This window comes from Pinus tabuliformis, chromosome 1_1 (assembly GCF_031772625.1).
Source record: "Pinus tabuliformis cultivar Carrire ecotype Pingquan chromosome 1_1, CPIR1, whole genome shotgun sequence".
NCBI lineage: Eukaryota > Viridiplantae > Streptophyta > Pinopsida > Pinales > Pinaceae > Pinus > Pinus tabuliformis.
In genome coordinates this window covers 5,036,060-5,180,238 of record NC_142297.1, presented here as the reverse complement: position 1 = coordinate 5,180,238, position 144,179 = coordinate 5,036,060, and positions in this window count along the sequence as shown.

Sequence of the window (144,179 nt, the reverse complement as noted above, 5' to 3'; positions counted from 1 at the left end):
CCTCTCTCCTTTGACTGATTTTGCCACTCCTTTCTGTACTTAACTCACCTGGACAGTACCTACACACAAGCCGAGATAGAAACCCATCAAAGCATACAATAATGATGATCCATTAACTATTCATATCATTGAATCAAGAATACGATATACATCATATAAACACATGAATGGAAAAAGCTTAGAATTCTTTATTGATAGAAGGAAAGATTACAACCCATGTAGATGCATGCTCGATTCAGTGTCATCCTTCCAGCTTCAAACCCTTCTCTCCTCATGAAGTAACAATTTGACATCATCACAATACTCTTACAAATCTCACTCAAACATCGTTTCTTTAGCTCAAGAAGTTCCAACCTCTCCAAGCCTTTGAATTCTTGGTTAATTTATAGCTGAATGGAGGAGGTTAAGCCATTAATGGCCCTCATGAATGCTTTTCCAACATTGGAAAGTGGTTCCATGGAGGAAGGGATAATGGATTAAGGTTCATTCATCCTATTCCTCATCCAAATGCGAGCTCAATCATCTTGGAAACTTCCAGAAGTATCCATTGGATAAGGAATCCAATGGATTCATTAAAAAATTCGATGAATCTCGCTCATCGCAAGTGAAACAAAGGCTAGATGCGATGCATAGCACCCAGAAAGTGTAGTTCCTACAATGCATTTCATCCTAATAGAAGGCTCCCTACGCTGATCTCCTTAGGGACACTTTTTGGATGAATGGTGTCATGGAAACTCTTGGGAAGCAAGAATGAAGTAGGTTGACCTCATTAGGGAATGAAAACAACTAAATTAGGGATTGATCAACCCTAATAATATGGATCTGGAAGTTGGGGTTGATGTGCCCAAATTGACCTGTAAAAATTGTTCTCTAGTAATACCCCTTACTGAGCATCACCCTGATCATCCGGCACGGTCCCTGTGTTGATGCTAGGCCTACTACCCAACATCCTCTGTACTTCTACATCATGTACTGCTACCCATGGCCATGCCACTACCACTATTTCATATGTATAGCTACCTCTACATCTGTTCTGCTGCCCATGGCCCTGTCACTGCCACTACTGCATCTGCACCACAACCCCTCTCATCACATTACATCGTACTGCCCATAGCACTACCATGGCTAACTGTTTCACTGTAACTTAGTTACTGAGAAGTAAGTAATTGATCTCTCAACTCTAACATCTTCATCTAGCTATAAGCACTCCCGATGTTGAATCTCCCTATGTCACTGACATGTGCCCCCGCTCTAACCTCTACGTTGTTGCAACAACTATGTGAATCTCACATTGCTACCTCACGTTGTCCTAGGACTCCTGCACTGTAGCTCCCTCTATCTCTCCATCCACATCTCTCTCTATGGACATCTGCTAGTCCTGCTACTCCTCGTCGGGGCTCCCGTAGCAAGGTATAATCCAAGAGGTTGGGTACCTCGAGGATCCCGCCCCTCATCACCTGTAGACTGTGTGACTACAACTTAATGTCTCCCCACTTCCTCTCAAGTAGCATATGAGCACTCATGGCACAATCATCATTTGTCTCCACTTCTTTCTCCACCCTTGCTGGTGTAGCCTTGGCCTCAGAAGCCTCTCCCTTGCTCTTCTTCCTCAGACACTGGATCGCATAGTGACCTAGTTACCCATGGTGGAAGCCTTTGACCTTAGAGAGGTCCTTCTTCTTCCATTTCTCCTGCTTTCCCTCAGATGCTAGGGCAGTATCCTCCTCTTCCTCCTTCTTGATTCTGACCCCCTTGTTGCTGCTTCCCACCTTGGTTAGCCTTATGATCTCTTCTTGACGAAGAGCCACCCACAGTTCCTCCCAATCTGGAAGCATCAACCTACCCAGTATGCTCTAGATAAATACCTCCCAATCCTCTGAGACTACATTCAATGCAGTCCTCACCAACATCTCCTCATCCAGCATGGCCCCTATGGAAGTCAGCTGATCCCAGATCTCCTTCAAGCAACCGAGGAAGGTGTCTATCTATTCTCCCTTCTGCATCTGGTATGACCACGACTGATTTTGTATTAGCATCTTCCTTTGCAAGGAAGTATGTTGATATAATTTCGTCAAGGCCTCCCACATCACATTTTCCATGTCCTTTCTAGTAATATGTGGTACTATATGGTCCTTGACACGATCAAGGATGATGCTCTTAGCCCTCACCATTGCCTCCTCGTACTTTTCGTTCTCAGGCGGGTCAACTAGGATCGCTATCGTGTTCAAGACGGAGTGCTTGAGACAATTCTTGTGTAGAATGGACAAGGTCCTAACCTTCAAGACTATGAAGTTTGAGGTTCCATCCAGTCTGTTCGAATCTCTTACCCCATTCACTACCATTTCGCTACTCCTCTTTTGACTCTTCTGAGTCTCTCTACTTCCCTCCTAGAAGTTCTCGGTGTGACTCCCTTTGAGCCTGGATTTCCCTCCCGGAAACCCCTCTACCAATGTCGAGATACCCCCACTCTGATCATCAGTGCAACTGCACCACTGATCCATATTTCTTGGCTAGAAATCCTCGGCAACAACTCCCTCGTCCTTGTTCTTGCCCTGTTAGGTACTGTTCTGATCCAAAAATGGATCTTGGATAAACCTCTAAGTCTAAAAGACTTCATATAAGAGGTAAAAGGTGCCAAATGGCACAAATCCTTTGTAAATTAGAGGAAAATGAAAGTCGCAGGTTGCTCTCAGAAATAGTCTCATAGCAGAGATCCCTTCATTCTGAATCCAACACAACTTGAATGGGCGAAAATAGACTTCAGATGGGAAAGTTATCATAAAATGAAGCTGCCCTTTTTCAAAGGAAAAAGAGGCAAAAATCCCTTGATAATGGGTCCTAAAAACCCTCTAAGTCTTCCAAATCTCCCAAAAGGAGAAGTTATGGAAAATTCAGATTACACTATCGAAACCCAAAAACATGAAGAAAACCATGAAATCGAGCCTATCATTAAGTCAATAGTGAATAGGGGCTATTGGATCTGGCCAATCAACGGTCCAGATCCGATCCGCATATCGCATTAGCAGTGACAGGAGGAGGCATAACATGGTATGGGACCAGGTCGATGCGATACCACGATCACCGATATCGGCGGATCGCAATCGACATTGACATAGACCCGCTATATGGGAAGGCCTCGGGCTTGTGCGATCTGCGATTGCGACTTGTCACATTGCAATATCGCGTTGGCACATTTCAGAAGAGTAGAGATATATGGTATATATGTGATGCGATAGCCGGACCCGACGGCAATACGAACCAGATTATATATATTTTGAAATCTGCCGAAAGGCATTTTTCAATGTAATTTCGTATATTTCATTATTAAACGAAATACAAAGGGGAAGCGCGATGCGATGAAATACGGACCCGAAAGGGTTTATTAACACTATTGAACACTATTTCAAGTCCGATATGGCAGATTTTCAATGTTTTTAATGCAATTCTAAAATACAAAGGGGTAGGCCCTTGCGACATGCAATGGTGACTTATGGGCAGACCCGATAGGAAAATAAAACACAATCATGAATGTTTCAAGTCCGATTGAATAGTGTCTTAAAGGATTTCTAGTGTTTTTGCGGTGTTTCTCTGTGTTAACGAAAAATGGACATTTCAAGGATTTTGAAGGCTCAATGTGCTCATCTGTTACAGCATAGGTGGCATTCATCCCCAAGGGCATTTAACAAAGATGGCTAATGCTCAAGAAGGGATTTGAGCGGACAAAAATAGGAATGCAGAGAGCCCGAGAGGGAAGATGAACCAACAATGCTACTTTGGCTTAAAAATCTGTAGACTGACAGAGGACAAACTGTTGGTTGCTATTGTTGATTGTTGGGGGTTTTTGTTGCTGAAAGTGAAGCCAAGGCAGGAAACCAAGGTAGAAGAGGCAGTGCAGAAGCAAAAGGTATCCAAGGGAGTCACTTGGAGTTCAATTGAAAGCCCAGAGAGAGCTGTAACCTGATAGAAGGCAGAAAGAAGCCAGATCAGAGAGACAAGAGCTGAGAGCCAGAGCCAAAGAGCTAGAGTCAGAGCCAAGAGCCAGAACCAAGAGCCAAGATCCAGAGCCAAGAGCTAGGGGATAACATGGTGTCTGAAACCACTTTTTTTGTATAAAACAACAGGATTTGGGCCAAGAGCTTGAAAAAAAAGACTTATGCCATAATCCTAGAGAGCCAAGTTGAATTAACTAGAGCTCATGAAGATGTAGCCCAAGATTTGTGGGTGAAATCCTAATTAAATTGATGTCTTTGTGTGATCTTTTATTGATGCTTTATTTCCTATTACATGTGTTCATACATCAGTTTCAGAACATCAACTTACAGCACAGATAACAGATTTTAAAGCAAATAATCAGTTGAAACAAATGCAAGCGTACATCCACACTTTCAAGCACATAGTTAATTCCGCAATGGTTAATCATTAAGACTTGGGAAAATATTCAAGCTTTGGGAGTGGGAGACGTTCTTGTAGATTAGACAAGAAATCTAAGAACTCCATTTTTAGATCATGCTCCGACCATAGTACCCCACCAGGTTCACTCTGTAGCTTACCCACAACCTCCTATGCCCTAGAAAACTGAAGGCTAGAGCCTCTAGGCTCTGTGCAATCGTGGCAACAACACAATCCGCACCTCTGGGCCATGGATGTCAATCCTTCCTGATTGAGAAAGGTGACCCGGCACTACGTAGGTCAGGTCTGCTCCTCTACGCCATTGCGCTCATCCTCTTCCTGGCTCAAACTGATGATGTAGGCACTGCGTCACCCCATCCTTGTTGCTTTTCCTCTAGGAACAACTTCTGTCACTTGGGACAGTCGTTTCTATTGTTTCTTCTCTTCTTGGCTGATGCCCTTAGTTATCTTGTGATCTCCAACCACGCTTTGATACCATGTTGGAATTTCTAATTCTAACTGTTAGAAATCCTTCCTGTACTTTTTGATTCATTTCTTCCTATTTGTTCTATTAATTAACAAGTTATTTACCATGTAAATATTGAAAATAAATAGAATTACAATCTCAACACATATAGATCATCAACTCAAGGAAAAACTATCACACAAGTGACACCATTATTTTTGGACTAATGTCCCAAGAAAAACCTAACGTGGGAAAACCAGTGTAGCTATCTGACCATTTTATTATTAAGCTGCTTCAGAATACAATCTGGGTGCCCAAAATGGCTCACCTAATAGAGAATGTCCTCGGCAGTAGTACCTCTCAGTCGAAGATAGATATTAGCCCCAATTTGCCCCACGAAATCTCCTAGCATCAACCTCTAGGGTTTGAGTCAACCTCTTTGGCCTAGCATTAAGCTCTCTGGGCTCTACATCAGCCTTTGCAGACTATGTGTCTCCCACGTTGGCCCTCCTAAGGCTCTTTGTAGCTCCTGGCTACCTCTGCGTGGCCTCTGGCTACTTCTATGTGGCCTCTAGCTAGCTGTGCATCAACCCTCTCCCAGCTTCTGCGTTGATGCTCCCAGTACTATCTCTACCTCTTTGCTATTGCATTCACTTCCTCTCAACTAGAACTATGATCACTCCTTTGATTTCCTCAGTAAGCCCTGCCCTAGAAAATCAAATTCTTGATCAACTAAGTGTGTTCTCCAAGTGGCCCTCAAGCTTCCTCTTATACTTTTCTCGTTGACAATTCAATGGCTAAGATTAAGTCCCTAATCAATGGCTAATATTAGATCTCACTTGGTCCATGACTTTTGCACCATTCTAACTCAGTTTTATATTAATTCACATTAATATTTTATTTTCCCTAAGTTTAGACTTAGGGACTCCATTGAAAATATTAATTATTTTAATATCTCCCAAACTAGTTAGATTCTACCCAAACCATTTCTGGGTCTTGGAGATCTCATGTGCTTTAGCCTCTCCACCAATTTTTGTGGCTAGATCACATCCGATGCTACCCTAAATCAATATTGAGTACATGAGATATAATGCCCCTCAAACTAACATGGGGAGAGGGGATCAAAATAGAAGAAGCCCTTTTGAACAAGGGAGGGCTTTGAAGATATGAAGGGATCATTTGAAGGATACATGCATGTTGTGGGCACTGCAAGCAGCAAAAACAAACCCCATCAAATCTGTGCAACTACGTCTGAGGCTAGATCAAAATCTGTGGTCATCCGGGAATGTGGAAGACTACCTAAAGGGCCACCCCCTCATGAGGTATGAAATATCTCACATGCACCCAGGAAGCACTGGGATAATCATCTGGATCACCGAGCCATCAAGCATATGAATCTCAATCATGCGATAAGGATCTCATGTCGAGTGCGTGAGAAACAACCAAGCCAAGGGTAATAATCAGTCCCTTTGCTTGATCTGAGGTATCAAACAAAGATGGGAGCTGGAAATAAGGTACACTACCCTCTAGACTACTGCTTTGGAATAAATATGTTGAGGTCAACAAAAGAGAGCCCACCAATTTTGACGCAATGAGGAATCCTCAACAAAGGCATGAGGGAACATAACAAAGTGACTGATGGATTGACACTAGGGATGATGATGGAAGGAAAGATGATGGATGTCAGATTAATGACTTCCTTTATCACAACATAGTAAAAATGGTTGAACTGACAGCGACTAGCTCAAATCCAAAGGGCATGGTCAGTGACTTAAATGGGGGTTTGGCAAAGATGGAGTAGAAGGATGGGAGGCCAAATATAAGTTTAACAGAAGAAAATTGACATGACAATGAATGAAACATTGTAGCGGGACATAATGTGGACTCGGAACAGAATCCATAATAACAAGGGTGACACATCTCAAATTCTTTGAACAAGGGTTACTCGATGATGCTCCCAAATGGGTGCTTCCCAGTGGGGATCATACAAACATTAAGTAAACTATGGTTACTCATGACAAAAGTTGACACGAGATTCAACCAGTGCAAAGGTAAAGTGGTACTAGAGAACGAGTGGCTCAAATGAAGAGATTCGATTTTAAAGGGTGGAAAAGTGAAACTTCATGGAAAAAATGGATTTTGGATGAAGTGTCAAATTCTGAAAAACAAAGAGAGTCTCATTATAGAACTTGGTGAGATATTTCCAACAGTGTTGACGGTTCGTCAAACGGAGCTACAGTTTGGTCGCAATGGGAGACGAAAAAAATAGGGTTTTTCCTTTAAAAGGATTTTTTGCCTCCAAATACAATTCATTTGCATAGTGAGTTGTAGAGAATTTGGCAGGACGAGAAGGCCCTAAATATTATGGAGATCATAGAAAATAAACCAATCATTGGAATCAGGATCTTCCACTTTCGAGTAAATGGCCTTACTTGTCTAAAAATGGCCTTGATGCTTCTTGTAAGAATGGTTCCTGGTGAAGAATCAAGGTAAGCAAGGAATACAAGAATGAACTACTAGAGAAGTTCTAGGATCATCCCTTCCCACCAATTCAATCATGGGGACCAGATGCTAAATGTGGTATGACATCGAGTAGAAGTTTTGAAGATATGGTATCAAACATCTACGATATGCGATGTGAATATGGATTGTGGAAGAGGCCGATAGGACAAACCATCCAAAAAATGAAAGGATAATTAACCATATCTAAATCGTTGGGGTCTAGGTCGAGACTTATGTTGATCAAGTGAGAATGTGGCTAGGGGGGGTCATCATGCCCCCAAGCATGGGATACTTCCCCCAAGCATATGTGATGGAGGGGACTAATATGGTATGCAAAGGTGGGAATGATGCCCCTAGAAAGAGGAGTTTGTGGAGTGCCATTCTATTCCAAGTGTTTGAATAAAGGATTCAAGAATCTTAGCCCAGCTCGCATGAGATCCACCAAAGTATGATGAGGAAATGTAGGGGCATATGTTCCCCCCATTCATGTATTGATGAATGAAGTATGCTATGGGCATACCAGATGTATTTAGAGTAGTGGACTCAAAACACATTATGATGATGTGATTCACCATTTGTTATATGGGTGTCAATGTAATGGCCACAAGGTGTATGTGGTTTGAATTCATGGGTTTTAAGTAAGGGGTTATTGAACTAATCGACCTCACCATGAATTAAGTATTTGGATTCCACAACATATTGGTCATGGATCTGTTGTGGGAGGAAGTGCACGTGATAGTGCATATCATCCCAAGGATAATCAGGGGTGTTCATAGCTTCCATAATGTCTTCATCAGAGTGGAAGATGGGCATACTGTAGGAAGAAAGACCACCTGATGAGGAAGAACTACCTGAAGGATATTAATGAGAAATGAGGTTCACATGCACATCATCATGACTGTGATACATATGACTAGTAGAGGGGACATCTACCGATGTTGAGACCAATGTGTCTGCTGAAGGAGGTTCAATAGAATCACAAGAGGAGATATCTAGGGAGTTCTTAGGGAGTGATCTCATGAATAATGATAGGTAGAGGATGGGAGAATAATTATCTATCATCTAGACATCAGGGGGAAGGATCACGATGGGTCATTGGGAGACCTCCTTTTCTCGATTAGGGGTGGGACCAGACTCTGTAGGTAAAGGAGAAGTGTACTCATTATGAGAAGCCTATATTTTGTGAAGTACATGAAGTGTATCATGAAAATATTCAAGATGAGGATAGTGATGGGAATAATGGCCGTATTTATCGCACAAATCACAAGGATGGTTTGTGTGTAATGATCAGATTCTCTTAGTTGATTCGAGAAAGGTTACTTGGACCTCTGGGATGTTAGGATTAGGAAAGGTATCAATGAAAACCTCTTTAATGTGAGGGAGTTGAGGATAGTTATTGGTGGCATGATTTACAACATCACATAAAGCGCAAGGAGGAAGAGGCTTATGGGAAGTTGGAGTTGCTGGGGGAGCCTTGTCTTGGGATACATTATTTCAGCCTTTTCCCCCTCATGAGATACTTTCACAATAGGAGTAGGCTCCTATTGAGGTTGTTGGCTTATTAGGGCCTAACCCAGGTTCAAAGTTAAGTTAGCAAAACAAATCCTGGAACTACTGGCCCTTTCGGCAATAGTCCGTGGAGCGCAGACTGAGGTCTCACCCGAAGTAGTATGGCAGGGTGCTAGAACTAGGTTTTTGCACCTTGGAGATGTCTAAGGAGTTCAACTGGTTCGAGGTTTGACCCTGTGCGTAGGTTACTTCACGCAATTTCCCATACTTCGCAGCCTGATATATTGCCTTCACGCAGCCCTACCCAGGGGTTGAACATCGCACTCTGCATTATTACCCAAGACCTTATTAGTATTCCAACATTAGTTAATTATCTTTACCTACTTGAGTGCTTTAAGTTATACTTAACAATATAAACCATTCATACAGGTGTGCGTAGTAAATAAACATTATATTTTCAAATTATATCAATCATTCATTAACCCAAGAGCAGATACCCAGAATTATAGAAAAACTCTTCTTTATTAATTCCTTCCTTGGTTACAGACTTGAATTCGCCCTGCGCACTTAGCCGCAGGGGTCTGCACACTCAGATGTAGATTATTAGGCCTCTGCATACTCAATTGCATAGCCTTCTCCTACTCTACGCCCAAAGACACACTTCAACTTGTGACTTAATCACTTAGACTTTTTCCTACTTCTTCCTTCTCCCTTTTTACACTTAAAGCCTCACTTTATTTATAAAATCCCATGTTCTGTGGACCATGGGTAGGTCTATCCAGCTAACATTACATTACAAAACTAGGGCAGACAACCCTGTGATTCTATCATACTTTCGCGCCCCACGCCCGCAATTTGCGAAGATTTTCAACAATATTTGGTCAAAACTTGGGCTTTGAGCCCCAAAATATGCCTTGGGGGGATTCCATGCCCAACAGGCCCCCAACACAAACATTGTGACTCATCCTCAAGTCACTCTATCGGCGCAATGATCTTTCCACAGACTCCCTCCAACTGTTCTCGAATTGTGTGGAGGTCAGCAGTGCACTGAGCTACTGCTTGCTAGATCAGCTGCATACATTGTTCCGAGACCTCTGTGTCGGGAGTGCTTCTCTGCATCAATGTGTGCATCCGCTACATGTGTGTGAGCTTTCCTTCAATGTTTGCTATGATGGTGAAGGCCTCATCAATCCAAGGCTAGACGTGTGCTTTTACAACTGCTTCCTTATGTCGTGCCATGTCCACCTACTCCTTCACTTCTTTAGCTCACTGCATCCGTGTAAGCCTTTGGGTGAGGACCACCATCTGCATAGTTCCTCGGACACTGTCATACTGCTGTTGGACTTCTTGTGCCTCTATGTCTAAGCGCTGGATGTTGGGGTCCTCCTGCAGAGTTGTGACGACCCCAAGTGATTCTTCCAACATGCTAGTGCAGTCTCGCATTACACCTCTGATTTCCTCCAATCCCACTGTGATAGCTCTAGTGTGTTGTTCACTGACTTCTAGGGGAGTGGATGGTTGCACCTTTAACTGCAGCTTGGCAATCTAAAGATTTAGGTCCAGCTGAACCGTTGTCATTTCCTCCTTGGCCTTGCAGACCCCTGTTGCTAACCTATGGTTCCACGCCTCCGCTAGTATATCTGCTGGGATGGCTAGCTCTGGGACTCTTTGGCAAGCATCATCTATCACCTGTACTAGCTGTTGATTTTGTGACACCAATTCGTCACGCTGCAAGCTTAGTTGTTCCATATTTATTTTCTGCTCACTGAGGACATGGAGCACACGGCTCTCCCTATCTCGCATCTCTGCAGTTATCCCATCCTACAACACAGATAATGTCTCACGCAGGAGGGCAGTGAGATTAACACTGAGACCTTTCAACGTGCTAACTGAAGGCCTCTCGGCCTCATTTGATGTCACTAGTGCCCCTTTTGGTAGCACTATTGTGTTCATCATCTGTGCACACAACATCTTCTCTATTGCCATGGATCCAACTGCAAGGTTGGTCGAAAGGGTACCAACCTGAGGGGGGCATGCTTTTAATTCCTGCAACTACGCTCTAAGATCCCCTAACACAATCTGGTTCTCCTGCATGAAATCTTGGAGAGCCTCATTGGTGACATCACACACTGTCTCGCCGATTTCATGCAAATCACCCTCGGTTAGGGTGATCGAGTCAATGGACAATTTTGAGGTGTTGACCTTCTTTCGCAACCCTTCCCACTCTGCTAGGTGCTGGCACTTTCTCTGTATTGACGTGGTTCATGGTTCCGCGCCTCCTTCTTCTATTTTTGCTTCCACTACTTCCTCCCCCTGTGAAGGCATTGTTTGGCCCTCACCCACCTTCACGGCTACTTCCTTTGCTATTGCTATTGTTGTGGCCTTTTCCTGCTCAGCTACTTTCTGTGTTGTGTCCTACACTGCCCGCACTTCTGTTGTTGTTGCTTCCTTCCTTCGTTTTTTGGCCAACTATGCAATGTGTAGCTTAGCCTCATCTTTCTTCTTTTGCACTGCCAACTTCTTGATTTCTGCAATGTTTGGTGCATTTCATTCTGGTGGCCATGCCTCCAGGACATTGAAAATGGCATCGTCAGTGACTACAAAGAGTATCTTTGTCCACTATTTAGTCGAGTCTTTGCATGCCCTGATATATATGTTATGCATGTCTGCCTTAAATTCCACAAAGCTCTGCAGACTATTGTAAACTATGGGTGACAACTACAACTTATGGTTGATCCACATTCTGAGGTTCATCTCCATGAACACCCGGAAGGACTTGCTATTGTGTATCCTTTTAGCATCCTTCATGGCCTAGAGCAAAGCGTACTTCACAGCCTCTGGTAAATCTCTATCAATTATGGGGAATTGACTATCCTCCGACAATTCCCCAGCTACGAGCACTATGGACAGCAACGACCATGCATAGTGGAACATTTTTCCCTGTGCCTAGGCTTTGCGGAAATTCTCTAAAAATTTCGTGCAAAGGAATTCGAACGAGTTAAACTAGACCCCCTACGTGCACTGCTCGGTGAGTGCGCCCACCAGCACAGGTACCTCGTCTACGCGGCACTTGCACATAACTTTTCCTACCAGGATTTGGGTTGCCACACATACTACTTTTTCCTTGATGCTAGAGATGACGTAGCCCCTCTTCTTCTTTCCCAGCTTGTACTTTCTCTTCATGGCCTCCACGATGGCCAAATCACCACCCTTCCCTTCCGATATGGCCGTGGGGTCCTCTCTTTTGTATGGAAGCCGGGAGACGCAATGAATCAAGTATGCCATGATGGGGATGGGCTCCTCCAGTCATAAACACCCATCATGCACTAGGCAGAGCAGCTATGTGATGACAAAAATGTTTATTGGGGCGTGGTGGAAATGCGGCACCCAAAGTAGGTTCAACAGCCTAACGTTTTCCACTCTGCACAACCACTTCTGTGGCCCTAATGTTGTAAACCCCCCCCCCCCCTACGGTGTTCTGCTTCATGAGGTTTTCGGTCTCAAGGTGAGGGAACCTCTCATGGTCAATGAGGTCCCAATATTCGACTTTCAGGCTCAGCACGCGGTCCAAGTGCGTGCATTCAAACATAATGCCATCTGGGAGGAGCGGGGTCTACAGCGAGCTCTTGGTCTCATCCAGGTCCTTGGGCACTTTGGCCTTCTCTTTTTGTAGGGGGACATAGGCGGGTAGTTTTTTCACAGAGTGCATAGGCTGAGTATCCACCTCCATGCCTTCATCTTCTTCTTCTGCGATGATAAGATCTTGCATATCTTCTTCTTCTTCATTTGTTTCTATAGTGACGACTTTCCCCTTCTCCTCCATCGACATTTTGCTGCACAGCGGGTTTCCCGGGGACACACATACAGGAGACATTGCTTGTTTTTCCTTCTTGGGTCTTGGCATGCGTGGTGATTTCGGGCTTTCTGCCACAATCTCGGCACCTTCTAGAACATCCCCCACAGTTAGGGCCTGCAAAGCCTCCTCGGCGGTCACTTTTGCTATCTCTATACCATCCTTAGTTGTTTCCATTGTATCTTTCTAGCAATCTATCACTCACGAATTCAGGGGCTTAATCAATGCTCAGCTCACAACAATCAGGGCTCCTGATCTGAAATGTAGACCTAAAGGCTTCTTGTCAGCTTATAAGAACCTCTCCTACTCCAAAGCTTAAACAATTTCCAAGATCTATGCTTATGATTGATAAATGTGGAATTAAAAGAACTTGGAGTCGGTGTATGTATTTGTTTGCCTTTAACTATTAAGTGCTTTAAGTTCATTTTCTTATGTGGAAATAAAACTCATAATAGTAAAACAATGTAGCAAATAAGAAAACCACATAAGGCAAAAATATAATATGGAGTTCACCCTGATATCCTGGGCTATATCTCCTCGAGCTCTAATCAACTCGATTAGGCTCTTTGGGATTATGGCTTGAATTCTTTTACAAGTGCTACACTTAACTCCATTGGTTTAAAAATGAACCAATAGGCTTAGAATGTCATCTTACCCTTGGTTGTCCTTGTTCTGTAGACAGATCTAGGCTTCTCTGGACTAGACTCCTTCAATTAGTGCTCTAAGCTATCTTGAGCTCTAGCTTGCACCAACTCCCTTAGAATTCTATTAACTATCTCTAGAACTCCTTCTTTTGTCTTCAGCACACATCAAACATCAGCAATAGCTTGATCATTTGATCTCTTTGTTGTTTTGCAACTTCACTACAACATCATGGCTCTTAGAAGTCTACTTTGAGCTCTCTGGCTCTATAGATCTGCCTCCAACCTCTGGTGGTTCTCCCTCTGTCAAACACTCTCTCTCTTCGGCTCTGGTGGCTATCCTCTATCCCTTCAGCATCTCTGGGTTCGTCGCATTTTATAACATGTTCTGTTACCACAATCGCTTAAAGCGTGGAAACCGATTGTTCGTCTCTTCACCTCCTTCTGCATTTTAATTCATGTTTTCATGACACGTTCTATTCATCATTTCCTTATGGTGGGGAATAACGATGTTTGAATTAGAAACAATTTCATAATTGAAAAGGAACTGGCAGGCTCGGGCAACCTGATCGTTTGGCCTTTCTTCTGCCTTAATCTACGAATAGACACATAACATAATAAATAGGCAAAACTCACAAAAACACAGCATGAGCCTTTAAGCCAGAACTCAAATAGAATTCAATCACCCCTTTAATCCTAGCGGGTTTGTGCCTTCATCGCGAATCATATGTCGCATGGCCCAATGCTCCCCTTTGCATTGCTGTGATTTGATCTCCAATCTTTGATCACTCTGATCAGTGCTATCGGCCCATCGCTATATCGTTGTTTTGTCATATCGGTGATCGCTGCTTCCATGGTCTACAACCCTTAAGCTTTCCTAATTAGCGATCTTTGATCAGATCCTGACCGTTGATTCCTTTTCCGATCTGACGGCTCGAAGTGCTCATCACAATCAGCCTATTGCAGATCACAATGCCCTTGGCCTTTGTTTAAAACATCGTGACTTAATCTTCTCCGTCAATTTATCATTTAATCCAATGGTTCGCACTAAACCCGAAACAACAAGCAGTTTGGTCAATCTCCACCAGTGATCCGCGATCTCTAATCCAATGGCTGACAGTCTTTTTGGGTGGCCCACTTGTGCAGAGATTACCCGCCCGAAAAAACGGTTTTCTCTGTCCTGCGGTCTGCTATGCGTCAACTAGTGTATGGAATTAGGTTCAAACCTTCCAATACCATTTACCGCCTGCAGCCTGCCAGAAATACTGTTTACCACCTTCCTTCCGAAACTCAAAAGGTTTTAGCTTGTTTTATATAAATTATTCAGATCCGCCTGGCCAAGACTACCCACATGCTTTTCAATGTAAAACACGCTTTATAAGGTTTAGTTCTTAACAAAGGTTTTAGCGCATAAGGCTAATATTAACCCTTAGGCCAAATTGAATAAGAAATGCCTCCTTTTCTAAGGACATTGGGCAAATATTCTTTTTACAATAACTCCTTCGTTCGGAGTCCGTTTTGGCCTGTTCAAATTGCATTGGATATAGAATGAAACAATCTATGAAATGAGACTATTTTCAAAATCATCCAATGACTTTAATTTTTCCTCTATGAGGAAAATTCATAGACTTAAAAGTCTATGTTAGATCCATTTTGGATCATGCCTTCCCACTAAAAATCTTTTTGACTCCAAAAGACTGATATACTGATCTGAACAGTAAATGAGAGTATGTCACCGTCTTCTTTCAGCCTCCATACATTTTCCTTGCATAGTGCCTCTAAACCATAGCCTTTGAACACTCCCTTCCTAGATGTGCTTGTCCTCCTAGGAAGAACTATCTTCCTCCTTGACTTCCTGCAGAACTCCTGCTGAGAAGGTCACAAAAGGTAGTTTGAACTTCTCTACCTTAATCATTGATCCAAGGTGGCTCAAACCAATGTGAAGTTACATCTTCTTCACAAAATTTTCATTTGTACCTATTTGACATATTGTCAACAACAAATGTTAACAACAACATGATTACAAACTACAACTGGATGGCCTAAACTCTTGCTTCATCGAACGAAACAAATTTCACATCTTGTGAACACCTCCATGTCATTACATCCACATACAAATGATTGACTAGATAACAAGCCAAAAAAACATGCCTTTAAGACAACTGACCCTTCCAGTCAAGCATGTAGAAAAAGAATTGTAGGATTCTCTTCCTTTTTTTTTCAAAGATAAAACACTTCATCATTATCTCCATCTTGGAGACCAAATCAAATTTTTCCAAATCAAATTAACATTTCATGCATGTTTAAAAGCAAAGTAATCAACCCTTTAAGTTAATCACACATACATGTTCAAATACAAGGAAATCATCAACATCCCTGTGTTCATGCACATCATTCTCATGCATTCCTTTCATCCTTCAACTTTTGCTTAAGTACATTGTACTTTCGAAGCTGAAATGAACATAATGTTGCAGCAATAAAGTGAGTCTCCTACTCAACTTTTCCATTCACCTTCTTGGTAAAACCCTGCAACTTGCATTCCATTAACAAAAAAATGCATCAAATCAAAAGGCATGAAATCTTTAATTGGATAAGAACTCTAACCATTTCTTACCAATCCATTTCAAAGGCGCTACCTTTGTCTGCACATCAGCATCAACATGTGAATCATCCTGAAACACGTCAATCATGGAATCTTTCTTTCCATTCCTTCCATTCTCCCTTTCCACCTTCTTCAAGTTTCATGGAAGCATTGTTGGATTCAAAGTCCAACACTTTTCAACAATGTGTCTTTGCTTATGGCAGTAAGTGCAATGCATGTGCATCTTCTCAATAGCATGATTTGTCTTGGTAAATGGACCTTTGGCTTCTTTCTTCTTTTCCTTCAAAAGTTTCGTGTATGTGGCTATTCTCTTCCAACACATAGAAACATTATGGTTATCCAAACCAAAAAAGTAACATGCAATGCTTTTCCAATGCTTATATGGAAATTTATCAGGCTTTACATAATCAAAAGGAATATGATTAAAACCATATTTATACCTTTATTTTTCACCTTTATTACCTTAATGAGGAGGTGAAGTGAATGAAGAAGTAGCTCCCTTTAGAACACCATCAACCTCTTCAATGGTTTCATAGCTTCCACGACTCTCTATTTCAAGTGTATGCTTATGAACACCTTCTTGCTGAAAAGGATGTTTCAAGTTATTGCATTCCCCATGAATACAGTTGTCGCACGGAAAGTGTCGATCTTGCGGACAAGATAGACCTTCCTAGAATCTAAAGAAGACCTAACGACAAGCAAACCAACCAGACACTATCTTTCTCTAAATATGCTTTAATAAACAATAGAAAACAAGTGTTTTTAGGGCCTACCTTTGGTCCAACGCAAGCTTGTGAATGCCCTCGCTCCTTTGATCCAAATGAGCTCCTTTTTGCGAATCTGCAAACACAAACAAGGCAAACAAATTAAATAGCACCTGAAAAGCCAATTGCATAAAACATATTTAACATGAAAGTCAAGGAGTCCATGAAACAAATAACATAAGATACTTGTTGAGAAAAATGAGTTTGATTGTATTAATTCAAAAGAAGAAGAACCTTACAACCTTTGCCTTGACGCTGTACAAGCTCCTCCCAGGGTCCAACAAGATGTCTTCTCTACTTTGACAAGTTTCACTCACTCTCCAATGGAACCAAGAGGTATGTCATCTCTCCTCTCAAGCTCAACCAAAGAGTCTCAATTTCACCAGCATTTACCCTCAAAATGTTCAGCTTCTAACCTCCCTAGTCCTCACCCCAATGCCTGTATTTATAGAGCAATGGAGGGAAGTTACTAGGTCCTCCTTCAAAGGGATAAAGCCCTCCTTCAAAGGGATAGCTCCTTTAGTCAAGGGATTAGCTCCTTCTCTTTTGGGATGCATGAACCACCTCAGAGCGAACAATCCACGTCAAAATTCCTTCTAGAAAACTCTAGAATTAACCCAAAGTGAGTTTTTTAAGATAAAACTTGCGCCTTTTGACTTTCACAGGGGTCCGCACCTACACCGTTAGGAACAAAGCGGGTATGTACGCAGCTTTTGTACACAGAAGGTGCGGGACCGCAGGTGACCATGAGAGAAAGTGCGGAACCAGAGTTACATTGATATTTAATGTCTTTCTCCCACTTCTAAAGCTTGATTTGAAGAGTTGAGGTCTTAGACTTGCTTAGGAGGACAGTACAAGTGATGATAGACCCATACTGACTGCAAATAATCATGGTGACGATATTTTTGTGTAACAGATTGCCCCCTAAAGTGCGAAGTCTGTAGTAGATGAGGATTTCATTTATCATATAGGAAGAGTGAAGTACTTTATCATTTCGAGGATCATCTTGTGGAGAGCCCGGTCGGAACCTGTAAAAACATTCAATGCAAGATATATATATGAGATCATATCATCACTGAGGTAGGCATTCCCATACTCAGATCAAAACTAACTAGAAAACTATCTACTGCTCTGATATAGGAATGATCTTGTAACATCATAAGTATAGACTCGTGTGAACACAGTATGGACGCAGCCATCTGTTTATGAATAGTCCACAACATAATGAATACAAAATTCCTCATAGCCTGGATGGTGGAAACTAGATCCAGGGTCTTCATTTCTACTTCCCGAAAAAGTACGATTCTATCCATGCGAATAAATGTGTTGATGTCGAACATGGTAGAAACCACTTGATTACCAGTCAATGATGTAAACTGTTAACAAGTGTGAGAGAAACCACCAATGATGTCAATGGCTCTCAAAGTACCCAGTACAATCCATGAGATGTGAGTAAATGTGTTGATGTCGAACATATCACGGAATCCTTCGATCGAAAGTCAATGATGTAAACTGTCGTCAAATGCGAGAAACCTGCCATTGAGGCATGCAGATCTCAAGGTACTGACGATTTCTAGATCATCTTTCTAGATAATGAGCTGATGTCGATAGAAATTGATCCGTCGTAGGCAAGCCCACAACACAAAATCATAGATCAAGTTGAAGAAATTTAGTTGCAAGGACTGACTCAGGGATGGTCAAGATGGATGACAAATATTTTGCAGATGAATGGCTTATTGGCAGTGACCTCTTGAACACATAACGACACGACAGATGGCTTGGTGACAATTGACCCAAAGTTAATACCCAGAAACTGGCTGAAGACTTTCAATGTGGTTTGATCAACTGTTAGGCAAAAGATTTCCCAACCCAGGTGAATAAAAATGTCGTGTTCAAGAGTGGTTACAAGGTATGACAAACAGACTCATTTTCCTCTCTTTTCCCCCACCATTTCTGGCAAGTACCTCTTTATTTTTCACAAGCTTGAGGAGGATAACATTTGCTTGATTATAAGCTCATCCTTCGGATGAGTCCAACTTAGTTTAGATTCGAACCCTAAGAAGGAGTGGTTCGTTCCTGTTTGTAATTGAACAGGTCCTTTACTGTGAAATTTTAACGAGTCCAATATAGGAGAAACTTGGCGTTTTTCAATTTTAGAGAGTCTAAAAAAACTTAAGAAGAATCTAGGGTTGACCTTTTTCGTAAATTTGTGTCTCCCAAGTCCGAAAAAGTATAAAATAATACTTGAGAGAACCACTTGATCTTTTATGACCAAAGAGTACTTTTCGTTATTAGTGTCACTGATCCGAAAAAGTAAAAAAGCAATCAATGACACGTCGTTTTATAACCAATATCGAATTCGAAACGACAAAAATCCGGCAATCTTTTCATGTTTTTACGATCGGAAAAGAGCTGTAAGTGGACCGTCTTTTAATTCCGTTTTAACGAGTGTAAAAGAAACACTCGGCAATCTTTTCATATTTTAGGAGTCAGAAAAGGGCTTAAAGATGACTCTACTTGTTTTTTCGTTGAAAATGATAGATTTCACTTGAATAATCCTTTATTCTGCACAGAAACACAAACATTACTCATACCTGTTTGAAATGGATAAAAGCATTGCAAAATACCTTTTCAAAGTGAAACATAAACAAATTTGCGATTTATTTACTCAAAAAACTTATAAAAAGGGTCTTTGTCAATTCATTTTTACCGTTCGAGTTTGGGTGAGAAAATAATGCTTTTGCTTAGAAAACTTCCTGTGAAGATTGTGGAAAATCCAACCGTCGGAATCGAGCGTCGTCTTCTCCAGGTAACCCACATCATCCTACTCTTCATTTTCAACTGTTTAGTTTTTTGATTTAGTCATTCATTTCATTTTTTGGGAGAGTTTTTAGGCGCAAAACCGCGCGTGGGGGTCCGCAGGTTTACCATTGCGGACCCGCGGACCCCGACTTTTTCTCCATTGGGAAAAATCTCGGGGTCCGCACCTTCCGTGTAGACAAAGTGCATACCCACGCACTGTGTCTAACTCGGAGGGTACGTACCCCGCCACAAGGGTTTTGAAATGATAGATTGGCGTGAACGAGAGCATGAGGATGTGGATACTGCCGCATTGAATCATCAGCCTTCACTTGATGCTTTGAGGGCATGCGGACTGTACAAATTCTGGACCATTCCTGGCATGAGGGCTCAGGTGGATTTCTTACAGTGACTAGTTGATAGATGGAGCATACAGGACCAGTGTTTCTTCATTGGTGGGCACCGGCTCGAAATCGAGCCGGAGGACATTTATTTCTTGACTGGGTTGCGTAAGAGAGGCAAAGACTTGACTCTATTTGGGACTAGGCCAGGTGGCCAGTCTGTCGATAGCCTCCGGTTAGAGTACTGCAACAGCCAGGCTAAAGACAAAGGGATAGACATAAAGACCATATCCCGTCCTGAGTTCATGGTGATTGCGTTTACCGTCACTAGACTTTGCGGAGCTGCCGCATTACATGTTGCCACCAGATCCCAGATGCGTATGGCAGTTGATTGCTTTTGGGGCACCATCTTCAACTGGTGCAATGCTGTGCTGGCCAATGTGAAAGGCCAACTGACCAGGGCCAAGAGCGGACGACTAAAAACCTTTGGTTATGGGGCTTTGGTCGTGAGCTTTGGCCTAGAGAGGGTTCCTATGCTGATCCCACAGCATCTTACTGTTGGAGCTGGGCTTCCTCGAGAGCCCAAACTGATGCGATGGGTCGCAGTCATGGCCCGTCACCCGGACGAGAGGACAGAAGTTGCTCGGTTCAAACCTGAGTATTTCCAATGGTTGGAAAACCAGGTCTTTTCCATTCAGGATTTCCCTTACACTGGGATAGATTTCCGTGGTGACCCAGACATGGCTCTTCCACCAGGAGAGTAGTGGGACGGGTCAGGTAAAATCCTTTTCAACTTTTCCTATTTTAATTTTTTTTTTTTTTTTTTCATCGTCTCAAAACTGATAGTAAAAATTTCAAATGCAGATGTGGGTCCACAGCGACCAGCCACTCTCCGGCCTTTCGAGAGGAGGCAACCAGTTGCACCCGCGCCAGCCCCACAGGACGAATCAGCAGAGGTTTTGGCCAAGTTGGAGGGTCATCTTGAGTGCTTGACAGGGGATATTCCTGAGACCACTATAGACGACATTCCTCGTCGACTTCAGCGCTATGTGATTGGAGTCCCGGGACCTTTTAGGAGGTTCCTTTGCAAGGTGGCCCAGGCAGTGGTTTCTTATAGAGATCATCACCAGTGATAGGATGATCGCCTTTTGTGGGCACATGTGACATTTTTGTTTTTTGTACTTATCATTTTTTCCGATCATAAGGTGTTTTTCAACCTATGATCGAAGACGATGTATTTTTTGACACACTCCTATATATATATATATATCACTATTACCGGCTTATCTTGTAAATCATATTATGGAATGGTTTTAAATTTACATGTATGATTATTGCAAATGTCTATTTAACATTCGAGAAGCAATTGCATCTGCTAATGTATTTAAAGACCTTGGAATATGCTGATATTCAATGTAATCAAACTCACGTTCCAAGAGACGCACTCTCAAAAATAATCTTAATAACACTGGATTTCTAATGGCATACACTCTATTAAGCTGTAATACAACGAGTTCAGAATCCAACCTCACTATCAAACTTCGAATCCCAAATGAAATAGATTCAGATAATAACTCAATCACTGCACTATACTCTGCAATGTTGTTTGTGGTTTGACCGAGGCTTACCCCATGCATAGAAACTAACTCGTCCGAGGGCGAATAGATAACCCAAACTGCAGAAGAGATGTTCTGTGTATTACAACAAGCACCATCAGCAAATCCAATGTATGTTTGGAGAGGCATCGACATCTGTAATATCAAGAGTAAAACCAAGATAAGCAGGAATAATGACGGAAAAACACTCTCTAAACTAAGCACACTTTGTAAACTAAAACACACCAGCTAGAAAGAAAAACTATCCTAACTAAAAATCTCCATACCCCATTCTTTTAAGCATAGTACCTCTTCAAGTAAAGGCCATTTTTGGGTTTACCCAAAGAGTCCCCATCAAAGTCTACCAATTCATAGGCCCCTTTTGCTAGCTTTCGCTTAACAATATAGGGACCATGCCACATAGGAAGGAATTTCCCAGCGCCTAATTTATCATTAGCTTGATCATACAATAACACTAGGTCTCCTTCCGAAAAATTTCGAGGGGTCACATTCCGATCATACTGAGCTTTCATACGTTTTGCGTGAGTCTCGATCACCAATGCAGCATCACGTCGATTCTCATCTAATTGAGCTAAGTATAACAAACGCTTTTCCTCTTCAGAAGTAGCTGGAAGTAACTCGATGGCCATTTGCAGTGACGGGATTTCGCACTCAATGGGTAACACAGCTTCCAAACCATAGACTAGTTGGAAAGGAGTGAACCCTGTTGATGTTTTTACTGAAGTTCGGTACGCCCAAAGCGCTGAAAATAGAATGTTGTGCCAATTCGACCGATGAATCCCAATGATTCGTCGGATCATGATAACTAAAACTTTGTTGATGGACTCAACCAGACCATTCGCTTGTGGATAATAAGGAGTTGAACTATCGTGACGTAAACCAAGCTGGCCTGTAAGTTCGGTCATCATAACGTTTCGAAAATGACGCCCATGATCAGTGATTATTGCTTGTGGGACACCAAACCTAGCAATTATATGATTGAACATGAAAATTGCAGCTGTCTTGCCGTCTGCCTCGAATGTAGGCATCGCCTCGGCCCACTTAGTAAAATAATCTACCGCAAGGATGATATACTCATGCCCCCCGGCCGAGTGAGGGTTACATGTAATAAAATCGATACCCCATTTGGCAAAAGGACCGACGAAAATTATAGGGTGGAGAGGAGCAGGTGGAACGTGCATCTTACGGTCAAAAATCTGGCAGTTGTGGCATTTTCGGACCGCCGTAATACAATCTTTAAACAAGGACGGCCAGAAATAACCAGCGCGCAATATCTTTTGGGCTGTGGCATACCCAGACATATGACCGCCACATGCTCCAGAGTGACAGTCATTTAGAATCCTTTCAGCTTCTTCGTGAGTTAAGCAACGTCGAAAAATAGAGTCCGCCCCACAACAATAAAGAGTATCTCCAATAATTTTGAATTGTTGGGACTGGAAGCGAATTTTCCGACGTTCCGACCTTGAAATTTCTGGCCGAAAGGATTGGGTCTGGAGATAGACGATGATATCCCCATACCACGGATCTAAAGTGCTGATTAGAAACAAAGATTCGTCCGCAATGGGCTCCTCTGCCACAGTTTTTGTGTCAGCACGTGGGAAGTCACACATTAACTCTGCAAAAACTAAAGATTTCTTAGACTTAGATTTCTCAAACTCCAAGTCGAACTCCTGCAGGATAACGATCCATTTAGAGTACTTGCCCCCTAGCAATTGTTTGGTCAAAATGTAGATCATAGGGTTGCAATCCGAAATTATCGTAGTTTTACGTAGTAAAATGTGGTGATGAAAACGTTGGACAGCTTGAATGGCTGCCAATGCCAATTTCTCCACATGTGAGTATTTTAGCTCAGTTGGATTTAACGTGCGACTAAGGTAATATATCACATGTTCTGTTCCGAATTCATCTTCCTGAACTAAGACCATTCCAATAGTGGAATGGGAGGTGGCGAGATACAAAAAGTAATCCTGGTTGTAGTTGGGAGGATGCAACAACGGTGCATGGGTCAGCGCGTGTTTGAGTGCATCAAAAGATTTCTGAGCTATCTCATCCCAAGAGAATTGAGTGTTCTGTTTCAACAACCGTGTAAAACCCTTTGTAACCTCGGCATAGTTAGGAATGAATCGTCGTAAAAAGTTTGCTTTCCCCTGCAAACTTTGGAGTTGGCGAAGACTCGAAGGAGGAGGCAAATTGATGATAGCTTCGACCTTCGAGGGATCAACGCGAATGCCGGCTTTCGAAACTACAAATCCCAGCAATCAACACGTTTCTATACAGAAGACACATTTGTGTGGGTTCAACCGAATACGATAATGCCTACACCTCATAAAGATTGCTCGTAAATGGACGAGGTGATCAGCTCGATGTAATGAATGAGCAGGCAAGTCATCGAGATAGGGTTGCACAATGTGCTTGATGTCATGAAACGCATAAGACATCGCCCTCTAAAAATTTGCTCCGGCATTCTTAAGCCCAAAAGGTAATTTGCAATAAGCAAACGTCCCCCATGGACAAATGAAAGCCGTTTTTGGTTGATCGGCAGGTAGAATGTTGATTTGATTGTATCCGGAAAAACTGTCCATAAAGGAAAATATTTCGCTGCCGGCACAATCATCAATGATTTGATCGATATAGGGAGTTGGGTAATTGTCCTTTGGATAGGCTCGATTAATGTCCCTATAGTCGATGCATATTCTTATTGTTCCCTATTTTTTGTTAACCGGAACAATATTCGATACCCAATCCGTTAGCAGGATCGACTAAATGAAACCTGCTTTCAACAGTTTTTCAACTTCTGCTTTAATTGCAGCAGCTTTTCGTGGGTGAATTTGACGCAAACGTTGCCAGACGGGTTTAGCGTCTGGGTAAGTCTTGATCTCATGAACAACAATCGCGGGATCAATTCTTGGCATTTCCTCATAGGACCAGGCAAACACGTCGCGGAATTCTTGAAATAGGGCCTTATATAATTGAATTTCGTCAACTGTACACGAGGCACCTATATGAATGTTCTCAACAATTCCGGGTTTAACCGAAATGTCAATGGGAATAGTTCGAGAGATGTTTCCCAAATTTAACTCTGAATCGGGATGTTTCATTAGATTCTGAGGTTCATTGACATATTCAGTCGTAAATATTGATGAGAAATCATTTTCAAAATGATCATCCTAAGGTAAAACCGAAGATCTGTGATGGAGATCTTCCCATGGTAAATCATCTACACATAGGATTTCATGAATTTTCTCATCAGAGTGAACAAGTTCAGAAAACGTAGTTAAATCCGAGGTTGATGTGAAAAGTGATTCCTCACGGACCACATTCATTAAGTCATTTTCGGTTGAACACGGGTCGGCAAAAGACTGTACGGCTTCATAGGCAATTTCATATGGACTCAAAGGCATGGAATTACCAAATGAGTCTATTTCATATTCAGAAGGAATGATCCAAGGATCGTCATAAAAAATAGTGTCTGATGTAATCATATGAATGGTTGCAAATGAAGATGATGCGTTGATTGGAGGAAAAGGAAAAGTTCCCAGTAGACCGGCAACTTTAACTAATCCTACTCCAACATCCTTATATGGGATAGTCATTTTACCGACATGCTGAATACTCTCCAAAGAGGCTGGGTCGGATGAAAAGTAAGCCACCTGGTCTATTGTTACGATCTTTCCATTATGTGGAAACTTTATGACTCTAAAGACCGATGAAACGACCGTTGTCATAGCGTAAGACCAACTTCGACCCAAGAGAAGGTTGTAGTCTAGAGGGGCATCAACCACCTCCACATCTAGACTAATGGTTTTTCCTTCAACCCCTATAGGAAAATCCTGTAGAATGCCAAAAGGATGAAACCCACGGCCATCAAAGGCCTTAAGAATTGTCGGGGATTGATTTAGTGAAGGAGAACCAAGCGATCTCCAACACTGTATCGACATAATACACGTTGAGGCTCCCTCATCAATTACAGTCCGATGAATAGGCCTGTTTTTTACTATCACTGGGATCTGGAAAGCCATTTGATGAGGCAAACGCGGTGTACTATTTTCTAGATCAAATATTATTAGGTTCGGGTCCTGAACGTCAACAGCTCCTATAGCCGACAAAAGTAATTTACGTTGTGCTGGGCATGATTGCAGCACTTCCAAAGCCGACATTGCTGAGGGTGAAACAGCTAAATCCTCAACAATGTTATAATTCTGAGCCACTCTCGCATGTGGATTGAAAGCTGACTTTCGAAGTATACCCTTGGCGGGCGGTTTGATTACTAAGTCTGGATTAGGTTTCTCGATCTGTAGTGGATCGGAACCGGGAGCTGAGGTTGATGGATTAGAATGAGAAGATTCTACTTCTTTGCCATCAACAGGACTTTTACTACCATAATCTTGCGATCGAGTCGCAATCCTTACATGGGACATCATCAATATGGGTTCTTCATTGGCACTCGAGGAAGAACCTATCATCTTACTGTCTTGACATGGAAATGGATCCTTCAAGACAACAGGAGTTTGGGAACCTTTGACGATCTTCGCAACCTCTGCTCGATGAGGGCAGTCTCTTGTAAAATGTTATTCATCACAAATGATACATGGATAACGAGGTTTGCGCTTTTCATCATTGGATTCCGCCTTTTCAGGTTTCTCCTTTGAACTTTTGTCCGTTTTATTCTTCTTCTTTCCTTTCTTCTTCCCACCAGATTTTGATTTAGTCGTAGATGATTCTACAATGTGAATATCGGCGGAAACCTCTGCAGAAGAATCTCCTGTCGGGGAATCAGGCAAGGTTATGATAGGAGAAGAATTCTTGGAAGACTTCTTCTTACTTTTAGTGTTAACCGTACCAATCATACCGTCAGCGGCATCAGATCCCGAAGGAGCTGCAGTGATTTGATTTGACTTGGGAAGATCGGGGATATTTTCGTGTAACGTACCTGACTGAGTATAGACCAAGTCAAGGTACTGTGCTTGAGCAATCACTTGCTCCTCAGTAACAACTCCGGCTTTAGCAACATCTTCAGTGATCCTTGGCAACAAAGATTTTACAAACCACTCAGCCAAGATTTGATCCGGAATAAATACCTTCACTAAACGTCGTCGACGTCTCCACTCATGAATATGATCTGAAATATACGTGGATGTTGATTGTTTTAGCGAAGTTAACAATTCCGTGCCATTGTCATATCGGACTGGCAACTGGAAATGAGTTAAAAATGAGGTAGCTAACTGACTAAAATTATAAAAAGTGCCTCGCGGTAACTCAATGTACCACTTGGCCGCGAGACCAATTAGAGTGCGCTGGAAAAGTCTAAGATGGATCGAATCATCTGTGATGGAGTTAGACGCACACCAGAGGTGGTAAGTCATCACATGGTTCAACGGGTCCTCTCCAGATTTACCTTCGAACTTGGGAATGTCACTGGGCAACTTATTCGGCATTGGCGGCCAAAACGGAAGATAATTAATCGGATCGTTCGTTAGGCGCGACAAGTCTGGTAAGTCCAAAGTTGTGATAAACGGTAACTACCGATTAGGATCCCTAAAACTCTGGGTCATGAGACCAACCCCAGGAGGAGGATATCCAGGATAACTAGGAATAGGAATTGCGTTCGGGATATTGTATCCTCCCGAAAAACCAGGATTAACCGGACCATACTAGGGTTGTTGAGGTTGTTGATAAGTGTACCCAAGATACGGTTGATACTGATAAACTGGCTGCTGGACAGCAATACCGAATTGGTACTGTCCCTGGTACGGTTGATAGGTGAATTGTGGTTGACTTGTGACAACCGTACTTAAAGTGTCAATCTTGCGGACAAGATAGACCTTCCTAGAATCTAAAGAAGACCTAACGACAAGCAAACCAACCAGACACTATCTTTCTCTAAATATGCTTTAATAAATAATAGAAAACAAGTGTTTTTAGGGCCTACCTTTGGTCCAACGCAAGCTTGTGGATGCCCTCGCTCCTTTGATCCAAATGAGCTCCTTTTCGCGAATCTGCAAACACAAACAAGGCAAACAAATTAAATAGCACCTGAAAAGCCAATTGCATAAAACATATTTAACATGAAAGTCAAGGAGTCCATGAAACAAATAACATAAGATACTTGTTGAGAAAAATGAGTTTGATTGTATTAATTCAAAAGAAGAAGAACCTTACAACCTTTGCCTTGACACTATACAAGCTCCTCCCAGGGTCCAACAAGATGTCTTCTCTACTTTGACAAGTTTCACTCACTCTCCAATGGAACCAAGAGGTATGTGATCTCTCCTCTCAAGCTCAACCAAATAGTCTCAATTTCACCAGCATTTACCCTCAAAATGTTCAGCTTCTAACCTCTCTAGTCCTCACCCCAATGCCTGTATTTATAGAGCAATGGAGGGAAGTTACTAGGTCCTCCTTCAAAGGTATAAAGCCCTCCTTCAAAGGGATAGCTCCTTTAGTCAAGGGATTAGCTCCTTCTCTTTTGGGATGCATGAACCACCTCAGAGCGAACAATCCATGTCAAAATTCCTTCTAGAAAACTCTAGAATTAACCCAAAGTGAGTTTTTTAAGATAAAACTTGCGCCTTTTGACTTTCACAGGGGTCCGCACCTACACCGTTAGGAACAGAGCGGGTATGTACGCAGCTTTTGTACACAGAAGGTGCGGGACCGCAGGTGACCATGAGAGAAAGTGCGGAACCAGAGTTACATTGATATTTAATGTCTTTCTCCCACTTCTAAAGCTTGATTTGAAGAGCTGAGGTCTTAGACTTGCTTAGGAGGACAGTACAAGTGATGATAGACCCATACTGACTGCAAATAATCATGGTGATGATATTTTTGTGTAACAACAGTCTTTACACTCTTGAGGTAGAAGATCTGAAATAAAACTCCTTCTAGGAACTTTTTCAACGGCCTTCATGGTAGCTTTGGAAATTTCTCCATGAGCTTGTCCATAGCCAAGACCCAAATACTTAGGCCTTTCCTCAACTATTATTGGCTCAACAATACCCTGTGCATGTTTGCCCAAGCCTTTTCCTTCATAGCCCATCTTGGACATTAACTTGGACCCTATGCCTCCTATATGTTTTTTAAAATAACCAATATAAACATTCTTAGAGGAAATTGAAGACAAACTGGAATTATTTACATCTTCTTCAAGCTGATACTTGAGTAAGGCTTCCTTTGCAACAAAAATTTGTGTCTCCAACTCATGCATCCTTTCCAGGTTCATATTTGCAATATGAAGTTGTTTCTCCATTTCCTGCAATTTGTTAGAAAGCAACTGCTTCTCTTCCTTCATGGAATTCAACTGATCTCGAAGTATGATGCTCTTCCTTCCATCCTGATACATTTCTCTCACCATATCCATCATGATGAACAAGTCTTGCTTCATGTCTTCATCAAAGAATCTTGTGAAGAAAGAAGAATTTGAGGACTCACTTGTAGAAGTTGTCATTATCAAAATGAACAAAAGAACTTCAAACAAGACTAACAAAGATCTTATTCAAGAAACCTTTTGCAACAAACCTCTTGTGCTTCAAGGATTGCTTTGAGGTCCTTTTGGATAAGAAGAATACCTTCAGCCCTTCTTCCTTCTTGTACTCTCCTGGACTTAGCTATCAATAGCTTTCCCTTCACATCTGCAAACTCAAACAACAGTTAGTTTACAACAATCAAACAATCAATCCCTGACTATTTAAACACATTTCAAGTTAAGCAAGCAAATAGATTGCTCTGTCAGTCAAGCATTCTTATCTGATACCACTTGCATCATGATACCACCTACTCTGGTATAACTTACTCTGATATAACCAGCTCTGATATAACCGGCTTTGATACCACCTGCTCTAGTATAACTTGCTCTAATATAATGAGCTCGGATATAACCAGCTCTGATACCACCTGATCTGAAATGGGGACCTAAAGGCTTCTTGTCAACTTAAAAGAACCTCTCCCACTCCAAAGCTTAAACAATTTCCAAGATCTATGCTTATGATTGATAAATGTGGAATTAAAAGAACTTGAATTAGGTGTATGTCTTTGTTTGCCTTTAAATGTTAAGTGCTTTAAGTTCGTTTTCTTATGCAGAAATAAAACTCATAATAGTAAAATAGTGCAGCAAATAAGAAAACCACATAAGGCAACAATATAATATGGAGTTCACCCTGATATCTTGGGCTACATCTCCTTGAGCTCTAATCAACTCGATTAGGCTCTTTGGGATTATGGCTTCAATTCTTTTACAAGTGCTACACTTAACTCCATTGGTTTAAAAATGAACCAATGGGCTTAGAATGCCATCTTACCCTGGCTGACCTTGTTCTGCAGACAGATCTAGGCTTCTTTGGAGTAGACTCCTTCAATTAGTGCTTTGAGCTATATTGAGCTCTAGCCTACATCAACTACCTCAGAATTGTGTTAACTATCTCTGGAACTCCTTCTTCTGTCTTCAGCACACATCGAACATCAGAAATAGCTTGGCCATTTGATCTCTTGGTTGTTCTTCAACTTTACTACAACATCATGGCTCTTAGAAGTCCAATTTGAGCTATATGGCTCTACGACTCTGCCTCCAACCTCTGGTGGCTCTGCCTCTGTCAAGCACTTTGGCTCTGCAGCTCTGGTGGCTATCCTACGTCTCTTCAACATCTTTGGGTTCGTCGCATTTTTCACATGTTATGTTACCACAATCGCTTAAAGCATGGAAACTGACTGTCTGTCTCTTCGCATCCTTCTGCGTTTTAATTTGTGTTTTCATGACACGTTTTGTTCATCATTTCCTCACGGTGGGGAACAATGACTTTTGAATTAGAAATGGTTTCATAATTGAAAAGGAACCGGTGGGCTCGAGCAACCCAATTGTTTGGCCTCCCTTCTGCCTTAATCCCGGAATAGACACATAATGCAATACACGAGAAAAACTCACAAAAACACATCATGAGCCTTTAAGCCGGAACCCAAATAGAATTCAATTACCCCTTTAATCCTATTGGGTCTGTGCCTTCATCGCAAATCGTATGTCACATGGCTCAATGCTCCCCTTTGCATTGCTGCGATCCGATCTCCGATTTCTGATCACTCCGTTCGATGCTATCGGCCCATCGCTATATTGTTGTTTCGGCATATTGGTTGTCACTGTTTCCATGGTCCACAACCCTTAAGCTTTCCCGATTAGCGATCTCCGATCAGATCCTGACCGTTGATTTCTTTTCTAAACCGACAGCTCGAAGTGCTCATCGCAATCGGCCTATTGCATATTGCAATGCCCTCGGCCTTTGGTTAAAACATCATGACTTAATCTTGTCTGTCAATTTACCGTTTAATCCGACAGTTCACACTAAACCCGAAATAGCATGCAGTCCGCTCAATCTCCACCATTGATCCGCGATCTCTAATCCAATGGCTGACAATATTTTCTAGTGGCTCACTTGCGTGGAGATTACCTGCCCGAAAAAGAGGTTTTCTCTCTCCTGTGGCCTGCTACGTGTCAGCCAGTGTATGGAATCAGGTTCAACCCTTCCAATGCCATTTACCACCTGGAGCCTACCCGAAATACCATTTACTGCCTTCCTTCCAGAACTCAAAGGGTTTTAGCTCATTTTATATCAATTCCTCGGATCCGCCTGGCTGAGACTGCCCACGTGCTTCTCAACGTAAAACACACTTTATAAGGTTTAGCTCTTAACAAAGGTTTTTAGCACATAAGGCTAATATTAACCCTTAGGAAAAATTTAATAAGGAATGCCTCCTTTTCTAATGACATTGGGAAAATCTTCTTTTTACAATAACTCCTTCGTCTCGAGTCTATTTTGGCATGTTCAAATTGCGTTGGATTCAGAATGAAACAATCTACAAAATGAGACTATTTTCAAAATCATCCAATGACTTTCATTTTTCCTCTGTGAGGAAAATTCATTGAGTTAGAAGTCTATGTTAGATCCATTTTGGATCAGCTCTGCTAGACTGCTCAATTCACAAATGACCAAGTGTTGTTTGCTGGGAAGCCCTTTGTATTTTATAGTGCTTTTGGAATTTGAATTCGACCATTCCCCCCAAATCCAGTTCATTAATGCTCCCTTGGCTGTAGATTTTCCCAGATTTTCCCATAAATCACATCTTAAATGCTTGCCACCCACTCCGTTTTTCCTCAAGTCGAGCATCCCATCACGAATAGTGACTTCAATGGTCACTTTCTGGCCAACCCATGTGGCAGCATAGCCCCCAGTGCGCGGTCACAAACCTTGTGACTCTTTACTTCTATGTGCATCTCCAATATCACACAACTCCTAGGTAGAATAGTTTATAGTCCCGGGCTCCCTTCCAACTACCTAGAGCGCTAACACTGTCCTTCCCTTGGCTAGTCAAGTGGTCACACCACCCATGAAAAGTTTCATTCGATCATTCATCATGTTGCTTCGAGAATCTCTACCTTTTACTATTATGGTCAGCATCGCATACTTTATTACATGCAACATGCTACCCTGGTCATTATACTTAGCAATATGTGGTCCAAGGTAAGGCATCAGACTGATCAATTCGTGGCAATAGGCCTTAACCCTGGCATCATGATCACACACACTCTGCCATACCATTCTGGTCTTTTTGAAGAGAAAATATTTCTTTATTTCATCCTCCATATTCTTGACTTCCGCGTCCCTCAAAGCACTTATCTTCCTTAACCGTACCCTTTCTTCTTCAATTTTGTGGAGTCTAAGGTTTCCCTGTTGGATTTCTTCCTCAAGTCCCATGTGTTCTGTTTCTTGCGGCTGTGTGATCCCTTCTTTCTGGGCTTTGCGAACCATCGTATCTACTAGTGCTACTATGCATAGACTAGGCTTTGCATGCTCCATAGGGATTATAGCATTTTCTTCATAATTCAGCTTTGGAAGTGCCCACGCGGTCAGGGTTTTCCACATGGTCCTATAAGCCCAGAGAACTATTGGTATGCATAGGTCTCAGTTTGTTTCACATGGTGGACCGTGTTCAGGGCTTCGCGTACTTTGTCAAAAGCTTCTGCGTGAATATGCTTCTGCGTGCTTGGTCTTATCATACTTCTTGGTCCCAACCGAATGGGTCATTCATGCCATTCTCTTGCCCGCTCTAGATTGTCGGTCATGTTTCCTATCGCGAGGATGGTGTGCGTTTGTGCAATTTGTGCACCATACTCCTGTACCCATCTGGAAAGGTGGGCATGTAGGTTGTTTCATCTGTCATACTCAGCTTTCATCCACATCTAATGCTTTCCAAACCTCATACGCATCATCCTTCTGCATTCACCCTAGTCCTCAAAACTTCTTTGATGTGTACCCCACCATCTTGTGGGCGTAGTGTGTAGTACCCATTTCAGAGCGTCAAAACGCTACTGTTCTAGTACTTCTTTTTAAAATTTGTTCAGGAAATCATCCACCTCGCTCAACCCATCATACATAGGTAGATCTCTTACCTCTGTTTGCATGAAACGCAGTGACCTTGTCATCATGTTACAGTTGGGCATGGTTATTGTTGGCTTGTTGGGGCCTGACCCAGGTTCAGAAGTGATTTAGCCAAACAAATCCCGCACTACCAGCACTTTTGGCAACAGTCTGTGGAGCGCAGACTGAAGTCTCACCCCAGGTAGTATGGGAGGGTGTTGGAACCAGGTTTCCGCACCCTAGGGATGTCTCGATGGGGACTGGAAGGGTCGTGAACCGATCTGCGCCCTTGCACCACTTTGCACTGATATCAGTGTTCTGCGTATATCCACCGCAAGGTGCTTCTTAATTCTTATTCTTACTGTGTTTATTCTATATTTTAAGGTCTTTATCAATTATTTAACAGTTATAACCAATGCACACACCCATAAGTCTTACAGATTTTCATAAAATCATAACATAAGCAGAAACATATAGATCCTAGCAGATGCATAAACCAGAGTATAAACAGATCTGCAATATTTCAGAACCAACTTATCTTTATCAATGTCTTCATTTCAATATAATCCACTTCCTGCCCTGAGCACTCATCTACAGGGGTCCACACACACAGCTGCAAACTCTATCAGGCCTCTGCGCACACAGCTGCAGAGCCTCTATCTATCTACCAACTCCCTCAACTTAGACTTACAAACGCAAAGAGAATATTGCCTTCATAAACCCATAACATTCCAGATTCAAAACCCATAAGTACCCATAAGTACCCATCATGCATCAAGAAGAGCAGTTGCCTGATGACCAATATTGTAATGGGGACTCGATGAAAATGTGTTATTGATAGGAGGTGAAGTAGCCTGGCCTCCTCCACCTTTCGCAACCATTTCTATGGCTGTAGTGTCATAACGGCCCCCTTCGTGCTTTGTTCCATCAGCTCACTAGTTTCCAAATAGGGAAACTTCTCAGTATCTGCCAAGTCCAAGTCTTCAAATTTCATAGTGGGGATGCAGCCAGTCATCATTCCTTCGAATGGAACCCCTTTGGGGAGGCACGGGGTTATAAGTGTGTCTTTGACAGCATCCAAGCCTTTAGCTACCTTGATCCTCCCTTTCCGTGGAGGGACATACTTAGGCCATTTTCTTCGAGCCTGTACTAGTGGGATATCTTCTTCCATATCTTCTTCTAGTTCTATTTCTTCAAAAAACGTTGAAGGATCCTCTTTCTCTTCATTGCTCTCAATAGTAACGGTTTTAACTTTTTCCTCCATCAACAATTTGCCGAATCACGGATTACGCGGAGACATCTGAACCGGTCTTGCTACCAGTGGGTTCTTATTGGTACACGATGTCTGGGGTGATTTAGGGATTTCGGTTGTCCCACCCATCTATGACGCAAGGCTCTACGTAACGTCCATGGTTGTGGATATCAACCAAAGTAGGGATTCTTGTATTTCCTTTGGCAATTTTTGAAACCATGGACTTCCTTTTATGACTGCCTCATTCATCCTGCGCCTGTCTACTTGAACACAGAACAACGTAATATGCAAGGGGCCAAAGGGTGTGTGCTAACAAGCCACCTGTACATTATATACCTTTTTGACTTCAAATTCAACCGTGCTCCCCGTTCGTGGCTCATTAATGCGATTTTGGCAGCAAATCCATTCGGCCCTATGTCTTAATTGCCCGCTGCCTGCTCCTTAGTGTCTTAAATGGGACATATTTTTATGAACAGTATCTATAATGGCCACCTTCCATCATTCCCACGCGACAGCATAGTCCCTAGTACACGAACACGTTCCATGCTTCATATTGGTTCTGCGCGCCACGTCCAAACCGCGAAACCTTCCTACAGACTTCTTTATAGTCCTGCACCCTCTTCCGACTACGTGGAGCACTAAGACTGGGCCTCCTACAAATATTCAGGTGGTCGCACCCCTCGTGCAAGTCTTCCTCTTCCCTACTAGCCCGAGCTACGGGCACCTTTTGCGTACTTTTGAATCTAATAGTGCATCGCATTCTGTGCTCCCTCGTTCATTAGGGTGTGGTCGCAACCATGATAGCAGGGTCACGACTTGTTATATTATCGTAGGAGGGCCGGCCAGGTCCGGTTCCCTTATTCTCACATTTGCGCGGCCCATTTGTCCATTCCCTTATTCTCACATTTGCGCGGCCCATTTGTCCGAATCCAAGTTTACTTTTGCCAATTTCCTCGTCCAGCCTCGTGCTCTTCCTCCTTAGCCTTGTCCCTTCTTCCTCAAGTTCACGAAGTCTCAAGCTACTACGTCAAATGACTTCCTGTAACCTGCCAAATCCCTTTTTCCAGGTCCTCTCATTCAGTTCAAACTACAGGGGTGGTGGTTGGGGAAATTCTCTTCACTTTCCTAGTTTCATCACGTCTAACCATGGATAGGGTTATCTTCCCGCACCCTCTTTCGTTTATGGTCTTATTGGCCTAGTGAACTCCTATCACACACAGATTTAGTGGGGGCAATGGTTTTACAGCATACAGCTGTACCCTCCGTCATAGGCAGGTGCCCGAACCTCCTCATTGTGGCTACCCTGGCTGCGTTCACTGCGGAGGTCCTCCAACCCGTACGCGCATCTGCCTTCTATCTTCGCACCCATTCCACCTCATCTTCCTATGTGCACACCAAACTGGTGTGATTGTCGCGTGCAGCGCTCCTTCTGGCGCACCATGCCGCTTCTTCTCTACGATTGAAGTTCCACAATGGTTGACAAAGTCCTTGCCATCATCTGCTAGTCGTTTGCTTACCTCGGTTGTCATGCATCGTAGTGATCTAATCATCATGTTACAGTTGAGAATTGCAACTTCATGCAATTGGTTATGCCATCATTCTATCTCCTCATCTGAATCCAATGTGCATAAACTATCCTACTCCCATGAGATTCTCCCGTTCGCTGTCAGATTCACCTGATCTTAGATTTGCGCGGTTATGTGGTAAATGCAATCTACTTCATCATCACTGTCCTCGTCGCGCACAGGTTCGGTGTAGCATGCTCCTTTGGCTGGGTCCAGTGGAACTATAACACGGAGTGACTTTTTCTCGAATGTCATCTTTCATCTTTTTAAGTTGATGACCCCATTCATGTCCATGGCCCAATCTATTCCTAGCAATGCAAGGTATGGATTACTGTCATCAACAATTTCTATTACCTCAAAGTCTGTCTGCGTACTTACACCTTCAATTTCCACTGTCATCCCTTGCAATCTTCCCATCGGTAAGATCTTTTGTTGGTTGGCCATCTGTAATTGAATAGGAGACCATTGTAGTGCGAGCCTGCCCATGCATTCCCATGTGTGCTTGGGCAATACATTCACATCCGACCCCAAATCCAGGATGACCTGATCCATCTTATGCTCACCAATGTGTGTCGTCATTCACATTTCCTACCCAGTGTGCAAAGCATGTTTTCCAAGTTTCTAGACCACGCATGGCTTGTCTGATCCTGTGCACCTAGTGATCATCTCTTGTAGTCCCTTAACTGCCTTATTGTCACGTAGCAGCTTCATACATGTCTCTAGAAAGGTAGTAAGCATAGAGGGATCCACTCCTAGCTCAAGTGGATCCCTACTACCTAGAGTAGAGGCTTCCATGAATCTCTTCTTAGCTTCCTTAGATTTTCCTTTCCCATGTTCCATCTCACATTCAGGTTCCTTTGTAGGAGCATCACCAACCTTCACATCTTCTCTAGGCTGTTTCCTCGCATCTTCTACTGTAATTGCGCTGCTCCTACATACCATGTTTACGTTGGGGTCCTCTTCGCGTGGCTCAGACCTCATCATTTGGATATTTTGAGTTGGAGTAGGCTGTAATACCCCCTTTTCACACATTTGGGCAATCAGCGTTGGACAATCTACCATTTCATGGTCAAACTTCTCACAGTATGGACAAGATATTCTCGTCAAGTTAGTACAATCGTGAGTGTAGTGCCCCAGCTCTATACAATTATAACAGGTCAGTTGTCCATGCCCTCGTCTAGGTCCCATTCCTCCTCTCCCGCATCTGCGTCCTTGGAATCCACCGCGTCGCCCAACGACTGGATCGAAACCTCACATTTCAGTCTACATTCGATAGGTCGGGTTCCTTTACATCATTAGCTCATAGCCTCAACATGTTCGCTCGTCGTGATCCACTGATCTACAAAACTTGCAATACAGTTACTGAAGAATCTGGGTATACTTCTGCAATAGGTGACAATTGTCCATTGCGTGCTTTCCTCCTACTTGACAAATTGTGCACCAGAGTGCGAGCGTCGCACTTGGCCCTGCTTGTACCTCCAATCTTAATGGCATCAGTCCTCCTCCTGCCAAATAGTTCGTGAATACAGGGCAGTGATCCTTGTCATGACCTTGGCCCTTGCTTGTGATACACCACACTTCTTCACGCGCCTCTGGTCGAGGCGCCCTATCTTACTTCAGGCTTTGAATCTCCAAGCATAGGTTTTGTAGTTATGCACGGATTTGCTGAACTCCCAACCCAGGATCTTGTATTGGAGTTTCATGCAACATCATTTCTATCTCTAATGCTTTAGTTTGGGTTGAGATCTCCTGTTGTGATATCGCTATTCTCAGATGCGGTGTCAAAGATGCCAGAAACCACGCACGGTGTTGTGCATTCGTCAGCGTCCTGTTAGCCTCACAGATCGTACTTTTTAGTATTTGATCCAGATCTCGAGGAGTTTCACCTGGCAGCATCACGATCTTCTTGAACCTGATAATCGACTACGTTTCTGATTTTGGTCGGCTGAATTCTTTGTTCAATCCATCCCGGATCTCTGTTATTCCATCATTTCGATGATCGCTAGAGTGATTTATATACCACGTCAACGCGCGATCCTGCAGTGTGCTTACCAGAGTAGCCTTTTTGATGTTATCATCTGTTACACCTTGGGTTTCCTATACAGCCTTTACCATGAACTAGATTTGATCTAGTTCCTCATTTCCCATGCCTCTAAATATAGGTAACTTGATCGCACTCACCATTCCAACCCTCAGTGGTGGCAGAGGTGGGGTAGGTGACGATGGGTTTGATGTAGGTGAAGTGGGTGATGGCGTGGATGGCAGTGGTATTACTGGAATGCGCTAATTTATCAATCGGACTACACTTCTCGGAGAGAACCTTGTGAGTTCCTCTTCACTTTCACACAAAAGTGAACTTAGGGGACTGTTCTCTAATCCTTCGATCCCTCTGTAGCCTCTTCTGCTCTGCACTACCCCAGACATCAATGGATTCACATAACCCATTTTTCACATAACGGCATTTTAATCCAAGTATTCAATGATTTGATGTACTTACCATGTAGTCCCTTGAGAAACCGTCACTCTGCTTCGCTATAGCTCACAGTTGTGTTTATCGTGAACTTAGTGATAAACCTTCCTATTATCCGATCCAACCAGTGATCTACTGCCTGTGCGATTTTATCTTCAGATGTCTCTAGTCTACATACCAACTCTAGAGTCCACACGATGGGATGTTCCAGTCTGCACCTTCCTTGACTATCAGCTAGCCTCGCGATCCACTCATACAATTTTACCGAGAAGGACGCGAATAAGATCTCGTGGATTTCCATGTATATGTAGTGATCCAACCACCTCTCCTCAGATATCTGTGGGTTTTTGTTTTCCTGTACCACGAACTCGTGAATCTTCTAATCCAACCAATATTCAAGTTCTTTCTTTGTAGGGTTCCAGTGTTCCGACTTCAGACATCTCTTAGGCAGATCCCAGTCCTAACAACAGAACCATTTGCTGGCTTTTTGGGGCTTGACCCAGGTTCAGAAGTGATTTAGCTAAACAAATCCTACACTACTAGCCTTTTTGGAAATAGTCCGTGAAGCGCAGACTGAAGTCTCAGCCAAGGTAGTATGGGACGGTGCTGGAACCAAGTTTTTGCACCCTAAGGATGTCTCGATAGGGACTGGAAGTGTCACAAACCGATCTGCACCCTCGTTCCGCTTTGCACTGCTATTAGTCTTCCGCATAGATCCACCGCAAGGTGCTTCTTGATTCTTATTCTTAATGTGTTTATTCTATATTTTAAGGTCTTTAGCAAGCATATAATAGTTATAACCAGTGCGCACACCCATAAATCTTACATATTTGCATTAACTTATAACATAAGCATAAACATATAGATCCTAACAAATGCATAAACCCGAGTATAAACAGATCTAAAATATTTCAGAACGAACTTATCTTTATTAATGTCTTCGTTTCAATACAATCCACTCCCTGTCCTACGCACTCAGCTACAGGGGTCTGTGCACACAGTTGCGGACTATATCAGGCCTCTACACAGACAGTTGCAGAGCCTCTATCTATCTACTACCTCCCTCAACTTGAACTTATAGACGCAAAGAGAATATTTCATTCATAAACCCATAACATTCCAGATTCAAAACCCAAAAACGTCCTTCTTCCCTTAGAGCCTTGCTCTATTTATACATTCCCGTGGTCCGAAAACCAAGGGCAGGCTGACTCGCTTTCATTATATTTCGTGCACCGCACACTTTGTGGAGCTTTTACCACACTTTTACCCAAAATTGTGGGCTTTAAGCCCCAAACCTGTTACGCAGGGCCTCCACTACCCAATAGTTACCTAGTGTAACTAGTTCTGCGATCGTTCTATTTCCTCGTCTGAATCTGAGGTGCAGGAGCTTTCGCGCTCCCACGAGAGTCTGCCATCTTCTGTTGGATTTACCTAGTCCTGCTCCCACGTAGTTATCTTGTAGATACAGTCTAGATCGTCGTTGCTATCATAGTCACGCATTAGCTCTGTGTAGCACGATCCTTCCACAGGGTCTAAAGGTACCACTATGCGTAGTGAATTTTTCTCAAAAATCATCTTGTGCTTCTATAGATTTATCACTCCATTCATGTTAGTGGCCCAATCTATTCCTAGTAGTGCAGGATAGGGATTGTTTTCATCAACAATCTCTATCACCTCAAAATCTGCTAGTGCACTTACACCTTTGATATCTACCATTATTCCCTGCAATCTTCCCATATGTAGGATCTTTTGTTGGTCCGCCATTCGCAATTGAATTGGAGACCATTGCAGCGTAGGCCTACCCAGGCGCTCCCACATCTGCTTTGGCAGGATGTTCGCATCTGATCCTAGATCCAAAATCACTTGATCCATTTCATATCCTTTGATCTGCTCAGTCAATCTCATCTCTCTTCCTGTTCATGTTGCGTGGTTCCCTAGCTTCCGGACTATGCACGGTTCTCCTCGCGCGGTTCCAGCACATATAGTGATGAGTTCTTGCAGCCCCTTCATAGCTTTGCTTTCGTGCAATAGCTTCATGCATGTCTCCAAAAATGTAGTGAGCATTGATGGGTCCATTTCTGGTTCTAGTTTTTCTTTACTTCCTGAAGTGGATGCATCCACGAAGATCTTCTTAGCTTCCACAAATGTCTCCTTAGTGCACTCTAAATAAAGTTTTGGTTCCTTTGTTGGAGCCTTGCAAACCTAGGCACTCTCTTTGGGCTACTTGCCTTTATCATCTCCTGTCGTGATACCACTTCGGAGCATGATATTTACATTCAGGTCTTGCTCATGCGGCTCAGACCTCATCATTTGTAGGTTCTAAGTCGAGGGAGGTTGGAGTGCTCCTTTATTGCGCAACCTTGCTATCAACGTGGGACAGTCCTCTGTCTCATGATCAAACTGGGTACAATATAAGCATGATGATCTCGTTGGATTTGTAGAATCATGGGCATAATGCCCTGGCCCTCCGCAATTGTAGCATATCAGCTATCCGTAACCTCTTCCTGGTCTCATTCCACCTCTACCTCGTCTGCACTCCTAAAATCCAGTGCGCACCATACCTGCATTTTGATTGAGGGCCCATGTTTCGGTCTGAACTCTGTATGTAGGAGTCTGATCCATCATCAGTTCATAAATTCTATAGGTACGCTCATCGTGGCCTACTAACCTGTAGAAATTACAAAACAACTATTGGGAATTCTGCATACACTTCTGTAATAGATGGAAGTTACCTGTAGCATGCTTCCCTCCTATCTGACAAATCACGCACCATAATGCAGGTGTTGTGCTTGGTCTTGCTTGTGCCTCTGGTCTCAATGGCATTGGTCCTCCTCCTACCAGGTAGTTCGTGAAGACTAGACAATGGTCCTTGTGATGTCCTTGGCCTTTTCACTTTATGCACCATACCTCCTTGAATGCTTCTAGGTGAGCAATCCTATCTTGTTTCAAACTACACATGGATCTGTTGAACTCCCAATTTAGGATCTTGTATCGTGGTCTCGTGCAGTCTCATTGCGATCTCCAAGGCCTCAGCCTGAGTGGTTAGCTTCTACTATGACAACACGTTCCTTAGATGCGGCATTAGTGATGCTACAAACCATGCACAGTGTTTCCCATCCATCAAGGTCATATTGGCTTCACGAATTGTACACTTTAGTCTCTGATCCGGCTCTGAGAGGGTCTCGCCTAGAACCATCACGATTTCCTTAAATCCAATGATTGACTGTGTCTCTGATTTTGGCCTGCTAAATTCCTTGTTTAGTGTAGCTTGGATATCCGTGATCCTTGTGTTCAGATTGTCATTGGAATTCTTAATGTACCAAGTCAGTGCACGATCCTAGATATTTTTGACTAGCGTTGCTTTCTTTATATTGTCATCCATGACTCCCTGCGCTTCCCATATAGCCTTTACCATGAACCAAAACTAGTCCGGATCTTCATTCCCTACTCCTTTTAACATTGAAAACTTTATCGCGCTTGCCATATTGAACTGTGGTGGTGGCAGAGGTGGTGTGGGCAAAGACGGGGGTGAAGATGGTGAAACTGGTGGTGGTGTAGGTGGGAGTGGTATGCATGGAATTCACTACTTTATCAAACTGATCACACTTCTCAGTGAAACCTTCGTGAGCTCTTCCTTGCTTTCTCGTGGAGGTGAAATCAAGGGGCTAGCTTCTAGTTTTGCGCTACCTTTGTTTCTATATATCCTCCCACTTCACCTCGCCCCAAACATCAATTTATTTGCATAAATCGCTTTTCACATAGTAGCATTTTAATCCAAGTGTTCAAAGATTTAATGTACTTACCTCGTGGTCCTTTGAGGAAGCGTTGTTCTGTCTCACTATAGATGATTGAAGTATCTACCGCAAACTCAGTGATAAATACTCCTATAATTCGATCGAGCCAGTGATCCACAACGCATGCCATCTTATCTTTCGATGCTTCCAGTCTACGCACCAACTCTAGAGTCCACACAATAGGTTTGTCGAGCCTACACCTTCCTTGACTACATACTAGCTTTGTGATCCACTCATACAACTCAGAGGGGAAGGATGCAAATAAAATTTCATATATTTTCATATATAAGTAGCAATCTAACCACTCTTCCTTTGATAATCGCGGATTCTTGTTTTCCTACGTCGCAAACTCGTGAATCTTTCTGTCCAACCACTCTTCAATTCCTTTCTTTGTCAGATTCCATCGATACAACATCAAACATCCCTATGAAAATCCTGGTCACGACAATAGAACCATTTGTTGGCTTATTGGGGCCTGACCCAGGTTCATAGTTAAGTTAGCCAAACAAATCCCGGTACTACTAGCCCTTTCAGCAACAATCTATGGAGCGCGGACTGAGGTCTCACCTGAAGTCATGTGGGAGGGTGCTAGAACTAGGTTTTTTCACCCTGGAGATGTCTGAGGAGTTCAACTGGTTCGCGGTTTGACCCTGCACGTGGGTTGCTTCGTGCACTTTCTTATAGTTCGCAGCCTGATATACTGCCTTTGCGTAGCCCTACCCAAGGGCTGAATGTCGTGCTCTACGTTATTACCCAAGACCTTATTGGTATTCCAACGCTAGTTAATTAGCTTTGCCTACTTGAGTGATTTAAGTTGTACTTAACAATATAAACCATTCATACAGGTGTGTGCAATAAATAAATAGTATATTTGCAAATTATATCAATCATTCATTGACCCAAAAACAGATACCCAAAATTATAGCAAAACTCCTCTTTATTAATTCCTTCCTCGATTCCAGACTCGACTTCACCCTGTGCACTCAGCTACAGGAGTCCGCACACTCATCTACGGACTATTAGGCCTCTATGCACTCAGATGCAAAGCCTTTTCCTACTCTACACCCCTAAGACACACTTCAACTTGCGACTTAATCACTTAGAGTTTTTCCTACTTTTTCCTTCTCCCTTTTTACACTTAGAGCCTTCCTCTATTTATACAATCCTATGGTCGGTGGACCATGGGTAGGTCTATATAGCCAACATTACATTACAAAACTAGGGTGGACAACCCTATGATTCTATCATACTTTCATGCCCCACGCCCACAATTCGCGGAGCATTTCAAAGCCCCAAAACATGCCTTGGGGGGATTCCATGCCCAACAGTGGTTGTTGTGGAACTGAAACAAAGGAAGGGGTAGGATAGACTAGTTGGACAGGGGTCAAAGTGGTGTAACGTTTCAACTGATGACGTGGAGTGTTTGCAGGGGGATCAATGTACCAAAATGGTATCCCTAGGGTGATATTAGGTAGACTCAATGTAGCCATGACAAGTGTAGAATAAACTCGGAGAGGTGGGAATAAGAATGGTATCTATACAAAAGGGTAATGACCTAGAGGAACAACTCTTGCATGGTTAAGGGTTGGGGGAATGGATCCATGTGGAAAAATATTAGGAGAGACACTAGCAAAAGAAGGTGGTCCTTGAGGAGTTGTATTATTAGTTGTGGTCGAGTCGGGCACAATAGGTTGGGAAGGTGCAAACTATTGTGAAGGCATAGCAACCTGTTTGTGGGCGGCCTGCAATGCTTGGAGCATGCAAACACTAGATGAGCTAGACTCAGAAGGAATATGCAGGGGGCCATAGTAAGCACCAAGTAAAGAGCAATCTTTATAGACTCCTGGAGAAACAAACGAGGCAGTCTTATTATCAGCCACGGAAGAAATGTTGTTCTAAGGTGAAATCTAGACTTTTGGATCGTAATACGTCAATTGATCGATGGTGATGATATTTCCATTCTAGGGAAATCACATCTTATGGTGAACTGTAGATGCGACAAATGACATGGCATAAGTATAACTATGACCCAAAAGGATGTTATAGTCGAGGGGAGCATTAATGAATTTGATGTCAATCTAAACAGTGTTGCCAGCAACTGTGACTGGGCAGTTGGGATATAAGCCAAGGGGTTGTGAGGGGTGACCATCCAATTCATGCATAGTTATGGTGGATAGAGATAGGTCAGGGGCACTAAGTTGTTTCCAAACACTAGCGACCATCATGCAGGTTGATACATCTTCATCAATGATACACCACTGGATAGTGGCATTTCAAATGGAGACTGGAATTTGGAAAGAAAGAGATGAAGGTAAGGGAGGATTTTATGACTTGTCAACATGAAAGAGAATCATATTATCATCTTGACGATCCACGATGCTAAGAGCATATAGTATATTTTTCGTTATGAGAACTTCCAGTGTTGACATGGCAGCAAGAGACTGCACCAAGCCATCTACTATGTTATATGTATGGTCGACTTTGGTAGAAGAAGCATTTCAACATAATGAACCTTTGGGGATCTTGGGAATGACCTCAACCTTAGGTTGATGGATCTGTAAGGTATTGTTTTGTGACTATAGAGACTCAGGGAACACTTTGGTTGGGGACTCAGTCGCAGACTTAATGGAGGGCTTGTCATACTAACACGATCGAGTCTAGAGGTTGGCTTGTTTGGTGTTTAACTCATCATGATTCATCATAAGAGTCTGATAATCCTGGTGAGAAAATGAAGGAGATGGTTGATCAACCTGACCTTTTGAAGGTTGGCCAGTTATATACCCTTGGTGGGTGTTATCACTTAAGAATTCTAATGCCAAAATTTCTCACATTAGTTTGATGGTAAAGGTCGGTGCTATTCTAAGTTTGATTTTTGTTTTCCTTAGAGTCTCAGTCTTAGGAGTCTTGAGTCAACTATGCATTCTCATTCATCACTGGTCATTCTCATTCATAGCCATGTGTCAGTTCTATCCAAAAGTTACTATGTGCCACAAAGCCCTTTAAATGATTTCGTAGCGCATGCAGTCATATTGAAGTGTTTTCGCAGTGCATAAATCCTTTTAGCAGTTTCGTAGCACAACATGTCTTAGGTGATTTCGTAGCGCATAATTCAAAATTTACACTGACTACGCTACGAAATCGGAGATTCGTGCAATCCACAGCGAATCTTTCCTAACTGTCAAATCTGTCAAGTTCAGTTATGGTTGCATCATTCATTGTCAGCTTATACACTCCACATATCATGTCCAACCGCTTATCTCCATCATTACAGCCTCTAGGTACATTGGTACACACAGATTGCAAGTTCCAAGAGAGGCCAGGTATTCACAGTCTTAATGATGATTGTATACGTTGCATGAGTAACAAGACTACAAGTTTTCAATTTGAATCCATAGTTATCAAGCGAGGCAGTTATCAAGCGAGGCATCCATTCAAGCGAGGCAGAAATTGAAGTTTAAGTAGCACTAGCATTTCAAACCTCCATTACACTGAACCTTCATGGAGGGATCGGTAGAAAGAAAAGACCACAGATCAGGCAGGTGCTTAAGAAATGAACCTGAAGGTGTAGACATTATCTTGAAACACAAAGAAGTTGAGCATGCATTCAAGCAGGTTGGATGTTGGAATTTTTGTGAGAAACTACCGGGAGGTGATGCACAAACCACCAAGGAATTTGCTTTGAATTTCACAGGGCTGAATTCAAAGGTTGGGATGCTCGAAATGCAAGTTTCACCAGAGGTAATATCCACAGTTACTGAGATTCCAAGGGGACAAGAAACTTGGTTTAAGAATTTCAAATTTGATATGACTCCCTGCAAGGAGTTTCTGAAGCCAGAATACATTGACTCAGATTTAAACAAGTCTGTGCCTAGAAATTATGTCAAAGACTCATATGCCAATCTGCTTACCTGTATACAAAGGTACCTTACCTGTGAAGGGAGATATAATAATGTGTATTCATACCATTTCAAACTTCTACTACATTTTACAAGAAAGATATCCATTGATTTACCTTTTTACTTATTTCATAGCTTAAGCAAAATGTGTGATAAGGTGCAACTAAGAAAAGAAGCCTGTGAGACTTCATTGTTTCACCACGGTTTAATTAAGTTTATTGTTCTGCATGAACTCCAGAGAATAGGTAGGGACTGGCCCACATTCATATTCATGTCTGGTTTCAAGAACGAGACCGGACTCAGTCCTCAAGCTGCAAAAGATCTTCCAACAACAACTGGCCATCAGGCAGAAACAAGATCCAGGAGGGTTTCAAAGTTAAAGGCTAGGAAACAAGTAAGAGAATTCACCAAGCCACTGACTATTCAGGATATACCCCAGCAGTCTCTTAAAGAGAAATCTTAGGTCAAAGAAGCTGCACATGAATCAATCATAGGTGAAAGAGTTCAAAGAAGAAGGACTAGGAGCTAGGCAGCTAAAGAGAAAGGCAAATCAGTGATTATTGAAGAAAGCCCTGTTTCAAAGGGAGACTTAAATGACTTATTGCAAGCCATTGACATTGAAGAATCACCACTAGTTCAAGTAGATTTGAAAGAGTCAGGAAAAGACAAGGCTAAGAGAGTCAAAGCCTCGAAAAAACTCAAGTTTGATGATCAGGTTGATCAATTTGTCTTTAAGCCTAGGAGACCCATGACAAGGAATTTTATACAGGTACAGGAGGTACTGCCAAGAGCAGATAAAATAGGGGAGGTGACACAGCCTCATGAAAGAAAGGATAAAGGCAAAGCAGATACCATTCAAGAAGAAGATAGTGTGGAAGACTTGAAAAGGAGATTGGAATTGGCCAACTTTGAAATTGCTAGACTGAAGAAAGCTGCTAGGAAATTTGCAGTTAAGGAGGCTTATTTTAACCAAATGGAAGCTCGGTGGGAGGACCAAACATTTCAAATACCCAAGGTGGTTGATTTTAATGTTCAATTCCGTAGCTGGATTTTTCCTACAATAAAGGAAGCTCAATTTATCAGAAAGATCAATACAAACCTCAGATCTGGGATCAAAGTCATGAAGAAACAAATTGAAGACTTAAAGATACAGTTAAGCCAGCAGAAAGAATTTCCTTAAGGCAGTCACACATCAAGTAAGGTTTTGTTTCAGATTTTGATGGTCTTCCTTGTTATAATCCTACTTGAAGAATCATATCTTTCCATTCAGTTTTGAAAAGATTTGGAGAAATTGAAAAGGATGTTCAAATATCAAGAGGCTCAAAATAGTAAAATTTTGGTTGAAACTGTGTTTTTTGGAATTACACAGCAGTTTCGTAGCGCGCTACGAAACTGCTGAAGATGATGACTAACGCACAGCAGTTTCGTAGCGTGCTACGAAACTGCTAAAGCTACACAATCTAATCTCAGTCAACCGATTTTGAAATACAAGCGGAAATTTTTGAAAAGGGAATATCTTCAAGGGATCATCTAAAGGTATCAACTTTCAACAAGGTCAAGACAGGTGGAGGAAACATGTATTCGAATTCAACTCTAAACTTTTTGTGATAAAGTGATCACATTTACTACAGTCCAAGATATGTCAGACAGCTTGGAGGAGCTTTTGCCTTCACACATGAAAGAGGTTGACAGCACATCAAGGACGTGGCATTCTGATATATTTTGGATAATCAAAGATGAAGGGCATGTTTCATTGGATTCGAACATTTTTGAGGAAAACCAAAGGCCGATAAATAGGGGTATTTTCCTATGTTTCAGGGGCAATGGAGAAGATGTGACATTGAGGACCATTATGGAGTTTTGAACTTCCACCACAACCAAACTAAAAAACACCACTTGTCAAAGAACGAGAATGATTGTAATTAAGGCTATTGTTAGCATAATATGGAGTTAGACTCCTATTTGATTTAGATCTCTAGAACTTCTAGTAGCAGTTTGTTACATTTAATAGGCAGTTAAGATTTGAATAGGTGTCATTAGAAGTAGATTTCAAATTCCCCTCATGCTTGAGGAGGAATCTCAGTTAGGTAGAAGAGCTCTATATATAGGAGAAAGAGCAATGTAAAGAGGGTTGGAAATTTATAAGTAAAAGCTCTAATATTTGGCTTATGTAAAAACTCTGTTTTGTTTGGGTAATACAGTACTGGCTTATGCTTCTCAAGAATCATAAAGAGTTCAATGTATGAGTTTCTTTGTTGTCTTTTCATGTTATCTACAGTGTTATGAGTATTTGATTACTTAGAAATCACTTATAGTGTTCTAATTTCCTTCATATATTCATAAACTTCCTTCTATGTGTCTGGTATGCTCCACATATGTTGAAATATGAATGCCTTGACTTCATGCAAAGCCAAACCTACTGTTAATATTGAATCATATAGGACTCCATAAGCCCAATGGATACTTGTTAGTTGTGTTTCCACCATTTCATTTTTATTTGTTTCACAAGAGTTAGTCATCTTGATCATAATCAAAAACCTTTAATCCTTTGAGAGAGCTCTCAGGCTAAGGAGGCTAAGCCTTAGCTAAAAGATTGGTGTGAAACAGTTACTTGAAGTCTTCCTGGTCTGCAGCCTTCCAGGGCCTGATTTTGAGATAACAGTGGGGAAAGGGTTGGTAAGCACAGTGGGTTGACATGAAGCGGGAGGGGGAGGAGTAGTGGAGGGTTGTGATCCTCGAGAAGCTGCTTGAGCTTCCCATGCTTGGTGCATCTGAGGTAATAGGAGAAACTCATAACTATAATGACCATAGACTCCATAACAAGCATAAGGTTTTTTCATACGAAGACCCTTTTTCTAATTGGGCTAGCTGTCCTTTTACTAGGTTGTGGGGTTAGGTGGAGGACCCTTAGGGGAATTGGGTGGAGAACCTTGGTTGCCTTGATTACCTTGAGGTTGTTGGTTCTGATTACCCTTCCCCTTGTTCCATTTCTTGGGATTCAAGGGATTGGGACCACTCTTCTATGAATACACTTTTCCTTGTGGAAGCAGTGCTTGCCGCAGCGGAGGGGGAGCAGGCACGGGGGACTATGGCACTGGTGCCAAAGGAGATGGAGCACTAGGTTATGCATACAAATAATATGAAGATGGGGAAAAATTAGTATAAGCAGGTGGTGCAACAACTCGCCCTGACATCGGTTGATGTGCATGGGGATATGCATATCATGTGCTGGGACCTAGATAAGGAGTGCCCTATGAAGGATTGGGGGAGGGATAATTGTACATGGGACTATTCCCTTCTTGAGGCTGACCATAACTCATCTGAAGAGGAGCATATGGTTGGGGGAGTGAAAAGGTTCCAACAATTCAATCCGCGGCATGACATGCCCCTAGTGCATTAGCAGTACCAGGCCTAGGCAGATCGGGGATGATATTGTAAACATAACCTGATTGTGTGTAAATCAGGCCAACTTCAAGAGCTATATGGAGAGATTCCTCCTTAGATTGAGGAAAGTGAGAAGTGACATCTTTCGCAATGGGAGCCAATAGGGATCTAAGAAACCAATCCATATAGACTTGGTCATTGAAGTTAGGGGCTCGATAGACACTCCTCCTTCTACGCCATTCCTAAACATGGTTGGAAAGGTGAGTGGTAGAATCTTGACGTAATGAAGTCAAAATTTCATTACCGGTATCATAATAGAGAGGTAGCTACAAATATGAAAGAAAGGTTATGGCAAGGTTCACTAAAGTGGAATGAGTTGCCCTACGCTGGTGTACATACCACTTCGCAGAAGCTCCAGTGAGTGTGTGTTGGAACAACTGAAGATGAATGGAGTCATCGGTAATATAATTGGACAAACACCACATAAGAAAGGAGCAAACATGATTGGTTGGGTCTTCTCCAGGATTACCCTAAAACATTAGGATGTCTGAAGGGAGTTTTTTAGGCATTGCTGGCCATGTGGCATCATGAAGAAGGGGATCATTGATAAGTTGGTTAAAGTATGGGAGTCGCCATTTCTTAGTGTGAAAATTCGTAGAAGGTGTACCAAAAATCCTCACTTAAGTCACTAGGTGACAAGTGACCCTAACAACAATTTGATGGCTACTGTCGTTCTAGATATGCAATATAAATGGAAAATCTGTTGTAAAAGAAATAATATCTAAAACAAATAGCAACAAAATAATGTATCCAAAATAATAACCCAATTGGAAAGACAATTTTAAATGAATAAATCTTTTTGATAACACCTCGTGAAGGAGATCTACAGATTGGTATGTAAGTCCCCCTCTATGGGATGGGTCCTTTGATACCCTTGATTCTTTAGAAATAGAATTACCTCTCTCAATTGTGTAAAAAACCAAAACAAGGTGAATAACTCAAAAGGGAACTCAAGAAAATGACGATAATTTTGACGATGATAATGATCATGGTGAAGAATGGATGAAAAACCCTCCTTTATATAGCAAAGTATGGAGTTAATCTCGAAAATGGAGAATAATAAAATATTATTGACCAAATTCAGATCTAACTACTTGGAATACTTTATTATATTTATTGGAGAGGGAAAAGGAATTTAAAATGGTTAAATTCCTTTATTTAGAAATAATTAACAAATAAAATGATTTATTAATTATTTCACGAGAAACAAGAAAGGTGTGAAATCAAAATAATTATTAAATAGTGATTTAATATTATTCTAATAATAGAAATAAAGAAATTCAAATAAATAATTATTTATTTAACTATTCCTAAGGGATTTAGTCAAATGTGACAAGGAATAATTATTAAATATTGATTTAATAATAATTCCTAGAGAGAAATAAATAAATAATGATTTATCTAATTATTCTCATGGGGTTTTTTTTATTTAAATCGGAAAATAATTTAATAAAAGTGGTTTACTAAATAATTTTCCATAGTGAAAGTGATTTTATTATGGTAATATTAAATCCACATGTTGTATTTCAATCCAACTACTTAGAAATGGCTAGGTGATCATTTTTTGGTGATAACACAATTCATCAATATAAGAATAGAGTTAACATATCATATACCATCCATGTTTTGCAAAACAAGATTCATACCACATGAAGATACATGAGGAGATTTTACGTCAAAAGCTAATAGGAACCTTCGATTCATCAAGCTAATAATAACCATGGAATCACAACATAAAGTGTGCATCCAATCCAATAGTGGAAAACAAATATTACTTCTTGTATCTATTAGAAGAGCACAAGTTCTCTCAAAATAATATTTACCAAAAGTCCCAAGCTAAAATTCCTTTACAATATGCCATGAGTGTGTATTTATAAAAAAGAGGGTGACCTTTGGTCTACCCTTGACTCTTGGACTTCCTCATGACCTTTTGACTACCTCATGACCTCTAGACTTATGACTCTTTAGATCTTCTATTATTGCCCTACTTTATTCTAGTTTGCCAATTTCACAAAAGTGGCAAATCCTCTCCTATTAACTTGACAATAGACAGTTTTGGGACGTCTAGATGTAGCTTCTCCACTAGGTAGGTGTGTCAAAGCTTGTACTCAGTAGCTATGGGGGATATCATCATTTTTTCTTCGTCATGCTTGTGTAGACATGCAAGGGAATCCAAGATGAGAGTGCTTCTTTTGGCGTTCACCTGATTGGCTCGAGTCAAAACTTTGAGTACATTCTCATTGGTTCCACCACGTATTATGTGATATTGTCCTTTGTAACCTGCAGGTTGTCTGATTCGGAAGCCTACCTGAAGGTACCAATAAATGCATGCACTTCCCATGAGATTTCTTCCTGCTTCTTTACTGTTAAATTTCCCCGATATATGGAACCCCATGGTTCTCAATCACTGACTCCAACCCACTCAAAAAGTACATGTACGAAGCCATCACTTTGTCCATGTCCTTGGCTACTTTATCTCATGGTTGTACCTTGATGCGAAGCTAGAATTTGGCATTTTGTGTAGTGAGCCAGACCTTTTTTGGGAGTACTCTTGGTGCACCTAGGTACTTGGTGGACCACTCATGCATGTTATCCAAAGCTGCGATAGTTTATTTTAGCATAGTAAATATTTCCTTCATGTTTGTTCATATGGCCAATATTGGAGCTACAGTATGATGTAGTTATGACATTTCTTCATAAAACATTACCACGGCTCCACTAATGGATTCCGCTTTATCCTTGATTTAGCCTATATCTCTTTCATACAAGAGTGAATCAAGCAGAGAGCCGCATTTTATTCTTCTGCCTTCCTTTTATCTTCTTCTACTTTCACAGCCCTCCGCTTAGATCTATAGACCTTGTTCTAGAGTTCCGTGATTTGTTTGCTCATCCCAGCAACATTCAATTTAGTCGTAGTCACAAAGTCATTCCTAACTGAAGCAATCATCTCAAGGTTAACTATAGTTTCAAGAACAATATCTTTCTCCGTGGTCACTTATAGAGGTTTTGTAGGGTTCCTAGCATAGAAATTCCTTCTCTCCTGCATGATCTTGAAATTAACCTGATCAAAAGTGAGCTTGGTCAAGTCCAACACTTTGTCTTCTGCCTCTTCAAGAATTCTTATCTCCTTGAGAGGGAGATATCCTTCAATGATGGGAGTGGATGGTGGAACATCCAATGAAGTGTTGTGGGGAAAAATGCCTATGCAGGACGATCCTATCCACCTAAGGTGTGACAGTACCTTAGCAACAAACGAATACAGCTACTTCGGTTTCTTCCTTTATGAAATATGAAAGAGAGGAGATTGGTAGACTTATCGTTATCTTCCGATTGTCCCTCGATCTAGATCCTCTCCTCTTTGGGTGTCCACAGCTACTTGCCTCCTCGCTCGCTCAAGAGAACAGCTACTCGATTCCCACGAGATCACAAGAGAACAGCTACCTGTGACAAGAGAACAGCTACTTGCGACAAGAGAAGGACACAACACAAGGCAAATATACATATTCATAAATGATTCAGGATTAGAAGTAAATCAAATATACTAATGCAAATCATACAAAATACACCAGCATATAGGAAAGAACCAAGAAGCTTTATTGATTGATAAACAAGGTTCAGGAAGAGATACAACCCATAGGGCTCCAACCCAGCATCTCCTTCCCAGCAGAATGGAATTCCTTCTTCAGCCCCTTTCAAAGCATAAACACCCAATGATCCAACCACAAACCAACAACAATTCTTTGCAATCACAACATTCCAGCCTCCCTTGACCTCATGGAGAGAGATCTATATATAGGAGTTTTGGAGAGAGGATGAGTCAGCTTGAGGCTGGTATGAAACTGACTAGTGTCCTCTCCCACTTCAGTTCTTGAGTCCACTTGGAGGTTCTTGCTTCCACTTGGAGATTTGGAACCTCTTACTCATCACCAGTCGAATTCCTTGATCCAAGTGTCATTTTGGAAGCTTCCTGGGCATTGACACATTGAGAAATGAGCCTGCCACTTGTCCAGTTACGCTCAGCACAGGTAGCCTTTGTTGTAGTTGACATTCAACGCAGGTAGACAGTGGAGCAGTTGACATTCAGCGCCGATGCTCAGTGGAGCAGTTGACATGATCCAGAATTGGCTTGTTTTTGAGTGTTTTCAGGTGGAGAACTTTTGTGAATTGCTGTGGTTTGCTGGCCTTGTTCCTCTAGGGGTAGGAACAACATGTTTAGGGACTTTGGATCCCTTTAGTATTGGCATTTCATGCTCAGTGATGCAAGGCACAAAAATGTCTATAACACGAAGGTAGCTCAACTTGCTCAAATCCTTATTGCGCTTCCTTATCGGCCTCTTCTTGTTGCTTCTTTCTTTTCTCCTCCTCTTCTCTACTCTTTCCTTCCTCTACTCTCCTCCTTGGCTCCTCCTCTGACTACTTCTTTTCTTGTTCTTCTTGCTCTTTCTTCTTCCTGAGCTCCTCAGTCTACCTATGTATCTCTTCTTTATCTTTCTATTCTTGCTTCTGTATCTTCCTCTCTTCTTCGTCTAGCCATTTTCTTTTCTCAAGCTGGTCCTCGGAGTGCTGGACACCTAAATCTTGCAACTGTTTAAGCTCTTCTTCTCTTTTCCTCTTGGTCTATTGATTTTTCCTTTCCAAGATTGCATTTATCTGCTCTAATGTTTCATCATCTCCTCCTATCTCTTGGTAACTTGGGGAATCTTCTACCTCTTTCTCCTTGTGTTTCTTGAGTTTCCTAATTGCCTTTTGTTGCTCCTTCTTCCTCTTCAGAGAAGTTGATCTCTCTTGACGGCTCATGTTTTCCTTAGAATGTTCAGTTTTCTCATCATCTCTTTCTTGTTTCTCACTGGGGTTGAGCTCCTTAGTGGAATTGTACCAATTCCTAATCCCATCTTCATGATCCCGCTTGGAATGTGGGTATGACCAGTTGAAATTGGCCCTTTTGCAGTGAGCCGCTACTACCCTCTCTAGATCATGTGTGCAATGGTTCAGAGTCACAAAATGACATCCCTTTATTTTCTTAGCCTATGCCTCCACTTCCTTGAAGTTTTCCATGGTGTAAGCCCCAATAATGAGATGGAATATGAGCCAAGGCTTCTTCTTCCCCTTGCTCAACATCTTCGAAAACCCCTGGGTCATCTGGTAGCACACTTCTTGCATCAATAGTATCTCCGTGGAAAATTGAGGAAGTGTGTACATGGTCCTCTAAGAACTAAAAACTTTGATGAATGTCCCCTTTTGGATTGGGAACCATTGTGCCACTTTGATGATGGTATCCATGGCCCTCTTTAACATGCAAGGGGGTTCTTCCCTGGAAAGCACCTGATATAATGGGGCAATAAATGATTTAGAGATGGTGTGGAGCATACCCTTATAGCTGGGGTTCTAGAAGATCTTGTAATGTTGATGCACTAGCTCCACTACAGTTGTCATCTAGTTGTAGTTCCAGTGGTCAAGCTCACACTTTTTACATACCACATCGAGGGGCTATGAGGCCATATAGAATTCTGATGGCTAGTTCGGAAGAAGATGTTTAGCTGCAATTATATTTGTTCTTAGCCCTAAATCTAGGATGTTGGCTTATTTGAAAACTATACCCTTGGTTGCGATAACGTACATGATAGCGACCCATATCCTTAGGAAAACATTAGCGTCAACCTTGCCATACAACTGGTTCATCATAGTGGTGATTAGCTGATAAACCTTCTTTATTATGTTTGTTCTTTATATTTGATTGCTTCTAACCCTGAACTTTGATGGGTCTTGCCACCATTCCATCAAAATTTGCTTAGTTGGAATTACAAAATTTGAGAACCATCGGGTGTTAAATGCCTCCTCCTTTTAAGGAAACCTGTAATATGTAGCAATGTATGTAGAGGAGATAGTTGTGAACGGTGCATGTGAGTGATCCCTTACCATCCATTGATCCATTTTTGTATTTTGTATGATCCACTCAATGGTATCGACACATGGAAAAACTGGGGGATGTGAGGCCACCTTGTGTAGTTTCGACATCTTGACATTTATGTATACTTGGAAATCCTCCTGGTCTTTTGGGATCTCATGTTTAGAGAATTCTGTGTAAATTTCAAAACAGGAGAACTTGGTTCTTTTATCTATATTGCATGCAGTATCCCCATAGATGGTGGGTAGCGAGGCCTGGTGAATCTCGTGCACACTACTTGTAGAACTAATGTGGGTAGATTTCGCTATTGGGGGTGTCACCTCGTTGTCGAAGGAGGAGATTGAGATTCACTCGAGATCAACATCAAATGGCATGTCAAACAAGAAATACCACAATGAGAGAGGTGACATGAATAATAACTCCTCGTAGCAAGCACAAATTATAGTTTCCACATCCCGAGAAGAGGTTTCCTTGGTAGTTCGCAAGGTCATAGGGATCAAGGGGTCACGGAGGTCATAAGGATGAGCGAACAACTTGGCAACTGGTAGGTGAGTAACCATAGCTAGGTTGCACAGGTCGCGGGTCGTAAAGGATTCATGGTCGTGAATGTGACTGGGTCCCAAAGTTGCAGATGAGGATGGGTCGCAGGGGTCGATGGGTCGCAAGGTCGTGCTCATAAGCCTATCATGGCCTTTGGCCATGCGACTGGTTTCCTTGGGTGATTCGATGAGTGAAATAAGGCTCATGATGGGTTCTTAGGGCTTCTCAGGATCAAATGGCTTGGTCCTCGGGGAATGTAGTCTAATCTGGGATGAGGATGGCTAACGAAAATGCTGAGAGGGGTTCCTGAGGAACAAATAGAGCAGTTAAGGGTTTCTAGTTAAAAATGAGCTCAAAATTTGGATTAAAACCCCCTGGTCTAGAATGTGTAGAGTTAGGGTGGAAGAGGGAGACAAATGACAAAAAGAAATGATTAGCAGGGGAGGGGAAGAGTCACCTACCTGATAGGGTCGTGTGCCTCCTCCATTCACTGAGCATCTCTATCCTTCGTGTGACCAGAGTGAATTTCCCAAATGAATGGTGAGGCTTGATATTTATAAGTTTATTCACATGTGTGGGGGTTGCAGGGTTCACATCTTGTGTGATTTCAAGCGTTTTCTACCCTTTCAAACTTGTGACCTCAAGGAGTCACGAAGTCACGGGGTCACATAGGTCACACTTGTTTGATATCCAAACCTTTGTGACCTTGTGACCTTGTGACCACAAGCGTCATGGAGTTGCAAGGTCGTATCGGTCGTACATTGCATAGATATGTGACTTTTTCCCCTACGACCTTGCGACATAGAGAGCTTCCATAGTCACAAGGTTGCATGGGGAAGATAAATCGTGAAATTTTCACTGTGACCTAGCAACTTGACTTGATCATAAATTTGGTTAGTTCGTAGGGTCACGATTTTTTCAACTTTCAAGGGTTATTTTGAAGTGACCTATGACTAGGAAAAGATCTCAAACTTTTGAAGGTTTTTGGGAGTTAGGTTCATGGGATGAAGAGAGTTCAAGCATCCTGAGAATGTCCCAAGAATCGGCGACAACTAAGGGGATAGTATAGGGGCTTAGAAATTTTTAAGGGTCAAAAAGTTTGGAGGGATTGTTGCAGCAGCTACAACGGAGTGTTAATTTGGCAGCTCACGACGAAATTCCCTCCTTTGGATAGTATTCCTCATCAAGAGAGAGCCCTCCTAGCCCTTGAAAGAATTTAATTTGATTAAGGAAAAATATATTTTTAATATGAAAACCCACATGTGCACAACAAGATAGGCCATCCCAAGAGAGAAATTGGAAACCCAGGGATGACCATAAATAACAAGCCAAGTGACCCTCATTTGGACATCATCAATCATTCTTCTTTCTTTGTCTTGTCTTGTAGAATTTTGAGGTTGGTTCACAGAAGTTCTTTTTCACATGTATGAAATTAGGGTCTAAAGATCGCATGCGTGATTAGGGTTTTTTGTTCTCAGCCACAAGGTTACCATGGGGAATTTTAGGCTGCAACTACACACACACAAGCCTATGCCTACAATTAAAGGGTTTCAACCGCATGCATCTACACTCTCTCTGTGCAACTAGAAACTATGGTTTTTTTTTACAGTTGACTGTATATCATGACAGTTGGCTGCAAATGATGACATAATACTACAGGCTTCTAAATCATGATATTGGTTAGCACTGTTGTTGTGTTTATATATATATATATATATTGCTGGATAGTATTGTGGATAAATAATTGGATTATGGTACTCTCTCTTTGTTGAAACATTCAATGACAATCTAATAAGAAGAAGAATTTGAAACAATTTTCATTGTTCTGAGGTTTTGTCTTCGTCTCTGACTAACCCTAGTGTCTTTATGTCTAATTGCTTTTATTTTATTGTTCCTTTATGTTCCGCTACATTGATGATTTTATTTTTCTTTATTTATAATTGCATATGTTGTTGAATAATGTTATGATATTGTGCGGTGAATTCAATATGTAAATGATAAAATGAAATTATCTAAATAAAAGAAATAGCCCTAAGAAAACTTAACAAAGATATACCTCTCTCATATGGCCATTACCCGGTTCCTAGGCCAATGTTGTCTTATCTCATTGAAGACAAGGAACCCTTGCATTTCCCAACACCTGATGGGTGATGAACTGCCTCATCCCAAAGTGGTTAATAATTTCTATACATTGTACAAAGAAAGCACTCTTTCCTTGAGCTAAGAGTAGCAATAAAAAGAAGAATCAAGAAAAAGTAAAAGGCATTTAGAGGGGTAGAAAAAATAAGGTTGAGGTATTTCATGCATCATGATTTCTCTCTCCTCACATCTATACACCCAGGATGAGGTACTCAATCATATTCAGTCCTTTTGACCATGGCACTTTGCAATGAATTATTTTCCCCTGCATTCCATCATTATTCACATGGCATCTATCAATTTAACAGTGGACTAAGAACATGTCACTCCCCTTTGGGGGTTGGAAACACCTAGTATGGTATTATATTAACCACTCCTGCCTAGGGAGGTAACACCATTACATGACTAAGGCCTAAATTTTGGAAGAGAAGCCTCATATGAAGTATTAATTTTCCCATTTCTTTAATTATTGGTTCACTTAGATGTAATAGTGGTTAATGTACCTAATGGTAAACGTTTTTTCACTAGATATTGTGTGTAATTGGCAGGTAGTTCCATTTATAGGTCTAGGCAACTATGGGCTCCAAGTTCTCCAAAGGGACATATTGATGCACACAAGTGATGCGTTGCAATCCATGGGACTCTGGGCAGTTGTAAAGCTTCATTCATAGCCATTGGCACCTTCAACACCCATAATGTTCTTGCATTTTCTTAATTATCCATGGGGTGATGCACCTGGACCATCATGCCCCTACTTGACTTAGTAGTTGTCACATGGTTTGGCAACTAATCTAGGACTCATATGAGATTTGTATTATGCCTTGAGACATGGGATGGCTAGCACCATCTTCATTTTCCTCCATGCTGGAGAAAAATCATGTTTTTTCATCACTTAGAGATCCATGAGACCCACCTTTGTGCCCCAAACCCACATTTGGGGGTTACAGGATGACTTCCAAAGAGATTTAGGGGCTAACCCATATACCTTGATTATAGGATTCCTCTACAGTTTTCGTGGCACTATAGGAGCTTAGAAAAAATCCTAAAATGGACTATGGTAGCATGATGCTAGAATTTCTTCCCCCTAATTGGGAGATTTATTATGTTTTGCATTAGCTACAAGGTTGGATTGTGACCTAGATTAGTGCATGCCCATTATTTAATATTTGAGTGGATTATAGTCATAAAGAGACATTAGTATCACCCATACATATTAGATATCATTCATTTTTTATCTCTCATCATCATCATTCTTGGAATTTTAGCTTCATTGAGGAATTTGACCTCTCTAGAGGAATCAAACTTGTTCGCTTGTCGATGTTTTGGATCTATTGGATGAATTTCGACATTCATAGTTGATCTTGGATTTTTCTTGGAGATATTCTTTGGAATAATGGAATGAATTCTTGCATGGTGTCTTGTAAGTACACTTTAGTTGTTGAATATATATTTAATTATGTCTAATATATGGTATTATTGATTCTAGGTCATGGTAAATTATTCCCTAATTTGTTGAATATTAATTGAAGTACTATCTAGATGAATATTTCATGCATTACTCATGCATAACATCTGATGAATAGTCCTAGTGGTGAACTCATTGAAGCTCTTCGATAAAAATCTATTTTTCCATTGAGTGGGTAAATGCCTGAAATTTTCTTGATAAGGCATCAAATTTTAGTCTCCTTGGAAACAATTTTAGCTGATGTAAATCATCCTAGGCTCCATATTCCCAAGGAACAAGGATTTAGTCTAATTGGTTGGTGATCAATCTTATATTTTATCCACCTTCTCTCTCTCTTAATTTTGGCCCTTTCAAGGTTAGGGTAGAAATATAGGGATTGGTGCATGAAAAATTCTATGGAAGAAGAGTTTTGATTATTGGAGAGCCTAAGCATCAAGAGGGTAGGGTTTGCCACAAAACCTATCAATTTACTAGACATCCACTCCAATTTCATCCATAAATTCTCTTTCCTTAGGTGTTTTCCCTAAGAGGGAAACCCTAGTTCTTCTTCCCTCAACTTAAGGACTTCCTTGAAGGTTTCATGAGCCTTGGCATAGTTAATATAAATTGTAGGAAACCTTTTTTACATTCCTTAATCTTGAGTTACTCCAACACTTGTAAAATTGATCAAACCCTAGGTCTTGTGCACTTATGTCTAGGTCTCTTCATAGAAAGTGAATTACTTCCTTTTGAAGCCTTGAACCTAAATTGTGTCTTTCCTGAAGACTTATTACTAAGATAATTGTTACGCAAAATATTGTCACCATGACATTCTGCAATCAGTATGAGTCTATCACCACTCATACTTTCCTCCTTTGCAAGTCTTAAACCTCATCTCTTCATGTCAAGCCTTGAAAAATAAGAGAAAGCCCTTAAAAGTCTCTAAAACTCTGGTTCTGCACTTTCTCTTAGCATTACCTGCGGTCCTGCACCCACTGGTCATGTCCCCTGCATACCTGACCACTCTATTTCTATGTAATGGGTGCAGACCCCTGTAAAAGTCAAAAAGGTGCAAGTTCATTCTTAAAAACTCTCTTTGGGTTATTTCTGGAAGCTTCTAGAGGGAATCTTGAGGTGGCAAGTTCGCTCCTTCAAGGTGCATGCATCCCATACCTAAAGGAGCTAACCCCTTGATGTGAGGAGCTTATCCCATTGAAAGAGGACTCTATCACTTCATGGATGGACCTATAACTTCCTTCCTCTGCACTATAAAATGAGGCATTGGGCTGGTTACTAAGGAGGTTGAAAGCTGAATATTTTTGAGGGTAAATGCTGTTGGAATTTAGTCTTCCTAATTGAGCTTGAGAGAAGAGATTACATACCTTTTTAATCTCATTGGGAAGAGTGTGAGGCTTGTCAAAGTAGAGGAGATTCTTGGTTGGACACTGGGAGGAGCTTGTACAACATCAAGGCACCAAAGGTTGTAAAGTTCTTCTTATTGTCAAAGTTAATGCAATCAAGTTTATTTTTCTCAATAAGCTGTCTTTTATGGTTTATTTCATCGACTCCTTGATCACCATGATGAATATGATTTATTATATTAGCTATGCAGGTGTTATTTGATGTGTGCTTGTTTGTGTTTGCAGGTTCTTAAAAGGAAACTTGTTCGGACGGTCGAAGCGTGGCTGCAACTAACTAGCATTGGACTTAAGGTAGGGTCTAAAACACCTCTTGGTTTTTATTTATAAATCACAATATATTTAGAGAAAGGTAGATTTGCTTGTTTTGCTTGTCGCTAGATATCTTTTGATACTAGGGAGATCGGTCTTTTCCGCAAGAATGATTTATCCGGCCGACAAATTGGCGACCATACTGGGGAACTTGAATTTTGGTTTTTTGCCTTTACTTTTACTTTGACTTGAGAAACTTTTTCTTGTTTTTGGTTTTTGCCTGATGTGTGTGGGATTGGGTAGGTTTTAGATTTTGAATTGTTTTTTCACGTTTTTGAAAGAGGACCACACGTTCTGTTTGTAACACAGTGCAGACATCCCCGCACTGTTACTTTACTACACAGAGTGGTACCGCATCTGGTTATACCGAAGGCCTGCAGACCCTGTAAAATTTTTGAAAAACATGAAATCTTTTCATCCATTTAAGCTTGGGATTTATTTACGTTTTTTAGTCTCTGCCCAGATCTACATGTGTCTTGTCAAAAGTTCCTTGTAAGTTCGTTCCATTGGCATTTTGGTTTTAGGTGATTTTCTAGAAGTTTTGCGTGCCTGGTTTGATTTTCGCTTAGTCTTTGTAGTAACTCAGAGATTAGAAGCCTAAGAAACCTCAGATTACCCTGGTCTTTTTGGTCTTTTGGATGAGTCTGAATGATTTGTGAAATCTGCCCTTGTTGAGAAATCGATCTCGTTTTCTCTTTGCAAAGCTTTGAACGAACTTGTTTGAAGGTTTTGAATTTCATTTTATTTTTTTAAATAAAACATAGCTGGGTGTTTTTTGATTAATTTGTTATTCTGAATGAATTAGTCCTTAGTTTGTTGAATAACTAAGTAAAATGTTCTCAAAAAGAAATTTTTAGAAGCTTTTACTTCAATTAGGTTTTTAGAAATTTTTAGATCTCAAGCTTAGTTTTTTTTTTTATAGTTTTGAGTGTTTTCTAGAAATTTTAGAATCTCTTTTGAAAGAAATTGTTTTCTGTAGTTTTTGAAAAAGAAAAGGGATTTTTCATGAGCATAATTAGTAGTCTCGTTTTAAGTTTATTGAAAAAGACAAAAAATATTTTTTTTTCATTTATATGTTGAAGAAAAGATTTGATTTTCAAAGAATTACATTCTCAACTCTTTCTTTAGCTAGAAATTCATTGAAAAAAAATAATTGTTTATCATCTTAGGTGCATTTTTAGTGTTTTGGAGTCGAGTCTTCACACCATAAAGTTTCATCTCCATACCTTTTGACTTAAGAAACAACCTATAAAATTAACTCTTAAAGTAAAATTGATCTAGCAATATTTTATTTCTAGGGTTCTTATCACTAACATAGCATAGGCTAGTATCTTGGAGTAGGGAGTAATTAACTCTCTAAGATAGTTAAAACAAACAAGTAGCTATATCTTGCGGTAGGAAGTAAATTCCAATTGTTACATCTATGCTCTAGGAAGCTCCTCTTAAAGGAGTCAAGTACGAGATCATATCTAAACCAGTGAGGTAATCAATCCTTCCTCATTGGGAACGATAGCAGATATACACGAATTAAAAACGGTAAACCTCGGATTGACCATTGTCAAGGAGCCTGGGGTCACTTGTTGGTAAACCTTGGATTATGTCAAGGAGCCTTCAAGGGGATTGAGCTTTCTTACTCTGCCCTTGCGTGTGTATCGGATCGGATCGTAGATTGTTCCCCCAGGTATATTTGTTTCTGTTGGTAGCCATAGTGACCATAATCTATAGGATTCTTTCCTAAGGTGACAGTGGAGGGAAGATCCCACTATACCTGGAGCAGACGTCGACTAGACTCACTTAGACTCTCTGGGGGGTTCTCTTCACTCGAAACAGTTTTGTGAAGAAACTTGTGCCAGTCTGTTTCATTAAGCAGGTTGTCGGGGTAACTGTTCCAAACGCCCTTTCTGTATCGAATTCTGCGACATTGGATTTCATCACCAACTAGTGTTTTTGGTACGGAAAGTTACTGTTTGTGTGTGGTTTGATCTCTTAGATTTTTTAGGCATGTGATTCAACTGTTTATTTCTTTAGAGACTTTAGGTGGTTTTATTGAGATTTTCTTTGTTTGCATGTGAAGTAATTAAAATATTTAATCGTGGCTGAATTACCGAGACAATCCCGTAGACTTCGGGGGAAACCTCCCGAGTATTCACCAAGCTATCTTGAAGGGCTACGAGCTCTTGTAACTCCTAGTGACAGTAGAGTTGGGTCACCAGAAGATAGAGAATCTTCTTTAGTTGTTCATCCTAATTATCAAGTTCAAGCAACAGAGTATATTTCTGAACCAATTTCATTTTCTGAAGTTACTCGTAGTATATCTTCTACTAGTGAATTAGTTGAAGAACCTGAAATTTCTGAGCCTGAAACTGAACCTGCTGGTACTCCATCCTCAGGATTTGCTTCTCCAACTTCTAGTGGTCCTGGTTCACCCAGGATAGGAAGGATCATTACCCAAAATCTTCCTTCGGGACTTATTTCTATTGAAGAACTTGTTAGTCCAGAAGAAGATATAAGTCTCCCTGAAAATCAACCAACTTTAGAACTTAGGGAGCGTGAATCAATTTTCTACAGTCCTCCTAGGAGGGATGCTTGGTACCTCTCATTGACCAACTTTTTAGAAAATCTGGGTCTTAGTTTTTCACCACCTCGAATTCCTTTTCATCCAACACCTAGAGGTTATTATCCTCCTTTGAATATGTCGAGACAGTCATCCATGTTTTCCCAATCACCGGAAGAATTTTTATATGGCGGTCCTTCTGTTCCTTCTGGGTATCAGTCACTCACTGGTACTTTTTCAGGAGCATCTCCTCAACCCATTGAACATGGGATATCAACTGGTAATAACAGAATTAAACCGTTGAGCGTAGAACAAATTCTTATGATGTCTGGTACTATTCCAAATCCGCAACCTCAAGGTAGTTAGTTACCGCCTGGGGGGCAACCTCAAGGTACTCAATTATCGCCTGGGGGGCAACCTCAAGGTAGTTAGTTACCGCCTGGGGGGCAACCTCAAGGACAGTACATTCCTTCGGGATAGTACATTCCTTAAGGTCAACCCCAGACTCAATATATACCTCAAGGTCAACCCCAATATCAATATATACCTCAAGGTCAACCCCAGTTTCATTACGTGCCTCAAGGTTATCAACCTCAATGTCAGTACCCTTTCCAACCACCTTTAGCTCAATCATTTGTTCAAGGAGCTGGAAATGTACCTTTGAATTATCAGCCCTATGTTCAACCTGGTTATGGTCCTCAATATGCTCAACCTTCTATGGGTCCATACCCCGGAATGAACATGGTGTGGGATCCATCTCAATCTCAACAGATCTTGTAACCTAATGTGAAGTTTTCGTCTCAATCTGGACAACCTTTGGTTTCTGGTTCAACCCAGCAACCTGTCTAGCCTACTATTCAAACTTCTGCACTTGGTGTAGCTCATCAGTCTAGGCCTAGTTCGCCTCGAACTCAGCCTCAAACGACTGTTGCAACTACTGCAGCTTCTGTGCAATCTACCCCACCTACTTCTGGAGTATCGACAGCTCCGATTTCTACTGTTCCTGCATCAACTCCTCAAGCATCTTTACCTCAGTCCAGACCCACAATATAGACTTCGGTTTAGATGCCTGCAGGACAACATGGTCCAAGTACAGTTGTCACAAGTCAACCACAATTCACTTATCAAACGTACCAGGGACAGTACCAATTCGGTCCTGCTGTGCAAAGCCCAGTTTACCAGTATCAACCATACCCTAGATATACTTATCTGCAACCTCAACAACCCCAGTTTGGTCCGGTTAATCCTGGTTTTTCGGGAGGATATAATATCCCAAATGCAATTCCAATTCCAAGTTATCCTGGATATCCTCCTCCTGGGGCTGGTCTTATGACCCAGGGTTTTCGTGACCCTAACCGTTAGTTACCGTTTATTGCAACTTTGGACTTGCCTGATTTATCGCGCCTTACGAACAATCTGATTAATTATCTTCCGTTTCGGCTGCCAATGCCCAATAAGTTGCCCAGTGATATCCCAAAGTTTGAAGGTAAATCAGGAGAGGATCCGTCAAACCATGTGATGACTTATCACCTCTGGTGTGCATCTAACTCCATTATAGATGATTCAATTCGCTTACATCTTTTTCAACGCACTGTGATTGGTCTTGCGGCCAAGTGGTACATTGAGTTACCGTGAGCTTATTTTTATAATTTTAGTGAGTTAGCCACGTCGTTCTTAACTCATTTTCAGTTACCTGTCAGATATGACAATGGCACGGAATTATTAACTTCATTAAAATAGTCAACATCCACATATATTTCATATCATATTCATGAATGGCGACGTCGACGACGTTTAGTGAAAGATTTTATTCCAGATCAAATTTTAGCATAATGGTTTGTTAAATCATTATTACCTAAAATCACTGAGGATGTAGCTAAGGCAAGAGTTGTTACTGAAGAGTAAGTAATTGCTCAACCTCAGTACCTTGACCTCATTTATACGCAGTCAGGTACTTTACACGAAAAAATCCCCGACCTTCCGAAACAAAATCAAATAACTGTATCTCCTTCAGGGTCTCATGCCGCTTACGGTATGATTGGTTCAGTTAACACCAAAAGTAAGAAGAAATCTTCAAAGAATTCTTCTCCAATTATAACTTTACCAGATTCCCTGACAGGAGACTCTTCCGCTGAAATTCCTGCCGATATTCATGTTGTAGAATCATCTATGGCCAAATCAAAATCTGGCGGTAAAAAGAAAGGGAAGAAGAAAAACAAACAAAATTCGAAAGAGAAATCAGATAAAACTAAATCTACTGACGAGAAACGTAAACCTCGCTATCCCTGTCTCATTTGTGATGAAGAGCATTTTACAAGAGACTGCCCACATCGTGCAGAGGTTGTGAAAATCGTCAAATGTTCTCAAATGCCTGTTGTCTTGAAGGATCCTTTTCATAGTCAAGATAGTAAGATGATCGGTTCTTCCTCAAATGCCTTTGAAGAGCCCGTAATGATGATGTCTCATGTCAGGATTACAACGCGATCGCAAGATTATGGTAGTAAAAGTCCTGTTGGTGGTAAGGAAGCAGAATCTTCTAGTTCAAACCCATCAACTTCAACTCCTGGTTCTGATCCGCTATAGATCGAGAAACCTAACCCAGAATTAGTAATCAAACTGCCTGCTAAAGGTATACTTCGAAAGTCAGCTTTCAATCTGCATGCGAGAGCTGCTCAGAATTATAACATTGTTGAAGACTTAGCTATTTCCCCTTTAGCAATGTCAGTTTTGGAGGTGTTGCAATCATGCCCAGCACAGTGTAAATTACTTTAGTCGGCTATAGGAGCTGTTGATATTCAGGACTTGAACCTTATAATCTTTGATTTAGAGAATAGTACACCTCACTTACCTCATCAAATGGCTTTCCAGATTCCAGTGTTAGTCAGAAACAGACCTTGCTTAAGGACTGTAATTGATGAGGGAGCTTCTACGTGTATTATGTCGATCCAGTGTTGGAGATCACTTGGTTCTCCTACACTCAATCAATCCCCGACAATTCTAAAGACTTTTGATGGTCGTGGGTTCCATCCTTTTGGCATTCTACAGGATTTACCTATAGGGGTTGAAGGTAAAACTGTTAATCTAAATGTGGAGGTGTTTGATGCCCCTCTAGATTACAACCTTCTTTTGGGTCACAGCTGGTCTTACACTATGACTGTTGTTGTTTCATCAGTCTTTCGACTTATAAAGTTTCCTCATAATGGAAATATCGTAACTATAGACAAACTGACTTATTTTTCATCTGACCCAGCCTCTTTTGAAAGTATCCAACATGTTGGTAAAACAACTATCCCTTTCAAGGATGTTGGGGTAGGATTGGTTAAAGATTCTGGTTTACTAGGAACTTTTTCCTTTCCTCCTCCTAATGTATCGCCTTCTACTGCAACCATTCATATGATTTCATCAAAAAATATTGTTTTGGATGATCCTTGGATCATACCTTCCGAGTCTGAGGTGGATTCATTTGGTGATGTGATGCCTTTGAGTCCCTATGAAATTGCATATCAGGCAGTACAGTCATTTTCCGACCCTTCTTCAACCGAAATTGATCTAATGAATGTGGTCCATGGAGAATAACTTTTAATGTCAACCTCAGATTCAACAACCTTTTCCGAGCTTGTTCATACGGATGAGCAGATTCGTGAAATTTTGTCTGTTGATGATTTACCATGGGAAGATCTTCTTCATCGATCTTCGTTTTTACCTGAGCTTGATCATTTTGAAAATGATTTTTCATCTATTTTTACTACTAATTATGTCAAAGAACCACAGAATCCATTGCAATATCCAGATTCTGAGTTAAACTTGGGAAATATTTCTCGAACGGTTCCTATTGACATTTCAGTTAAACCTGGAATTGTTGAAAACATTCATATAGGTGCTTCCTGTATGGATAATGAACTCCAAATTTATAAAGCCCTATTTCAAATTCCTAGACGTGTTTGCCTGGTCATACGAAGAGATGCCAGGAATCGATCCAGCAATTTTTGTTCATGAAATTAAAACTTACCCGAATGCTAAACCTGTCTGGCAACGTTTGCGTCAGATACATCCGCGAAAAGTTGCTGCTATTAAAGCAGAAGTTGAGAAATTACTTCGAGCAGGTTTCATTTATCCAATTCCCTTAACGGATTGGGTATCGAATATTGTTCCTGTTAACAAAAAGCAAGGAACGATAAGGATATGTATCAATTATAGGGATATTAATCGAGCTTGTCCCAAAGACAATTATCCAACTCCCTATATCAATCAAATCATTGATGATTATGCCAGAAATGAAATTTTCTCCTTTATGGATGGTTTTCCCGGTTACAATCAAATTAACATACTCCCTGCTGATCAACCAAAAACATCTTTTATTTGCCCATGGGGGACATTTGCTTATTGCAAATTACCTTTTGGATTAAAGAACGCTGGTACAACTTTTCAAAGAGCTATGTCTTACGCGTTTCATGACATCAAGCACATTGTGCAACCCTATCTCGATGATTTACCTGCCCATTCATTACGTAGAGCCGATCATCTCATTCATTTATGAGCAATATTTATGAGATGTAGGCATTATCGAATTAGGTTGAATCCACACAAATGTGTTTTCTGTATAGAAACGGGTCATTTACTGGGATTCATTGTTTCAAAAGCCAGCATTTGTGTCGATCCCTCGAAGGTTGAAGCCATTTTCAAATTGCCTCCTCCTTCGACTCTTCACCAACTCCAAAGTTTGCAAGGGAAAGCAAACTTTTTACGTCGTTTCATTCCTAACTACGTCGAGATAACAAAGGGTTTTACCAGGTTGTTGAAACAGAATACTCCATTCTTTTGGGATGAGATAGCTAACAAATCTTTTGATGCACTTAAACACGTGTTGACCCATGCACCCTTATTGCATCCTCCCAACTACAACCAGGATTACTTCTTGTACCTCAGCGCTTCTCATTCCACCATCAGAATGGTTTTAGTTTAGGAAGATGAATTCAATAGTGAACATGTGATTTACTATCTTAGTCGAACTTTGAATCCGACTGAGCTTAAATATTCGCATGTGGAGAAATTGGCCTTGGCAGCTGTTCAAGCTGTCCAAAGATTTCGTCATTACATCTTACTACGCAAAACTACCATAATTTCTGATTGTAACACTATGATCTATATTCTGACCAAACAATTGCTAGGGGGCAAGTATTCCAAATGGATTGTTATCCTGCAGGAATTTTACTTGGAATTTGAAAAATCCAAAGCAAAGAAATCTTTGGTATTTGCAGAACTAATGTGTGATTTCCTGCGTGCTAATACTGAAACTATGGTGGAAGAGCCCATTGCAGACGAATCCTTATTTCTTATCAGTACTCTTGATCCATGGTATGGAGATATCATTGTTTATCTCCAAACCCAATCTTTTCAGCCTGAAATTTCATGATCTCAATGACAGAAAATATGATTCTATTCTCCGACATTGTTTAACTCGTGAAGAAGCTGAAAAGGTTCTAAATGACTGTCACTCTAGAGCATGTGGCGGTCATATGTCTGGGTATGCCACATCCCAAAAGATATTGCGCGCTGGTTATTTCTAGCCGTCTTTATTTAAAGATTGTATTTATGCAGTGCAAAAATGCCACAATTGTCAAATTTTTGATCGAAAGATGCGTGCTCCACCTGCTCCTCTCCACCCTATAATTGTTGTCGGCCCTTTTGCAAAGTGGGGTATCAACTTTATTACATGTAACCCTCACTTGGCCGGGGGTCATGTGGTAGATTATTTTACTAAGTGGGCCGAGGCGATGCCTACATTTTCGGAAGACGACAAAACTACTACAATTTTCATTTTCAATCATATAATTACTAGATTTGGTGTTCGTCAAGCGATTATCACTGATCATGGGAGTCATTTTCGAAACATCATGATGACTGAACTAACAGATCAACTTGGCCTGCGTCACGATAGTTCTACTCCATATTACCCATAGGCTAATGGTCTGGTTCAAGCCATCAACAAAGTTCTAGTCATTATGATCCGACGAATCATTGGTATTCATAGGTCGAATTGGCATAACATGTTAGTTTCAGCACTTTGGGCGTATCAAACCTCAGTAAAAACATCAACTGGTTTCACTCCTTTTCAACTGGTTTACGGTTTGGAAGCTATGTTACCCATTGAATGCGAAATTCTGTCATTGCAAATAGCCATAGAGTTACTCCCAGCCACTTCCGAAGAGGAGAAACGTTTGTTATACTTAGCTGAGCTAGATGAGAATTGACGTGATGTTGCATTAGCAATCGAAACTCATGCCAAACGAATTAAAGCTCAGTACGATCGAAATGTCACATCTCGTAATTTTTTGGAAGGAGACCTAGTCTTACTATACGATCAAGCAAATGATAAGCTAGGGGCTGGAAAATTTGTACCCATGTGGCATGGTCCTTATGTTGTTAAGTGAAAGCTGGCAAAAGGGGCCTATGAATTGGTAGATTTTGACGGTGTCTCTTTGGGTAAACCCAGAAATGGTCTTTATCTGAAGAGATATTATGCTTAAATCTGGGTGTGGAGATTCTAGTTAGATTAGTTTTTCTTTCTAGCTAGTGTGTTTTAGATTAGAAAAGTGTGCTTAGTTTAGAGAGTGCTTTTATCGTTATTCTTGCTTATCTTGATTTTACTCTTGATATTGTAGATGTCGACGTCTCTTCAAACATACATTGGTTTCGCTGATTGTGGTTGTCGTAATACACGGAACATTTCTTCCATAGCTTGGGTTATCTATTCACCCACTGATGAGTTGGTATCTATGCATGGGTTAAGCCTCGGTCAAACAACGAACAACATTGCAGAGTATAGTGCAGTGATTGAGATATTATCTGAATCCATCTCATTTGGGATTCGAAGTTTGATTGTTAGGTTAGATTCTGAACTTGTTGTATTGCATCTTAATAGAGTTTATGCCATTAGAAATCCAGTGTTATTAAGATTATTTTTGAGAGTTCGTCTCTTGGAACGTGAATTTGACTACATTGAATATCAGCATATTCCAAGATATTTAAATGCATTAGCAGATGAAATTGCTTCTCGAATGTTAAATAGACATTTGTAATAATCAAACAGTAAATTTAAAAACATTCCATAACATGTTTTACAAGATAGCCAGTAATAGTGATATAGCATAGCATAGAAGTGTGTCAAATATACATCGTCTTCGATCATAGGTTGAAAAACACCTTATCATCGGCAAACATGATAATACAAAAAGAAAAAATGTCGTATCAATTCTACAAAAGCAATCATCCTATCACTGGTGATGATCATGATAAGAAACCACTGCTCGTGCCACCCTACAAAGGAACCTCCTAAAAGGTCCTGGGACTCCAATCACATAGCGCTGTAACCTAAGTGGAATATCATCTATGCTAGTCTCTGGAATATCTGTTGTCAAACACTCTAGATGATTTTCCAATTCGGTCATGGTCTCTGTAGATTCGTCCCGTGGGGCCAGTACTGCTGCAGCTGGGTGTCTCCTCTCATAGGGCCGGAGAGTGGCTGGTCACCATGGACCAACATCTGCATTTGAAACTTTTACTATCAGTTTTGGACGATTTAAAAACAAAACAAAACAAAAAAACCTTAGAAAATGTTGAGAATGATTTTACCTGAATCATCCCACTGCTCTCCTGATGGAAGAGTCATGTCTGAATCACCATGATAATCCATCCCAGCATAAGGAAAATCCTGAATCATGAAAATTTGGTTCTCCAACCAACGAAAATACTCAGGCGTAAATCGAACAACCTCTGAACCCTCCTCAGGATGATGGGTCATAACTGTAACCCAGCGCATTAGCTTAGGTTCTCGGGGAAGTCTAGCTCCAACGGAAAGATGCTGTGGGACCAAGATCAGAACCCTCTCTAGACCAAAGCTCACAACTAGGAAACCATATCCAAAGTTTTTTAGTTGTCAGTTCTTTGCTCTAGTCAGTTGGCCTTTTACATTCACCAACACAGCTTCGCACCAGTTGAAGATGGTGCCTCGATAACAGTCTACTGCCATTCGCATTTGGGATCCAGTAGCTACATGCAGTGCTGTGCTTCCGCAGAGTCTAGTGACAGTAAATGCAATCACTTTGAGTTCAGGACAGGAGATAGTTTTGATATCAATCCCTTTGTCCTTTGTTTGGCCATTACAAAACTCTAGTCAGAGACTATCGATAGACTGGGCACCTGGCCTAGTCCCGAATAGAGATAATCGTTCACCTCTCTTGGGCAAACCAGTCAAGAATTAAATGTCCTCTAGCTCCATTTTGAGTCGGTGGCCACCAATAATGAAACACTGGTCCTGTATATTCCTTCTGTCCACTAGCCACTGCAAAAAGTCTACTTGGGCCCTCATGCCAGGTATGGCCCAGAATTTAAATAGCCTGCATGCTCTCAATGCATCTATTGAGGGTTGATGATTAATTATGGAAAGGTCCACATCTTCGTGCTCCCGTTCCCGCCAAATAAGCATTGTGTATATCCTACATTGTAAAAAAGGCAGATTAGAACATTTTAGTTCAAAAAATTTTGGGCGGAAATGAAAAATTTGCATTTTTAAAACCTATTTCGTGAGGTCTGCACTCTCCAGTTAGGGATAGTGCGTAGGTCCACACTCTTCCCAAGAAGAAGGTGCGGGCCCCTGGCTCTTTCCTTTGTAGGAAAAATTCGAGGTCCATAGGTTTCGCATGCTACGCCTGCAAACCCCCGCGAGCGGTCTTTTAAACTAATTTTTCTCTAAAAAATCAAAATGGAAGCCTAAAAACAAAATTCAAATGGTTGAAATGCAAGATTAAAGTGATGTGGATTACCTGGAGGTGACGGTTTTCATTTCCAACAGACGGATTTTCTACAATCTTCACAGGAAGTTTCTTACCCAAAAGCTCTCTTTTCTCACTCTGAAGTCAAACGGTAAAAATGAATTTACAAAAGCCCTTTTTATAAGCTTTTTTCAATAAATGAATTTTTAATTTGTTTATTTTTCACTTTAAAAAGGTAACTTTTTGATGCATTTTTATTTATTTTTATTTATTTTAAATAGGTATGAGTAATGTTTGAGTTTTTGTGCAAAATATTGGATTTTTTAGGGAAAATTGATCATTTTCAACAAAAAACATTAGAGTCCTCTTTAAGCTCTTTTCTAACTCATAAAATATGAAAAGATTGCCAAGTTTTTCTTTTTAAGCTCGTTAAAACAGAATTAAAAGGATGGTCCACTTACAGCTCTTTTCTGACTGTATAAACATGAAAAGATTGTCGGGCTTTTGTCGTTTCAAGTTCGATATTGGTTATAAAACGACGTGTCGTTGATCACTTTTTTACTTTTTTAGATCAAAGACACTAATTATGAAAAGTACTCCTTGATCGTAATGGTCAAGAGGTTCTCTCAAGTATTATTTTATACTTTTTCGGGCTTCGGAGACACAAATTTATGAAAAAGGACAACCAGGGAGTTTTCTTAAGTTTTTCTTCTGACTCCCTAAAATTGAAAAACACCGAGTTTCTCCTATACTGGACTCGTTAAAATTTAACAGTAAAGCACTTGTTCAATTTCAAACAGGAACGAACCACTCCTTCTTAGGGTTCAAATTTTAAACTAAGTTGGACTCATCTGAAGGATGAGCTTATAATCAAGCAAATGTTATCCTCCTCAAGCTTGTCAAAAATAAAAAGGTACTTGCCAGAAATGGTGGGGGAAAAGAGAGAAAAATGAACCTGTTTGTTATAATTTGTGTCTTAGAAAAGCATTCAACCACTCTTGAACACGACACTTTTTGTCCACCTGGGTTGGGAAATCCTTTGCCTAACAATTAATCAAACCATATTGAAAGTCTTCAGCCGGTTTCTGGGTATTAGCTTTGGGTCAATTGTCACCAAACCATCTGCAGTGTCGTTATGTGTTCAAGAGCTCAGTTCAAATAAACCATTCATCTGCAAAATATCTGTCATCCATCTTGACCATCCCTAAGTTAGTCGTTGCCAAATATATTTCTTCAAACTTGATCTATGATTTCGTGTTGTGGGCTTGCCTACGACGAATCGCTTTCTATTGACTTCAGCTCATTATCTAGAAAGATGATCTAGAAATCATCAGTACCTTGGAATCTGCATGCCTCAATGGCAGGTTTCTCGCCTTCGACGACAAGTTGCATCATTGACCTCCGATCAAAGGATTCTATGACATGTTCGACATCAACTCATCTATTCACATTTCATGGATTGTACTGAGTACTTTGAGAGCCATTGACATTACTGGTGGTTTCTCTCACACTTGTTAACAGTTTACATCATTGACTGGTAATCAAGTGGTTTCTACCATGTTCAACTTCGACACATTCTTTCACATGGATAGAATAGTAGTAGCTCGGGAAGCAGAAATCAGGACCCTGGATCTAGTTTCCACCATCCAGGCTGCGAGGAATTTTGTTATTCATTATACAGTGGACTATTCATAAACAGATGGTTGTGCCCATACTGTGTCTACATATGTCTATACTTGTGATGTATTACAAAATCATTCCTATATCAGAGTAGTTTAGTTAGTTTTATATTCAGTTTTGATCTGAGTATGGGAATGCCTACCTCAGTGATGATATGTTCACATATATATATATATATATATATATATATATATATATATATATATATATATATATATATATATATATATATATATATATATTGTATTGAATGTTTTTACAAGTTCCAACTAGGGTGTCCACAGGATGATCCTTGAAATGATAAAGTACTTCACTCTTCTTAGATGACAAATGCTATCCTCATCTATTACAGACTTCGCACTTTAGGGGGCAATCTGTTACGCAAAATATTGTCACCATGACATTCTGCAATTAGTATGAGTCTATCACCACTCATACTTTCCTCCTTTGCAAGTCTTAAACCTTAGCTCTTCATGTCAAGCCTTGAAAAATAAGAGAAAGCCCTTAAAAGTCTCTAAAACTCTGGTTTTGCACTTTCTCTTAACATTACCTGTGGTCCCACGCCCACTGGTCATGTCCATTGCGTACCTCACCGCTCTGTTTCTGTGTAATGGGTGCGGACCCCTGTAAAAGTCAAAAAGGTGCAAGTACACTCTTAAAAACTCACTTTGGGTTATTTCTGGAAGCTTCTAGAGGGAATCTTGAGGTGGCAAGTTCGCTCCTTCAAGGTGCATGCATCCCATACCTAAAGGAGCTAACCCCTTGATGTGAGGAGCTTATCCCTTTGAAGGAGGACTCTATCCCTTCATAGGTGGACCTGTAACTTCCTTCCTTTGCACTATAAAATGAGGCAATGGTCTAGTTACTAGGAGGTTGAAAGCTGAATATTTTTGAGGGTAAATGCTGTTGGAATTCAGTCTTCCTAGTTGAGCTTGAGAGGAGAGATTACATACATTTTTTATCTCATTGGGAAGAGTGTGAGGCTTGTCAAAGTAGAGGAGATTCTTGCTTGGACCCTGGGAGGAGCTTGTACAACATCAAGGCACCAAAGGTTGTAAAGTTCTTCTTATTGTCAAAGTTAATGCAATCAAGTTTAATTTTTCTCAATAAGCTGTCTTTTATGGTTTATTTCATGGACTCCTTGATCCCCATGATGAATATGATTTATTATACTAGCTATGCAGGTGTTATTTGATGTGTGCTTGTTTGTGTTTGCAGGTTCTTAAAAGGAAACTTGTTCAGATAGTCGAAGCGTGGCTACAACAAACTAGCATTGGACTTAAGGTAGGGTCTAAAACACCTCTTGGTTTTTATTTATAAATCGCAATATATTTAGAGAAAGGTAGATTTTCTTTTTCTACTTGTCGCTAGATATCTGTTGATACTAGGGAGATCGGTCTTGTCTGCAAGAACGATTTATCTAGCCGAAAATAATTTCACACATTAAACCTTGTTGGCTTATAGGAGCCTGACCCAGGTTCAGAAGTGTTATTAGCCAAACAAATCTCACAGCTACTGGCCCTTTTGGCAACAATCCGTGGGGTGCAGACTGAGGTCTCACCCAAGGTAGAAGGGGAGGGTGCTGGAACCAGGTTTCCACACGCTTGGGATGTCTTGATGTGGTCTGGAGGAGTCGTGCACCATTCTATGGCCTCGCGCTACTCTGCTTCTGCATAGATCCAGAACAAGGCAATTCCTTAATACTTATTATTAATGAGTTGTTATAGATCAGATCTACCTTTTACGGTCTTTAAGCAAACATTTAATAGAGATAACCAGTTCGTGCACCCAGAAAATTTATAGATTTGTATAAACTCATAACATAAGCATAAGCACATAGATCAAACCAATATATCAACCATAAATTAACCAGATCCACAATATTTTAGATTCAACACAGTATTTTAGAACCAACTTATCTTTATTCAACTCTTTCATCAATACATCTAGATCCGCCTTATGCACTTAGCTGCAGGGGTCCCTGCACATAGCTGCGGACTCTACCAGGCCTCTGCACACATAACTGCAGAGCCTCTATCTACCCACCAACACCCTTGACTCAAACTTACAGATGCATAATATACTATAGACTCATAGCACTAAGATCCATCCAAACCCAAAAAGCTACCTTCTACCATTAGAGCCTCGCTCTATTTATACATTCCCATGGTCTGCGGACCATGGGTAGGCTGACTTACTTCCTATTATTCTATATTATTCTTGGACAGACAACCCTTTGACTCGACCTATTACATTTCACACTCCACATATTTCGGATTTTTACAATATTTTCATCCTAACTTATAGGCTCTAAGCCCCAAAACTATTACTCCGGACCTTTGCTACCCAACAGGCCCCCAACACAATCATCATGACTCATCCCAAGTCACTCGTCGGTACAGTGAGATGTGCTGCCTAGGCTCCACGTTTCACCTCCCTGTGAGTGACACCCTTCGTTCTGCTACTCCTTCTTTATCTCCTGCAATGCTTCTTCTAGCTCCTGCTTCGTTGTTTCTACCAAGTCTTGCAACCAATAATGCTCATTCTGCTCTGCTCAATTAACACAAAACACCCCCTCATAGGATTTTAGCTCTAGTTGGGGTGCTACATACAGGACCTCCTCATACCAACGCAACCAATTTCCAATTTCGTTTCTTCTCTTTGCACTATCTGCTGCAGCTTGTGTTGCCATTTTGCAAGACCATTTCTGCTGTCCACGAGATCCCATGCTTCAAGGTACATCAAAGATGACTTGTTAACTGAAATTCCAACATTTGTCTTCGTATTTTGTGGCCTTTCCCTTATCATTTATGGTTTTTTGACCAGCCCCTGGGTGAGGCCGCAACATCCGGACCAGTTCTACTTTGTGTCTACAAATTTTTGGCACATCCCCTACCATCGATGTTGAACTCCGCGCAGTGCCCACAGTTGTCAACACCATATTCTTCAGAAAGACCTACATCATTGGCCATATCACAACCCTCAGGCTTACCCCTGGAGCGTAGATAATGAAGAGTTCCATAGCGGCATGAAGGCAAAACAGCTTACGGTTCTTAGCAACGCAGCTCATTCAGTGGATGCCCCCCTATGATTTGTAAGTGTTTCGAAATTCAAATTTGTTGGCTCCCACCTTTTCTAGTGCCTTCATGTTAAGCCTGTAGTAGATCGTTCCATATCTAGCTCGTACCTGATTTCTTAATTGCCTGCCGCTCACTTCCTTTTACCATAACTCGAACATATTTTCATGAATAGTGATCACAACGGTCACCTCTCTACTTGTTAACGTAGCAGCTAATCCCTTTCCCTACAACCCTGACCCTTGTGACATACCAAATCTATGCACACCCCGGTGGTCATGCAGCTTCACCCCAGACTGCTTTATCATCCTGCACTCTCTTTCAACTGGCTGGAGCAGTGAGATTGTCCTTCGATCGGTTAATCAGGCAGTCGGTCCACCCGTGTACACCTTTAGGTGACTGCCATTTACTTTTCCTAGGAAGGGGTCTCCATTGAGCTTGGAAAGCTAGACCGTGCCTCCATCTCTAACTTCTTTGACTACATAAGGACCCAACCAATGCATTCAGAGCTTGCCAGGGAATTTCTCGAACTTGCTGTCATATAGTAATACTAGATCATTCTCCTTGAAAGTGAGCACCTTGATAATGCTATCATGCCATGCTTTATCTCACTGCGTCTATACTTTTTGATGGAATCTGGCCAAAAACCATTCCTCCTCAAGTTCCATAGGTTGCACGAGCCATTCCTCCAAAGCCCTGCGGTCTGCCATGCCTGTTATTGCCATGATTCACAAACTAGGTACAATGTATTCCATGGGCATGACAGCTTCCTTGCCATAAACTGATTGCAAAGGTATCTGGCCCGTCAACTTCTTGCACGTGGTTTGGTAGGCCCATAACATAGCAGGGATGTACAAGTCCCAATCGTTTCACTATGCATTACAGAGCTTAGTCAACGCAGTCTCCAAAATTTTGTTGAATGCTTCGATGGTCCCATTCGCTTGCGAATGGTATGGCGTACTCTATTGATGATATATCTGGAATTCCTCAGTGAGCGCACTGATTGTTTCATTCAAAAAGTGTGTTCCCCGGTTTCTCATTAAAATTTTGGGACATCCAAACCATGTCAACACATTTTCGAACAAAAATTTCACAGCTGTAGTAGCCGTGCAGTCCTTAACCGGTTGTGCTTCTACCCACCGGGTCAAATATTCTGTCGCAGTGATGATATAGCATGCGCTCGTCTTCCCTTGAGGTGCGATAGGTCCCACGAAGTCGGTTGCCCATTTCTCAAATGGTTGCAGCACCATCTATGGCTTGAGCGACATTTCATCCCTCTGCGATGGTTTCCCAGTCCATTTACATACGTCACAGGTTGGACAGTAAGCTTTCGAGTCTTGATGTAGAGTTGGCCACCATATTCTTATGCGAAGAATCTTCTGTACTGTGGCGCAACATGCATAATGTCCTCCAGCAACCCCCCATGCACTTTGGCTAGGATCTGTCCTCACTCGAATTGAGGTACATATTGGCGTAATATTTCGTCGTTGCCCATTTTTTAGAGGTGCCCCGCAATAACAGTAAAGTCTGCTATGTGTATCACCAATTTTTCCTTTTGCTGAATGGAATATCCCTGTGGTGCGGATCATGTGGTTAAGAAGTGGATTATATCCTCAAAATGGCCATCCGCGATGCGCACTGCATACAGTTGTGCATCCGGTAGTCCTTCCTCTAAGTTTGTGGGCTTTTCGTCGTTCTCAATTCGGGATAGGTGATTTAGGCTTGTGTTTAGATGTCCTGGCTTTATGATGACTTTGAAGTCATATTCTTGAAACAATAGCAACCACCTACAAATGCACCCCCCAACACAAGCTTATTCACTAGGTATCTAAGTGCAGAGTGGTTAGTATACATCTTAAAGTGTCCTTCGAGTAGATAGTGGTGGTATATCTGGAGCGCGTATACCATCGCCAATCCCTGTCATTCAGTAGTGGAGTAATTATTCTTAGCTTTTGATAATCGTCGACTTGCAAACGCAATTGGGGTGATCAATTCCCTCCACTCCTGCTTGAGTGAGTACTGCACCTAACGCGATACATGATGCACTGACATGCACATGAAATTCGATGTCCCATTTTGGAAAGACCAATATAGGGGCTAATGCCATCTTCTCCTTAAGTGACTCTGGACTTTTGTTTCATTCCTCATTCCAGCAATAAGTAACATCCTTTTTCAGCAACTGTTCCATTGGTGTCGTGATCTGTGCATAGCTTTTAATGAACTTCCGATAGTACCCAGTGTGTCCCAATGTGGTGCACAGTTGTTTGACACTTTGTGGTGCTTGTAGATTGAGTATGATAGTGATCTTCACCAGATCCACCATGAAACCTTGCTTACAAACCACATGGCCGAGCAGGTTCCCAAAGGGGACAAGGAATGTACACTTCTTCAAGTTTAGCACAATCTGGTGCCATCGGCAAGTATCCAACATTAACCGTAAGCTCGTAGTATGTTTCTTAACTAGCCCAAATATGGTCCAATCATCAAGATATACCTCTACGAACTTGTGTATAAATTCCTTCAATGCAACTACCACAACGCGGGAGAATATCGCCGGTGCGTTCTTTAGTCCAAAGGGCATCACTGTATACTGTAAACAGCCCCAGTCGATGGTGAAAGTTGTTTTACTCCTGTCCTCTCGCGCAATCTTGATCTGATGGTACCTCAAGAAACCGTCCGTGAAGGAGTAGGCTTCATGTCCACCGACATTTTCAAGTACCTCGTCTGTAAATGGCGTCAAAAATGGATCGTTGACACATGCATCATTGAGCTTCCTAAGATCTACGTAGATGCGAATTTCACCCTTCTGTTTCTTCTCCTGCACAACCATAGGACTTACCCAGTCGAACTCCTCTACTGGTTCAATTATTCCTACTGCAAGCATCTTGTCCAACTCTTCGTGGACCTTTGCTTTGTATTTTGGATTCAACTGGTAAGGCCACCGCTTAACTGGCTTGGCATCTAGCTTCAAGGTTATCTTCATCATTCCCGGGTCACAGAGGATCCCTTTTCACTCCGTGATATTTTTGGGAATAAATCTTGATATTCTCGAAGCAACTCGACAACCTTTTGCACCATGCCATCATCCCAATAGTCTCCCAGCGTTGCATACTTCAGCTCTTCCTTCGTTCTGATGTTTACTTGTTTTGTTTTCAGTAGCGTGGTGATGTTTGGATCCTCGATTGCTGGTTTGTGCACCTCGCAACTCCCCGCTATTTCTGGAATATTGATGTTTCTAGGGTTGTCCTCATCATCTTATAACTGCACATTGTAACATTCCAGGGCCTACCTCAGCCGTCGCAACCAGTCTGGCTGCACGATTTCTTCTGGTTCCATTGTTATTTTGAAAATAGTGGCCTTCACCACCTGCAACGCATTGTCCACAGTATCCATCCATTGATCTTCAAAGAGGAATGTTGTCAGAAACCCTTCACGTAAGATATCCCATTCGCCTGTGCCATGTCAGAGCTCTGTTTCAGTATACCAGTTCCTTGAAATGACATCCAGGGTATGATAAAATAAGTGTACCCACTTCGGTTGAGGCTCTTCTCCACAGGCTTGGACCCATCTAGTAAGGTGCATGCGTGGTTCATCACGTCCATCATATTTCTTCGTTATGCATAGTTCCGGCCTCCCAAATCTTATTTGCATCATGTGCCTACAGCCGTGCCAATTTTTGAAGGTTCCTTCATGTGTGCCCCACCAACGCACAGGTGTCACACGTAATGCCCATTTCAACGCATCAAACCGTTGATGCTCTGGTACTGTGCATTCAAAATTGGTCAAGAATTCATCTACTACTGTTAGCCCATCATACATCGGTAGTTCACGATCCTGAGCTCTAACGCAATAGAGTGATTTAGTCACCATATTGCAGTTTAACGTGGTTACTCCATTCAACTGGTTATGCCACCGCTCCTCTTCTTCATCTGAATCTTCGGTGCAGGACTCCGCATGCCCCCACGATATTCTCCCTTCCATTGTCGGATTGTCCCACTCTTGATTCATGCCATAATTTTGTAGAGACAATCTAATTCATCATCACTTCCTTCATCATGCACGGGTTCAATGTAACATGGTCCTTCAGCCAGGTCTAGCAGAATGACTATGCGGAGTGACCTCTTCTCAAATATCAATTTCCACTTCTTTAAATTAATGACCCCATTCATATCAGTGGCCCAATCTATTCCTAACAACGCAGGATAAGGGCTACTTTCATCCACAATTTCGATTACCTCAAAGTCCGTTTGGGTGCTTGCACCTTATATATCTACCATAATTCCTTGCAGTCTTCCCATGGGCAGGATCTCAAAAAATCCCACAGCTACCGGCCCTTTCAGCAATAGTCGCGGAACGCAGACTGAGGTCTCACCTGAGGTAGCAGGGGAGGGTGCTGGAACCAGGTTTCCACACCCTTGGGATGTCGTGATGTGGTCTGCAGGAGTCGTGCACCGTTCTATGGCCTCACGCTACTCTGCTTCTGTGTAGATCCGGAAAAAAGAAATTCCTTAATACTTATTATTAATGAGCTATTATAGATCAGATCTACCTTTTTATGGTCTTGAAGCAAACATTTAATAGAGATAACCAGTTCATGCACCCAGAAAAGTTATAGATTTGAATAAACTCATAACATAAGCATAAGCACACAGATCAAACCGATATATCAACCATAAATTAACCAAATCCACAATATTTCAGATTCAACACAGTATTTCAAAACCAACTTATCTTTATTCAACTCTTTCGTCAATACATCCAGATCCACCCTGCACACTCAGCTACAGGGGTCCACACACACAGCTGCGGACTTTACTAGGCTTTTGCGCACATAGCTGCAGAGCCTCTATCTACCCACCAACACCCTTGACTCGAACTTACAGACATAGAATATACTATAGACTCATAGCACTAAGATCCATCCAAACCCAAAAATCTACCTTCTACCCTTAGAGCCTCGCTCTATTTATACATTCCCATGGTCCGCGGACCATGGGCAGGCCGACTTACTTCCTATTATTCTATATTATTCTTGGGCAGACAACCCTTTGACTCGACCTATTACATTTCGCGCTCCACATATTTTAGAGTTTTACAATATTTTCATCCTAACTTATAGGCTCTAAGCCCCAAAACTGTTACGTGGGACCTATGCTACCCAACAACCCTAGAATTCCTATTATAAGTGATCTCTTTCCCTCTAGGAATCCTCCCATTAGTGAAAATCCACAAAGAGCATGGGATTTTGGTTGATGTAGCCATGGGCCACTACCCCATTATTACTTCTTGGTCTATTTTATCTTTTAGGGTTTCCCCCTTCAAGGCCTGCTAGATTTTACAACAACATGACCTTTCTTTGATCTCTCAAGGTCCATCCTTTAGTATTTTCCCAAGGTCTTTCCGATTTCCTCTAGGATTTTACGGTGCCAGAATGGGAGAGGGAGTTTTGGTAACCTCACCTAAAATGGCAGTATTGAGACCACCATTCTTGTGGAATGAAACTCTAGGAACCATGGGGTAATGAAGAGTATAACTCTACCCCATAACTAGGGCCCATTATTCAGAACGATCTTCAAATATTTCAATGTATCAAATTGAATAATAAAAAATCCTTTGAAGCATAAATAGATGTCACAAATTGGGGTCTAGGAAGAAAAGACCCACTGATGTTGAGCATATGATTTAGGCCAAAAGGCATTGAACCTACAAATAATTTCCTTGGATTGAAGAGCATAAAAAAGTGAGTTTACCTCTAGAATATTCAACTCCATGGTTGGTGCTCATTTCATTTGTTCTATGATGCATGGACCTGGGTTGAATTGTAGTTGGTGTGCTAAATTAGTTTACTTTCCTTACACTACATCCTTGAAAGAAACAGGTCCCTTAGCATGATCTCCTCCTTGCAGCCTCATATTAAGACTATAGTCGAGTTCCTTGTGATGTAATAGTGTTTAATATAGGAAGAGTCTTATAGCAATTTCCTTTCATATAGTAGGCTTTGGAATATTGAATGGATGCCCCATTTATTTTCTATGCTCTTCTTCATATTAATGAAATATTTTGAGCTCCTTATCCAGAAAAGGGAGGATTTACCACTTACATTCTTGATTAAGATCTAGAAAATGTTCTATTCCATCACTTCATATGGTTCATACTACTTTGAACAAAAGAAATGGTTGAGTGCATTTTTAGAAAGGCCCTCTATTGGGTGTAGTATATGATATATTAACCGACCAACATTTAATGTCAATACGAGGTAAGTGGACTTTGAGGTGCAACACTGGAAATGCAAGAGAAAGACTCCAACAACCTGCAAAACAAGATCTTAATCTAAACTGGAAATAATTCACACTTGGAGTTCCTAAACTAGTAGAATATCTACTATAATCCTACACTCATGAACATTCATTAGAAACCAAACACTAATTCTACAAATACCAAAAATTGAAAGAAAATCCTGATTATTAATAACTTAATTAATAGAAATTACAAGGAAAAAATCTAATTATCAAAATACAAACCCTACTTACGAATTAGCTGGAAACTTGAGCATTTATTTCTAAGCAATTCCAATGTAAAGATTGAATTGATAAATTGAAGAACATATGAGTTCAAAACAATGCACCTCTCATGAAAAACCCAATAAGAAATGAACAATGAAACCCTATTATGGATCCACACTTGGTTTTATTACCAATAGTTTCAAATCTGTTGAAAGCATTGTTTAAATATTACATGTACAAATAGAATTTCTCTTACTAAGATCTAATGCTCTCACTTACTTGCAAACTAGCATGCACACCTCAATATCTCAAACAAATAACTCACTCCCATAATCAAATGTAGGTTTTGGGATTAATTCAAATGACATAAGGTAAAGGCATCCAAAAAACGATTCTCTGTAACCCAAAAATCAATATGAAAATTGGACTATTCATATTTGTAAAAAGCCATGTGCACAATAGGTTCATATCAAAGTTGTGTGCAAAAGTGTAGTATGAAAGTTCTAGTTTTCATGTAAAATATATAGCAACGTTATCACAATCTTGTTTACAAATGATATTGAGATTCTTGTACATTATTTTTTCACATAAACTCAAATCTGATTTATATTATAAGTCGAAAGAATGCACAATCTTTATCCAAATATCATAATGCATATAATCCCTAAGATTATAATCTACTCAAAATAATCTTATGCACGACTTTATCTCATGAAGGGAATGAGGAAACTCACAATATGATTTCCTTTTTTTGGGGTATGTATATTTATGTTTTGTCCTTACTCATCAGAAATAAAATAATTCTTATAGGAGTTTTAAATGTATTCAACCATGGAAAAAAAAATTATAAGACAAAACATTGATTTTATTAATGCCCTTGCATAATGATCCTTTCAAACAAAGCAATGCAAGCATTAAAATATTCACAACCTCTGTTACAGAGGAGATCTCTCAATACTTCAGATCTGATAATAATATGAAATATTAGCACACCAAACCAATTGATGAAAGTAGTTCTAGAACCTATTACAGAGGAGATCTCTCAATACTTCAGATTTGATAATAATATGTTGGCATTATGATGCATGTGTTGTACTTGATGGCAACCCTCTCATAGAAGATCATCTCACTTGTATACATTCAGATGAATCCACAAGAAGAGATATCAGATATGACAGAATACATGGATGTAGGACAGTTCAAAGGGATCATATGACAATTCACAAGTAAGCTTTGTCATCAAGTCCAAAGGGGGAGATTGTTGGCATTATGGCTAAAGTGTTGTCCTTGATGGCAACTCATACAGGTGATGGATCACTGTACAACAGGTCAGTAGCAGAGTTTGATGATTAGCTCACAAATAATGAAGAAAACAAGAGGTACGCAGGTACATCGTACAAAAGCTGTGGACCCGCAGGCATGTCATAGATAAAGTGCGTACATACCCGCAAGTACACCATGTAAAAGGTGCGGACCCCAGTTCACTCACTTCAAGGCAGAGAAGCACGCTCACGTGGGGTTTCTTATGTTTGGCCCATGGTATTTAGCCCGCCGTTCTTGACTCTATGGTTTTGGCCCGTGGTATAGGATGTAGGACAGTTCAAAGGGATCAGACGAAAATTCACAAGTAAGCTTTGCCATCAAATCCAAAGGGGGAGATTGTTGGCATTATGGCTAAAGTGTTGTCCTTGATGGCAACTCATACAGGTGATGGATCACTGTACAACAGGTCAGTAGCAGAGTTTGATGATTAGCTCACAAATAATGAAGAAAACAAGAGGTACGCAGGTACATCGTACAAAAGCTGTGGACCCACAGGCATGTCATAGATAAAGTGCATACATACTCGTAGGTACACCATGTAAAAGGTGCGGACCCCAGTTCACTCACTTCAAGGCAGAGAAGCGTGCTCACGTGGGGTTTCTTATGTTTGGCCCATGGTATTTAGCCCGCCGTTCTTGACTCTATGGTTTTGGCCCGTGGTATAGGATCTGATTTAGCCCCTGTTTGGATCCCTTGTATTGGTTATCTATGGTATTGATCCATGATTTTAGGAAGAGCTTGCCTATATAAAGCAAAGGAGATCATTTGGCTAGACACTTGTGAAATTAGAAGATCTCAAGAGAAGCTAGATCTGAAATTCTTGTAATGGGTTTGTGAGAGAGAGTTGAATCAATATCAAGGAGAGAGCTACTAATGGGTTGATATCTCCTCGGCGCATGTTCAGATCTGTAGATCTGACAGTCTGGGTTACTCTTGAAGTCTTGAAATTATCTATACCCGCAGGACAGCAAGTACAGTGAAGGAAAAGTGCGTAGGTACGCAGGCCCAGAAGCACTGTGGGTGCGGAGGTTCGCAGGCCCAGAATTGCAGAAGATGCGGAGGGGCGCAGGAATTCCCTTGGACACAGAGAGGAGGTGCGCAGGAAGTCCGTGAGACATAGTGTGGGGGTGCGCAGGAAAGTAGTTGGAAACAGTGCGGATCTACGCAGGTGGTCTATGGGTGAAGCTGCGGACTTTTCATGAAATCTATTTAGCTGCCCCTGTTAATTATTGTTGTGTTCTGGGTTTTAAAGTGATGTCTGGTTTCTGGTATTATGATAACAGCAGTGATTGATTGAATGATTATGATTAGCTTCAGTATTGATAGATGAATGGATCAGGTTCATAATGACTTATCCTTATATGATCTGGTGGAATAGATCTGGTTGATAACTCTCATTGTATATGTATTGCTCTGGTGATTGGGTGATTCAGAAGGTTGTTTGATTATGAGCTTCAATGTTGTTGTTGGGTCCAGTATGAAAATTAGATGAAATGTGGCCTTTCAGATTATGTGTTGTGCTTCAGTGTATCCAGTCTGAAAATTGATGAAACGTGGTACCTGGAGGAGAGAAGATTGTAGGTCAGCACCTACGTACTAGTATCTAGGCTAGTACAAGAGCTAAAGGAAATCTTTGGAGCATTGTAGCAGGTAGCAGCCTGCGTACTAGTAAATGGATCGGCTAGTACAAGAGCAAAGGGGGTTGTAGCTCCCGTACTGGTATAAGACTGCACCAGTACAAATATTGTAAAAGGATTTTCTTATTAAGAAGAAGATTGAGATGACTTGCAGCAGGTGGTTTTCTCCCGCATTGGGTTTCCACCTTATATCATGGTGTTCATGTGTGTGCCTTATGTGTGATGATCTATTCTATGTTACTGCATCTCTTAACTGATAATATGGTTGATAATGTTCTAATGCACTCATTGAAGATCAATTAACTTAATCATAAGAAGTTGTGGAAGTAGCATATATGAATCTGATTATGGAAATGAAAAGTTTTATTAATATGATAATACTGATTCACCCCCCCTCTCAGTATTATTTCCAACAATTGGTATCAGAGCAGGTCCTTTGGTAGAAGCTTGATCGCTTGAAGGAGATCCGTGGAACAATGGGAAAGAAGCTTAAGAAGAAAGCACCTAAGAAGAAGAAGACATCTCAGAAGAACTATGACAGTGGGAGAATCGATTGGGGATTAGGTATAAGAAGCTCTTCAGATTCAGAATCAGATTCAAAATCAGATTCAGAATGAAGATGACCATTCAGGTATGAATTTGCTATCCTCTGATGTTCCAGCTATCTTTCCTTTTGGAAAAGATGAAAGTGATAGTGAGACTACTGAATTTGCTCTTATGGGTGAGCAAGAAAGATATCAAATTGAGGCAGAATTTAAAAGCCTTACAGACAAAATTAGAACTCAGCAAGATTTGTTGGACAAAAGGAACTGTGCTTTTGAAAGGGTAACTGCCGAACTAAAAACTCATCAAGAGAGATGAAGCAAGGTAAGGAAGCTATTTAAGGACAAATATCAAAAGTTGTTGGATGAAGTAACATCACTAAGAAATGAAGTCATTGAAAAGAACACAACAATCAAGGAGCTCAGAGATCGATCCAGTTATTATGAAAATCTTGAAGCCACGATCCGCTCACTAAAAAAAGATCTTGAAGAATCAACGAAGCAGAATGAAGATCTTCACCAAGCAATTGAAAAACAAGACAACGAAGTCAGCAGCTTAAAATCTCAGCTGGAATGTGCCTTTTGAGTTCGTCAAATGTAGCAGGATCTGAATAAAGAACAAGAAAAGGAGATTCTCAAACTAAGGGAACAAATGGAAGAAGGAAGGAAAGCTGAAGAAGATTTGAAAAAGCAATCTCTTGAAAAGGAAGAACAGCTTCAGGTTGAGGTAAATATCTTGAAAGGTAAATTAGAAGAAAAGGATAAGCTTTTATGATTTCAAGATAGTTCTAAAGTCTTGGATGATATTCTTAGTAGTCAAAGGTCTCCTACTATAAAGACTGGTCTTGGTTTCCATGAATCTGTTGAAGGTGAATCTAGTTCACAAAGTGAGGCAAGGAACTCTAAAGAGAAATCTAAAGTGATCAACGAAGAAATGAAAGATCAATCTCATCATCAACCAAGGAAAGAGATTCCTCAAAGAAAATCCTTTACTCCTCCTATGAATAACGTTGAATGTTATGTATGTCATAATCTTGGACATGTTGCAGCTAGATGTAGAAGAAGAAGGATTCAATACCATTATGCAGAAAGATCATCACATTCAAGGTACTTTAATGGATATTTCTTTGCTTGCAATATGTATGGTCACAAAGCTGCTGATTGCTACAAAAGGAATATGAAACATGTAAGATGTTATGCATGTAACAAGCTTGGACATATAGCAAAGGAATGCAGGAACAAAGCACGAACATCACACCAAAAGGAGAAAACATCATCACGCTTGAAGATATGGAAGAAAAAGGAAGTTCAATCAGAAAAAGGCGGCACAGCACAACATACAGACATACTAGAATCAGAGGGAGCTGAAAGTACAAAACTTCAGTGTCCTGAATCTCATATGAAAACTACATAAAGGGAAGTCGCGTATATACGCGAGTTGGATACTGCACAATCGCGTATATGATTGTTTGAAGAAAGGCAGTAGGGAAAGTGAAGTTGGAAGTGAATCTATGAAGTGTGATCTCTCGAGCACAAGATCAGATCTGGGAATCTGACTGTCAGTAGCACAGAGGAGGACTATTTAATTGGGTTTTAATCAGAGGTACGCAGACCATTCACTGCGAAAGTGCGGGCGTACGCAGCAGAGCAGAAGTTCCGGTGCGGAGGAACGCAGGTGATACACAGAGAATGTGCGAGGGTACGCAGCGAAGCAAAAGTGCCAGTGCGGAGGTACGCGGCGTAATAGAGGTTCAGGTGCGGAAGAACAGTAAAGGTACGCGACGTGGCAGAGGTTCAGGTGCGGAGGCACAGTGGAAGTACGCGGCGCTACAGAAGCCGCAAGTGCGTAGATACGCGGTGCGATTGATGGCACAGGTGCATGGGTACGCGCTATAGTAGAAGGCTCTCTGCGTGAATATGCAGAAACACAGAAATTCAAGTGCGGGGATACGCAGAAGAGCGGAAGGTGAAGTGCGGAGCCACGCAGGCCATATAATGAGAAACTGCGGATCTGTCTTAAGGCATTTATTGGCTGACTTTTCTTGTTGATAAGATCTGACAGATGGCACAAGTTTAGGGGGAGCATATGCTCTTAATGCATTAATGGCATTATGGTCCTTGGTGACAATGCTTATGATTCATCTTGCTATGGTTATGAGTTGTTCACATGGTTCTTGGATCAGATTTGTGGTTGATTCTCAAATGGTGCTTGCATGGAGTCTTTATTGTTCTTGGCACATATATGGATGAGGATTGTTGGCTGGATTCATGGTTGACTATTCAAAGTTGCATTAATGCAGATATTCCAAATTGATGATACTTGGTTCATAATGGCTATACCTTGATGATTCATGCACTAATGCAAGTTGCTGATCTAGTTGCTGTTGACAGATACTATGGAGCAGATCATACAGTGTTGTTGCTGATGTTTATCTTAGGTGATTGGTCTCTGTTATAAATGTCATATCACGACTCATGATGTAATAGTATGTCTCTATCTATTGTAGTCATCTCTTCAGGTCATGTAACGACCTATGTTGGTTTCCCCACTATGCCTGGGATGAAGATGTAATGTATTTAGTTCCTGATGTATCCCCACTTGGTTATGGATGTATGTATTGAGTCGTTTGGTGATAGGAAGGTCATTTATGATATATAGAGTCATGTTCTTCTTGTAGAACATCTTTTTGTAGACCTTGCTTACAGTCAGGGGGAGCTTGAGCATGAACAGCACTATATAGCAGAGCAGATATTTCAGAAAGAGCATTATCAGATTGGTGCACCATGGCATATACAAAGGGGGAGCTCATTCAGAGACTTTAGCAAACCTGGTTTATAGTCAAGGGGAGCATGTTCTTAGGGGGAGCAAAACCCTTTGCCCTTGATGTCAAAGGGGGAGAGTGATTTGGTGTTGTTGCCATCAAGTCCAAAGGGGGAGATTGTTGGCATTATGATGCATGTGTTGTACTTGATGGCAACCCTCTCATAGAAGATCATCTCACTTGTATACATTCAGATGAATCCACAAGAAGAGATATCAGATATGACAGAATACATGGATGTAGGATAGTTCAAAGGGATCAGATGACAATTCACAAGTAAGCTTTGCCATCAAGTCCAAAGGGGGAGATTGTTGGCATTATGGCTAAAGTGTTGTCCTTGATGGCAACTCATACAGGTGATGGATCACTGTACAACAGGTCAGTAGCAGAGTTTGATGATTAGCTCACAAATAATGAAGAAAACAAGAGGTACACAGGTACATCGTAAAAAAGCAGCGGACCCGCAGGCATGTCATAGATAAAGTGCGTACATACCCGCAGGTACACCATGTAAAAGGTGCGGACCCCAGTTCACTCACTTCAAGGCAGAGAAGCGTGCTCACGTGGGGTTTCTTATGTTTGGCCCATGGTATTTAGCCCATCGTTCTTGACTCTATGGTTTTGGCCCGTGGTATAGGATGTAGGACAGTTCAAAGGGATCAGATGACAATTCACAAGTAAGCTTTGCCATCAAGTCCAAAGGGGGAGATTGTTGGCATTATGGCTAAAGTGTTGTCCTTCATGGCAACTCATACAGGTGATGGATCACTGTACAATAGGTCAATAGCAGAGTTTGATGATTATCTCACAAATAATGAAGAAAACAAGAGGTACACAGGTACATCGTACAAAAGCTGCGGACCCGCAGGCATGTCATAGATAAAGTGCGTACATACCCGCAGGTACACCATGTAAAAGGTGCGGACCCCAGTTCACTCACTTCAAGGCAGAGAAGCACGCTCACGTGGGGTTTCTTATGTTTGGCCCGTGGTATTTAGCCCGCCATTCTTGACTCTATGGTTTTGGCCCGTGGTATAGGATCTGATTTAGCCCCGGTTTGGATCCCTTGTATTGGTTATTTATGGTATTGATCCATGATTTTAGGAAGAGCTTGCCTATATAAAGCAAAGGAGATCATTTGGCTAAACACTTGTGAAATTAGAAGATCTCAAGAGAAGCTAGATCTGAAATTCTTGTAATGGGTTTGTGAGAGAGAGTTGAATCAATATCAAGGAGAGATCTACTAATGGGTTGATATCTCCTCGGCGCATGTTCAGATCTGTAGATCTGACAGTCTGGGTTACTCTTGAAGTCTTGAAATTATCTATACCCGCAGGACCGCAAGTGCAGTGAAGGAAAAGTGCGTAGGTATGCAGGCCCAGAAGCACTGTGGGTGCGGAGGTTCGCAGGCCTAGAATTGCAGAAGATGCGGAGGGGCACAGGCATTCCCTTGGACACAGAGCGGAGGTGCGCAGGAAGTCCGTGAGACACAGTGCGGGGGTGCGCAGGAAAGCAGTTGGAAACAGTGCGGATGTACGCAGGTGGTCTATGGGTGAAGCTGTGGACTTTTCATGAAATCTATTTAGCTGCCCCTGTTTATTATTGTTTTGTTCTGGGTTTTAAAGTGATGTCTGGTTTCTGGTATTATGATAACAGCAGTGATTGATTGAATTATTATGATTAGCTTCAGTATTGATAGATGAATGGATGAGGTTCATAATGACTTATCCTTATATGATCTGGTGGACTAGATCTGGTTGATAACTCTCATTGTATATGTATTGATCTGGTGATTGGGTGATTCAGAAGGTTGTTTGATTATGAGCTTCAATGTTGTTGTTGGGTCCAGTATGAAAATTAGATGAAATGTGGCCTTTCAGATTATGTGTTGTGCTTCAGTGTATCCAGTCTGAAAATTGATGAAACGTGGTACCTGGAGGAGAGAAGATTGTAGGTCAGCACCTACGTACTAGTATCTAGGCTAGTACAAGAGCTAAAGGAAATCTTTGGAGCATTGTAGCAGGTAGCAGCCTGCGTACTAGTAAATGGATCGGCTAGTACAAGAGCAAAGGGGATTGTAGCTCCCGTACTGGTATAAGACTGCACCAGTACAAATATTGTAAAAGGATTTTCTTATTAAGAAGAAGATTGAGATGACTTGTAGCAGGTGGTTTTCTCCCGCATTGGGTTTCCACCTTATATCATGGTGTTCATGTGTGTGCCTTATGTGTGATGATCTATTCTATGTTACTGCATCTGTTAACTGATAGTATGGTTGATAATGTTCTAATGCACTCATTGAAGATCAATTAACTTAATCATAAGAAGTTGTGGAAGTAGCATATATGAATCTGATTATGGAAATGAAAAGTTTTATTAATGTGATAATACTGATTCACCGCCCCTCTCAGTATTATTTCCAACATAATATGAAATATTAGCACACCAAACCAATTGATGAAAGTAGTTCTAGAACCTGTTCAATCAAACAAATAAGGAAGAGAGGGCAACAATGTCGATTAGCACACCAAATAAAATATGTTCCGCACCAGTTAACATATATGAAACCTAGTTAAATGAATGCACAAGGAGGGAAATGATAGAGGAAAACAAGTTGGGTGTGGGGGGGCCTCCCAACCAACTTGTCGCCTCTTGGAATGAAACAAATTACAAAATCACAAGTGAATGAAAATTAAAAAGTAAAACCTGGCATAAGTTCTTGCATTGAAAATATTGTTCAGCCTTCTACATCTTGGATGCTCAAGTTCCAACACCAAAAATATATTTTCCTCCTAATCTAATTCAGCAGCATGAGAGTGCAAGGAATGGCTTGTTGTCCTCCCCATTCATAACTCTGTTTTTTATACATTTCATAATACAAATTTGGATTTAGGCAAACCAATCCATTACAAAACAAGATGAGAAATTGAATCCCAACTATTTTCCATTGATGGATACCTAGTACAACCATAATCCAATCAAGGAAATATAGATATGTGTTGGGATAGGGTCCCTTGGGTCAATTTTGGAGTTAAAAACCCAAGTTTTGATGTAATTTTTGTAATGATGTAAAGTCTCTGTGATTTGTGGATGTGGAGCACGTAGATGGTTAGGACCCAAAAAGGCTTTTAGCCCTTGTTTATGTAAATATGAGTCGGCTTTGAGATCCACCCATGGTCCGCGAACCATGGGATTGTATAAATAGGAGTGTCTTAGAGAATCTAAGGGATAATAGAAGATCATGTTAGTAATGGCTCAATATAAGATAACGCAAAGAAGTGATCAGATAGGAGAGAGAGGCTCTGCAGTTGAGTGCACATAGACCTAGGTTGAGTCCATAGCTGAGTGCATGGACCCCTGCAGCTGAGTGCACAGGGTAGTTTTGAGTCTGTAATACCATATTGAAGATCAATAAAGAAGATTGTTGAATAATTATTGTGTTTATCTGTTTACTTCTGTTTATTTATGATTGCGATATAAGTGGTGAATGAATAATGCATTTAAGAAATATTGATCTAATGATGTGCGATTCTATGGAATAAGTCTTAGTAACTGTACGCACTACGTGTTAAGTACTTTCACGAAGATTGTGATATAGTATGTTATGTTTACTAAAATACTTAAGTAGATATGTGCGAGCTTAGATCTAGAGTTATTTTTCTGATGTGCGTAAGTGGATGATTTGACTGTTAAGGTTCCGCAAACACCAATTACTGACCTTCACGAAGGTCTAAAGACTGTTTAGATATAGTTCCAGTACTGAGCCCTAGGGGCTTATAGATCTATGCAAAGGCAGATCTAGGGTGCTAAAAGACATCACACTGATCTCTGGATGTGGAAACATGGTTCCAACATCCCCCCATACTGCTTCGAGTGAGACTGCAGACCGCGCTACGCAATTTTTGTCAAAAGGGCTAGTAGTGTAGGGCCTTTTTGGTTGGTGCAACTAACTCTGAACCTGGGTCAAGACCCCCTAAGCCAAAAATGGTTTCGTTGCCAGGACTGGGATCTGCTTGAAGGATATGTGTGATGTCACATCACTGGAATTCTACCAGGAAGGAAATTGAGAAGTGGTTGGATATAAATATTCATGAATTCTTGGTGCAGGAGAACAAAAATCTATGCCTATCAAAGGAGCAATGGTTGGACAGATATTTTTATATGGAAATACACGAAATTTTCTTCTGCACCTTCCTAATCAAACTGTACAAGTGGTTAGCTAAGTTGGCAAACAACTAATGGAGGTGGAAGCTTGATGGTCCAATAGTGTGGAGTCCAGAGTTGGTACGACGATTAGAAGCATATGAAGACAAAATCACATGAGTTTTCGACCACTGGATTGATCGAATTATAGGAGGATTTGTTACATAATTTGTAGTTGATACCTCAGTCAGCAACAATGAAGAAGAGCAGCACTTCTTCAAAGGACCGTGAGGTAAGTATCTGAGATATTTGAATAGCTGGATTAAGATGATGTTGTGTGAGAAAAGGGTTATTTCATTGCCTTGATGTAAGGAGATACGCGAAGTGGAAAAGCCTTCAGAGATCGAGAAAAATCAAGTCCTGAATATAGCCTATTGAGTGGACCTCCTTCGAGTGAGGATGAGGGAGTGATATAGGCCTCACCACAAAGCATTGTTCAGCTGATAAGACAAGGTTTTACATGGAAACACTATCCATCCACTCCACCTCCATCGCATACACCTTTTCCCACACCTCCACCACCACCACCTCCATTCAACATGTCGAACACAATGAAGTTGTTGATTTTCAAGGGCATAGGGAGTGAATATACATACCAGTTCGGGTTTGTTGTGAATGTTGTGTGGATAGCATAGAAGATCACTAATGACAACATAAAGAAGGTGCAATTAGTTACTGCTCTGTAAGATCACGCACTAACATGGTATATTAAGTACTCTTCTGATCATCCTGTGGAAACATTAGCAGAGAATAAGGTTGATTTAAACAAATAATTTAGTAACCCTAAGTTTGACTCGCAGTCAGTAGTTGGATTTAAGGAGATCACTATGGTGGTTTATGATATGCCTTGGGAGTTAGATCAAAGGCTAAAATGTGTGATTCGAGAAGCTAAAATGCAACTCACATATGGTCAACACTATGAGTAGTTTATAGACTCATCTTTGCCCCACCTAAGGATTTATTTGTTGCAGTAGAATATAGGAACTTAGGTAGAAGCCTTGGAAATCATGATGAGGTAGCATGCGACATCTATGCATGATGTAACATTGGGGGCACAAAAAATCCACTCTTAGTTACAGATCTTATGCTTAGAATTACAGAGCTTGAAGAAAGATAACGAGGCTAAGCCAGAGGTGTGCGAGGAAGTCTGGTGCCTGAAGTGTAAGAGCCAGGGGCATGATAAAGACCATTGTCCCGTATTTGTAAACTATATCATGGGAGGGGGACAAATTTCCCTGAGGCCAGAACCTCCAGCATGATCAAGTATGGGGGTCGCGCTATGGTGCACTATTTTTCAGGTGGCTGGAAAACACACGATGAATAATTTCCATTTTCTTCAAAAATTCATTCATACACCACAACAGTTGTTCTGTGACATCTGTAAATCTGTGGACCATGACAAGCACCACTATCACAACTGTGAACTGATGATGGAAAGAAATCCTACCTATCACATGCAAGTAGAAACTCGGCCTCTATATCAGGGCACAAGAGGAGCGCGTGGAGGTTATCGAGGAAAAAGATATGGCCAAGGAGGAGGATGACCTGGTAGAGGTCACAGATAGGTTATTTGCTATAACTTTGGAACACTAGAGCACTATGAGTTGGAGTGTCAGAATCAGACACGCTCATCATGTCAATACTGCAGCTAGTTTGACCACACTATAGAAGAATGCCTTGTGTTGATAGCTAAGATGCGGGAGAAAAATCCGCAACCTACACAAATATTACAGATGATGAGAGCTGAGCCCCATGAAGAATATCAAAATGTGAACATAGTGCTGCAAAGTGGAATAACAACTGGTAATGATAAAGGGAAACAACCTGAAGAGGATGGATGGGTCTGCAAGGCCCTAGAGAAAGAAGTTAGTTTTGATTTTGTGCACGCTAAGGAAACATTTATGGAGGTCAAGAAAAGCTTCACTAAGGCATCTACCTCAGGAAGCCAAAACAAAGTACCAGAAACTAGCGCACCTACAGAGGTTGATCCCTCTGTGCTTACCACATTCTTGGAGACCTACATGAAACTGGTACGCGGTAGAAAATTTGTGAAAGGCTTACAGGAGTTAATAAAAAAATGCACTGGTAGAGAAAACACCCTCGATGCACACTGCATAGTTAGAAAAATTGGCAAACATAAGGCAAGAACGGGGTGCGAGATGAGGCTCATCACATAGATAGGAGATTATGAGATGGACCAAGTTACCTTGGATCTAGAGTCAAATGCGAACATTTTGCCAAAACAAAACTGGGAGAGAATGGGGAGATCCATGCTGCAGTGGTCCCCAATGCAGCTTAGAATGGAAGCCCAGTAGAGGATCATCCCTATGGGACGAATACATGGAGCAATAGTAGATATAGAAGGTGCGAGCGCGCTAGCTGATTTTGAAGTAAAATTAATGACAGTAATCCATACCCTGCGCTCCTCGGAATTGACTAGGCCATTGACATGAATGGGGTGATCAACTTGAGGAAGTGGACAATGTCGTTTGAAAGGAAATCGCTTCAAGTTGTAGGACCATTGGACCTCGCAGAAGGGTCACGCTACACTGAACCAGTCTACAATTATGAGGAAAGTGAAGATGACTTGGATCAAATCTACAAAATCATAGCGCGAGATCAAGATTGGATCAATCCAACAGTAGATGGACAAATTGCATGGGACCGAGAGAGTTCCTTCACCTCTGATTCAGATGAATATTTGAAGCATTGGCAGAATCGCTTGCATGAATTATATACACTACACTGTAATATGATGACTAAATCACTACTCTGTGTTTCATTGGAGGTTAGGAATTTACCTTATTATGATGGTCTAACTAGCGTGGATAAGTTTTTGGATGCGTTTGAGAATCAAGTCCCTTAGCATCACTACAACCAAGCGTTAGATTTGGCACTACACACTACGCCGGCATGATGGTGGCATATGCACAAGGATAGCTTTGATGGATGGTGGGACTATAAAAGAATGATGAGGTTCCAGTTTGGTCAATCTAACCTTCGATTCACTGAGAAATATGATGGGAGGGATGATCTACACGATCACCTAGCGAAGTGGACTAAAGCATATGGAACAGAACTGTAGTTAGAGTGGGTACACTTCCTTTTCCATCCTTTAGACACAATCCCCATGAATTGGTATTTGGAGATGGAGTTCCGCCATGGCACCACAGAGTGGGACACATTAAGAGAAGGATTCTTAATGAACTTTAGTTTTGAAGATGGTTTTGAGAGCATTGATGAAGCCATGAAGGAGGTTAAGGTAGTGATCTTCAGAATACCGCAAGAACCTCTAGAATGGGTCCAACTAGATTAGAACCCCCAGCTACGCCATGCGCTGGAATGTTATAATGTGATAGCTGAAGGGGTGGATGATGATCCATGAAATGTTAATATTCTAGAGGCTGAAGGGTATCGCAAAGTCGAGAGCCCACAAATAGAGGACACGGACATCACCACATCGTTTAAAACCAAGCAAGTGAACTTTGGGACTGAAGCAGAATCGGAGTTAACAAAAATTGTGGATTATTGGGATGATGCTACTATCGATAAGGTTGCTAAGTTACTCTTCGCATATCAAGATATGTTCCCTACTAAGTTTTTGGACTTTAAGAGCATAATAGGAGACTTGGGCATTATGAAAATCACTCTGAGGTTGGATGCGAAGCCTGTTAAGCAGAGGTCGTATTGCCTAAATCCTAAGTATAAGGAAAATGTTTACTTGGAGTTGGATAAGATGCTGGAACCAGGCATCATAGAACCAGTGGAGGAGTCTGATTGGGTGAGCCCCATGGTGGTACAGGAGAAGAAACAGAAGGATGAAATAAATATTTGTGTAGATTTGAGGAAGCTTAATGATGCCTTTATCTACGACCCATTGCCAACGTCATTTACATATGAAGTATTAGACAACGTTGGAGGGAAGGAGGCCTACTCGTTCACTGATGGATTTTCGGGGTACCATCAGATCAAGATCGCGCCAGAGGATAGGAGCAAAACAACCTTCGTGATAGAATGGGGTTGTTTTCAATACACTATGATGCCATTTGGACTCAAGAATGCACCTACGATATTTTCTCGCGTAGTCATCACGACGTTCAAGGAGTTTATTCATAAGTTCTTGGAAGTATACTTTGATGACTGGACAATGTTTGGGTTAGTGAAGCACCATGTAGCAAGTCTACGGTTGATTTTGGATACATGTCATAGGTACCAGATCGTGCTGAATCTAAAGAAGTGTTTATTCTGTTTTCCCTTTGGGATTCTGCTGGGTCACCTGGTAAGCAAGAAAGGATTGATGGTGGACCCTGCAAAGATTGCAGTGATAGTAAATTTAGAGGCCCCAAGGAATGTTAAGAAGTTGCACACAACACTGGGACATACAGGATATTACGTGAAGTTCATCAAGGCTTATTCTTAGATTACCGCACCCATGGAAAAACTGTTGAAGAAGGAGACTACATTCTGTTGGGAAGAAGAATCTCAATGCAATTTGGACTTGTTGAAAGAGAAGATGGTCACCATGCCAATCTTGGTCTTTCCTGATTGGAAGAAGGAATTCCATGTACATGTCAATGCTTCTTGCATTGCATTGGGTGCAGTGCTAACACATCCTAGTGAAGGATAGCTCAACCATCCTATAGCCTTCGCAAGTAGGAAATTATCAAAGGTCGAGAAGAATTACTCAACGACGAAGCGCGAAGGATTGGCTATGGTATACGCACTTCAAAAGTTTAGGCACTATCTATTGGGTAGACATTTTAAGATGTACACAGATCATTCTACCCTGAAATACCTAGTCAATAAGCTTGTGTTGGGGGGGAAGATCTGTTGATGGTCATTATTATTCCAAGAGTATGACTTTGAGGTCATCGTGAAGTCAGGGAAGTTGAATGCAGGACCTGACCATCTATCGCAGATCAAAATAGGAGAGGAACCTACTAGTTTCAAGGAAGGGTTGCCAGATGCACAGCTCTTTGCGATGCGTGTAGCGGACAATCATTTTGTAGATATTATTCAATTTTAGATTTTGGAGGGTGGCACCAAAAGGGTATACAAGTCAGAAAAAGAAGGAGCTAGTAGTGTGCATGGTAGACTTTTCAGTGATTGCAGGACATCTGTATAAGGTGGGTTTAGACGAGATATTGTGACAATATGTGCCAGATTTTGAGAGGAGTAGCATTATCATTGAAGCTCAGGGAGGGGCTGTAAGAGGGCACTATGCAAGAAAAGCGACTACGCAAAAGATTTTGCGTGCAAGTGTATGGTTGCCAACGCTGCATAAGGATTCCAATGCATATTGTAGGGCATCCGATGCATGTCAACGAATTGGTAGACCATCGCAGAGGGACAAGTTGTCACTAAATCCTCAAGTATCTTTGTATCCCTTTGAAAAATGGGTGACTGATTTCATTGGACCGATTCATCCCCCAGGGAATAAAAATGGTGCACGCTACATCATCACCACAACAGAGTATCTAACCCGATGGGTAGAGGCATAGTTAGTTAAGGATTGTACATGGGCTACAGCAACGAAGTTCTTGTTTGAGTATATCTTAACCATATTTGGTTGCCCGAAGGTGTTAATGAGTGATCGAGGTACACACTTCCTAAACGAGACAATGAGCGTGTTGACTGAGGAGTTCCAGGTCTATCATTAGAAGAGCACACCATATCATCCACAGGCTAATGGAATAGTTGAGGTCTTTAATAAGATCTTGGAGAATGCACTGACGAAGATTTGCAACACATAATGAAATGACTAGGATGTGCACATACCTGCAGTGCTATGGGCATATAGGACTACTTGCAAGAAGCTTATAGGACAAACATCATTTAGATTGGTCTACAGTGTAGAATCTGTAATGCTAATGGCGTATATTGTGCCTAGTCTACACATAGTAGCTTTCACAGGTATGGCAGATCATGAAGCCTTGGAGGAACAACTCGTGCAACTAATGGAGCTTGAAGAGGATCGATTCTTAGTTGTATTCCATCAGCAAGTAAAAAAGGAACGTGAAAAAGCCTGGCATTATCATCACATCAACCTTTCCACGTTCAAAGTAAATGATCTGGTATTGTTATATGATAGTAAGTTCACTAAGTTTCCAGGTAAATTTCAGATGCGTTGTCTAGGGCCATATATTATCAAAGAAATTATAGATGGAGGTGCAGTTCAGCTCACAAAGCTGAATGGAGAACCTTTTCCAGGAAGAGTGAATGGAAGCCAATTAAAGCTATATACAAGGGATCTTACACAATGACTATATGGCAGCAAGATGGTCTTAGTGCTCTAGGCAATTGCAAGGGAGTGCGAGACTATAAACTACACTGCCAAGGTTGGCGGATCATGCAGCAGGTGGGTTGTACGGAAAATGGTGAAGTTGCAATATAGGAAACTGTGCACTAGAAGTTGCGCTATGGAGGGAGGTGTCACATATCATAGCAAGAAAGTTATTGTTGGAGTCACTATTCACGATTTGACAGCCAAAAGACGGTTAAGGGGAGTGTGCTAGTAGCATTTAAGGCCAAAATCTTTGAAGATCTACTGCCAAAACAACATTAATGGTCGAAATTTTGGGGGAACTATCAGATTTGAATTCAAAAACCCCTAATAATTATGCGTACCAGTCCAACAGAGAACACTTCGCAGACTTGGAGATTTTTTTGAAATTTGTTGTATGTTTCTTATGAGTTGAGCGTTTTGGAAAGATTTCTTTGCCAACACAAATGTTTCTGAAGCCTGTGAGCTATTTAGGGAGAGGATTACTGGCACCAACCCCATAGAAGCTTTGAGTGCAGAGGTCGTTGTATCCAATGCCCTAGGCCCTGAAATATTTGGTGCTAAATCTATGCCTACGGTGCCCATGGCGTCGAGGTCACCAAGACCAAAACAATCCATGGCAAAGGAGAAGCAACATAAGCTAGTATAGATATGTGCTTTCCCCAGGAAGCATACCACAACACCTACAGAGAAAAAAGACAAGCAACTGGCAAAAGGCAAAGAGAAAGTTGTAGACCTGTAGGCAGAATAAGGCCAGGGAACTGAAGATGTTGATGTCGAAGGAGCAGAGCCTATCACAAAGCTCCCTCAGTATATCCCTCTGAGGAAAGGAAAGGCGAAGATTCCAAAAGACCCGTACTCTGAGAAATTTTTCATTTCCACACCCCTACTACCTAAGCAGGTGCCTTTTAGGCCTGCGACTCGAGTGAGTCTCATTACTGAAGATGGAGGACTGGGACTTAGCGGATCATGCTAAGTTCTCACACTTATTGTTACACAAAAATATCATCACCATGATTATTTGCAGTCAATATGGGTCTATCATCACTTGTACTATCCTCCTAAGCAAGTCTCAGACCTCAGCTCTTCAAGTCAAGCTTTGAAAATGAGAGAAAGACATTGAAAATCAATAAAACTCTAGTTCTGCACTTTCTCTCACTATTGTCTGCGGTCCCGCACCTTATGTTTACAAAAACTGTGGATCTGCCCACTCTGTCCCTAAAGGTGTGGGTGCGGACCCATGTGAAAGTCAAAAAGGCGCAAGTTTATTCTAAAAAACTTACTTTGGGTTAATTCTAGATGATTCTAGAAGGAATTTTGACGTGGATTTGCCACTCTTAGGTGGTTCATGCATCCCAAAAGAGAAGGAGCTAATCCCTTGATGAGAGGAGCTATCCCTTTGAAGGAGGGCTTTATCCCTTTGAAGGAGGACCTAGTAACTTCCCTCCATTGCACTATAAATTCAGGCATTGGGCTAGTTGCTAGAGAGGTTAGAAGCTGAACATTTTTGAGGGTAAATGCTGGTGAAATTAAGACTTCCTAGTTGAGCTTAAGAGGAGAGATCAAATACCTTTTGGGCTTCATTGGGAAGAGAGTGAAACTTGTAAAAGTAGAGGAGACTTCTTGTTGGACCCTGGGAGGAGCTTGTACAGCATCAAGGCACAGGTTGTAAAGTTCTTCTTCTTTTGAATTAATACAATCAAACTCATTTTTCTCAACAAGTGTCTCATGTCATTTGTTTCATGAACTCCTTGACTTTCATGTTAAATACGTTTTATGATATTGGCTTTTCAGGTGCTATTTAATTTGTTTGCTTGTTTTTGTTTGCAGATTCGCGACAAAGGAGCTCACTTGGAATCGAAGGAGCGAAGGCTTCCACAAGCTTGCGTTGGACCTAAGGTAGGCCCTAAAACACTTGTTTGCCTTTGTTTATAAAAGCATATTTAGAGAAAGATAGTGTGTGATTGGTTTGCTTTTCATTAGGCCTTCTTTAGATTCTAGGAAGGTCTATCTTGTCTGCAAGATCGACTTATTCCATGTGACAAAATGGCGACTCCGCTAGGGACTTGATTTTTTCCTTGTTTTTACTTTGACCTGAGAAACTGTGTTTTTGTTTCTGTTTTTGGCTTGTTGTGTGTGGAATTGGGTAGAGTTTGTAGATCCAGGGTTATTTTTCGTTTTTCATAGATTTTGGAGAGGACCACACCCTAGCCTTTTAACACAGTGCGTACTTATCCGCACTTTTGCTTTTAGCACAGAGCAGGACCGCACCTGTGTTAACTGTGGGCCTGCGGACCCTGTCAAAATTTTGAAAAACCTAAGGTTTCCTCTGTTAGTCAGCTTAGTTTTTGTTTAGAAGTTATTATCCACTGCCCAGACCTGCATATAACCTGTCAGAAGCTTTCCTTAGGTTGATTTCATTGGTGTTAGGGTTTTAGGTGAAATTCCTAGGAGTTTTGCTTGTTGGGCTTGTTTTTCATTTTGGTCTTGTAGTAGCTCTGAGCTTAGAAGTTGTAGGGACCTCAGATCACCTTGGTGTCTACCAGCCTTCTTATGAGTCTAACCATTTATGAAATCTCCCCTTGTTGAGGAATCCGCTTTGTGTTTTCTCTTTACAAAACTTCGAAAAGCTTGTGTTTAAAAGTTTGGATTTTCGTTTTTAAAAAGAAAACAAAATTGGTTGTTTTTGACTGATTTGTGATTCTGCATAAATTGGTCCTTAGCTTACATCTAGCTAAGTAAAACATCCTTAAAAAATACATCTTGTAAGCTTTGACTTCAAATAGGTTTTTATAGTTTATAGATCTCAAAGTTAGTTCTCTGCATAGTTTTGAGTGTTTTATAAAAATAAAAAAATCTCTTTTAGAAAAAAGTTTGTTTTTTGTAGTGGTTGAGTGCTTTGAAACGAAAAAGGGAATTTTTTGTGAAATAACTAGTTGTCTCGTTTTGCGTGCATTGGAAAGGACAAAAGCTCTTCTTTTAATTTGTTTGTTAAGAAGGATTTGTGTTTACAAAGTATTTGCATTCTCAAACTCTTTCTTGGCTAGAAGTTCATCGAAGAGAAAAGATTGTTTAAATCATCTTAGGTGCATTTTTAGTGATTTTGAGTCGAGTCTTCATACCACGAGTTTCATCTCCGCACCTTTTGACTTAAACAAAAACCAATAAAAAAGAACGCTTAAAGTAAAATTCATCTAGTAACATTTTTATTTCTAGGGCTCTGATACACCAACTTAGCTTAGGCTAGTGTCTTGGAGTAGGAGAGTAATTAACTCTCCAAGACAGTAAAAACAAACAAGTAGCTGTATCTTGTGGTAGGAAGAAATCCAATTGTTGCATTTATGCTCTGGGAAAGCTCCTCTTAAAGGAGAAGCACGAGATCGTGTCCGAACCAGTGTCGAAATCAATCCTTCCTCATTGGGAACGACGCCAGATATTCACGTATTAAAAACGGTAAACCTCGAATTAACCATTGTCGAGGAGCCTGGGGTCACTTGTTGGTAAACCTTGGATTATGTCAAGGAGCCTTCAAGGGGATTGAGCTTGCTACTCTGCCCTTGCGTGCGTATCAGATCGTAGACTGTTCCCCCAGGTATATTTGTTTCAATTGGTAACCTTAGTGGCCATATTCTTTAGGATTCTTCCTGAGGTGATAGTGGTGGGAAGATCCCACTGTACCTGGAGCAAACGTCAGCTAGACTCACTTGGATTTTCTTGGGGGTTCTCTTCACTCGAGACGGTTAAGTGGAGGAACTTGTGCCAGTCTATTCATTAAGCAGGTTGCCGGGGTAACTGTTCCAACCACCATTTCTGTATTGAACTCTGCGACGTTGGATTTCATCACCAACTAGTGTTTTTAGTACGGAAAGTTACTGTTTTTGTGTGTTTGATCTCCTAGATTCTTTAGGCGTTTGATTCAAATTTGTTTGGTTCTTTAGAGGCTTTAGGTGGTTTTCATTGAGATTTTACTTTGTTTACGTGTGAAGTAATTAAAAGTTTTTAACCGTGGCTGAATTACCAAGGAAGTCCCGTAGACTTCGGGGCCAACCTCCTGAGTTTTCACCGAGCCAGCTTGAAGGCTTGAAAGTCCTCGTAACTCCTAGAGATAGTAGAGTTGGGTCACCTGAAGAAGGAGAGTCTTCTTTGGTGGTACATCCTGATTTTCAAGCTTTACTAGCAGATTATAATCCGCAGTTAGTGTCTGTTTCCGAAGTTACTGGTAGCTTTTCATCTACTAGTGATATAGGTGAGGAACCTGAAATATCCGAACCTGAAAGTGAATTTGCTGCTACTCCGACATCGGGGTTTGCTTCTCCAGCTTCTAGTGGTCTCGGTTCACCTAGGGTAGAAAGAGTAATCACCCAAGATCTTCCTTCTGGACTTATAACTATTGAAGAACTTGCTACTCCGGAAGAAGAAGTAGGCATCCCTATCCCTGAAAATCAACCTGTTATTGAGCTAAGGGAGCGTGAATCAATTTTTTATAGTCCACCTAGGAGCAGTACTTGATATCTTTCTTTGACTAATTTCTTAGAAAACCCAGGGTTAAGTTTTTCACCACCTCGTGTTCCTTATCACCCAACACCCAGAGGTTATTATCCTCCGTTAAATATGTCAAGACAGTCGTCCATGTTTACTCAATCGCCCGAATCCTTTTTTTACGGCGGTCCTTATGTTCCCTCTAGGTATCAGTCACTTTCTGGTACTTTTTTGGGAGCATCTCCTCAACCCATTGAGCAAGGGTTATTAACTGGAAGCAATGGTACTAAGCCGTTGAGCGTAGAAGATATTCTCATGATGTCAGGTTCTATTCCCAATCCTCAACCTCAAGGTGGCCAGTTACCGCCTGGGGGGCAGCCTCAATTATCGCCTGGGGGGCAACCTCAAGGTACCCAAGTTGCATCTGGGGGGCAACCTCAAGGACAGTACATACCTACAGGACAGTATGTTCCTCAAGGTCAACCCCAGACTCAATATGTACCCCAAGGTCAACCCCAGTATCAATTTATACCTCAAGGTCAACCCCAGTATCAGTACGTGCCTCAAGGGTATCAACCCCAAGGTCAATACTCGAACCAAGGTTTCCAACCACCCTCCGGTCAATCATATGTTCAAGGAACGGGAAATGTACCTTTGAATTATCAATCTTACCCTCAACCCGGTTATGGTCCTCAATATTCTCAACCTGTTATGGGTCCGTACCCCAGAATGAATTTAGTGTGGGATCCATCACAAACTCAACAAGTGTTGCAGCCAAATGTACAGTTGTCATCTCAAACTGGACAACCCTTAGTTTCTGGTACACCCCAGCAACCAGTCTAGTCTAATATTCAAACTTCTGTACCTTCGGTATTTTCTCAGCCTGGGCCTAGTACGCCTCGTACTCCACCTCAAACGACTGCTGCAACTACCACAACATCTGTTCAATCTACCCCACCTACTTCTGGAGTATCGACAGCTCCGATTTCTACTATTCCTGCATCTACTCCTCAGACATCTTTACCACCATCTGGATCCATGATTCAAACTTTGGTTTAGATGCCTGTAGGACAACCTGGTTCAAGTACGGTTGTCACAAGTCAACCACAATTTACTTATCAACCGTACCAGGGACAGTACCAATTCGGTCCTGTTGTGCAGCAGCCAGTCTATCAGTATCAACCGTACCCTAGGTACACTTATCAACAACCTCAGCAACCCCAGTATGGTTCGGTTAATCCTGGTTTTCTGGGAGGATACAATATCCCAAATGCAATTCCTATTCCTATTTATCCTGGATATCCTCCTCCTGGGGCTGGTCTCATGACCCAGAGTTTTAGGGACCCTAATCTTCAGTTACCGTTTATCGCAACTTTGGACTTGCCTGACTTGTCGCGCATAACGAACGATCCCATTAATTATCTTCCATTTTGGCCGCCAATGCCAAATAAGTTGCCTAGTGACATTCCTAAGTTCGAAGGTAAATCAGGAGAGGACCCATCGAACCATGTGATGACTTACCACCTTTGGTGTGCGTCTAACTCCATTTCAGATGATTCAATCCATCTAAGACTTTTCCAGCGCACTCTAATTGGTCTTGCCGCCAAGTGGTACATTGAGTTACCGCGAGGAACTTTTTATAATTTTAGTCAATTAGCTACCTCGTTTTTAACTCATTTTCAGTTGCCAGTTAGATATGACAATGGCACGGAATTACTAACTTCGTTAAAGTAATCGACGTCCACTTACATTTCGGATCATATTCATGAGTGGAGACGTCGATGGCGTTTAGTGAAGGTTTTTATTCCAGATCAGATCTTGGCTGAGTGGTTTGTAAAATCTTTGTTGCCAAAGATCATTGAAGATGTCGCTAAAGCCGGCGTTGTTACTGAGGAGCAAGTAATTGCTCAAGCACAGTACCTTGACTTGGTCTATACTCAGTCAAGTACGTTACACGAGAAAATCCCCGATCTTCCCAAGCAAAATCAAATCGCTGCAGCTCCTTCGGGATCTCATGCCGCCGATGGTATGATTGGTACGGTTAACACTAAAAGTAAGAAGAAGTCTTCCAAGAATTCTTCTCCTATCATAACCTTGCCTGATTCCCCGACAGGAGATTCTTCTGCAGAGATTTCTGCCGATATTCATGTTGTAGAGTCATCTACAGCCAAATCAAAATCCGATGGAAAGAAGAAAGGAAAGAAGAAGAATAAAACGAACAAAAATTCAAAGGAGAAACCTGAAAAATCAGAATCCAATGATGAAAAATGCAAACCTCGTTATCCTTGTCTCATGTGTGACGATGAACATTTTACAAGAGACTGCCCTCATCGTGCAGAGGTTGTGAATATTGTCAAAGGTTCCCAAACACCTGCTGTTTTGAAGGATCCTTTTCCAGCTCAAGACAGTAAGATGATAGGTTCTTCCTCGAGTGCCAATGAAGAACCCATACTAATGATGTCCCATGTTAGGATTGCGACTCGATCGCATGATTATGGTAGTAAAAGTCCTGTTGATGGTAAAGAAGCAGAATCTTCTCATTCTAATCCATCAACCTCAGCTCCCGGTTTCGATCCACTACAGATCGAGAAACCTAATCCAGACTTGGTAATCAAACCGCCCGCCAAGGGTATACTTCGAAAGTCAGCTTTCAATCCACATGCGAGAGCGGCTCAGAATTATAACATTGTTGAGGATTTAGTTGTTTCACCCTCAGCAATGTCGGCTTTGGAAGTGCTGCAATCATGTCCAGCACAGTGTAAATTACTTTTGTCGGCTATAGGAGCTGTTGACATTCAGGACTTGAACCTAATAATTTTCGATCTAGAAAATAGTACACCACGTTTGCCTCATCAAATGGCTTTCCAGATTCTAGTGATAGTCAAAAACAGGCCTATTCATCGGACTGTATTTGATGAGGGAGCCTCAATGTGTATTATGTCGATACAGTGTTGGAGATCGCTTGGTTCTCCTTCGCTAAATCAATCCCTGACGATTCTAAAGGCCTTTGATGGCCGTGGGTTTCATCCTTTTGGCATTCTACAGGATTTTCCTATAGGGGTTGAAGGAAAAACCGTTAATCTAGATGTGGAGGTGGTTGAAGCCCCTCTAGATTACAACCTTCTCTTGGGTCGAAGTTGGTCTTACGCTATGACAGCAGTCGTTTCATCAGTCTTTCGGGTTATAAAGTTTCCACATAATGGAAAGATCGTAACAATAGACCAGCTGGCTTACTTTTCATCCGACCCAGCCTCTTCTGAAAGTATTTAACATGTCGGTAAAATGACTATCCCGTATAAGGATGTTGGAGTAGGACTAGTTAAAGATGCCGGTTTACTGGGAACTTTTCCTTTTCCTCCGATCAACGCATCGTCTTCATTTGCAACCATTCATATGATTACATCAGACACCACTGTTTATGATGATCCTTGGATCATTCCTTCTGAATCTGAGATAGACTCATTTGATGATCTCGGATTCAATCACGTTCTCTGAACTTGTTCACTCTGATGAACGAATTCGTGAAATCCTATGTGTAGATGATTTACCATGGGAAGATCTCCATTACAGATCCTCGTTTTTACCCGAGAATGATCGTTTTGAAAATGATTTTTCATCAATTTTTATGACTGAATATGTCAAGGAACCTCATAATCCAATGAAACATCTCGATTCAGAGTTAAATTTGGGAAACATCTCTCGAACTATTCCTATTGACATTTCGGTTAAGCCTGGAATTGTTGAGAACATTCATATAGGTGCCTCGTGTACAGATGACGAAATTCAAATATATAAGGCCCTATTTCAAGAATTTCGCGACGTGTTTGCCTGGTCCTATGAGGAAATGCCAGGAATTGATCCCGCGATTGTTGTTCATGAGATCAAGACTTACCCGGACGCTAAACCTGTCTGACAACGTTTGCGTCAGATTCACCCAAGGAAAGCTGCTGCAATTAAAGCCGAAGTTGAAAAATTACTCAAAGCAGGTTTCATTTATCCGATCCCGTTAACGGATTGGGTATCGAATATTGTTCCGGTTAACAAAAAGCAGGGAACAATAAGAATATGTATCGATTATAGGGACATCAATCGAGCCTGTCCAAAGGACAATTACCCTACTCCCTATATCAATCAAATCATTGATGATTGTGCCGGCAACAAAATATTCTCCTTCATGGATCGTTTTTCCGGCTACAATCAAATCAATATTCTACCTGCCGATCAACTAAAAACGGTTTTCATTTCTCCATGGGGGACATTTGCTTATTGCAAATTACCTTTTGGACTCAAGAATGTCGGAGCAACTTTTCAAAGGGCTATGTCTTATGCGTTTCATGACATCAAGAACATTGTGCAACCCTATCTCGATGACTTTCCTGCTCATTCATTACATCGAGCTGATCACCTCGTCCATTTACGAGCAATCTTTATGAGGTGTAGGCATTATCGGATTCGGTTGAATCCACACAAATGTTTTTTCTATATAGAAACGGGTCGATTGCTGGGGTTTTTAGTTTCGAAAGCCGGCATTCGCGTCGATCCCTCGAAGGTTGAAGCTATTGTCAAATTGCCTCCTCCTTCGAGTCTTTGCCAACTCCAAAGTTTGCAAGGGAAAGCAAACTTTTTACGACGATTCATTCCTAACTACGCCGAGGTTACAAAGGGTTTTACCCGGTTGTTGAAACAGAATACTCCATTCTATTGGGATGAGATAGCTCAGAAATCTTTTGATGCACTCAAACACGCATTGCCCATGCACCGTTATTGCATCCTCCCAACTACAACCAGGATTACTTCTTGTATCTCACCGCCTCTCATTCCACCATTGGAATGGCCTTAGTTCAGGAAGATGAATTCGGTACTGAACATGTGATATATTACCTTAGTAGAACTTAAAATCCAACTGAGCTAAAATACTCACATGTGGAGAAATTGGCATTGGCAACTGTTCAAGCTGTCCAACGTTTTCATCACTACATTTTACTACGTAAAACTACAGTGATTTCGGATTGCAACCCTTTGATCTACATTTTGACCAAGCAATTGCTAGGGGGCAAGTACTCTAAATGGATTGTTATCCTGCAGGAGTTCAACTTGGAATTTGAAAAATCTAAGTCTAAGAAGTCTTTAGTTTTTGCGGAATTAATGTGTGACTTCCCGCGTGCTGACACGGAGACTGTGGCGGAGGAGCCCATTGTGGACGAATCCTTGTTTCTAATCAGCACTTTAGATCCGTGGTATGGGGATATCATCTTTTATCTCCAGACCTAATGCTTTCGGCTAGAAATTTCAAGGTCAGAACGTCGGAAAATTCGATTCCAGTCCCAACAATTCAGGATTATTGGAGATACTCTTTATCGCCGTGGGACGGACTCTGTTTTTCGACGTTGCTTAACTCACGAAGAAGTTGAAAGGGTTCTAAATTACTGTCACTCTGGAGCGTGTGGCGGTCATATGTCTGGGTATGCCACAGCCCAAAAGATATTGCGTGCTGGCTACTTCTGGCCGTCTTTGTTTAAAGATTGTATTACCGCGGTCCGAAAATGCCACAACTGCCAAATTTTTGATCGAAAGATACACGCTCCACCTACTCCTCTCCACCCTATAATTGCCGTTGGTCCTTTTGCCAAATGGGGTATCGATTTTATTACATGTAACCCTCACTCGGCTGGGGGGCATGCGTATATCATCCTTGCGGTAGATTATTTTACCAAGTGGGCCGAGGCGATGCCTACATTTGAGGCAGATGGCAAGACAGCTGCAATTTTCATGTTCAATCATATAATTGCTAGGTTTGGTGTCCCACAAGCGATAATCACTGATCATGGGCGTCATTTTCGAAACGTTATGATGACCGAACTTACAGGCCAGCTTGGTTTGCGTCACGATAGTTCAACTCCTTATTATCCAGAAGCTAATGGCTTGGTTGAATCCATCAACAAATTTTTAGTCATCATGATCCGACGAATCATTGGGATTCATCGGTCGAATTGGCATAACATGATATTTTCAGCGCTTTGGGCATACCGAACTTCAGTAAAAACATCAACAGGGTTCACTTCTTTCCAACTAGTCTATGGTCTGGAAGCTGTGTTACCCATTGAATGCGAAATCCCGTCACTGCAAATGGCCATCGAGTTACTTCCAGCCACTTCTGAAGAGGAAAAGTGTTTGTTATACTTGGCTCAATTAGATGAGAATCGACGTGATGCTGCATTGGCGATCGAAACTCACGCAAAACGTATGAAAGCTCAGTATGATCGAAATGTGACCCCTCGAAATTTTTCGGAAGGAGATCTAGTCTTAGTTTACGATCAAGCTAATGATAAATTAGGCGCTGGAAAATTCCTTCCTATGTGGCATGGTCCCTATGTTGTCAAGTGAAAGCTAGCAAAAGGGGCCTATGAATTGGTAGACTTTGATGGGGACTCTTTAGGTAAACCCAGAAATGGTCTTTACCTGAAGAGGTATTATGCTTAAAAGATGGGTATGGAGATTTTTTAGTTAGGATAGCTTTTCTTTCTAGCTGGTGTGTTTTAGTTTAAAAAGTATACTTAGCTTAGAGAGTGTTTTTTCGTCATTATTCCTGCTTATCTTGGTTTTACTCTTGATATTGCAGATGTCGATGCCTCTCCAAACATACATTGGTTTCGCTGATGGTGCTTGTCGTAATACACGGAACATTTCTTCCACAACTTGGGTTATCTATTCGCCCTCTGACGAGTTAGTATCTATGCATGGGGTAAGCCTCGGTCAAACAACGAACAACATTGCTGAGTATAGTGCAGTGATTGAGTTATTATCTGAATCTATTTCATTTGGGATTCGGAGTTTTATAGTGACGTTAGATTCTGAACTCATTGAATTATAACTTAATAGAGTGTATGCCATGAGAAATCCAGTGTTATTAAGATTATTTTTGAGAGTGCGTCTCTTGGAACGTGAATTTGATTATATTGAATATCAGCATATTCCAAGATCTTTAAATACATTAGCAGACGCAATTGCTTCTCAAATGTTAAGTAGACATTTGCAATAATCATAAATGTAAATTTAAAACCATTCCATAACATGATTTACAAGATAAGCCGATAATAGTGATATATATATATATATATATATATATATATATATATATATATATATATATATATATATATATATATATATATATATATATATATATATATATATATATATATATATATATATCTAGGAGTGTGTCAAAAAATACATCGTCCTCGATCATAGGTTGAAAAACACCTTATGATCGGAAAAAATGATAAGTACAAAAAACAAAAATGTCATATGTGCCCACAATAGGCGATCATCCTATCACTGGTGATGATCTCAATAAGAAACCACTGTACGGGACACCTTGCAAAGGAACCTCCTAAAAGGTCCTGGGACCCCAATCACATAGCGCTGAAGTCGACGAGGAATGTCATCTATAGTGGTCTCCGGAATATCTCCTGTCAAGCGCTCAAGATGACCCTCCAACTCGGCCAAAACCTCTGTTGATTCATCCTATGGGGCTGGCGCGACTGCAACTGGTTGTTTCCTCTCGTAAGGCCAGAGAGCGGCTGGTCATTGTGGACCCACATCTGCATTTGAAACTTTTGCTATCAATTTTGGGACGATGGAAAAATAAAAATAAAAAATTAAAATAAGGAAAATGTTGAAAATGATTTTACCTGAGTCATCCCACTGCTCTCCTGGTGGAAGAGCCATGTCTGGGTCACCACAAAAATCTACCCCAGTGTAAGGGAAGTCCTGAATAGAAAAAACCTGGTTTTCCAACCATTGGAAATACTCAGGTTTGAATCGAGCAACCTCTGTCCTCTCGTCCGGATGACGGGCCATAACTGCGACCCATCGCATCAGTTTGGGCTCTCGAGGAAGCCCAGCTCCAACAGTAAGGTGCTGCGGGATCAACATGGGAACCCTCTCCAGACCAAAACTCACAACCAAAGCCCCATAACCAAAGGTCTTTAGTTGTCCGTTCTTGGCCCTGGTCAGTTGGCCTTTCACATTGGCCAACACAACATCGCATCAGTTGAAGATGGTGCCTCGAAAGAAATCAACTGCCATACACATCTGGGATTCGGTGGCAATATGTAATGCGGCACTCCCGCAAAGTCTGGTGACAGTAAACGCGATCACCATGAATTCAGGAAGGGATATGGTTTTTATGTCTATCCCTTTATCTCTAGCCTAGCTGTTGCAGAACTCTAGCCGGAGGCTATCGACAGACTGGCCACCTGGCCTAGCCCCGAATAGAGTCAAGTCTTCACCTCTCTTAGGCAAACCAGTCAAGAAATATATGTCTTCCAGCTCGATTTCAAGCTGGTGGCCACCAATGAAGAAGCACTGGTCCTGTATGCTCCATCTGTCAACCAGCCACTGTAAGAAATCCACCTGAGCCCTCATGCCAGGAACGACCCAAAATTTGTACAAGCCACACGCCTTCAAAGCATCAAGCAAAGGTTGATTATTCCATGCGGCAGCATCCACGTCCTCATGCTCTCGTTCACGCCAATCTACCATGATGTACTCTCTGCATCAAGTAAAAAGATAAATTAGAATGCTAGAAATTATTTTGTTTGGGCCAATTTTGAGAAATTTTGGGTTAAAAACCCTTGTGGTGGGGACCGCACCCTCCGAGTTAGACACAGTGCGTGGGTCCGCACCTTGTCTACATGGAAGGTGCGGACCCCTGACTTTTTCCCAATGGAGAAAAAGTCGGGGTCCGCAGGCCAGCAGTGGTACACCTGCGGGCCCCCGCGCGCGGGTTTTAAGCCTAAAAACCCTCCAAAAAATGAAATGAAAGCCTAAAACAAGAAATGAAATGGTTAAAAATAAAGAGTAGGATGATGTGGATTACCTAGAGAAGACGGCGTTCGATTCTGACGGTTGGATTTTCCGCAATCTTCACGGGAAGTTTTCTGAACAAAAGCACTATTTTCTCACCCAAAACTCAAACGGTAAAAATGAATTGACAAAGGCCCTTTTTATAAGTTTTTTGAGTAAATAAATTTCAAATTTGTTTATGTTTCACTTTGGAAAGGTATTTTTGCAACATTTTTATCCATTTCAAACAGGTATGAGTAATGTTTGCGTTTTGTTCAGGATAACGGATTTTTAAGGCGAAATCTATCATTTTTGACGAAAAAACATTTAGAGTCACCTTTAAGCTCTTTTCTGACTCCTAAAACATGAAAAGATCACCGAGTTTTTCTTTTAGACTCGTTAAAACGAAATTAAAAGATGGTCCACTTACAACTCTTTTCCGACCATAAAAACATGAAAAGATTGCCGGATTTTTGTCATTTCAAATTCGATATTGGTTATAAAACAACGTGTTATTGATCGCTTTTTTACTTTTTCGGATAAAGGGCACTAATTACGAAAAGTACTCCTTGGTCGTAAAGATCAAGCGGTTCTCTCAAGTATTATTTTATACTTTTTCAGGCTTGGGAGACACAAATTTACAAAAAAGGTTAACCCTGGAGTTTTCTTAGGTTTTTTCAAACTCTCTAAAATTGAAAAACGCCTAGTTTCTCCTATACTGGACTCGTTAAAATTTCACAGTAAAGGACCTGTTCAATTACAAACAGGAACGAACCACTCCTTCTTAGGGTTCGAATTTAAACTAAGTTGGACTCATCCGAAGGATGAGCTTATAATCAAGAAAATGTTATCCTCCTCAAGCTTGTCAAAAATAAAGAGGTACATGCCAGAAATGGTGGGGGAAAAGAGAGAAAAATGAGCCTATTTGTCATACTTTGTAACCACTCTTGAACATGACACTTTTATTCACCTGGGTTGGGAAATCCTTTGCCTAACAGTTGATCAAACCACATTGAAAGTCTTCAGCCGGTTTCTGGGTATTAACTTTGGGTCAATTGTCACCAAACCATCTGTCGTGTCGTTATGTGTTCAAAAGGTCACTGCCAATAAGCCATTCAACTGCAAAATATTTGTCATCCATCTTGACCATCCCTGAGTCAGTCCTTGCAACTAAATTTCTTCAACTTGATCTATGATTTCGTGTTGTGGGCTTTCCTGCGACGGATCGCTTTCTATCGACTTCAGCTCATTATCTAGAAAGATGATCTAGAAATCGTCAGTACCTTGGGATCTGCATGCCTCAATGGTAGGTTTCTCGCCTTTGACGACAGATTGCATCATTGACCTTCGATCAAAGGATTCCGTGACATGTTCAACATCAACACATTTATTCACATCTCATGGATTGTATTGGGTACTTTGAGAACCATTGACATCACTGGTGGTTTCTCTCACACTTGTTAATAGTTTACATCATTGACTGGTAATCAAGTGGTTTCTACCATGTTCGACTTCAACACATTTATTCGCATGGATAGAATCGTACTATGTCGAGAAGTAGAAATGAAGACCCTGGATCTAGTTTCCACAATCCAGGCTGCGAGGAATTTTGTATTCATTATATAATGGACTATTCATAAACAGATGGTTGCGTCCATACTGTGTCCACATGAGTCTATACTTGTGATGTATTACAAGATCATTCCTGTATCAGAGCAGTAGTTAGTTTTCTAAGTCAGTTTTGATCTGAGTATGGGAATGCCTACCTCAGCGATGATATGATCTCATATATATATCTTGCATTAAATGTTTTTACAGGTTCCAACCGGGCTCTCCACAAGATGATCCTAGAAATGATAAAGTACTTCACTCTTCCTAAATGATAAATGAAATCCTCATCTACTACAGACTTCGCACTTTAGGGGGCAATCTGTTCCACAAAAATATCATCACCATGATTATTTGCAGTCAATATGGGTCTATCATCACTTGTACTGTCCTCCTAAGCAAGTCTCAGACCTCAGCTCTTCAAGTCAAGCTTTGAAAATGAGAGAAAGACATTGAAAATCAATAAAACTCTGGTTCCGCACTTTCTCTCACTATTGCCTGTGGTCCCACACCTTATGTTTACAAAAATTGTAGACCTGCCCGCTCTGTCCCTAAAGGTGTGGGTGCGGACCCCTGTGAAAGTCAAAAAGGCACAAGTTTATTCTAAAAAACTCACTTTGGGTTAATTCTAGATGATTCTAGAAGGAATTTTGACGTGGATTTGCTGCTCTTAGGTGGTTCATGCATCCCAAAAGAGAAGGAGCTAATCCCTTGATGAGAGGAGCTATCCCTTTGAAGGAGGGCTTTATCCCTTTGAAGGAGGACCTAGTAACTTCCCTCCATTGCACTATAAATTCAGGCATTGGGCTGGTTTCTAGAGGGGTTAGAAGCTGAACATTTTTGAGGGTAAATGTTGGTGAAATTAAGACTTCCTAGTTGAGCTTAAGAGGAGCGATCACATACCTTTTGCGCTTCATTGGGAAGAGAGTGAAACTTGTCAAAGTAGAGGAGACTTCTTGTTGGACCCTGGGAGGAGCTTGTACAGCGTCAAGGCACAGGTTGTAAAGTTCTTCTTCTTTTGAATTAATACAATCAAACTCATTTTTCTCAACAAGTGTCTCATGTCATTTATTTCATGAACTCCTTGACTTTCATGTTAAATATGTTTTATGATATTGGATTTTCAGGTGCTATTTAATTTGTTTGCTTGTTTGTGTTTGCAGATTCGTGACAAAGGAGCTCACTTGGAATCGAAGGAGCGAAGGCTTCCACAAACTTGCGTTGGACCTAAGGTAGGCCCTAAAATACTTGTTTTCCTTTGTTTATAAAACCATATTTAGAGAAAGATAGTGTGTGATTGGTTTTCTTGTCATTAGGTCTTCTTTAGATTCTAGGAAGGTCTATCTTGTCCGCAAGATCGACTTATTACGTGTGACACTTATCAATGGATAACTTCATGAAACGAGTATATTATGAAGGTACAAGTGTGATAGTGCTAGAAATAGAGGAATGGGCCTACGGTGTTGAGGAATTAGGGCTGCTCAACTTGATTTGGGTGCCACATTACCACTACACCCCAATTAACACAATGTGCATACGCCAGCTGCTCACTCTGCTACATGATGGGTGTTTATGGATCAGAGAGCCTATCCCCATCACTAATATCTTGATTCACAGGTTTACACACTTACCGCATGGAGGGCTGAATCCAGCCAAGGAGTTTGGCAGAAAGACAAGAGAGAAGGAGTTGTTTGAGTGCATGAAAAATGATTACAAACTTGTGAATAAGGCATGAGCGTATTCCATCCTATCAATAAACGACCCTTCAATTCAATTGGTCACACAAATATTGGCTAGTAAGGTGATGAGGAAGTGTTGTGCAGATGAAGTTCTAGCGCTCGTCGTATCTTTAGCAGCTCAGTGAGTGGCACAATAGGCAGTTTGGCGTAAGAACAAAGTACTTGTGCAAAGCTAGCTCTGTGGCCGACAATGGATGTGTGAGTCTTCCCCTTACCTAAATGTTCAGTATGTGCCGAGACCGAGGAACAGCACACCCTCCTTGATATCATCCCAAAGATGGGCTTGAAACTTGTTACGATGAACCTTGAGACATTGCATGAATTATTACATGGAATTGTGGGAGAGCTTCTCCTTCGGGAACATTGAGCACTTAGTGTTGTCAGCATGATCAAGGTGAATAATCGGTAGCTATTCACTGAGAAGACACAATTTTTGGAAGAAAAGAAAGTGCTCCAGGTGCACAGTTCATGACAGGAATCAATGATCATGGAGGCTTGTAGAAATGTGCCTGAACTTCATATTCCCGAGGACACACATCCAGAAGAAAAGGTCAGGAAGTTAGCCACTAGTGTGCACAAAGCAAATGTAGAGGTTAGTCGAGTTCAATTTGAACTCAACAAGAAGATAACTGAGCATCAATTGAAGATGCAGCCTTCAACTTTGCCAGAAGTCCGAGTGCAATGCAAAGCCGCAATCAAGGAAGGACTGGCCACTCTGGATGCCACAGTTGGAGATTACACCACATTATTTAAGCAGGCAATGGAGTTGGTGACTACTCTGCAGGAATACCCAAACCTGTAGAAACTGAATACAGAGGCGAGGGAGTCGTAGAAGTGGTATGATGAAGATAGGGCAATGGCACACTCAATTGCTCCAATGCAGCACCTACCCAAGTTGCAGGAGGGGAAGCAACTCCTCGCACAAGTAGAAGCAACCCATAAGAAGGAGGCCTTGCTTAAGGCTAGGTTGGGGCCTTGGTTAGATGAAGCTTACCAGGTCACAACCAACATTCAAGAGAAGTTGATGAGCTTGCAGCAGACACTGAAGCTGACCGTAGAAGGACCAACTATAGAGATGCTAGTAGAAGAGGTCAAGCAGGCATCCACTTAGAGCACTACCGAAGTTGTTGTAGTTCAGGTAGAGTCGAGGGATCTTCACAGCAAGATCACTACACTAGCTGAGGGACTCGAGGGTGATTCACGATCTTTGTGTTGGGGGCCTTTTGGGAGGGGGTCCCCTAGGTCATTTTTGGGGTTAGAAACCCAAGTTTTGATGTAATTTGTGGATGTAGAGAGTGTAGATGGTTAGGAGTCAAAATGGGTTTTAGCCTTTGATTATGTAAATATGAGTTGGCTTTGAGATCCACCCATGGTTCATGGACCATGGGATTGTATAAATAGGCGTGCCTTAGAGAGGCTAAGGGATAATAGAAGATCATGTTAGTAATGGCTCAATATAAGATAATGCAAAGAAGTGATCAGATTAGATAGAGAGGCTCTACAACTGAGTGCAAAGAGGTCTAGGTTGAGTCCGCAGCTGAGTGTGCAAACCCCTGCAGCTGAGTGTGCAGGGTAGTTTTGAGTCTATAATACCATATTGAATATCAATAAAGAATATTTTTGAACAATTCTTGTGTTTATCTATTTACATCTATGTATTTATGATTGTGATATATGTTGTGAATGAATAATGTATTTATGAAATATTGATCTAATAATGTGTGAATCTATGTAATAAGTCTTAATAATTGTACGCGTTGCATGTGAAGTACTTTCACGAAGATTGTGATATGGTCTATCATGTTTACTAAAATACTTAAGTAGATCTGTGTGAGCTCAGATCTAGGGTTATTTTTTGATGTGTGTAAGTGGATGATTCGACTGTTAAGGGTCTGCAAAGACCAATCATTGACATTCATGAAGGTTTGAAGATTGTTTAGATAGAATTGTAGTACCAAGCCCTAGGGTCTTATAGATCTACATGAAGGTGGATCTAGGGTGCTAAATGACATCACATTGATATCTGGATGTAGAGACTTGGTTCCAACATCCCCACATACTGCTTTGAGTGAGACTGCAGCCTACGCTACGCTGGTTCTTACCAAAAGGGCCAGTAGTGTAGGGTTTTTTTTGTTGGCATAAATAACTCTGAACCTGGGTCAAGACCCCCTAAGCCAACAATATGATACGAGGTTATCCATTTTTCTGCAAACTTGGGCAAGATCCTAGAATTCTGGAAATTTGTGCATTTTTAACAAAACTTCCTTAAAGAACCCTGTGTATCTCCAAAACCATTGCAAATTTTGGGAAACATATTAGGTTTTAGATAATATTTTATACTGGCAAAAATTGCACTAAGCCATAATTTCTAGATTCTCCTCCATCTGCATGAAAATCGAGGTGAAAGTTAGCAATTTCAAAATTGTGTGAATTTTAAGAAGAATTGTTGATTTTTCCTTTAGAAACCCACACATGTGACCTGGGTGCATTCCAACTCATGTGGAGGTGTTAAAACATTATTTTGGACAAAAAGGTTCTTCATTTTCCCTGAAAGTGTGTCAATCTATCAAATCCCCAAATTGATTGCTCTTTAGTGCAGGCAAACTAGTGCAGGCAGACTAGTGCAAGGAAGTTAATTGACCAATTATTTTTTTGCAACTCCATGTGTTTTCTCGAGAAACTTGACATGCCAAATGTGTGAAATTGTTGAAGACAACATGCATGATCTTCTCTTAGTGCAAAAATCCTCAAGAATGCATGATCATGATACAAGATTAAAATTAAAAGATCATGTTATATAGAAAAGGATAAAACATCCATAATTAGTAATTATATTATATAAATACTCTAAAACAAAGGAAACTTATTAATTTACCTATTCATGCTTATGTTTGAGAGAATTAGCCCAGAATGTGCAAAATGACTACAATAACTATGAGAACTAGGTAACAACATGAGGGAAAATGATGTATTAATTATGACAAAATAGAGGCCCGATAGTCTCCCATTTGTGCATAAATGTAGATCCACTACCAGCCACATAACCCATGATGTTGGACCAGGTTGGATATTGGAGCAAGGTAGAAGAGGTATCGTAAAACATCCCAATTGGGCTTTCCTACCGCATCTGGCTCAAATGAACCAAAAAACTAACCCAAGAAACCAAATCTAGGACCCTTTGACATTCTTAGAACCCTATCTTTGGTCACATAATAAAATTGAGAAAATGTAGAATTTTCAAGACTTAGCCATCATGTGCCTACATGGAACTTTTCCAAGCAACCATAGGGAATCTTCCATTCCACACCAGACAATAGTATATTCCCCCTTCTGTCATTTCTCGGGGTAAATATGGGGTTTGCAGATCCAAGACATGACACACCTTTGAAGCAAAAATCAAGCCCCTAACCCAAGGTGGTGGATGGGAATAAACCAAAACAATTACAAAACCTAGATATCAACATGAGCTCCATCCTTTTCCCTTTCCATATTTTTTCCATTGTAAGTGCTTAATACCATTACCCTTTTTTTTTTACATTAAATTTCATTTCATAAAAATTTCAAAATGTGTTTAGGGAATCAAGATGACTTTGAACATTAAGTTTATGCAAAGGATATACAGTTAGCATATTCCTACCCTTACCATTCTTCCTCATCCAATCTTCTAATTGATTTATGATATGCCAAATAATTTTGGAGAGAATAAATATCCTTTTTCCTCCTTGCTATTTTCCTTCTTCCATAAATAACATTTATAAGTACCCCAATTTTGCATTAACCTTTTCATATAAATAGAAATAAATTTCTCTTAACTCGAATAGATTTCCTACCCTCTCCAGTCCTTACCAAATTTTAATCCAAGGCATTGTCTCAAAGGATTTAAAAAAATTAAAGAAGAAAAGATAAATATATTTTCATTTCCTCACACATTCTCCGTAACAACTATAAGAGTTACTAGGTGATCAATGGTGGCATGCTTAGGTAGAAAACCAACCTAATAAGTAACCTGATTTTTTTCTTTTTCCCATCTACTTATGTTATTTTGTAGAATGGTGCCAAATAACATGAAAAAGAGCTACTAAACATGATGGTTCTATAATTTTTCAAATTATTTATAGCGCCACCTTTCTAAATATGTATCATTTTGACAACTTACCAGTCAAAAGAACACCCATGCCATATGAATTAGTTGAATATATACTTGATATGTGCACATAAAAATGGACCTCCTCATTTGACCAAGCCATGAGGATTAGACACCTTTAATTTTCAAGATTCTTAATTCATACCTCTATATCTTCTTTTGGAATTAATATCTACTTGTTTTCTTGAGAAATTTATGTTGGAATAACTTATTTTAATGTTTTTCTCCATGAATCTCACATACATATGTAGTCATTTCTTCCTCATAATTTCAACTAGCTAAAATGTTCATGAATGTAGTTGTTTTCATTTTTTCGTTTTTTATTATTACATTTTTTTAAGTGAGAAAAGTTATCAATTAGTTATGCTTTTTTTTTTAAAGAAATACTATTTTGTTTCCACAAAGAATTTTTTGTATTGATACATCCAATGTGTCTCCTCATTTATACTACCACTTAATAACCTTTTTTATGCTAATTAGCATTCTTCATCGTGCCAAGCATTACAATGTATTTGATTAGGTTTTTTATTGCAATATTGAAAACATTCCTCCTATGCTCACACTAGAAGTTTTTTTTTTAAGTTTTACTCTTTTATTTGAAACAAAGAAGCCATTTGATATTATTGATTTCTCTTTCTACCTACTATGAGAAGACATCTCTATTTAACAATTTAGTATCTATTGTAGGATTTTTAATTATTATATTATTTGATTCAACTTTAGTCACTTAACTAAGTGAAAAAACTAGGCATATAAGGGGGTTTTGAAAATTTACTACCCATCGCAAAATTCTCCATTTGGTAAATTTTCTCTCTTATGGCATCAAATAGTCCACTATACTTTCTCCATATTTCATGAATCGTATCCTCTTATCCCAATATTCCTCTTGCTAAAGTGTCTCCTCCTATCCCAATAAGATGTGAAGTACCATTATAAATAAAAATCTCAAATCAAGTATATAGAGATATTAAGTGTTTACTCATCATTGTGATGTCTCATGTAGCTTCTAAAACCCTTGAACAACCTTTCCCTCTCAATTTATCCATATCAAGTTATTCCATCCACATGGATCTCTACCCTTTATTAACCTATTTACTTGCATGCAACTTGTACTAGCATCAAATCTCTAACTAAGGCCACCTTATTCTCAAATTTTCTTTGTTATGGTAAGATAAGGGTCATCATGAGAGAAATTTTACATTTTATACATTTGACACTAAAGACAATAATTTTGGCTACTAACTATAAAACATTTTTTCTTATTATATTTAATTCAAGCCATAAAATTGTCTATTACTATCAATTCAAATGAGAGATATTATTTTTGTAACTTTTATATATGTACCATGGTAACAACCAACCCCTCCAAGTGGTCTTTCTTTAATATTTTCCATGGAATTCCACACAGTGTGTATAAAAGCTCAGTTATGTCAAGTATTTCCTTGCATCACACTCCCAAGTTTCTAGAAAAAGAAATACATTATAATTTTTGAAAGAACACTAGAAATTGTTAAACACACATGGGCAGCAATAGAATATGAAAGATAAAACATGAGAGTACAATTTTTATTAACAAGAGATATACATTTATAGTACATTATGTGACTGTTGGGTTCCACATCCCAAGGTCTCTTGGACTACTTTGTCTATTCAGCTTCCACACTAACCCATTGAGGATTAGGTGTCCAACATTCCCCCCCTTAATCCAAAGGGTTATGTATGAGTCCAAGAAGAGAGCTATAATACAAAATGTGCAAAAATGCATGGCAGCACTAGGCTGAATGTGCTCTCTGAAATGTTGGTATAAAGGGCAGTGGTTTAAGGATGACCACCAACACTGGAACGCTTAGTGCAGTTCCTGGAACTCTTCCAAAACTTGCAAGAAGCTGAAGTCTTCTGCTAGAGGAATTGCTCCTATTGTTTTGAAGAGGGAAACCTTCAACCATGAAACGGAGGTCTCACCTCGCATAAAAGGGAGAACTTCAACCTGAAAATGGAAGTCTCAACCTGTGATGGTTTAAGCATGACCAACAACTCTGGAATGCTTAATGAAATTCCTAGAACTCTTCCAAAACTAGCAAGACACTGGAGTCTTCTACTAGAGGAAGTGTTCTCAATTTTGTTCCTGAAATTCTTATGAAACTGGCAAGAAGCTGAAGTCTTCTGCTAGAGGAAGTGTCCCAGATTACCAACTGGAGGCATGCTCAGGGGCATCTTTGTTTCTGGCTACAACTATGAAACTGGTGTGGCAGGTTGTGGCTCAAGCTCACTTGATGTGGCTTTGAAGCTTGTAGATGACCATCATTTCCCCCCCTGTCAGATACAAGGTGAGATGATGGAGAAAACTCAACTGCAAGATTGTTCAATACTCTGGAACAGATCCTGACATGTGATTGGAATATCTTCTTGGTTGTTGATGGCCATTGCCAAGAAGCGATCCATCCAAGATGAATCTTTGTTCTTGCAGGCTGTTTATTTCTTAAGCATCTGTGTGAAGAATGGGTAGTTTTATGACAGTGCTTGTACATGGATGAAGATCAAAACAGTGATCTTCCAAATGGCCAACTTGGTCACAGTGTTGGCATTTCACAATTTGTTGTTGTTGTTGCTGTGGAAGAGGGGCAGAGTCTAGAACAACTAGAGGTAACTGTCACGAACGAATCCAACACTCTGAAACTGAATGGGCTTGGCGTAGTCTGGAATATGAAAGGACAAGTCCTTGTCATATCCAAGACCAGTTCTGTGCTTGTTGTGGACAAGTTGTTCCCAAGGTCCGATGATGGGCTTGGGAAGTGCAGACTGAGTTTCTACATCTGCATGTACAACTGCTGCTTTATTGGGTACTTGATCCGGATTTAAACAGGAACGCAACAAGTTACAGAGATAACCATATACACAAAGATGCAGCGGAAATAATACTTCATTTCATTAATGGAAAATACTGAAATATGCTTACAAACAGAAATGGAAATAAACTAGCTAGGGCGATGGTAGCTTATCTCTGAGAAGAGATGTGATGGCTACATGCCTCTGAACTGTGTTACAATGAGGCTGGAAGGCCTATTTATTGTTGAGAAACAATGGAAAAACCCTTAACATTCCAAAACCTAACCCTAGGAGATGAAACGCCAAACTGTGGGCCCCGTTTGGGGGTAAGTTGGTACATCAACTTCCCGGGGTCGTAACTTTGGCATATGATCTCCGTTTGACGCGTACAATAGCTCATTAGAAAGATCTATCCGAGCACTATCATTGTTGGAACGGGCAACACAGTCCATTCCATGGACTCGTGTTGCCCCTGGATTCCCCAAAAAACGTCGTTTAGGGCCTCAAAACGGCTCCGGAAGTTCAGGACCCGAAAAACTGCTAAAAATAGTAAGTTGTGCTACAATTAAGGAAACTGAAAATGCTGAGAAAGACAATGGTGGGGGTCCAGGTGGACTTGGCAGGTGGCCACCAATATCCACCTGGATCATTCCTCCCCCCTTAGGAAGCAATGGTCCCCATTGCGTTGAGCTCCTCCATGAGATGAGGAAACTTCTGCTGAACTTGTTCCCTGGTGAGCCACTTGCCCTGCTGAAGGAGTTGGCCCGCTTTGACAACTCGATACAGTTGGATATTCTGTTGGCGAGTGTTCTTGATCTGTGTGTCCATGATCCGATCAGTTGCAGCTTGTTCCATGCAATCTGGATTTAATTCTGTGGGTTTGAGCTGTTCTGCAATGTCGGATGTGTCTAGCAATGGTGGAAAGTATGGCCGAAGGCGGTCCACATTGAATACTGGGTGCAGGCCAAGGAATGGGGGAATGCTGAGCTCAAATGCATTGTCTCCCATAGCCTTAGTAATGGTGTAAGGACCATATCGGAGTGGTCTCAATTTCCGATAGGCTCCAGTAAGGCGTTCCTTTTGCAAATGCAACCAGACTTTGTCGCCCACCTGAAACTTGTGTGGCACCCGATGTTGATCATGTCGCTGCTTGTACTTGGCATTTGATTTCTCAAGAATGTCATGGACCTGCTGGCGAATATGTTGGATGCGCTCAATGAAGCTGGTGGCCTTATCTGTTTCGGACTGGACATGAGCTGAATTCATGTGAGTAGCTGCAAGTGGCATGGCCACATCAATGGGGCATAGTGGCTGGAATCCCAAACCCACCTGAAAAGGGCTATGGCCAGTGGAGCTATGAAGAGCTCGGTTGTAGCTGTGCTGAACGTAGGGGAGGCCCTCGTCCCATGTGCGTGGATGCTTTGAGTTATACATGCGCAGAATGTGCACAATCATCCTATTGACAACCTCTGTCTGGCCATCAGTTTGAGGATGGAAGGCTGTGGACTTCGTGAGTTTGGTGTCCAGCATTGACCAGAGACTGGACCAAAAGGTGCTGAGAAACCGACTGTCCCGATCTGAGATGATAGACTGTGGGATCCCAAAGTGCACCCACACTCGTTCAAAGAAGAGTTTAGCAGTGGCTTCTGCTGTGATATTCTTCTTGCAGGCCATCATAATGGCCATCTTTGAGAACCTGTCGACGACCACAAAAACACAGTCATTTCCATGCTTAGTGGAAGGAAGGCCTGACATGTAATCCATGGAGATGGATTCCCAAGGTCGACTAGGGGTAGGCAACGGGGTATAGAGGCCTTGCTTCTTAATGGTCGGTTTGGCAATGGCACAGGCAGTACATGATCGGATGTACTTCCCAACATCCTGTCGAAGATTCGGCCAATAGAAATAGTTTTGCAGTACTGCCACTGTCTTCTCGACCCCGAAATGCCCAGAAGCCCGACTGTAGTGTGCTTCCCAAATCATCTTGGCACGCTCGCTTGAAGGAACACAAAGGTGATTGAGGTGGCATAATAGGGCATCTTGGAGGTGAAAATCTGCAACCTGCCGACCCTCCAAGAGTGTCTGGTATGTGTGGCCGAATTCTGGGTCGCTTTTGTAGAGAAGTGGCCAATCAGAAGTCTCGTGCCCGCAAGAGTTGAGCACGGTGGTTAGCGCCATGATCGGTGGTCGACTGAGGCAATCTGCAACATTATTGGTGCTGCCCTTTTTATACTTGATATTCAAGTGAAACTGTTGCAGGTATGTAGACCACTTCTGATGGGGATCATTCTGCAATTTCCCTTGGGTCTGTATGAACTGCAGAGGTCGGTGGTCTGTGTGGATGACCGTTTCCTTCCCCAAAATGTAATGCTTCCATTGTCGGCAGGCCTGTATAATGGAATACATCTCTTTATCATAAGTGGGGTACTTCCGGACTGTGTCTGAAAGTGTTTCACTGTGATATGCCACTAGATGTCCATGTTGAGTAAGGACTGCCCCAATAGCATAGTCAAAGGCATCTGTCTCGACCTCAAATGGTTGTTGTAAATCTGGTAACGCGAGCACTGGTGCCGTGCAGAGGCGATCCTTCAACTCCCTGAATGCCCTCTGTTGAGATTTAGACCAAAATAATTTTGCTTTCGCCCCGCCCTTGGTGACTTGACTCAAGGGCCAAGAAATATGAGAAAATCCCAACACAAACCTGCGGTAGAAGTTGGCAAGACCTAGAAAGCTGCGGAGCTCTGTTAGAGTGGTTGGAGAGGGCCAATCCCGAATGACTTGGACCTTGGCTGGATCGACATGCACCCCCTGTTCATCAATGATGTATCCCAGATACTGAACCTCGGTCATGCCAAAAGTGCATTTCTCCAAATTGGCACATAGCTTGTGTTGCCGCAGTGTTTGGAGAACCTGTCGGATGTGTTGGAGGTGCTCTTCCCAACTCTGGCTGAAGATCAGAATGTCATCCAAGTATACTACTACAAAGGAGTTGGTGAATGGCCACAAGATGTCATCCATTAGCCTCATAAAGGTTGCAGGAGCATTCGTCAATCCGAAAGGCATGACCAACCATTCGAAGAGGCCCTCCTTGGATTTGAAGGCAGTCTTCCACACATCTGAGGGTTCAATTGGTACCTGGTGATATCCTGACTTCAGATCGATCTTGCTGAAATATTTCGCCCCCTTTAGTTGGTCTAGGAGGTCATCAATCCGCGGGATCGGGTACCTATTACGGACAGTGATCTTGTTCAGCGCCCGATAGTCAATACAGAGTCTCCACGTCCCATCCTTCTTCTGTACCAACACTATCGGGCTCCCACAGGGCGAAGAACTCGGACGGATGTGACCTTTCTGCAGGAGCTCCTGAATCTGCCTCTTGATTTCATTGTTCTCCAGAACGGAGCGCCGATAAATTGGTCCATTGGGTAGCGGCGCACCTGGGGTCAGATCGATGGAGTGCTTGACTTGACAGTGCAGAGGAACCCCTGCCGGGGAGGTGAAGATGTCTTCGTACTCCTCCACAATCTTGTCCATCTGTAGCTGCCGTGCAGAGGGACCCCGTTTGGAGGCCGCGGCCACTGTCTTCTTCTTCCCTTGAGGGCGTATCATCAGGAAAACAAATTTCCTGGTTTTGGAAATGATCTTACTGCATTGTTTTGCAGTAATCAAAGAGATGGCGGCAGGTGGTGCTACCTCTGGTATCCTGAACAACTTATTTCCCAATGTAATAATAACAGCACGGGGCCTTGATTCATACACAGCATGTCGCTTCCACAAGTATGGTTGTCCTAGTAATACATCACAAACTTCAAGGGGAGCAATGTCACACAATACCTCATCCGTGAAGGGCTTGATGTTGTATGGAAGGCGACACTGCTGGCTCACGCGAAGATCTCGCCCTTGGTGAAGCCACCCAATGGTGTATGGTTGTGGATGTGCTGTGGTCGGTAAGCCCAACCGCTTCACGACCTCTGCCGAAATGAGGTTCTTTTGACTCCCGCTATCAACAATGAACTGTATCGGGGAGCCCTTTACCCACATCTGGGAGTGGAAGAGACGCTCCTCCTCTTCTGGATCTCCGGGTTCATTTTTTTGGATCTTTGCGGTAGCAACAGTGGCGCTGGGATCCGCATCAATGATCTGCTTCCCTTTTTCATACCCCTTATCGGGTTCTGACTCAGTGTCGGAACATGCATCTGATTCTGAAACCTTTAGCTCAGCCACCAGTGACTGCTTGGCCCGACACTCACTTGTGTTGTGAGTGGAGCTCTTATGGAACTCGCACCATTTTCCAGTGTCCTTTCTCGGCTTCGCGGCGTTGCTCTTTGCTTGCAGCTTCGGCTGGTTGTCTTGGGCTGTCCCGCCTTGGCTTTGTCCTTTGTTCTGTGGTTTAGGGGCACCTTTCCCCTGCTTTGGATTCGCAGATCCAAAGTCTCGCTTCTTTTGTTTAAACTTCTGCTCGACCTTGACGGCATACCGGTATGCTGCGCCGAGCGAGGGGATGTTTAGGAACTGTATTTCTTCCTGGATGTACTTGTGCAGGCAGCCACGGTATTTGAGTATCAAATGTTGCTCCGAATCCTTGATACCCAACTTTGTGCGAAGGGTATGGAAAAGATTGGTGAACTCCAGCACATCTTGGCCCCTTCCCTGCCGCAGCGTGGTCCACTTTATGTATTCATCCTCATAGCTTCCGACAGGGTAGTACTGCTCCTTGATGGCATCCCGGAACGAATCCCAGGTGGGTGCGGCTGAAAATAGTGAGCCAGTACTTTCATCCTTCTGCTCGCAATAGGTTTCCCACCAGTCCTTGACGTGGGGGGCTGCTTTGAGAAGAGCAAAAACAATCTTTTCCCGACTCGAAAATTCATGAACAGAAAAATAACCCTCTAGCAGATTTAACCATTTATCTACGGCATCGGCGTCTATCTGACCCTCGAATATGGGGATTTCAAAATTAACTTGTACCTTAAAGGGTGTGGCGTTTCCAGAGGAGCTGCTGGAAGCCGATGCGCCGCTTCTGGGTAGCCGCTGAAGGATCTGCGCAAAGCTGTCCATCATCGCGTTCCGTTGTCGCTCGAGCACTTCTTCGAGCAAGATTTTGATGGGATCTCCTGCCCCCTCGTCTTTCTTCTCGTCCGCCATGGGAGGCCGTCGGGATTTGCGAGGCTGGTCTTGCAAAGGTTCAACCAGTTCAAGCCCTAACTCCTTATATCCCGACCTTGTTGGGGACATGCAAAGAAAAACAGAGAAAAAGCAGACCGCTCTGATACCACTGATCCGGATTTAAACAGGAACGCAACAAGTTACAGAGATAACCATATACACAAAGATGCAGCGGAAATAATACTTCATTTCATTAATGGAAAATACTGAAATATGCTTACAAACAGAAATGGAAATAAACTAGCTAGGGCGATGGTAGCTTATCTCTGAGAAGAGATGTGATGGCTACATGCCTCTGAACTGTGTTACAATGAGGCTCGAAGGCCTATTTATTGTTGAGAAACAATGGAAAAACCCTTAACATTCCAAAACCTAACCCTAGGAGATGAAACGCCAAACTGTGGGCCCCGTTTGGGGGTAAGTTGGTACATCAACTTCCCGGGGTCGTAACTTTGGCATATGATCTCCGTTTGACGCGTACAATAGCTCATTAGAAAGATCTATCCGAGCACTATCATTGTTGGAACGGGCAACACAGTCCATTCCATGGACTCGTGTTGCCCTCGGATTCCCCAAAAAACATCGTTTAGGGCCTCAAAACGGCTCCGGAAGTTCAGGACCCGAAAAACTGCTAAAAATAGTAAGTTGTGCTACAATTAAGGAAACTGAAAATGCTGAGAAAGACAATGGTGGGGGTCCAGGTGGACTTGGCAGGTGGCCACCAATATCCACCTGGATCAGTACTAAATCTGAACCAATTGTAACATTATTGACTTGCTTCTGATGGGTTGCAATCTCAATGTTCTGAACAGAAACATGTTCAGAATGACTCCTCTATTTTAGTTCTTCTTGCTGTAGCTGAGTTTCAAGCTACAAAAAATCAATTTTCTCTTGTGCATTTTGTAGACAAACTTTAATGTTTGTGAGAGAAACTTTTCTGACTTTTAATGTTTCATGATTAGTAGACAATATGAGAGTTTTGAGGAAATCTAATACTCCACTAATTCTAGCCATTTTTTTCTTCAATGTCAGATTTACACCTTCAAAACTGATCACAACTACTACTCAGTGCAGAAAAGTAATACCCACTCACAGTACACAGCAATATCCTTTATAAATGTGTAGCAAATGAATCAAGGAATCAATGCATATATATGTAGACAGAGACTATAATGAGTTTTAATACCACAACTGGGGCAACATCAACTACAAAGTTGCTTGGATCCTTCAAATACTCCTTCCCTTTTGAATCAGAAATGATGGCTAACAAAACTTCAAGAATTATAACACTGTCATGGACAGGACTTGAATGTTCATATGCCTTGACTGGGGTACGAATCAGTATTCTCTGATCTTGCCACTTTCTTCAAAGAAAACAATAGTCCAATTCAATATTTGAGATACCAGATTTGCATGAAAACAATAGTCCACTTCAAATTTATGTAATAATTGCATGAAGATATTTGTAGTGATGTACACTGCTACCAAAGGTGCCACTCTACAACTAGTTCATGATTCTGTATAGGACAAGTCCATGTCCCTTTATCAATAATCCCCTTGACTCCAAATGAACTACAAATAGACAATGTCTTCTTTTCCTCAACTTGAGATCTTGATCAATTTGCCCAAAGTTACCAGCGATTCCAAGCCTATAGGTGAGGTCCTGTAGCAATGAAGGACTGGAAACTTGGAGCAACTATAGCTATAGTGATAGCTTGTGTCTCTGCCCTATGTAGATTCCTTTACCAAAATTTAAATGATTTTCTACAAATAGCTACTATGAAGGCTCCTGGGATTTGCTCCAATTTTTTTTAGAGAAGACAAAAATGATCTTTATAAACTTGCTGACAGTGCTTAATGCTATGCTAGAAACAATGCGTCCCTCTTATCTAGCAGAGAAAGATGACCAAGAAAGCAATATGAACTTGGTCTGGAAGCTAAGTTGGCCTTTTCAACATAAAAACAATGCATAAATAGTCCTAGCACAAGACACGACCATGGTCTTCATAGAGAGTGTATACAATTTAATGCATAATGAGTTTGACAGTAGGTGAGGGCACACAGGCTTTAATGAGGAGCACACTTATAAAAATTGTTTATCGCACAACTCACACCATAATAGATTCATGACTTTCAAAAAAATCTTCAACGCTGGACTAACATACTGAAATCGAACAGTTTTTATTCCTTGTGGAGAGAATAGACAGATACTTTTATGTTGGATCAATTGCAGAGTCCACTAATAGCTCTAAAACCGGCCTTGAGTGAATCAAAACATCTGAATCATACGAGCGAAGGGAAAAGTGTGCGAAGAATATATGATGAAGAACCAGAAGCCAGAGGACGTGATTCCACAACTCAGGCTCATGGATTAAGGATGGGCTGATTCATTTTGAAACCCATCTAAATTTGAAGACCCGGGCCTAGGACGTTGGGCCTTGCAATCCTCACACACCCGTTGTTTTTTTTTTTCAAAACCTGAAACTATGGCATATTAACTCCATTATTGTTTCCTGCACAATATTATTTATGTGTGCAAGGAGTTACGGTATAGAAGAAAACTAAAATGGCACTGGCTCCTTCAAGGTTTGATATGTCCAGCACGACCCAATTTTGGAAGTGTTGCTTCAAAGATTAAATTCTGGAATTTACGTACTTGAAGAATGGCATGTCCATTCAGACATGCTCAAAAATTCAATCTCCAGTGGTAGTCTGAACTTGGTCTCCGAGAAATATTCTGAAATAAGCTCGGCCTCTTCAGATAAATATTCTATAATGAATGTTTGCGCCCACAATCAAAAGTAGATTTTGTCCATCTTCTGGGACTGATATTTAGTTTGATTCTACCTTCTTGATATTAGAAATTATTTCCCCTATCTACAATCTAAGAAAGGGATTCAATATGGTTGTTGAGTCGAATGCCTTCTGCTACCTTGATTAACTCCTCGATTAGACTATTCCTCTGGCCACCGACACTGACCCCTTCCGTTTTGAAATGTCAATGAAAAACAGTCTTTGTTGATACATCTTCAGCAAAACCGCAATATAAACTCAATGAACTAGCAAAAAGAATGGACACAAAGTCGCGATTGAACTCGGCTTTCACCAGCATTCTGGGTAGAAAATAGCAACATATTCAACCTCAACGAGCGACATTCATTCTCCACACATGCACAGACATGCTTACAAATAATTAATGGCTAGAAGTTCTCGAAGAGGGATAGAGAACAATGAGCAGCATCAAAACTCGAAACTCGAAAAGGCCTCCCAGTGCTTTCTTTGTATTCTTAGATGAGTTGCGAAAGGAATACAAAAATCAAACCCTAACATGAATTTAGTTTCCGCCGTCGGGAAAGCAGGAGCAGCATCAGGATAGTTCAACGCATGTCAGGCCATCGTTATAATGTAATGAGCAGCGTGATAATGTTATGAGCAGCGTTCAGCACACAGCATGTTAGACAGGCAAGTGGACTCTGGTATGGCAGTTCAACGTATGGACAGTGAGTCAGAGATCAAAAATAGTGACTTGCAGATTTCAGAGGTCAGGAATGTCAGGGATGGCAGGATAATGGCTAAAATTGGTCTTTCTTCAACGCAGAATACAACTGCAACAACCAACTACGTTTTTTTTTTTATATGACTGACACACATGGAGATCACCAAGCACAGGGACATTCAATATGTTTTGAATTCCTCTGACCGGTGTACAGAGACACAACACAAGGAAAATCAACTGTCCATTCCAACACATGGAGATATATGCATTCAAATTCCATGAACTATGCTTAGACTTCAAGCTCAACGCCAACGCATGAATCAACGAGCAATATGATTGCACCCAGACTTCACAACGCACATAACATTAATGGTCAGAGTAGGTAGCTTGAACAGAAATGAGCCAACACGCCAGGACTTTTAACTCTCAATGTTTTTGCACAACCTTCAACACATAGCAGAGGTCATATTTATAACCACATTCCATAGTCCAAGGCATACACTACATATTTAAATATGGACCAATGCATCTGGCTCAATAAGAACAACGCATCTGCCTCACACTATTTCAATGCTTTCCATACACCACATTATGCTATTCATTCAACGCACCAAAAATTATACATATGCCAGCACAAATATATACAATGAATTCAATCATATATAAATATTTAGACCAACACATATATAGAGTTTTGATTAGGAGCAGGCATATAAACTTCAAAATGTGTACCACTATTTCAATGCTCTATTCTGAGTAAAGCTTCAACACCAGCGCATGAATTAATCAACCAACAATATCACTGCACCGAGAGTTCACGACCCACATAAAATTAATGGTCAATGCATAGGTCTAATGAAAGAAACACAACAAAAGGCCACAAGAAAACAGTGACTCAAATATGAGAAGGGCCAGAATTCGCCCACTCTGATACCATGTTAAACACACATGGGCAACAATAGAATATGAAAGATAAAACATGAGAGTACAATTTTTATTAACAAGAGATATACATTTATAGTACATTATGTGACCGTTGGGTTCCACATCTCAAGGTCTCTTGGACTACTTTGTCTATTCGGCTTCCACACTAACCCATTGAGGATTAGGTGTCCAACAGAAATAATCTAAAATGTATATAGGTAAACCATTATTGTTCCATTTTTCTATCCTTTGCGTCTCCATTTCCTATGCTTTATGCTACATCTCCTAACTTGGGTTACTTACATGAATGGATTGATTTCTTATCTTCTTCTTCTTCGTCTTCTTTTGAGTTCATCTCAACGAAATTTTTCATCGTTTGCATTCTCACTATCTTTACATGAAAAAATGGATATGAAACTAAGACAAAATTACATTGTTTATAATGAACTTGCAACTTTATTTAGTTACTAGATATGATAATGACTTAGATGTTAATTGTATAAGCATGCTTATTTATCTTTGCAATATTATGTTTCATTTCCAACCCTTACTTTTTTTCATTTTTTGGTTTGGTAGGTTGTCCATAACTTGTGAGATTAACCTATCATCTGAAAAACCATGACCCAAAGGCATATAAGTTATCAAAATAACCCAAGGATCACAGTTGGCATCAACTACACCAACCCTTAACATGGCTATATTTTTTTTGTTTTCTCCTTCCAACTACTGCAAGTTTCTAACCTTGGTCACCTTCCAAAACAAAACCCTCAAAATCCAATCACTTACTTCGATTTCATTTTTAGTTTAAATTTAATTTTATGCATTGATTTTCTTTCCATACATTAATAAAAACATACAAATTATAAAACTATAAAATTATTCAATCGATAGTACTACAAGCTTAAGGCTTAATCAATATAGGGAAGGAACCATGTTTTTAGGGTTATATCTTGGCATACCTATGTGCACTATTGAGTTTCAAGGACAACAATACTCTAATCTCTAACATCGTCACATGTATGTGATTTAAAATTTTGAATGATGTTTTCACTATGATCCTTTTCTATTGTGTCGTTATTCTTCTCATGCTTAATGGCTTTGATATTTCCATGCCATTAATTAGATTTAATTATCTTTAATGAAATGATTTTTAAGTATACATGATAATACTTGAAAAAGGTACATTGTGTGTAAGAATTAATAATGTTGAATTTAATTAGCTTAGGAGTATGACTTAAAATCACATATGATTCTTTGATTACAAATTTCCCTTGAGTAACTTATCATTAGTCTTTTGCTATTAAATTGGAAAAGTTGGATGTTGTCTATTAGAAGCAAAATCCTACTTTTATGGTCCATTGTAGGGCTATTAAGAGTAGACACATCGACATGGTTTTCAACTCTAATATGAAAAAATTTATCTCAAACATCTATGAAATCTCTAGCTTAATTGTTTGGATATTAAGGAGTAAGAAATACACTACCCCTACCTAGCATAATAAATTTGACAACATAGGAAAAAAGTAAAATTATCTACATTCTAAAAATATAAAGGAAGGAGTTGTTCAATGGATCTTCCATGACTATGTAAGGGCATAGTGTAACCATAGTTAAGGATTGTAACCATCCTTTTCCTCTTGAATTATGAGGTGAAACTACTTATGATTGGTTAACTACAACTCGATTTAGAATTGACTATTGACACTAGCTTGTTAAATTGGTGAAGAATGATGTTGTCTAGTAGAAGCAAAAAGCTAATTGAGTATGTGTTGGCTTAGTGGGTCCTAACCCAAGTTCAGAGCTAGTTTTTCCAAACAAATCCCTACACTATTGGCCCCTTCGGCATCAGCCCGCAGAGCGCGGACTGAAGTCTCAACTGAAGCAGTATGGGGGGATGTTGGAACCAAGTTTCTACACCCAAAGATGAGTGTGATGTCATTTTATGCCTTTAGGGATTATCAATATAACTCCCCTTAATCAACTTTTATACCTCCTCAAACGCTTACGACTGTCTTTTGTGGACCCTCAATAGTTGAACCCACTACTTACACGCATAAAAGATTACGTATAACCCAGTAACTATTCAGATTAGCTTAAGTGATTGATAACTTCAACATACAACAATATTATCTTTACGTAAATAGTTAACAGTAATTGCATTCATATAACAATATAAGTCATGTAAATTCACGCATCAATACATCATTATGTCATAAACCAATTGCAACATAAGGTGCATTCATATAATTAGAATTAAAGAGATAACACAAGTATTTCTACACAATCTTCTTTATTGATAATCAGTTCAATCTTACAGACCCAAAACTTCCCTATGCACTAAGCTGCAAGGGTCCGTGCACTAAGCTGCGGACTCTACTCTAGGCCTTTTCTCACACAGCTACAAATCCTTCCTACTCTAAGACTTCCTCGCTCTTACTCTTACTAACTCATTACATTCATCTTCATCCTCAGTACTATGCCTTAGACTCTCAAAGACACACCCACTTATGACTCAAATTACATAAAAGAAGGCTAAAACCCTTTATGACATTTTAACTATCTAAGCGCTCTGTGACCACAACTTGCAGAGACTTTACATTTAATACAACAAAGCTTGGGCTTTTGCCCCAAAATTGACCCTAGGGGACCCCATACTAACAAACCTCCAACACAAAGATCGTGACTTGCCCTCGAGTCACTCTGCTCATGCAGAGATCTCACTACAAATACCTCCAAACTCTACTTGTGCCACTGTCACTTCAGCCGTGCTCTATGTAGCTGCCTATTTGATCTACTCCACTAGCGGCTTTGTCGGCTATCCTGCATTGTCTTCCTTGATTTTATGTTGTGTGCTTTGTAGGCTTGCCAACTTCTCCTGAATTTTGGCAGAGATAATGTAGGCCTCATCTAGCTAAGGCCCTAATCTAGCCTTGAGGACCACCTCTTTATTCTGCGTTGCTTCCACCTGTAGATGTAGCAGCTTAGCAAGGCGTTGTGCAGTAGTAGTTGTGTGCATTGTTTCTCTGACTTCATCGTACTATTTCTCGATTTTGTGAGATTTTGTATTCAAGGCCTACAGGGTGCGATCTTCCTGCAGGGCCATGACTACCTCCATTGCTTTCTCAAAAAGCGCGGTACATTCTGCCACTGCAGCATCCACTGTCGCAACTCCATCATTCACAGTGGCTTCGCATTGTTCTCTAGCCTCTGGTGGAGTTGAAGGCTGTGAATTCAACTCTAATTCTTTGATCTTCAAGTTCTGCTCAAACTAAACTCGAGCCATTTCTATCTTGGCATCACGCATGCCTACAGCCATCTTTCTAATCTTTACCTCCAATGGTGCTTCCTCTGGTATATGCAGTTTGGGCACTGTTCTACAGTCTTCTGCTACCACGGCTGCAACCTGATCATTTTGTGCCTGGACTTTCTTCTGGGCCTCCAGTGCTGCTGATTTATCAATGAACATATGTTCTTATTTTACTCGATACTCACTTATAAGGCTTAGTGTGCATTGTTCCTGAGCTTTAACCTCTGATATCACACCTTTTGCAACATTTGAATAAATGCATTGGGGACCGTAGCAGTGTTGAGGCCGATGTTCTTTAGAGAGCTTAAAATAGCCTTGTCAGTGATCGCCTTTGTGCTCAAAGATCCATCTGGTAGCGCGACTGCCCAGAGATCCAGTGACCGGACCATCTCGGCTACATGAGTGGTTCCAGGTGCCAAACTTGTTAATGCAACACTACTCTACCCTACAACCACCTGGATCCTAGTAGTCTGAATCTACAACTCGCACAGATCCTTCTAAATGGTGCTCAGTGTCTTCTTTTGCTGCTGCTCAAATTGTTGTAGCAATTTTGCATTGGTATCCCACACCTTGTCACCTATTTCATCTAGGTCGCTGTCAGTCAAAGTAATTTGGGCCAGCAACGGCTTGGTGGCTTTTTTTTTCTTCTGTGGCCCTTCCATTTCCTGCTCCTTGTACCACTTCACTCAGAATGGAATGCTTTGATCATCTTGACCATCGCTGCTCTGCTCTGACTATCCTTCCTCCTCCGTTTGGGACGAAGGAGACTTATCTCTTCACTCAGAGTTGCTCTCTTCATGTTCTTCTTACTTCATCGCAGTGCTTTCCGCTTCCACCTAGGCCTTCTCCTCGGCCTCTTTTCTCCCTTTCTCATCCAACTGTTGAACCTTCTATTTGGTCGTGTCCTTCTTCTTCTTCTCCATAGACTTGCTGGTACCTGCAGCCAGATCGAAAGGAGAATTCCAATATCTTGGCCAGTGCTTGATGACCTCCTTGATAACGTCATCTATAGCAGGGTAGGGTAGGTCAAATCAATTTTTCTCTGGATCCTTCCTCACCTGGATGTATACACGGTGGAAGTTAGCTTTGAACCTTGCGTATCCTAAAAGTTGTTCAAACACGGTTGGTGACGATGGAGGATTTTGGTTGATGGCCATGCAAATGCTCGCATCCATCAGCACCCAAAAGACTTTGGTCTCTATGACCCGCACAGAATCTTTTGTGGCCTACAGAGATACAAATTTTGCAACCTCCGTAAAACCGTTATCTATGGGAGGAAATTAGCTGTCCTCCGAAAAATCACACACGATCAACATAATCGAGAGAAACAACCATGAATAGTGGAATGTTTTACTCTCATCCTATGCCTCTCTGTAGTTCGCAAGGAACTCACTATAGAGGTAGCGCACCCAGTTGAACTGCACGGCCTTCGTGCACTATGCAGCTAAAGAAACCACTGCCGTCGGAACCTCATCTGTTTGGCATTTTCTCATAAACTTGCTAGCCAAAATCTGCATGGAAACCTTTACTGCGGGGTGAGTGATTGAGGTAATAGAATATCGTCGTGGCTTCTTCACAAGTTTTAACTTGTCCTTCATCTTCTCAGCGAGTTCGTGCTTGCTCATCTTTCTGCCAAACTCCTTCGATTAACCCTGAGTGTGGCAATAGCATGATCCTATGGATCACCATATCAGTGATCGGTATCGGTGTGCTCAGCCACAAGCACTCATCATGCACCAGGCACAAGAACTGCTTAATGAAGATCAAGTTTATATTGGATCGGTGGTAATGGGGCACCCATTGTTGGGCCGAGGAAAAGGTATGTTTTCTCCTCGTAAATAGCTTAATTAAGCATTTGTCTTCACATGTTTATCTTTCGTTTTATGAATAAAAATAGATGAAACAATAGCAAAAGCTAGGTAAAATTAATTATTAACAAATTAGATAAATCTGGGCATGGAAAACTAAATTTCACTATCTTTATATGCAGGGATGTGGATTGGACAATTGATGTTCAATCGACAGAACAACAACAGCCAGGAAAGGAAAAAGACAATGTCTTTAGTATGGAATTTAGTGGAAGACCAGGAGGACCAATTCTATTCTATGATGAAATCAGATTGAGGGTTGCGAAATCCTCAGAATCCCCTGATCCTGAGGATTCGCTTCTATCCATTTATATTTCCAATAGTTATATAAAGTCATGAGGTGAATTGAATAGCTAGTTAGGAACTCCCAGATTTTAACTATTATTTTTGGACATATAATACTTTCATCACAGTGATGTTGTAACTTTGTTATTGATTTTAATGAAGAATACTGTGTTTCATCCATCACCGTATTCTGAATATCTAACAGCGGGGACTTCTGGAGACTTTGGGCCCAATCAATGGGAGTTCTACTGCTTCAATTTTGTTATAATTATTTATGTTTATTCTTATAACTGTTTATTATTGTTAGTTTGTAAAGTTAGCACCATTCTGATTACTATGAGAATTGATGATTCTAGTTTGTGTTTGTTGTTCAAACAAGATTCTAGATTTACCTGTGTGTTACATATGCGTGATACTCTTTATTGAATTGGTTATGTTAATTTAAGCATTAGATTGTTGTTAATTCTGTTGGCATTATGACACAGGTTTGGAGCTATGGCACAAGTGTTGTCCTTGTTGGCATCTCACTCTGGTGACAGATCTCAGTTCAAGCTTTCAGAATGAAGGAAAAGATATATATGCAGGTTCACCTAGACGAAGACGCGTATACACGTAGGTTATATGTTACAAAAGCGCGTATGCATATACACGCACTTTCACGCAAAGAAAAGCGCGTATATGTTGGAGAACTTACTTTTGGTCCGTGGTATTTAGTCCTCGATAATTGAACCTATGGTTTTGGGCCATGGTATCTCGTCAGAAGTGTTGATCCCAAGTATTGGGTCCATGGTATTGTTTTATTATGGTTTTGGACCGTGGTATTGTGAAAGGCATAAGTCTATAAAAGAGGAAGGAGATAATTTGGCAAAGAATCATCCGAATTATTGAATATCTGATAAAGTGCTAGATCTGGAATATTGGTGATTGGGTTATGGTGCAGATCTAGATCTGAATGAAGGAGGAACCTGAGCGCAAAGAGAAGGATAAGTTCTATTGATGGGTCATAATCTTAAGGCTTGAATAATAGTATCTTTGTATGATTTTGATCCGTTATATGTGGCACATGCTTGATCTATAAATCTGGTAATCTGGGTTAATTAATGTCTAAATATTTGAAAGAGTGAATTATCCTTTATAGATCTATACGCAGGTTCAGTGAAGCGAAGGCGCGTATACACGCTGGTTCTATGAGTAAAAACAGCGTATACACAGGTTGGTCCAAACACAGAAGCGTATGCACGCAGGTTTCTAGTTATTGAAGTAGCGTACATCTCTTGAGTTGTGTTCTAGCTGCTTCTGTTTATTGCTGCAGTGTTCTGGGTTCAGAATTTGGTGTGTGGTTACTGTTACTGTGTTTTGGGTACAGCTGTCAGAGAAGTGTCTACTTGATTAAGTTCTAATTGGTGAAGAGGAGATCGTTTGATGCATAAATTCTTGATGATTGATTGATGTTCATGGTTCCAGTCTGAAAATTTATGAAAGTGGTCCCTGGAAGAAAGAGAAGGTTGTAGCCTTCTGTAGGTCAGCACCTACATACTAGTATCTTGGCTAGTGCAAGAGCTAAGGGAGTTGTAGCTCCCTTTCAGGAGAAGCTGGAGAACGAGAGAGGGTTGTAGCTCTCTGTAGGTTGCAGCCTGCATACTGGTAAAACACTGCACCAGTACAGAATCATTGTAAAAAGAAGTTTCTAATTAAAAAGAAGATAGAGACGAATTGCAGCAGGTGGATTTCACCCACATTGGGTTTCCACCTTATATCTTGTGTTCTTGTGTGTGATTGTATTTTGCTCTCTTTCACTATTTCTGGTTACTGTTTATTTGATTCTGATACACAGATTAATGATCAACATCTGTAAGATAAAGTAAATTATAAGTTTGCATGGTATACGCAGGTTTCCTTATACGTAGTTCCGTATATACGCGGTTTTCACTAACTGAAGTAGCGTATATGATCTGGATTTGAAAAAGGAAATAATTGACTTAATAATACTGATTCACCCCCGCCTGCCCCCCCCTCTCAGTATTATTTCCAACAATTGGTATCAGAGCAGGTCCTTCTGAAGAAGCTTGATCGCTTGAAGGAAGATCCATCATCATGAGCAACTATGAGAGAGAAGCATCTATCAGGCCACCAATTTTTTATGGGACCAACTTCATCTATTGGAAGGTAAGAGTCATAGCCTATCTTCAATCTCTTGGTACAGAAGTCTGGGATATCATAGATACAAGGTACACTTTTCCATCCACAACTCCAACAGATTCGGCTAGTAAGAAGCAATATGAAACAAATGCAAAGGCTGTCAATACTCTATTAGGATGTCTATCTGAATCAGAATTTGTCAAGGTTATGCAGTATAAATCCAAAAAAGAAATATGGGACAAGATTGCTCTGAGCTATGAAGGAGATGAACAGGTAAAACGAGCAAAACTTCAAACCCTCAGAATTCAGTATGAAAATCTCAGAATTCACAATGATGAAAGTGTGGCTAACTATTTCCTTTGTGTAGACGAGATTGTTAATTTTATGAAAAACTTGGGTGAGGAAATAAAAGAGGTTGTTGTGGTTGAAAAAGTTCTAAGATCTTTGTCCTCTAAGTTTGAATCTAAAGTTTCTGCAATAGAATAAAAAGAGAATCTACGAAACCTTACCATGTCACAGCTGCACGGAATTCTGACTACTTACGAAATGAGGAAAGGAGGACCATGATACAGGAGAGAAGCTGCTTTCAAGGCTTCAGGCAAAGGAGATTACTATGAGTCAGGACATATGTCAGAAGAAGAGGAAGAATCAAATTTTGTCAAGAACCTTCAACGGGGTGTTGGAAGATTCAGAGGTAAGTTACCTTTCAAATGCTTTGCTTGTGGAAGAGTCGGTCACTATTCTGCCAAATTTCCTCATAAAGATAAGCTTGACAAGGGTAAGGAACCTGTTAGATGGAACAAGAAACAGAATGTAAATAAGAAAAGCTATTACACTCATGAAGACAGTGATGGACTTTCAAATAGTGATGAAGATGAACAAGGTAATGAATATAGACTTTTAATGGCTTTTGAAGATGAAGATTTCATGGATGCTATAGATGAAGAAAGTCTTTATGAAGAGATTTTTAAAATCAAAATTTGTTTAGAAGGGAAAAATATGATTATTGATACTCTGGAATTCCAACTGGCTGAAAGGGAAAAACATCATGAAAAGTTAGAATGTGAAATTGTGGGTCTTAGAAAAGAGATTGAGAAATCTAAAGCTCTTAATCTTAGATTTGTTAAAGGATCTAAAACATTAGATGAGATTATCAAAGTGCAGCGTTCTCCACTAATCAAGATAGGTCTGGGATATAATGAAGAAACCACTCAAGCGCAGGAACCATCTACCTCCAAAAGTTATCTTGATGCTGCAAGGAAAAGTGAACAAAGGCCAAATGGAAATCACCAGGTAAATCAGGGACAATTCACCTCAAGAATGAACAAATACTATCAGATAAATCGGGGGTAATCTACTTCTAGAATGAACAGAAGATACAACCAGCCACAGGTAAAACCTTCTCAATCTGCCTCAAGAATGGATGTCAATAGGAACTACAATCATTTGGCTAGTAGATTTGATAATCACATGAGTTTCTTCAATGGTCAATGTTTTTCTTGTCATAACTTTGGTCACAAAGCAGCTCAATGTGTTGCCTATAAGACAATCATGACTAGAGAAGCTCATAAACAGAGGAGTATGACTGGGATCATGAAAAGGACCTACAATAACTTCTCTGCTCTTGAAAATGAAATAGAATGTTCTATTTGTAACAATTTCAATCATGAAGATTCTGAATGCAGGAGCAGGTTTCGGCAGAAAACTCAGAAGGAGCAAACCTCAAGTGCCAAATCATGGAGAATAAAAGAATCACAACCAGAAAGATGTGGTATATCCTTATATTCGGAAGGGCAGGAAAATCAATGGTACATCGACAGTGGATGTTCGAAACATATGACAGGTGATAAAGAAAAACTTCAGTCATATAGTGCCTTAGAGAAGGAGAAGAAGGTCTCTTTTGGAAATGACACCCCTGCTCTCATAAAAGGTAAAGGTTCTGTTCAGTTGAAATAAAGGGTCAAAGCTAGAAATTTCATTTATGTTGATGGCTTAAAGCATAATCTATTAAGTGTCAGTCAGATGTGTGATCAAGGAACTGAGGTAATATTTCGATCAAATGGATGTAGTGTTCGTGACCTTGATACAGGAAAAACAGTGATCAAAGGCGTAAGAACTCCAAATAATTTATACATATTCAAAGAGGGACAACATCAATGCTATCTAAGCAAGAATGATGAACATTGGCTATGGCACAGAAGATTGGGGCATCTTAGCTTCTCACAGATAAGGAAAGCATGCAAATACCAGGCAGTTTGTGGTCTTCCAGACATCAGAATTCCAAACAATATAATATGCAAATCATGTCAGTTTGGTAAGCAAACCAGAACTAACTTCCCTGAGAAGGAAGGATCAGCCAGCAGGTTGCTTGAACTTGTCCATACTAATGTATGTGGTCCATCTAGGAAAAGGTCACCTCGAGGAGAAGAATACTTTATATTATTCATTGATGACTATTCCAGGATGTGTTGGATAGGACTTATGAAGCACAAAGACAAAGCCTTTGAAAATTTCAAATCATTCAAAGCCTTGGTGGAGAATGAATCAGATCACAGAATCAAATGCCTCAGGTCTAATCGAGGAGGAGAATTTACCTCGAATGATTTTTCGATTTTTGTGAAGAACATGGAATAAGAAGGGAATTCTCTATAGCTAGGACTCCTCAGCCAAATGGAGTAGTGGAAAGGATGAACAGAACAGTTCAACAAATGGCTCATGAAATGCTTGATGAATCTGGAACTCCCGCAACCTTCTGGGGTGAAGCCGCATTTGCTGCAATTGTTATTCTCAACAAGACAAATGTTCGGGTGAACAACACTCAAACTCCTCATGAGCTCTGGTATGGTGAGACTCCTTCGGTAAAATATTTCAAAATTTTTGGAAGCAAATGCTA